At 33.3% G+C, this 128,049-nt stretch overlaps 3 protein-coding genes and 1 long non-coding RNA gene across 11 annotated transcripts; 2 read left to right on the top strand and 2 right to left on the bottom strand.

The window, feature by feature from the left end:
- Positions 1-8,836: 8,836 nt before the first annotated feature.
- LOC128203136 (glycoprotein-N-acetylgalactosamine 3-beta-galactosyltransferase 1-like) lies at positions 8,837-17,583 on the bottom strand. Its single transcript, XM_052904421.1, has 4 exons — positions 17,401-17,583; positions 15,051-15,302; positions 14,077-14,735; positions 8,837-9,395 (listed from the first exon to the last, which is right to left on the bottom strand). The coding sequence occupies exons 2-4, from the start codon at positions 15,295-15,297 to the stop codon at positions 9,252-9,254; spliced, it is 1,050 nt and encodes a 349-aa protein (XP_052760381.1). The 5' UTR covers positions 15,298-15,302; positions 17,401-17,583; the 3' UTR covers positions 8,837-9,251.
- Positions 17,584-40,874: 23,291 nt separating this feature from the next.
- On the bottom strand, positions 40,875-41,616 carry LOC128245668 (uncharacterized). The gene is made up of 3 exons (XR_008263213.1): positions 41,435-41,616; positions 41,169-41,256; positions 40,875-40,966 (listed from the first exon to the last, which is right to left on the bottom strand). It is a non-coding gene; the product is annotated as an uncharacterized LOC128245668 (long non-coding RNA).
- Positions 41,617-57,750: 16,134 nt separating this feature from the next.
- LOC128203181 (uncharacterized) lies at positions 57,751-62,865 on the top strand. Its single transcript, XM_052904477.1, has 3 exons — positions 57,751-58,767; positions 61,545-61,649; positions 61,802-62,865. The coding sequence occupies exons 1-3, from the start codon at positions 58,663-58,665 to the stop codon at positions 62,276-62,278; spliced, it is 687 nt and encodes a 228-aa protein (XP_052760437.1). The 5' UTR covers positions 57,751-58,662; the 3' UTR covers positions 62,279-62,865.
- Positions 62,866-76,446: 13,581 nt separating this feature from the next.
- On the top strand, positions 76,447-102,229 carry LOC128202758 (uncharacterized). Of its 8 annotated transcripts, XM_052903886.1 has the most exons (5): positions 77,117-77,367; positions 78,061-78,120; positions 89,673-89,764; positions 90,310-90,353; positions 90,482-92,607. In XM_052903886.1, exon 5 carries the CDS (start codon positions 90,656-90,658, stop codon positions 91,586-91,588), a length of 933 nt encoding a protein of 310 aa, XP_052759846.1. In that variant the 5' UTR covers positions 77,117-77,367; positions 78,061-78,120; positions 89,673-89,764; positions 90,310-90,353; positions 90,482-90,655; the 3' UTR covers positions 91,589-92,607. The 8 variants fall into 8 exon arrangements, 6 of the variants coding, with proteins under 6 accessions (XP_052759847.1, XP_052759849.1, XP_052759846.1 ...); XR_008255810.1 differs by lacking the exons at positions 78,061-78,120; positions 90,310-90,353; positions 90,482-92,607 and adding exons at positions 99,856-100,514; positions 102,165-102,229 and having other exon boundaries at positions 76,447-77,367; XM_052903887.1 differs by lacking the exon at positions 78,061-78,120 and having other exon boundaries at positions 77,115-77,269.
- Positions 102,230-128,049: the final 25,820 nt, after the last annotated feature.

Below are 128,049 nucleotides of genomic sequence, written 5' to 3'. Positions count from 1 at the left end.
TAATCCTTATGATAATGCGTCCATATGTTGATTATACCCATATTATCATTCACAAGCATTATGTTTTGATTCCCTTTTTCAAACCATTATCAAACATATGTCAAAGAGGAGCGCAACATATTCCATCAAGACCATGACACTTTGTTGTCAATCTTTCATCAGGTTTTTATTGTACATATGGTATCAAATGGTATGTCTGAAAATAGAAAAGATGTATCTTTTGTTCATTGAATATTTTGCATGGCATTAACTTATCCAATAAAACAACTAATTAGTTGTGATATTGTTGTTTACAGTACAGTTCAGTATATTTACAGACTTAGCATCAGATTACGATGAGTAACTATAAGAAAAATAATTAAATGTTATATCAAATTACCAGATTAAATGGTAACATTGTTTAATAATTCACTGACTACGTGCCATAGAGGCCAGTAACATTACATCGAAACTGTTTATTGTACAGGCATTTATTTATCCGAATTGAAAACCATCCGAAAATATATAAATATCAAGAAATGTTTTACAGGACATGTTGAACAGCAATGAAAGCAAATCAAATTCCATGTTTAAGATGTACACAATATCAGCGCATTTACTAAATATAACAATAAGCTTACATCTTCTACAGTAAAAATCCCTTTTTGTGTTGAAAATTCCACACCAGCGAACGTGCTACACGCAATATTAAACTCTCAAATGTTGAAAAAAAGAAATAATATTCTTTGATATGGATAAAACCTACACCCGCCATCGTGATCGTTAAGTTTACTAGTGCCTTCAGCCGGTCGTAGGTACATCAAAACGTTCAATCCGTGAGAGTGCAGCTTTAACCGAACAACAACGTTGTTGACACGAGGGTCACGGCAATAGCTCTCGTTTTTTTCCCTATCAATTAGCAATGTATTAGCAATTTGAATAACAGGATTTTGAGTGGCAAGAAATAATTTGATACGATAACCAATCATGCTTTCAAATGAAAAAAACCCATCTAGGTCAAATGTAATCATGGCATTAAAAGTGCTTGTTAGTGGTAATTAACCTACAGGCTAAATTTCTTTAATGTATTCTTTTTCAGAAAATTTGCTTAAGCATGAAACTTAGCAAAAGATGTGGATGTGATAGACAGATAGACAGAGACATCATCAATCTATAGATTTCAATCCAGTCAATCAAATTGATAGAACAACTTGCCATCCCTGAACGTATATAGTTATAGTTAAATGATGTACTTGTTATGTATGTGAATAGTTGTTTTAAAAATTGAATACCTGTGAAAGGCACAGTAAGGACTGCTATCATATTGATTTCTAGGCCAATATGGTGAAGTCTGGAGCAGAAACCCATCTTTGACCCGTAGCGTCAAGTCTGGCTGTTGTTGATATGCGAGTTAGTCAAGTGCTATCCGTCAAGACCAAACAATGATTCAGAACTAAATTATCAGAATTTGTTTCAGTGATAGACTACTTAAGGGCTAATAACTCTAGCTTAAAGGCGCTGTAGTTTCGCTCAGCTTTATTTAATGCCCTACTGGCATACGCATTAAGCCATTTCTTACCATCCAGTAGCCGATATAAGACCGCTCCCAGTGCCTTTGTTGACGCGTCTGTGTGAAAGGGTTGGGTAAAATTAGGGTGTGCAAGTATCGGTGGTGACGACAACATACCTCATAAAATAACTTCTGATGGTCTCCATACCACTTCCATACGACAATGCTCTTTTTGCAATTCCGGTAGTGGTCTTATAATTTTACTATAATCCTTGATTAACCGGCGGTAATAAACCACAAAACCTAAAAAGAATCTCAATTCGGTTGAATTGAATGGATTTGGCCAGTTCTTCACCTTCCCAATCTTGTCAGGGTCTGTCTCAATGACATGTCCTCTTACTACATGTCCAAAAAATTGAATTTTCGGTCAAAAAAGTGGCATTTTCAGGAGCAAGTTTCATATTGCAGGCTTTAAATTGTTCCAATACAAGATCTAATCGTTCAAGATGTTGTTCAAAAGATTCGCTAAAAATTATAACATCATCCAAAAAGACAAGGTGGATTTCCCCATTGAGTTCTCCTAGACACTCCTGGATTACGCGCTGATATGTAGCAGGTGCATTGGTCAAAACAAATGGCATACGTTTGTATTCAAAGAACCCAATTGTTCCTACTGTAAATGATGTGCGTTGTTTAGGAAGTTCTTCTAGATCCAGTTGATGATCCCCAGATTTCATATCAAGACTTGTGAAAGATTTTGCTCCATGAAGGCTATCTACTGTTAGGGTAAGGGTTAAACCTTATGTACGGCTTGCAATTGGCAGCCAGTTAACAGTTGGCTGCCAGCTGGCAGCCTGTAGGCAGTTAACAGTTGACAGCCAGCTGACAATTGGCAGCCAGTTAACATTTGGCAGCCACTTTATACGCAGCCATATAGAGCCTAGCTCGCCCTTTGGCAGCCGGCTTGTGTACGGTTGCCACCTAGCAATTGGCAGCCAGTTAACAGTTGGCAGCCTGTAGCCAGTTAACAGTTGGCAACCAGCTGACTATCGGCAGCCAGTTAACAGTTGGCAGCCACTTTATACTTAGCCATGTAGAGCCTAGCTCGCCCTTTGGCACCCGCATTGTGTACGGCTGCCAGCTGACAATTGGCAGCCAGTTAACAGTTTGCAGCCAGCTGACAGCCTGTAAGCTGGCTGCCTGTAGCAGTGAACAGTTGCCAGCCAGCTTACAATCTGCAGCCCGTTAACAGTTGGCAGCCACTTAATTTAAAAACAAAGCACACCTAGGGTTAAGGTTAGGGTTAGACCTTATGTACAGCTGACAATTGGCAGCCAGTTAACAGTTGGCAGCCACTTTATACTTAGCCATGTAGAGCCTAGCTCGCCCTTTGGCACCCGCCTTGTGTACGGCTGCCAGCTGAAAATTGGCAGCCAGTTAACAGTTGGCAGCCAGCTGGCAGCCTTTAGACAGTTAACAGTTGGCAGCCAGCTGACAATTGGCAGCCAGTTAACAGATGGTAGCCACTTTAAACTCAGCCATATAGAGCCTAGCTCGCCCTTTGGCAGCCGCCTTGTGTACGGCTGCCAGCTGGCAATTGGCAGCCAGTTAACAGTTGGCAGCCAGCTGGCAGCCTGTAGCCAGTTAACAGTTGGCAGCCAGCTGACAATCGACAGCCAGTTAACAGTTGGCAGCCAATTTTTTTTAAAACAAAATACACTTAGGGTTAGGCTAGGGTTACGGACATATATTTTCTTAATTTTTTTTTCCGTCTCCAGCTTACATTTCAAAATTATCGTAGGACATTAGTGAACATATATATATAGTGAACTTAACTTGTGAAAGGCAAAAAACTTGCATTTGATGAATAGCGGCATCTTGTTCAATGGTGGCCTTTGCGAAACAGGGGCAATTTGTTTAACGATGGCCTTTGCGAAACAGGGGCATTCTGTTCAATGGTGGAATTTGCGAAACAGGGGTAATTTGCTAAACGGTGGCTTTTGCGACTTCAGAATAAGGACGCAATTGGGTTAGGGTTAGACCTTGTGTAAGACTGCCAGCTGGCAATTGGCAGCCAGTTAACAGTTGGCAGCCACCTGGCAGCCTGAAGCCAGTTAACAGTTGGCAGCCAGCTGACAATTGGCAGCCAGTTTACAGTTGGCAGTCACTTTATACTGAGCCATGTAGAGCCTAGCTCGCCCTTTGGCAGCCGCCTTGTGTACGGCTGCCAGCTGGCAATTGGCAGCCAGTTAACAGTTGGCAGCCAGCTGGCAGCCTTTAGCCAGCTAACAGTTGGCAGCCAGCTGACAATTGGCAGCCAGTTAACTGTTGGCAGCCACTTTATACACAGCCTTATATAGCCTACTTCGCCATTTGGCAATTGGCAGCCAGCTAACAGTTGGCAGGGTTAGGGTTAGGGTTATGGTTAGACCGTATGTACGGCTGGCAATTGGCAGCCAGTTAACAGTTGGTAGCCAGCTGGCAGCCTGTAGCCAGTAAACAGTTGGCAGCCAGCTGACAATTGGCAGCCAGTTAACAGTTGGCAGCCACTTTATACTTAGCCATGTAGAGCCTAGCTCTCCCTTTGGCAGCCGGCTTGTGTACGGCTGCCAGCTGACAATTGGCAGCCAGTTAACAGTTGGCAGCCACTTGATACTTAGCCATGTAGAGCCTAGCTTGCCCTTTGGCGGCCGGCTTGTACGGGAATATGCAGTCCGAAAAGGGAATATGCAGTCAGAGTTTTTATCTGCAGATGTAGCCAGTTAACAGTTGACAACCAGCTTGCAATTGGCAGCCAGTTGACAGTTGGCAGCCAGCTGACAATTGGCAGCCAGCTAACAGTTAGCAGCCACTTTATACTTAGCCATGTAGAGCCTAGCTCGCCCTTTGGCAGCCGGCTTGTGTACGGCTGCCAGCTAACAATTGGCAGCCAGTTAACAGTTGGCTACCACTTGATACTTAGCCATGTAGAGCCTAGCTTGCCCTTTGGCGGCCGGCTTGTACGGGAATATGCAGTCCGAAAAGGGAATATGCAGTCCGAGTTTTTATTTGCAGATGTAGCCAGTTAACAGTTAGCAGCCACTTTATACTTAGCCATGTAGAGCCTAGCTCGCCCTTTGTAGCCGGCCGGCTTGTGTACGGCTGCCAGCTGGCAATTGGCAGTTAGGTAACAGTTGGCAGCCAGTTAACAGTTGGCAGCCAGCCAGGCTCTACATGGCTAAGTATAAAGTGGCTGCCAACTGTTAACTGGCTGCCAATTGTCAGCTTGATGCCAACTGTTAACTGGTAACAGGCTGCCAGCTGGCTGCCAACTGTTAACTGGCTGCCAATTGCCAGCTGGCAGCCGTTCACAAGCCGGCTGCCAAAGGGCGTGCTAGACTCTACATGACTAAGTATAAAGTGGCTGCCAACTGTTTACTGGCTGCCAATTGTCAGCTGGCAGCCGTACAGAAGCCGGCTGCCATAGGGCGAGCTAGGCTCTACATGGCTAAGTATAAAGTGGCTGCCAACTGTTAACTGGCTGCCAATTGTCAGCAGTACATAATGTCTAACCCTAACTCTAACCGAGCTCGGAGAGAACTTTGAACCGAGGCCATTCGCTAATCCGCGGTGCGATCGGGTCGGATCTAGGTACCGTTGGAAAGGTATTGACGAGAACCGTCCAACAGTGTCACGTTTGTCTAGGGACGGGTCCATTTGCAGGTCCCGTGCTCGACCACGGCTGGAAGGAACTTAGGGCCCGTACCCTGGCCCTGCTCCCCAGGTTGGACTCGCATATGGACGTGGCTTGTCGAGACCTTTCCAACGGTACCTTGTTCGCCCTGATCTGACTACAGACGGCGGAGATACGGGCAGGCTAAGTTTCGCCCGGGCTTTGCCAGGCAGCTCGTCGAGCAGCAGTCAAAAGCACGTAGAAAAAACTGTATTTTCGATCTCGCCTCGTCTTGGCCAGCAGGCGAGCTCGGGAAGAACTTTTGAACGGACACCATTTGTTAACCCGCTCTGCGATCAGGTCAACCCGGGTATTGTTGGACAGGTATCGACAAGACCCGTCCAACGGTGTCTCATTTGACTAGGTACCTGTCCTTCCGCGTGTCCCGGATTCGAACCCGGCCGAGAGGAACTTAGTGGCCGTGCCGAGGCCAGTCTTCCAGGGTTGGACCCAAAACGCGACGGCTATGGACGCAACTCGCCGAGACCTTTCCAACGGTATCGTGTTCGCCCCGATCGGACCAAAGACGGCGATGATTGGAGAAGGCAAAGTTTCGCCCGGTCTCGGCCAGGCTTCTCATCGAGCGGCGGCCCAAAGTACTGGGAAAAGATCGCGTTTTCAATCACGCAGCGTCGAGGCCAGCGGCCGGGTCCGGGGACAAATTTGAGCGGCCACAATACACGAACCCGCAGTGTGGTCCGCGGGTTTCGGGTTCGAGCCCGGCCGTGCGGGAACAAGAGCCCATGCCGAAGCCATGCTCCCCTGGTTCGACCCGGAAACGCGACGGCAACTACACTAGGGAGCCCCTAAGTGCAATTTGATGTTATGTGATTTGTTTTTATGTAATCGAAACCGTATCTGCTAAATGGTTCACATTCTAGAAAAAGCACCCTTTGAAATAAACTATTTCCTAGTTGAAGACATTGTGTTCTTTTATATACCCAAAGATGTGTTGTTTTCCAATCGATGAACAAGATCGAAGGAGCGACTTAAGAATCGTTGACTGTTTTTTTTCATCACCTAAATAACTGTAACAATAACCCTAACCCTAATCGAATTTCTGTCTCCGTAACACTAACCTAAACCTAACCCTAGGTGGGTGTTTTTACATCATTATGCTAAATATAAAGTGGCTGCCAACTGTAAACTGGCTGCCAATTGTCAGCTGGCTGCCAACTGTAAACTGGCTGCCAATTGTCAGCTGGTTGCCAACTGTTAACTGGCTACAAACTGTCAAGTGGCAGCCATACATAAGGTGGCTGCGGATGGGCGAGCTAGGCTTTATATACGGCTGAATATAAAGTGGTGCCAATTGTAAACTGGCTGCCAATTGTCAGCTGGCTCTCAACTGTAAACTGGCTACAGGCTGTTAAGTGGCTGCCAACTGTTTACTGGCTACTAACTGTTAAGTGGCAGCCATACATAAGGTTTAACCAGAGCCCTTCTACGAACACAGCACGAACAAGGCTCGCGGTGCTTGACGGAGTCGGGCCGGCATATGTACACCGCGCCCGCAGATACATATCAAAATTCCTACCCGCTTCTGGGACGCGAAGCGGCATCTTGGAGGGTATGACGATCGAGAAGATAAAGGCAGCCAGACGGGAGGTGGCCGAGGACGGCACCGTCTACTACGTGATCGCCGTCGCTAACCACAAGACGGCCAATATGGGGAATTGTATGATACCGTCACTTGAGCGGTGGCACCTGGCAGCCATGACACAGTGTTGTTACGTCCGTGATATTACATCCACGGCCACCAACCCCTTCGTGTCGAGCACCGGACGGCCATTTCCTAGCAGTAGGATGGGCTACGCGCTACGAGAACCGTGGCGCGAGCCTGGCTGCCAGGCGGCGTACGGGGATTTCAGTAGAACGAAAAATAGGAAACGCTTCGTCACCCTAATGGCAGACTTTGGGCCGGACATGCGATAGGCAGTCGCGCGCCAGCTTAGGCAATCCAGCGACACGGAGAGACGTTATTGCGACATCGATGCCTGGCCCTTACAGGCAGTGCACACAGTAAACGTGGCGAGGAACGTGGAGCGGGTGTGTGAGCTCCAGCAACTTCACTATTTGCCCCTAAGTGCAATTTGATCTTATGTGATTTGTTTTTATGTAATCGAAACAGTATTTGTTAAATAGGTCTCATTCTAGAACAACACACTTTGAAAACTATTTCCTAGTTGTAGACATTGTGTTGTTTTATATACCCAAATATGTGCTTTTTCCAATCGATGATCAAGATGGAAGGAGCGGCTTAAGAATCGTTGACTGTTTTTTTAATCACCTTAATACCCGTAACCATAACCCTACACTGATATTAACATTTTTTTCTTTTTCTTGTATGAATAAAATAAATGAAATTTAATGACATTGAATTGCATTTTGCAAAGAAATTGCGCCAATATTGTATACGAACGCAACGTCATTTCCGAAATGACGTCGTTGAAAATGTGCCTCAGCACTGAAGTTTCATTTGGATGTGAGATCGGACTAAGTTTTTTCAAAACAGTGAATAATATCAAATTGATATTTCCACCGTTTGAAACAGTTCTCTGTCAATTTTATTTCACTGATTAATCTCTAAATCCTCCATGGACATATAAATAAAACGTTTCAAAACATTGACAAGCATGAAAGTAAGAAATAAACATGTTTTTTTTTTTTTAATTTGAAAAAGAAAGAAAAAATAGCAGTAACACATTGTCGTTCTTTTACAAAATTATTTAATATATACTTACATTGTATTGTATTTTTAAACTGGTGCTATTTCTTATGCAGTTATAAGACATATTTAAAATACGGAGAGGAACTAAACAGTTTCAGACATTTACCTTACAGACGGAACGTTCCTTTACAATAAAATGTAATTGCATGATACAATGATATTCCAAAATGAAAAACATATCACATGCATACATATTTTCAATGTCACACCTTGGGGTTGAACTGCATGTAGTGTCTAGTTTTTACGTAAACACCAACCTTACATTATCGCTTTCACCAAATAACAGATATGCATCATCGACAATCATGTTACCTTCTTCTGCTACTCTTCATACACACCGAGAGAAAATAGACCGAACATATGTCATATTTATATGCATCAGGCAGCGGAGACAACTCTTCTTTCAACGAAATCACATGTAACCATTAAATACTCTTCAATAACCATGTATTGTTAGTTGTCTCCGAAGTGGCTGTTTTAAAATTGGTAGCGATCAGGCGGACCGAGTTCATTTCGGGCTTTCACCAAAATATATATTTTTAGTCAAATATCCGCATTGATGCCATGCGGAACGAAAGAAGCTGCCTTATTAATTATAAATGACTACCGGAAGTGTATCGGGGTATCCAACGATGGAAATATGTAGCATACCTGTACTACTATCAAGTCAATTAGATTGTTACATTATAACCATGTTTAACATACACTGCTTTCACTCGTAGATAAGTATTTTGGGAGTATGACATCAATTTTCTTTTCAAGAATTTCCAGATGCGGATACTTATGAAACCCTTTTGAAAATCTCCCTCGGGCTCCTGTTTCCTTTCGGCTATATGCATACGTGTTCTAGCAGAAACTTTATTAAAGCTGAATTTCGATAGCCAATAGCAATAAATGAATGATATAAAAACAGGCAAAGTAACGAGGAAGAATAACAACTTTTATTATTTCCCCAATGCAATGATAGTAAATCACTAACTGATTTGTCATATGATATGGAATGTCTACACAAGTGTGGAAGTCTACTCGAGCAGTCACCTTTGTTTGGTTCACAACAATATGTAATTTACTGTAAGATCACAAAAATCACATTTTCCTCATAACAAAATCTATTTGTTTCCTATATACTACCAAAACCCCAAAATATTCCGTCCCTTTGACTGATTGTTATTTTGATCCACGTGTAATTTTGTAAGAACTGCTCCCCCTTTCGATTGCAGGAATGTCTACAGGACAGGAATTCTAATTCACACGACAATAATGATTAAATTTACTTAAATAAAACATATTATACTTTTACTGCTACGTCATTTCCTGTATTACGTCATATCCTGATTTAAATCTTGACTTCCGAAATGAATACCGTATGGTCTTAAATGGTAAATAAAATATTCAAGCGCATACATGTTGGCCGGAGGCACATAGTGGAAGCTTATAGCATAGTCGGAGATGCTCTGTTGACCCTGAAAGAGTGAAAGTAAATAATTATTTAAGATACAAAACACCACTATTTTCATTCGGTCAAGGCGTATAACACGACAACTATTTTACCCACAGTTATTAGAATTGCTACATTGGTAATGATTAGATTGCGGAAAATGTGATAATATGTTGATTCTCATAACGTTTTTTTATTAATGAACAAGAGATTTTGACTACAACGTCAGGGATTAATACGAACACTTTATTCCTAAGCAAAAAGGAGGACAATAAGATTCGATTTTATGCTAGTATTTTTGCTTTGAAGATAGTACTTATTTTATAATATATAGTTGGAAAGGTCTTTCTTTATCCACACAGAACATTAGTATGTAGTATGTTGGTCGTGGCACACTCGATCCATTTTGAGCTTACTAGATTTTAAAGGAATTTACTATGCATTAACATTTTTAATTATGTTGTACTTAACCATGTAATGCTTTTGTTAATCTACAATATCGCAATACTGAAAACAAGTAAACATGAACTATGTCAACCCAACCAACGACGAACATATTACACACTATTACAATTTATTCAATGCTTTTAACTCATTTAACAAAATAAGTTACGGCATATAAAAAAATAGCTATAAAATGGGGAAAATGGGGAAATATAAGCGGTTTATCTAGATTCATTGCATTTTTATCTTTCGTACCGGCCATACAGTTATTGTAGCAGTTGCTGGTGCCATTCCAGCAGAATATACTGTTTTCCTAAATAAAACTCATATTAAAGAAAAAAAGCATTTCTAAATGCCCAACAAAGAAATTCCAAACAATTAATTCATAAATGCAAAACATGTCAATGTAACAGGACGTTTACGAAAAGATGTAATCAAATCAGTTTTTAATTCAATATTGGAACTTGAAAAAACAAGCTAATTGCGTTGAGTTACTTGAAAGATACATAAAATACAAACTAAACGGGTATGTTAAACATAAATAATAATTTAGAAATAATATGCAGGCATTAATATAGATGGGAGAAACAGTAAAACACATTATGATGATGACAGTAGCTTCTACTAAGGAAAATATAAAAAGTTACAAAAATAAGACGATGAGAACAAAAATGCAGAACATATTTAAAGGAATATGGCGGAAATAAACAGTAGTTCACAGGATAGTGAAGTTCTTGAAATCATTTCTTAGAGAAAGGATATGTAGTCCAATACAAGTTGCTGCAATTGAAAGAAACAATGAAGCCAACAGTAAAAAGGTATAGAAGTATGTATGCTGCTAGCAAAGATTTGATGAGAGAGGCAGGATTAATTTAACTGTGCTGCGACGGTACAGCCATATTAAAAAGTGCCTTCTCTAAAGATGATAGAACAAGATGGAGATTTGTGAACCTACAAGCGTAAATATTTTCTTTTAAAGTCTAAAGAATGAGATTACTAGAATCAATTTTAATGGTAGACAAGATGGTATTTACACCGATACAAGTATCTGAGGATAATAAAATTGCTGAATATGAAGCTAATATAATAAGTAAATATGATACTAAAACACAGCTGAAGAAAACTGTAAAGGCGCTTTCTATTGTTTTCATAGTAGAATTAAGCCCCAGCAGCATGGTAAAATAGTATATATATATCACTAAAATCACATTTATTAAACCAAATGAAAATAAAGAACAAGTTGGCTACTTTCAGTCAAAGGCTTAACGGCTTATTTATGGAAGTAATACAGTTGAAACACTAAATGATATAAATAATCAACTTCTTAACAAAAGGGTATATTGGATTTCAGAAGGATCTGGTTGGACAATTAAAAGTGTTGATAAATATACCATAACCTAAGTAGTAGTAAAACCAGTCAATAAATCATGAGAAAAATCATTCACTGCTTATCAAAATCATATTACTTGCAGATATGGATATAAATTAGTTTGTTCTTATGATGATAAATATTCTAAGCCCGTTTAAGTGTATCGTGGTCTTTACTCAATATATAGTTTTATAAAATTTATACAGAACAAGAAGAAAAGTATTGTGCAAAAAAATGAAGGACTATTTTAATAAAGAAATTTTATAATCAACTTGACAAAAAACGTATTTCAAGAAAGCCACATGTTAACGTGTTTGTTAAAAGAAGTACAAAGAATTAGACTATGGGAGTGATAAGCCCGCACAATTAATGTAATTGATCGTTTAGATTAGCCAAAAATATCCGGGTAGTGTCTCATAACTCAAGCGGATATGATAGTCACTTTATTAGACGATAGGTAAAATAATGAAAAAGAATGAAGAAAAAAAGTAAAAATGAAATATCAAAACTTTATTCCCACTTTGTTCAGAAAGAGGCAATGAGGAAAAAAAGGAGAACACAAAAAATAATGTAATTCCAAATAACATGGAAAAATTTCGAGCCATTTTTGGTAAGCAATTTAGTGTTTATTGATAGTTTACAGATTCTTTATCAATCTTTTGCAAATCTAGTTAAAAATCTACCTTCAAAGGCATTTACATTTACATAAAAAATGTTTACCTAAACGAGTATATGAATGATTTGGAAAAAAAAAACCACACACTTTAATTATACAGTTGAACACCAATAATCCGAAATCGTAGGGACACAAAGTTAGTTTCGAAATTGCGATGTACCTTCCTACCACTAAAACAATTTTATTCCCAACTAATAGACAAAGATATATCCGATGATGTCTACAAACATGCAATGATTGTGTGGAGTTTATTTAGTTGTAAGACAATGGGAATTTATCATGATCTCTCCTTACAAAACGTATGCTCTTTTATAAGCGGATGTTTTTCAAAACTTTAGAAAGACTTATATTGTATAAAAGTTAGACCCATGCCATTATTTTAGTTTTCATTGTCTCCGTTTGGATGCATATCTAAAAATGACAAATGTGCAAGATTTGATTACTCCTGTTGATATCCATTTAATGATAAAAAAAGAATACGCGGTGGCATAAGCTACATCTCTAACAGAAATTTAAAAGCAGATAATATGAACATGATTGATTATAATGAGAATAAATATACATAATGTACCTTGATGCAATTAATTTAAATGGATGGGCTTTAAGTCAACCACTTCAAGGTAACTTTAGATGGGTCGACCGTGAAGACCCTAAGGATCTAAAAGACTTTAAGGATATATAAGAAAATTGCATTAATGATTGTGATCCCAAAGATGAAAGGCCTAATAATGATACCAGTAATGGCTGCCGACTCCTCATTTTGTTCCCATTTGAAACGGATTAACAGCACTTTGCAGGTAATATATTTACGTAAAGGCGTATGAAAAAGTTACGCCAGGCCTGGAGATAACTCAGCTAACGCCTCGTGTGACATTCTGCTCTCGGATTGACAATGTCAATGTCACACATGCTGCCATATGATATTAATATAATGTCCAACCATGTGCGATCTCATGGCCTGATGTCGGTAAAAGCTCATTGAGCTAATGTTTCTTGTTAACGTATACCCGACTTTATCCGACTTTAAATAAAGATTCTTGTATCTTGTATCACGCTTTACTAATTATCAGGGCTATTTATTGATATTCAGTCACAATCATATCAAATATTCAACCATGTGTGATCTTATATCGTTAGTACATACTTCACCGATAATTTAGGCTATTTATACACACAAAGTCACAATATTATCAAAGTTCAACCATGTGTGATCTCATGACGTGAGTACATGGTTCACTAAGCACATTTACATTTGCTGATCAGCGACATCCTCCTGAATGACTTTCATGTTTTTTTTCATAAACATATTCAATAAACTTGAATTTGTTAAATGTTTGTTAAATCGTAAGCATTAACAAAAATCAGATCGAGAATAAGTAAAACAATCTTATAAAAGAAGACATAAATATACATAATTGTTTAACTAATTAACAACACAATCATTAAAATTACTTACATTCGTCCAAAGTCATTGATCCAAAGATGTCTAAAACGTTAAGGAATGCCGATTATATGCGTTATGACCACCACATATAAACCACTATTATGCAACGACATAAAAGTGTTTATGTTTGCAATTAATATGAGCAACTTAATTACCGCGCTATAAGTTATCGGTGATTTCCGTTTAAGCGTAGATAAAACACATTACAAATGAATCGATACGGTGGAAAACCAGTTCACAAAAACTGATACATGTAAAACGATTTCATCTGTGGTATGTCTCATATGGTTATTCCAAGTATAGGCTTATTGATCGCTCTGGGATTTTATAAATGAGTCGTATTAACAAAATCTTGGCCTATTATGGAGGTATGATCAGAAGATTATCTTATTTCAAGTTTACTTTTGTAGAGTATTGCGAGATTTAGTCGATTTACAAAAGCATAACATGGTTAAGTACAAAATAATAGAAATATCCAACGCATAGTAGATTCATTTAAAATTCTCGTAACGCTAGTAAAATCAAAATTGATCGAGTGGGCCATTACGAACATATTAGATACCACGCAGACCAGTGAAAATATCATTTGTAATAGTATTTTTAAATGTTTACAACCAATGGACATACGTTTAGGAGTCAACTATGATTTATAAAGTAAGAAAAGTACAAATTAAAGGGCTAAATGTCAGACGGACGTAACATTCTCTATTATACGAAAAGACGTGGTTCTTTCGTTGAGCCATCGGCATAAGTTACTCATTGCATTTACTCACACTTTGGGCTCCGTGTGCATCAAACGTGTAATACCACTTCGGATAGCCGCCCATCAGATGTGTAGCAGGGTCAAAACAATGGAATCGACTTCGTCCGAACCGGTCAGTGGAGTTGCCTGCTTTAACCCCTAAGTTCTGCATACAATTGCCAAACTCCACGTCCTCAGCCCCGCCATCTTGGCGGCACAGTGATGCGTTCGTTCCGTGATCACCAATTCTCCTTAGCGCCTCTTTGCTAATAATATACCCCGCGCCTCCGCTGAAGTACCCTTGTTTAACCTTAGCCTTAAAATGATGACCGAAATAAGTTGGCGAGTCTTTAATCTGACCCGAGAGGAAATAACGTAAGTTTTCTAAAATAGTGTATGTGTCGTCATCGGCTTTCATAAACCAATCAGCGTCGTCGAAATGATGGTCGAACATATATTTAAATGCTTTCATAGTTTTACCAGTCAAATGCTTGCGACCCTCTGGAACATCAATTCCGACCGTAGGAAAACTGTCATTAGTCACTGAACTAATAAATATAAGCTTGTTACATCTTTGAGCCCACGTGGCACGCACATGAAAGGCTTTTTTCTCAAGATTCTGGGGACTAGTCATTACCCAGCATAAAACCCGTACTTGATTGAACAGTTTTTTTGCCTCCCTGTTGTCGTCTGAAAAAGTTTTGTGTGAGATCATGTTTGATTTAAAAAAAAATCAAAGATAAAGTTCATATTAACTTTTTCAATAATAAAGATACCGAACATTTTTATGTTACGACTTTGAAACAGATGAATTATAGAGATTTTCACACACACATAAAATCAAATGCCATTTTGTGTTTATCTTGCATAATGACGATGATGATAAATATGATGACAATTCATGATGATGATGATGATGATGATGATGATGATGATGATGATGATGATGATGATGATGATGATAATGATGATGATAGTAAAGTAAACAGTAACCGTATCACGTACCATGATGAGAATGCGCGTCCTGAAACTGTGTACGATAGATGATTTTCTGTATCTTATCAAGATCCTCATTAGTAAGAAACGAGTCTTTTGAGACCTCGACCCTGGGTCCGTCTTCTCTGTTTGCCATGTGGTTTACGCTTGTTGATAACCCAAGGGACTTATGGGTTGCTAAGTAGGTGATTCCCATGTACGCAAGAATCAGACCAACGCACAGACCAAGTCCGAAGTTTAAAGTGCCTGTCTGCATCTTGTCTGAAAACGAACAATTGATATTCGTAGTTGCAGTGTTTAAAGCAGTTTTTATTAGTATTTTGTGTGACTATCCAATAATATAGTCGTCCTTTATGTTTTAAGAAAGATGTTGCGAAACGCTGCTTGTATGCGTACGTGATAAGTGGATTATGTTTTGAGGGCTACGTCATCTAGTAATGTTGAAGATAAAAAAGTGAAGTCTTTATCTAGGATTGGGTTAGGTTTAGTGTTAGGGTTTGGGTCTAAGACAAGTTTAAATTTAGATATATGTCATACAGCAACATCATGGATATCACCTTTATCACGAGCAAAGTCCAGTCTATGCGAGTCTCAATAAATATATCAGTACAAACATGTTTGGTGGGCGGTATTCATGGCCTTGCTCAAGGTTCGCAGAAACTCATTATGCTGCATTATTCAGTACGTGTACGTTTGTTATGGATTTAAACAGAAATAGTGGTATTAAGTACTCAATGGCTAGCAGGGATGAGGGGCGTGCGGTGACTGGGTGGCTATACCATCATTACACATAGAAGAGACAATTATCTATTAAAAATCGCGTCGATATATTTATATGTATTTATTTGTGACTTTCACATACTTAATATAAACACTGCATTGTTTTCCGAAAAAATGCTGATATTGTAGGGTAGTAGAAAACTGCTGCAAAAAAACGTAGGTACAGAGGCCAATAGATCGCCATTAGTTAAGTGTTTGGTCGAAATATTTTTTTGAAACAATCACATGACTTTTAAGGTGTTCTGCGTTTTTTTTTTAAACTTGGAAACCATTATGCGATATATTCAAACAGGGAATCTCAGCCAAGAAAGTGACATTTTGTATGCGTTTTTTTTCTCTTTTAAACATGCATGTAAAATTATAATACCATTATATTTTGTAATAATAGATGAATACAATAATGAAATTCTTGGGAATTATTGCAAATGTAGATCCAATTTAAGGAAAATTTGAATGTATGCACACTGTGCGGCAGTGATTTGGTACTTGGGTTATGGAAAGCACAGATTTCTAGGTGCTTTTGGTGTTCGTGACTGGAGTGAATATGTTTATGATGCTAGTGTTTTTCCACCAAGAGTTGATAGTTCAGACTCGGACGGCGATTAAATGATGCAGCATTTAAACAGCCAACAGACATATGCTTATGTTCTATTGAAGGATAAACTTTATAATAAGTGTCATTGTTTCAACAGTAAATATTTTGCATCAGAAGTGCGTAATGATACTTCCTATGAAAAGACTTTACAAAGTTATTATTCAGAATAGTTATGTCTAGTTAGCTTGTCTTTTATAATGATATGTTACTTTATAATACTCTAAAAGTTTCTCTACATTTTGATTGCCATACAAATTCAAAGGCTTTTAATATGTTATTTACATAATTTTATTAAAACAGTGTTTCATAAAGAAGAATAGTTGCTGAAATAGCCTTTCATCTGTGGCAAACCATTGTTTTTGCAAAGTTGAGAGAAACGCTACTCACTTTTTAAAAATTGTACAATGTACGTGTTTATTTTCTCTACACAATTATTAAATTTATGAAACAAACTTGCAAAAACGTGTATTTCAACAGTTTTCAATAGTTTAATACCAATAGCTAGCTACCCAAAAGCCCTTTCACTTTAAAGGCAGGGCTTAAAAACCATCAGCATCCAATTAGGAACCTAGAGGGTATGATATCTAAAATAAATGCATCAAAACCTTATCCGAAACTGGAACATGAAAGCCATTCCTTATTGTTTTCTTTAAATTCATTACGTAGTAAATAGTAAAGGTTTATCACTCAGATTTTATGTCTGGTTTACATGTATATGTATTGCTTGTATCCCTTTAAAAAATACAATAAAGGAAGATTATAGCAACTTGTTTACATTGTGGTATTCATGATACGTGTCAATATTGAGATAAAATTAGTCTAGCATCAAACAATGATTAAGATTAATGCCAGTATATACAATGCGTATCCGATACATGTGTACACTATACATTAACACAATATACATGTAAAGCTATATACACATATAAACTGTCATTTAACAAAAATGCGTACACTTTGTTGAAAATAACTGCATGTATTTACCTTTAAATTCGATAGCTTCCAGATGGCAGCTTCGTCTTTACAAAACCTAGTCAAAAGCTAAATACATACACACATTATATAATCCGGTTATAAATTGCGATTTACCCTGTCTTGTATATTTCAATGCATTATGTAATCGGTGTAAAATCGCTTTAATATAATATTTAAGCATGAAGAGCGAAATTCGAAACCACTTATCTCAATACTGAGTGTATCGCACGGTCAACTGTAATAAAAGCCTTATAATTATAAAAGAAAAACGTTGAAACAGAATATGTCAGGTATTAACGTCTAAATAAAACACCGATTTTATGGTTTTAAAATGTTCAAATACACATTAAATTTGAGATATTTTATCACAATTATAATTTTACAGTAGAACATAGTGACAGAATGGGAAAAGTTCTGCTGACGAAATGTTTAAATCAAATATATTTCAAATTGGTTTAGCATTTGAAGGTGAGAAGATTTCCATCGGCAGCAGTCTGGGATTCACTTCAGATGCTGGTCAAGGATTTGGCGCTAAAGGGGCCTTTACTTAGAGGGTAGGTGCAACTTTTGACATGGGCTCCCTCTCTTAAATTCGTAACATATATGGTTTAAATTTGGTCGACGAGGTAAAGATTGTCACCTAGAAATCTTTTTTTAGCCTGTATTTGTTTGTTCTATGTGTATTTTGATATTGTTTGCTCTCGAATATTGCCATTTTAAGGGGGGGATGCAATGTTAATCCACTTCCACATGCAGGTTTTGACAACAGTTGATTGTTTTATTGTCTACATGTTTTTGTTTTAAGGTCATTTCTGTCATTTCTAAAACAGAATTTCCTGCACTGACCGGAACATTCAAAATTGTTATATTTATTTACGAATAAATTTATAAATAACTATTAGTGGAGCACCGGCTCCCCTCCCCCTTAATCGTCTATGTTTCCTTTTTATTACAATATAGAAAAATAAAGGAAATATTATATTTTATACTATCTATAATACAATTGATTAGAAAGTCATTTGTCAAATCGCCATACAGGATAGAAAGTAAAATTGTCAAACTTATTTTAAGTATTTTGCTTTATTGCTTGATGTTTTTCTATTGATGTACATACAGGTACTTTTAGTTATAAGATTGGTAATATTTGATTGTAAATGCTGCACCTGTAAATACTGAATATGATATTTGTCCACATGGGCCATGTCCTTCTGGATGTTATGCAAATAAGACATTTAATCGTGTTATGATGTAACCGGCGTTTCATCCAATTAACACAATTTCCGTTGGAATTGGAGGTATAAATTTTTGATGTGTCGGCCATCGACTTAGACCATCAACATTGTCAATGCTTGGTTCTGTCTTGTGCTGCAAAACATACTCGTTATCTGTCAACGTCAATGCCCATCGCTGTATTATTGTGACTGCCGTTGTCGGTATTGGCTTTTTTCCTTCAGTAAACCATGTAGCGGTTTATGGTCCGAAAGCAGCACAATTATTTTCCATTGAAATATTTGTGAATTTTTCGCGCTTCAAATAGCAATGTTTATGACTCATTTTCAAGAATGTTTTTTCTCTGCAGTTCTGGAAGTATGCACAATCGGCCTCTCGGAACCGTCCACCAAAATGTGTGACATAGTCGCTGCAACTCCATACGACAACGCGTCACAAGCCATCAGTACCTGTTTTTCAGTATCAAAATGAATTCATATATATATGAAGATGCACAGAGATTTTTTGATTGCATAAATGCCTGGTTTCCGTTCTCGCCCCAATACCATGCTGCCCCTTTCACCAGTAATGCATGTAACGGCGTCAAACTCTTTAATATGTTCTTGATAAAAATATGATAAACGTTATTCATTCCCATATAAATGTGTAGCTGTTACGTGTTGTTTGGTGCTGGCATTTCCATTAGCCTTCACCTGTTCTTGAAATGGTGCAACTCCCTTTTCTGTGAGATTGTGTCCTGGATAGATAACGTCGTTGTTAGACAAACTTGTTTCGGCATCAGTTTGTAACCGTTGTTTTTTTCCTAATTTTAATTAATACGTCATTCATTAAGAACCTGCATTGTGGCATTTCTTGTTTAATTCTTGGTTCTTTCGACAGCTCTTTTTTTGTCAAGCCAGTTTCTTTCAAGAAAATTTGGATTTATCATTATTTACCAAAATGATCGGCAATACAACAATCTTGTTCTTGTGTTCCACGTTGACGTTGCATTTCTCAAGGAGTGTTAACTACTCTTCAGAGTATGTCCTCAGCGCCTTGCCATAGATTTCTCAAGATGTGAAGATTCGGAGATGATGTATCGGATGAGTTGCAGTAGGCGAAAGGTGAAAATCTTAATGATTAAGCCTAGTACTTAATGTTTGCCTATCTGAAATTTCATTGGCTTAAAATGTAGGTTGTATTCTTAATTTATAATTAGTGTTCCATGAGAGAGCTCATTTGACAGTTAGCGCTCAAGTTAAAACTGTTGCAAATCGCTCCATATATGTGTTCGTTTCAACTGTCTTCTGAAGGCTACTTCATCCAATTCCGAACGCTACGTCATCCAATTATTATGTTTGTTGTAGTTTATCAAAATTTAATATATGATTTACGTAATACAGGTAACGGTATGCTCGCATTGCATTTGGTGGACGGTAATGGTTTATGAATGTCAATACATATGCATATATAAATGCATACCGTTTTTGGTGGCCTCAATGTTTTGCTTGCGATACTCAATCTAAATTCAACATTTACAATTAGTCAATACGCAGACCATCAACCTCGTTTAATATGCAGAACATTTAATTGAAAATAAAGGAGTATTCGATACTCATTGGGGTGCATGGAAAGAGGGGGCATGAGTGGGCGGAGTGGGGTTTAATCCTCTGTACACAAAACTCAGTTCCTAAACAAAATTGTACACTTGTTCATGTACCTAACTTAATTGAAACACAATTCAATATAAAGTACCGTAATACACATTCCATCCATTTGAATAAGTGAGCACACATAATAAATTAAATATAGATTGAGATTCTGCGTAGTGTGAAAAAGATATTGTAAAATCTAAGCTTACTTACCTTTAGATTCAATGAGTTGCAAGTTGAAGCGACGCCTTAATAAAACATAACAAAAAGTTAACTCAAGTCCGGTTTAACTCAAGTGGTTTGTGCATTTTAACGCATGTCATCTTTCGATCACATGGTACTTAAAGTAGTTCATTTTCTGTTTAAAATCATATTATTATCATATTCAAACATGAGGGTGAAGCTCATAGATATGGCGAAGGTTGAGACAATACATGTAACGTATAACAGGTTATACATATACAGGCACACACGCACGCACGCCCGCCCGCCAGCATGCCCGACGCACGCACGAACGCGCGCAAACACACACACGCCGTCATATTTGAGATATTGGTAACTTTTGAAGTTAAGTAGTATAGACGTGTTTTTTTTTCGAAATAATATTTCTGAGATGCTCTATTAAAAATTTCAAAATTAAAAACATAGAACTCCGTTTTAGCCAAGTTTGTTTGCTTTCAATTTTATGTGTGCTACCAGTTACATATCAAACTAAAATTCGTAATCTTACAATTTGTCATTGTGAAGATGTCACAAAATGTCTTCATACTTAAGCCACTGAAAAAAATCATCAGTGTTCAAGGACCAAGGTCGAGTTGCTGCAATGTTGATTTTATCAAATACAAAACATTTCAGCATTTCTAGGAGAGAGATTTTCGAACAGTTGCCGTACTTAAGTCCGGTTACAGTCATTGTGCATTTAAGTGTATTTTTTAATATTTTATATTTTATACTACTACTACTATTATTACTACTACTACTACTACTACTACTACTACTACTACTACTACTACTACTATTACTACTACTACTACTACTACTACTACTACTACTACTACTACTACTACTACTACTACTACTACTACTACTCCTACTACTACTACTACTACTACTACTACTACTACTACTACTACTACTACTACTACTACTACTACTACTACTACTACTACTAGTACTAGTACTACTACTACTACTACTACTACTACTACTACTACTACTACTACTACTACTACTACTACTACTACTACTACTTCTACTACTACTACTACTACTACTACTACTACTACTACTACTACTACTACTACTACTACTACTACTACTACTTCTACTACTACTACTACTACTACTACTACTACTACTACTACTACTACTACTACTACTACTACTACTACTACTTCTACTACTACTACTACTACTACTACTACTACTACTACTACTACTACTACTACTACTACTACTACTACTACTACTACTACTACTACTACTTCTACTACTACTACTCTACTACTACTACTACTACTACAACTACTTATGCTACTGGTGCTGCTGCTGCTGCTGCTTCTGCTACTACTACTACTCTTACAACTACTACTACTACTGCAACTACTTTTACAACTACTACTACTATTACTACTACTACTACTACTACTACTACTACTACTACTACTACTACTACTACTACTACTACTACTACTACTACTACTACTACTACTACTACTACTACTACTACTACTACTACTACTACTACTACTACTACTACTACTACTACTACTACTATTTGTACAACTACTACTGCTGCTACTACTACTACACTACTACTACTACTACTACTACTACTACTACTACTACTACTACTACTACTACTACTACTACTACTACTACTACTACTACTACTACTACTACTACTACTACTACTACTACTATTTTTACAACTACTACTGCTGCTACTACTACTACACTACTACTACTACTACTACTACTACTACTACTACTACTACTACTACTACTACTACTACTACTACTACTACTACTACTACTACTTCTACACCCACTGATTGTTATCAAACGGATAGTAAATATTGCACCGCTGGTTCTTTGATATGACATTTAATGTATTTAACTAATCACTTGGGTTTCTTTAGTAGAACAGTAGAAAAAGTAGAAAAGTGATTAAGTAATGATTCAAGGCAGCTCCTTTTATTTCCATTCTACATAAATAAAATTTGAAATTTTCACACACACACCTTTCCATTTATTTAAAGTAGAGGAAATATATATTTTAACAGATAGCTCTTTAGCAATTTCATAATTAAACAAGTTAAATAAATATAGATGTTCACTGTTATTTTTCTATGAGGACATGTGGTATTATAGTGTTATTAGTATTACATACAGTTGCCTTGCATACAAGTAGGACTATGGTTTCATTGAATTTGTGTCCTGCATTCGCCAATATACTACTTGAGCACGTTAGACTTGCGATACACGTAATTGCACCCCTAGATCGTATTGTACCCTTACATATATTTTTTTATAATTTGGGTAAAAAATAATGATGAACGGACAAAAAAATCTATATTCATTGCTACAGTACTGAAAGTTTATTTTAGTATCGCGAGAAAATGTCTAAAATGCCAATTTCAACAATACACAGTTTTCAGATTAAAAATTAAAAGAGAAAAAAGTTGTATTAAATGTACTCGATACGTAGTAGCTTGACTTTGGCTAAGTTTATTGCGGGCGTTTTCACTTGACGTTGTTCTTTTGGCGAACAGCTCCACGTGTATGGCATGGGCATAGCAATATCTATAAATATAATACCATAGTGCAGTGAATTTTGCAAGCCACCCAATTGAAGATAATCTACATGGATTTACGTATAGGTATGATTTAAATTTTGTAATTTTTAAGACATTCAGTGTCTTTAAGTGATTTTCTCAGAGACAAATGAATGTATTGTGCAAAGCTAGACACACACTCACTCGAATCTACGCAAACATAAGTTGATAAGATCGGCTGGTCTAGAATATCATTATTTAAGTCCGTATGTCATTCGTAGACTTTGTTACTTATAATGAGAAATACATATACCAAATATGTTAAACAATAATCTGCTTAAATAATAATGCTGATGAAAACTTACTAAAGCATTACTTTTATTTTATATAAAGAAAAAGGAATCCCTTGCATACAGTAGTTTAACGATTCATGAAGAGTCTCAAAACAGGAATGTCTACAAAAACTTAATAAATAGAAAAAGAACTGTTTTTAAGGTATTCTTAATTTTTGTCAACACATTTTATAGATGTTTACATATCTGTAAGTATGTACCTATAAATCATGATTAATATACAGAAGGAAAAGCCATACGCTTTATTCTTAGTTCTGTAATTCTAAAATTCTAAATTGCAAATGTATACCTAAATATTTTCGACCGTATTATGTATGTTTTTGTATCCATGTAGATGTGTTTAGTGTATTGTATTAGTCAAATACTGGGTAAAATAAATAGTGTGTATAAAATTTATAGGGCACGATTCATCTGTCAACTACCAAATATTTACATAAAACGTGTAAATTAAATTAATAGAAGACATAGATAAAACATTAAATTGGAGACACAAGTGAGTTAAATAACAAAACTCAAAGAAGAAACATTTTATGGAAAATGTGGAAGAAATGATAATGGTCGACAAACAATTCCATGCAGCTTATGTTTTTTTAAACATTACAAAGAGGTCGAAGAATGTCATAAATGTATTCCGTTTCTTAGTAATACCAAAATTTAACATTTGTTAAATAAACCGATTGATTCATTTTGAATGCATTTGTAGTTTGTTTATGCTTTTACTCCTTTTCGGTGGTGTTCATGAAAATCCCGGTCCTATATAGTTTCTGTCGACCTGCTCTTCTGAAGCTCCTACTGTGACTGATGGTTGATTATTTATAGTACATTACAATGTGCAGAAATTTTACGGCATTTTCAATTCTGACTCGCATTACTTCTTATATCTTAGCCTTTACTGAAACATGGATCACGCCTAGCATTGATTTTCTGAGTTGCTTATTCATCCTTTCATACTCCTGAAGGAGGAGAAAGATCAACTGACTTTTTACAGACATCCTAATTCAACTTCATATGATCATGAATCCATAATCAACTCAATGTCACTGGCGGTTGATAATGTTATACAATAAATATTCATTACAAGATAGTTTGACCTTGAAATGAATAAATGAGTCGATATGTCAACTCCATCTCCTACAAGTCTTGTAGTCCGTGCCTCTAATTATTTTACCAAAACGTCCAAATACCTTCTCGCCTTATTTTTTGGTTCATCATCAGATCATGCTTAAAATGTGGTGTTAGGCAACCATTCAGTTAGTTTGTTACCCTATTAATTGCAATCTGAAACTAAATGGCATTCATATACATGTTCAGTAAGTTCATTTGCCCCACAAAGTTCGTAAAATCAGAACATTCCATGGTAGATATAAGATAAATAAAGGCACTATGGGAGGAAGAAATGTGATTTAATATAAAAATATATCAAATAATGTTATAAAATTAGGCTAATCACGTTTGTAGGTCACATTGGCTTACAATTCTCAATGAGCAAAACCACCAACGTCGATAAATAAAAAAATATATTATGGTAAGATATGCATGTGGAAAAGAAAAAACAAACTAAACGAAATGGTTATTTGACAGGTTTAGCTGAATTCAAAGCGTTTAAACTCGTGTATATAATCAATTCGGCACATATCAACAAAGGCTTAGTTAAAATATGTGACGTTAGTTAATGGGAGAAAAAATAAAACAAATTAGTGGAGATTAAATTGAGCAAAACCACAAAACCGGTGAAAAACAACATTTATTAACACATGTGTAAAAAATGATAGAAAATCAGTAGATGACAAAAATACTTAGGTCTTTCTAAACAAACAGGTCGAATAATTCCACAAATTCGCATGAGTAACAACCAACGGTTTACCTTGGTTAAACAATTGGAATGCGCACGTATTGCTTAAACAAACAACAACAGGCGGTGACAAAACAACACGGGCTTTCATTGCAGCGATAGAAAAGGCGAATACAACCAAAACAGCATAAATTAGTCCCAAAATTTATCTTGAGGAAACTTTTTTAAAAGTAATAGTCATTTTTAAGCACTAATCAATCAATAGTACACATCTTGAGTCCGAGCAACTTACCTAACTCATCCAAAACACACTTGATAAAATTAGATTTAATATAAACTTCTCTCACTATGTTTATAATAACACATATGTTACTATATACATATTTATTATTTATAAGCGAGTATTTGTTCTGCGGACCGGTCCGATTATCAAGTATCTTTTTGCGACCGCCTGTACGCAAGTAAAATCAATTCTCGTTTCAGATTAAATTAGCGGCAGCAAAATCATTGGGTGCAGAATAAACTCCATAATCATGATGTATTGATCTTTTGAAGCTGAATGATTATTTAAAATGTAAAGGAAGGCAAACACTTACGACATCAAAAATAGGAAGATTTTCTTGATTTTGTTCCACTTGTTACGAGTAAATTTTTATTTAAATGCATTGTGAAATTTAAGACATGAAAAGAGATTGGTACAGGACACATTCGGATAGACTTGTGGAGAATTAGAGCAAATTTCTCTGAACATTTCGGCTGAAGTAAGTTATTTGGAGATACATTTAATACAAACATTTAAACAAAAAATGAGATCAATCATAAAATTCGATAAATAAATATTATGCTGCGCAACAAATGTGATTACAATTAAAATGTGTTGAAAATTTTTATAACAACATGATGAAACACCTTAATTAAAGCGGGAGCAATGTGATTAAAATTACAATTATTGAAAACATGTCGCAACTTTACCTCTTTCTTTGTTTAAGTCGACCAGAAGATAGCACGTGGTAAGTCAATTATTTGGCAATTAATTTGTGTAGAACTACAGTATTTAATGACAAAACAAAAGTGTTTATTCCAGCAAACAATCACAAAAGATATATCGTGTTATGTCAAGACTAATTTTTAACATAAGAAGTTAGTAAACATGACACTCATGTTGTGCAGAAACACTATGTTTTCTGTAGTTTTTCGCAAAAATATTGAGATCGAATAATAGGAGTACCCATTGCAATATTTATGTGAAAAACTACAGAAACAGGTTCAGTTTTGGAAACGTTGAACATAAAGATGTGGGGAATAATCCGCCATACACGAAAATTTGCCATTGTTCATGTGTGTATCTTACCTTTCTGTCATATCTGTGTCAACCCTAAAAGTAAAAACAAGTGTCTTACATTAATTGGGGATAAATAGTTAGTCATGCTGCGATGACATAGTATCAAATATTTGTATTGCATTGCGCAAAATGTCCATAATAAAAGGTCGATCACATTCGATGCAACAAAAATAAGGTATTTATTGGATCGCAAAATAATGTGGAAAGGTAATTAAAAATAAAATTGAATATTATTGGTCTATAGGTCGAGACAAACAGATAACACTTAAATAAATAAATTGATCAACATAGTGTGAAAAAAAAACCATGTTCGACAACAAAACAACAAAGATCATTATTTCACTCGCGAAATGCGGAAAATGTCCCAAATAAATGAATAAAAAAACCTAAAAAACTAGGGCATGTGTATATAATTGATTTTAAACACAAGGTGTAAAAAGAAAAAGAAATTTATATAATTATTGTAGCCATGATCAATTGGAAAAACAATTACTAAAAGTCAAAATATTATCCAGTATTGGATATATTTCATGTTTTATCGAAAACAACATTTGAAACGTAATTATTTTAAAATGTTAATAGGCAAAGTTTATAAAACCTCGAATTCGATGAGGTTTCGAATAATTCCAATAAACATTAGCAACTCCTTTTTGGTTTTTAGGAGTGTTAAGCCCTTTTACTGAATTTATCGTACACAGGTCCTGCTTTATCTCTTAATTTGTCAACACATGGCCATCATATGGAAATTCAAATTGCCTAACTTAACATTTAGGTTTATTTTACTTCCCAAAGTACTTGTGTGCGTTCAGAATTCATCACTACCATTTGTCGAAGATGTTCCTCAGACATAATCACTTTGACCTATTTTAGGCATTATGTGATATTGCAAATTAAATGACTACAGTAGCATATTATATGTATATTTGTTCCATTCAATTTACATAACAAATGTATATTCCTTGAACAAAAACCAAAAACAAATGGCAATAGGTAGAATTTCCGTTGTATCAAGGTAAGACAAAAGTTCAAATGTGTGAAATAAGATAAATAGAGCCACGTTTTGTGTAAAAACCACGAATTGTGATGAATAATTTATTTCAGAGCGAAAAGTGTTAAAAAACTATCAAAGTCAATAAGCTTATTTTTTTTTAATTAATATCAAATTAAAATAAAAAGTAAACGAGTTTGTAGCAATTTAATTAGCATTCATACTGTTTAAAATCTTGTGCAGAAAGATGAAAGCCTTTCTCAATTTTATTGTATTGTATTTAAGTTACTCTGAATGTAAATCGGGTTTTGTCAATTGTTTGGAAGTTATTGTATTTAAAGCTACATTATTCGATGATAAAACAACGCATTTTTATTGCAGTTTAAAAAATGGTAAAATAAAATTACCGAAAAATCGAAACATTTCACAATTGTATAAAATTCGTATCTATTACATGACAAATATTAACATCTAAGTATAAAGTTAATCAAACACACATTGTGTAGATACACAAAATTCGAAAACAAATCATTTATAACAGTAAGACAATGTTGAAACATCCAAACAATCTGAAAGTGACGCCTCTTAGTTACCACATGTGTATAAAGTATGTAAGGGATATGTAGTATGCAATAGCATATACTTTTGAATTTATACTTCTTGCAAAATTATCAATTACCTAATGCCTCTTAATTGATTTATATACATATATATATATATGTTGTTTAACGTCTGATATTGTCACTGTTGTTGTAATTGTTTTTATTTAACTTCATCCTATATTTTTGAAATAGTGCTCCGTTCAGCACTCTTTTTTTGAAATAATGCTAGAAATTGACTATAGCTTCCATTGGCAATTGCTTCGAGGTGTTTTTGGTTTACTTTGCAAAAATTAGCCTGTGTTTAACCGTTTTATTACACATCACATGTCGTTATACACACACCGCGTGCCTTTATACGATTATACAGACTGGTGCAGTTTTTGTCTTGATGAAAATAACACAAATTTGATTTGATAACCTTTCTCGAATAATTTGAGATTCTAACATTTTAAAACCAGTAATAGATACATATTTTGTTTGGTCATCGAATGTTGTTGTTTTACACACTATGCGTGCATATTTAACATACTGTAGTGTAGTACATTAGTGTATCTCATTTGTTAAAGGCCTAGTTTAAGCCTTCTATAAGTGCCCCTCTCCCCCCCCCAAAAAAAAAAAAACAACAACAACAAAAAACCCCGAGTATTTGTACAAAACCTCTGTTAATTGATCTTAATCTTATTGCCTAATTGTCTTATCAGATCTCCAATCCGTGTTTCCTGCTGTGCAGTTTGGGATGTTTTTATTATACAAATGGACCCTAAATGTCCATGAGCCAATAAACGAATACACAGGAAATTGGCCCCTACTGTGACACCAGTGCAATTAGCAGGAGATGCACAGCAGGGGATTATCATGCCAAACATTCCTTAAACTAGGCCTTTAATGATTCTTTCTTGCAATCTATATTACCATCATAAAAAAAACAATTAAGGAAGTAATTCATCCTTGCACTGTATCAAGAAAAATCTTAAAATAAAAATCAAATCAGTTCATTATATCAACTATGTGAATTCAGTGTCACTCGTGCAAGGCTGCGGATGCATATTTGTAATGCTAATGGACATTTGTTCTCTAGAAATATTGCCAACAACCCCAATAGCCAATGTGAAAACAATAAGATTCCCTTCTACACCTGTGTCATAGATCATGGTCAAAGACATCATCAATTCGACTTGTTTCCTGTCATTTCAACTATTAATATTTTGAAAAGCCAAAGACATGTACTAGATCATCGAGACGATATGTACACACAAATACTACTTAATTGGTCCAACTTAATGCTTCTGATCTTCTCATGTCTTAGATCAAACTTTATTTTATCACTGACTTGACCTGTACAGGCGCCCCCTTTTATTTCTTTTTCTTCCTTTAGTCTACTTTCTTCCACCGATCTCAGCCAATTGACACTTACTACTCTATAAATTTCTAATACCAGCTAAGTTGAATTAAAGGTGAGAATTAAAAAAGTCACAATATTGAATATATTTCGAATTTTACATCATAACCAAAATTTAAAACGAATAAATGCATTGTGTTAGGTAGGTAAAAATAGTGTGTTAAATTAAATTAAAAGATAACATTTGAATTTAATATAGGTCACACAATGTTAAAGAAAAAATCACAAAAATGTAGAAATGTGTCACAACAACTGGATTTTGTTTTCAAATCTACGTTATTGTTTCAAGGATTAAATATGTTAGTCATTTTGAGCTCGAAATATGATGATGATGATTTCATGCACTTTATTCGATCATGTTTTTGGAGAAGCTTTGTAGGACCATTCTTTAACAATCACATTTTGCAGCACACTTATGGAGGTTAAGATTATATTCTACACATTTTCAGATCTACGTGACAAACGTAATTGTCATACAGGGTAAACAGGAACAAAACGTTTTCTACGATTCTCTGCTCTACCGTGTTGCAAGATTTTACAGGCAACATGATTATAATAATAATAATAATAATAATAATAATAATAATAATAATAATAATAATAATAATAATAATAAAAACAATAATAATAAAAATAGTGATGGTACTACTACTACTACTACTACTACTACTACTATAACTGCTACTACTACTACTACTACTACTACTACTACTACTACTACTACTACTACTACTACTACTACTACTACTACTACTACTACTACCGCTACCGCTACCGCTACCGCTACCGCTACCGCTACCGCTACCGCTACCGCTACCACTACCACTACCACTACTACTACTACTACTACTACTACTACTACTACTACTACTACTACTACTGCTGCTGCTACTACTACTACTACTACTACTACTACTACTACTACTACTACTACTACTACTACTACTACTACTACTACTGCTACTACAACTGCTGCTACTGCTACTACAACTGCTGCTACTACTACTGCTGCTGCTGCTGCTGCTGCTGCTGCTGCTGCTGCTGCTGCTGCTGCTGCTGCTGCTGCTGCTGCTGCTGCTACTACTACTACTACTACTACTACTACTACTACTACTACTACTACTACTACTACTACTACTACTACTACTACTACTACTACTACTACTACTACTACTACTACTACTACTACTACTACTACTACTACTACTACTACTACTACTACTACTACTACTACTACAACTACTACTACTCCTACTCCTACTACTACAGCTATTATTACTGCTACTACTACTGCTACTACTATTACTACTACTACTACTACAACTACTGCTACTACTACTACAACTACTATTACTACTTCTGATGCTGCTACAACAACTACTATAACTACTTCTGCTGCTGCTACTATTACTACTTCTACTACTACAACTACTACTACTACTACTTCTACTTCTACTACTACTACTACTTCTACTACTTCTACTTTTACTACTACTACTACTACTACTATGATAATATTAATTATAATACTACTACTACTACTAATAATAATAATAATAATAATAATAATAATAGTAATAATAATAATAATAATTATATTGATGACAATGTAAGTATAGGTACGTATTTAAAGTAAAAGATTCCAATGAATTATCATACGTCATTTATAATAAGCCCTTTATTTAATTTGAATGTAAATTACTTCAATTTACACAGTATAAACAGTCGATGTCGATTGTTGGCACTGCATTGTACTGAAATAAAAATCTCTGACACGCATGCTAACAACAGTGTAAATTGCCATACATAGTGAAACACCAAAACTAAATACCGAAATGAAAAGTTTTAGGTATTTTATTTCAATTTATACTTCTTTCATAGGCGTTCTGTTTTTAAGTGGCTCGGGATAACATGTAATACTTTTGCAACATTAGTTATGTTCAACACATATACTTTTTCTTTTTGGAATTGTCAATCTATAACAATCCGTTTATTTTGTCATAAAACATACAAAGAATACCAATAACATCAACACGCAATGTGGTAAATGGTACAATATTTGAGGTGATCAATATATAGCAATATATTTGATAAATTCATTTAGAAAGCGCAAGGAAATGCCTTTATTTATAAAATGAGTTTGAAGAAATATTAAATCATTATATAAATGGTGCATAATATTAATCAATTTCGTTCTTCTTTCACACATATAGTAAGTCTTGTAAATACAATAAGAAACCTGACTTAAAACAATGTTAACAATATCATATTCGTTTTGAGTAATTTAATACCCCAGCACAATGTGCTTAATATTCTTAATATGTTTCTGTATTCCACATCTTTTAAAGACTGTCTGAATATCACTCCAAAAAGTTGACAATGCCTTACATGTAACAAAGAAGTGCTAATAATCTTTTACTTTATTGCAGTATATGCATAAAGGACAATCTTTTACTTTCCAGGTATATAAATTTATTGCTATAATATTATGTAATTACTTTATTTTAAACTGTTTGACTTTATTGTCCACGATGGATTTATGAACTATGTAATACCAAGAGTTCAAGCAAATATGCTCTTGAAATCGTCTTTCCCAATAACCATGAATATATGGCTTTTCATACAATTGTTTAATATATATCTAATATATGTTTATTCGTCATGTTTTCGAGAGATTTGTCTTGACAACTAATTAAAAGTTTTGTTCTAACCTTGTAGATACATTTGTTATTAAGGTTTCTTTCCAAGTGTTAGGTATTGCTTGTTTTAATATATTCACTTCTTCTATCCAATTGTGTTTATACTTTAGCTTATCAAGAACAGTATTTGTGTCGATGTTGCCCGAATTTGATATAATGTCATTAATGTAAAGTATGTCTGAATCGATCCAGTTCTTAAATAAAAGATCATTTTTAAATTTTATGAATTTATTACCCCATATTATTTATTTTCTAATATTGTAGTAAGTGTTGGGCCTTTTGGTTCGATTAATTGGCAGTTGTTTAAACTGTATCCATAATATTAGCAACTGTTTATGAAACAAAGTTATTTTGTTTATATTCGGCAGGGATTTAATAGTGTCTACATTCATATGGAATATCAGAAACTTTTCCCCAAATTGAACGAATATAAATGATGGTATGACTTTCCAGTTTGCATTTACTGTATTAGTAAATTGTTTATCTATTTTAATCTCATTGTTTTAGAATAGTATCCAAAATCTGGCATGTCTAAATCTCCTTCAAGTTTGTTTCCAATAATTGTTGTGCGTTTAATTTTGACTCTTTTACCACTCCAAGGAAATTCAAAGATCAATGAATTAACAATCTTTATAATTGAATCAGGTGTTACAATGTTTTGAGCTAGAAATACAAGATTTGGAAAAAGTAAATATTTTATGACCGTTATTTTGCCAAAGAAGGTGAGTTTTCGTTTATTTCAATTATTTATCAATTGTTTATATTTTTTTCTAATTTTTCATTCCAGCTTAAGTTCTTACATTAATTTCCTAAATATACACCAAGTGATTTAACAATACTCGTAGTGAACTTTATATTATAACTACTATTAGCTTCGTTTCCATTGCATTTGCCAATTCAAAGACCTTGTGTTTTTGCCTTTTTAATTTTAGTCCAGAATATTTTATCAATTATATCAAGAACAATTGGTATTTCATTATGGTTCTTTAAAAAAACTTTCGTGTCGTCCGCAAGTTGAGTAACTTTTAGATGTTTTTCTTGTATGTTTATACCTTTGTAGTTTTTATTTTTTCTCAATTTAGTTGACAACACTTCAACTACTATAAAAAAGAGTAATGCAGAGAGAGGACAGCCTTGCCGTATACCACGGTGTAGTTGAAAAGAATCTGAGATCCACCCGTTATTTGAAATTTTTGACGTAATTTTACTATAAACTGTTTTCACCCATTTTTGAAATGACGGTTTAAATACAAATTTATTCAAAATATCGAACAGGAAATGCCACTTGACTGTGTCAAGTGCCTTTTTATAATCTAAAAATAGAATTGCGCCGTCTATATCGTATAAATACGTGTTATCAATTATATCGTCTATTTGCCTGATGTTGAAACATATATTTTCATTTTTAAGTATCCTTGTTGATCTTGACTAATTATACTAGGTAAAACAGATTGCAGACGTTCTGCTAAGATTTTTGCTGCAATCTTATAATCAATATTTAACAACGTTATAGGTCGCAAATTTTCCAGATTTTCAGGATCTCCTTTTTTATATATTAAAGAAACAACGCTTTGTTTTTGCGTAAAGGATAGTTCACCTTTTGTATAGCTATGATTTAACGCCAGGACAACAAGCGTTCCAATAATTTGCCAAAATGACTGATAAAACTCTATTGTTAGGCCATCAAGTCCAGGACTGTTGTTTGTTTTCATATCATTGAGTACTTTTGTAGCTTCTTCATACGAAATTTCTCCCTCACAATTTTCAGCTTATTTTGAATCTAAAGTAATTTTTTTAAGTCGACTTCATTTACATACTGTTCATAATGCTCTTCGTCTTTAAACCCTGATGTATACAAATCTTTATAAAAATTAACTTCAGCTTTAAGTATGTCTTGATTTTGATGTAGTCTGGCTCAGTCTATCATTAATGAATTAATGACTTTCTTAATTTGGCGCGATTTTTCAAGGTTTAAGAAATATTTCGAATTAGTTTCCCCCTTTTCAATGAAATCTACTTTTGAACGGATTTGGGCGCCTGTGGCTTTATTTATATATATACTATTTATTTCTCTCTCAAGTAAGTTGATACTTGCGAATACATCAATGTCCGGGTTTTGATCATTTGATTCGTATAAGTTTTTAAGTTCTACTTCTAGTTTAATAAGGTGGTTGATTTCTTGAAATTTGTTTTGACTATTCAATAGTTTTATTTTTGATTTCTATTTTGCAGAGTTCCCATTTTATTTCAGGTTGAATATTTTGTTGAAACACTGCATTAAGAAGATTGCTTATAATATTTTTGTACTCGCTATTTTTAAAGAAGGGAATTGTTAAATTTCCAGTATCCGCGGCCACGTTTATTTGGCATTTTAATCTTTAGCGAAATAACCATATGGTCGGTCGTTTGTATAATTGCAGGTCAAATATCTGTCGCATATATTTGTGGTACAAAATTAGCCAAAAATCTTTTCTGCTTTTTTACGCCTCCACGTGAATTGCTTTTTATCTTTTAAGTTCACTAAAGTGTATGAAATTATCAAAAATGTCTAAATTTAATAAAAATGTATCTGCCCCGTATATCGCATACGTTGTCTAAAGTGTTAATTTGTAGTTCATTACTGATCAATATCGAACAACCTTTACTATTCGACTCACCGTAACTATTTATTAAATTCATTCAATAAATTCATCTTTAATTATTTGTTCGATCGTGTTTTTAAAATGTGTTTGTTGAAGAAAGGCAATATCTGCTTTTTGGTTTTTCAGCCATTGAATAACTCGAGCACGTTTACTACTATCTCTTAAACCTTGAACGTTAAGATATATCAGATGAATACTGATTTGTGTTATTGTTTTGTATGAATTAACTTATTAAAGAAAATACATTTAAAAATATAAAACATAGTACCAAAGCTTAACATAATGTGATTTGTTGGTAAATAATTATATATGACACTGACGTATACGAAGTAGATATCTTGATAAACAAGAATGAGGTCAAGTCCTATAGTAAGCATCCTTAACATAAAGAAAACGAAATATGAGAAATGCTAAAGGAACCATACATGTATCAATTTCAAATACACAAAGGTTAAAAGACTTCAAATGAAGTAAATTTAATATGTATAGAAAATGGTATATCTAGATATCCATCAAAAATATCGTGTACATAACATGAAAGGAATCTGATAGTAAAGGCTAATGTATGTAACTGCGACATAATTAAACAAATATGATATATAAGTATCAATATGTTCTGACAGGACGACTATTTTCGAAAGCAATTGTAGTCTAGTGTTTATATGATTAAATTCCACGCACGACGTAACAATCGATACAGTTTTTAGACATCTCATGTAATTATTAAGGCCAATAAGACATATACAATGGTTTCGTACACATGCATACTATTTCATGAAGTAAATTAAATATCTATAGAAATAGATAACTATCAAAAGAAATCGTGTACATAAACATAAAGAAAATTTAATAGTAATGACAATATGTCTAATGTATGTAATTGCGAACCTAATTAAACAAATATGATATGTAACAATCAATTTATTCTGATTGACCATACCGAATTAGATAATCGGTACAGTTATTGGACAATAATATATTAAATGATGGTCTAGTATTGATGTGATTAAATTCCACGCACGACGGAACAATCGATACAATTTTAGGACATATAATGTATTTATTAAGGCTAATAAGACATATACAATGGTTTTCGTACACATGCATTCTATTTCATATACACATGTTTTCATTTTAGAGCATTATTTATAACCGTTTAAAATGTAAATTGTCATACAAATAGACACTATATTGAACGTCATGTTCTGATATATTGGTCCATCAAAGTTTTCAAAATATATTCGAGTCCGGGATATCAGTCATTGCATGTATATGATGCTATGATTTATTATTTTTATTTTTATTTGACGTCGTAACTTGTTCGTGAATAACATCAACCGGAGTTGGCGGAGAACGTTCCGGTGCACATGGTTGTTTCCCTTTATTGGGTGTACACGAAGCGGTATCTACATTGCCCATACGTACAAATTGTGTCATAGTTTGTTGGCATTGGCCAGCGTCTCTCGATCTCAACGATTCACGTGGTTGAATGGTTGCTTTTTTGCGTGTATCTGATGCAACGGGGTTTGTTTTTGATATATTTGACAAAACCTGCGTGGAAATTGTTCTATCAGAGGATTAGTCTTCCGACGAGTCTTGGTCTTGGTCTTGGATGTCAGACTCAGATTCAGACACCGAATCTGAAAATGGACAGTCTGCTTGATTGTGTCCCTACTTGTTACAGTTCACACAGACCCAGTTATTTGGACAATCAAAATATTTGTGTCCGGTTTGTAGACACTTGTTGCACTTAAGGTCAATTTGATAAACTGATTTTGCTTTGCCTTGATGGTAAACGTGTGCCGTAATTTGTGCTATCGGCAAAGTTGACGGGAGAGGTTCCTTTAGGGATAATGTCTTAACAATAACAATTCGATCTCCTGTTTCGCAGTTTGTTAATTTGTTGTCAATTTTTAATTTCTCCCTAAATGTTTTATGATTTCAATGTTTTTTAATGTTAAACTTCTGGTGATGACACCATCATCAACAGAAAGTGGAATGTTTTTCACTCTGACCATTGTTGTGATTTTATTGTCAAATCTGCCTGGATTTGTTTGCAACACAGGGATAGTTTTGGCCCGTAAGGGTACCCCTTCAGCCATAAGTTTCACTTCATCATTAAGATTGTCAACATAAATTCGCCACATGGCTCCGATTCGCTGCAATCCTTTGATGTGGGATGGAACAATCTTGCTTTATACAGTTCAGAATGTGAAATCTATTCAGACCGACCAGGGCGTCTATGGCCAAAGAGTTCAAACTCCCGCATAAACACTAACGGGACGCCATTTTGCCCAGTGACATTTGCTTCAACAATGCTACTGTCAGTCATTTTCAATGATATCTTATCAAATCAACATTATTTACTGCTATTCGTTACCTGTACTTTCTATCCAATATATTCCACTTATTTTAACACATATGTCACACTGCTACTGTTCTGTTTAGTGTTTAAAACCGATATTTTTCTACCTGACATAAACAACACAACCGTAGTGCGCGCCGCTTACACCCATCAACACATATACTAAATAGCTTCAAGGCGAACAATGTTGAACATGATTTGTCAAATGATAGAAAAGATATCGTTAAGATAGTTCTCTTAGCATACAAGAAGTTAACTTTGCAATATGGATAGTTACTAGAGAACAGTATTTTACAGTAGAAGATTAATAGTAGAATGAAGATAAATTGAACTTCGATAACATGACAGATGCGTAAAATGGTTTATGAATGCCAGTAGTAAATATAAAGCAACTATTAACATTCGTAATCGCGTTTGGGCATTAAAACCGTTGTATAACTTATCATAAGGAGTTTTCTGTCCATTCTATAAAATGAACGATAACTTTCTTCGCTGATAATGATCTTCGAGATGGCCAGAGTCTCGTATCGAAATTATATTTTGTATTTGGTGCGGTCCCGAGGATAATTAGAAATCAGCTCGGTTTATATGTTTTATAGCCTCGCTCTTATTTTTTGCCAATACATTTATTTCTATTTACGAAAAAAAAAATCGGTAGTGTCATTTGACCCATTGAACGCTTCGTATTAACCTTCTGCATGATAACGAAAAGGGTTGAAACAAAATATGATTTGTTTCAAAACTGTGCTCAATTATTATCACGTAATTGGCTTTCTTGAAAGAAAAAAAACAGTAGTTTTATATTATCAATTATAACAAAAAATGTAAAACATATAGTATTTTTTATGTCTCAAATTGAAACATTCATGTTTTTCAATTTTTATTTTTATAAACTATATACAACGCTACAGCTAATGAGCCTAAAGGTGAACATTTGCTTTCCATATTTACAAGAAACACTACTCGATGCTTTAATTTTAAACAATATCCATTTATTTCGTTCGTGTACAATTTAATTTTAATAACACAATATTGAATGCAAGCTGTCTTTTATGGTTAACCTTGGGATAGTGATATTAATGTTTAATAAAAAACGAAACAAAATCCAAAATGGCACATACGCATTTTACATTAAGAAATAGATTGTCTAATGTGGATATACGTTAAAGCGAATATACAAAATAAGTGTAAGACGGTGACTAGATAAGCATTCAATATAACCTATAATTTTTTAATGCTTTCATGGAACATAAATAACTAATATTGTATGAATGTAACACCAAAATGGAAACTATTTCAGCTCATTTGTATGAGTGTAATAGTGTTAACAATGAAAATTGTTATACAGTGAAACAAGAAGTTCGATATTGTGTTTGCTATTAAAATACTAACATCCCCCCCCCCCCCATAAAAAAATCTTAAAGAAATACGCACACTTGGGAAGAATTACCGATACAGCTAAATTCAATTTGACAGTTTTGAATTTATTTTAGACAGGCATCGGCAGGCTGTAATTATGAACTTTTTAAACAATCCTCGTGCTTCAGCGACGCGGAAATGTATTTATTTCATGATATAATAAATGCGAAGTGTTTCCTGTCCACAATTGAAAATCAGTCGGTATATCTAACCAATTACATTATTAAGCAATTAAAGTACGGGGTGCTCCTTTAAAATGTCCATTGATAATAATCTTTAGGGATAGCTTTTTAGTTTAAACATATTTTATTGCATGACGATACATTTACACATTATATGGTGATGATAACAACAAAGAAACAGTGCAATGTAACAAAGCTTGCGTTCATATAAAAAGGACATGCAAAGGGATTGGGCCACGAGTTTTTCCAACATCAGTTACTGCCCCAGGGAAAGCTGAAACCGGGTATCAGAATAAAGATTTGGGTTTAGGGTTGCTATGCAAAGTAATTTAACTTCACGTCTAATTGAACAGAAATTAATTAACAGCCATCTCTATCGCGTTATTTTAATCACTACCACTACAACATTTAGTGCTATTACTTGAACAACCGTTCTGCATGGTTCTGACCTAATCAATATTGCATTCGACTATAATGAAAATGAAAATGATAATGAATGGATGAATGAATGAATGAATGAATGAATGAATGAATGAATGAATGAATGAATGAATGAATGAATGAATGAATGAATGAATGAATGAATGAATGAATGAATGAATGAATGAATGAATGAATGAATGAAATGAATGAAATGAATGAATGAATGAATGAATGAAAGTCTTTATTTACAGAGGGTAACCCAATTAGTGTAAACTAATCTTCCTTGGGGCCCTCTAAAGCAATATTTACATACATACAAATACATAATTATATAGCAATATAACAATCAGCATAACAAATTCAAAGTTAGCATTATCAACATGATAACAATGTTACACAACAACATAATACACACATATGGCGGCAGAGGTTTAACTTACAGACTTACATATGGCCATATTTACAATTTTAGCTTTATGACTGTTGATTCGAATTTATCCACTTAGTATAATTTACTGTAAAACTTTTAATACTTTCGCTCTGTCTTATTTCATTTGGAATGTTATTCCATACTTTTACCCCAGAGTACGACATACTCCCTTTAAAAAGTTCTATATTTGGTTTGGGTATTAAAAAATCCGATTTATTTGAAGAACGTAAATGATTTGGACGCCTGACATTGTAATTGAACATATTTTGAATATATGACGGGACTGCATTTTGCGATACCCTGTACATAAGTTTGGCTTTATGAAGTGAAACCCTCTGTTCAATATTAAGAGAATTAATTATATTCAAAGCCTCGCTTAAAGTGGTATATTGTTCACCTAGAATGATACGACATGCTCTTCGTTGTAATCGCACTAAAACCTGGATATTTGATTGTTTTGTACTACCCCAAATGATACTACAATAGTCAAGATGTGGTTGGACATAGGCTTTGTAAAACATTATTCTATAATTAACAGGAATAAATACTTTAATTCTTGATAATAGCCACAAATTACTAGATATTTTCTTCCTAAGAAATTTTATATGCGTATCCCATTTAAGGTTTTCATTTATATATATGCCAATAATTTTATCACCTGTTGTGATTTCCAGATTTAAGTCTTTATATTTCAAATTTAGAGGTTGATTAACTAATTTTGTCCGCTTCTGGGGTGTCGTTATCAATATTACTTTTGTTTTTGAAGCATTTAATACCATGCCATTGTTTAGACACCATGTACTGACGTTATTCAAAGCAGCTTGTAAATTCATTTCAACTTCAAATTTAGATTTATTTGTGTCATATATTGTAGTATCATCTGCATACATATCAACGTTTGAAACATTATCCTGTACATACATAGGCAAGTCATTTATGAATAAAATAAATAAAAGAGGCCCTAGAATAGACCCTTGCGGGACCCCGCATGTCGTAATTTGCTTATCAGAGAGAACACCGTTTAAGTTCACCGCTTGAGTTCTATTTGTAAGATAAGACTTGAACCATTTAATAGTATTATCTCCACATTTGTAAATTTGTAATTTTTTTAATAGTATTTCGTGGGAATCATAAATCGAATGCTTTAGAAAAATCTAACATAACTGTAACTTTTGGCTCTACCATCGTTAGAATAACGACAAATGTAGATAAAGTTTCGTTCGATATTTTATTTTGTCATTTACACATCAAAACATGTCCAACCCGTGTAACCACTGGAATGGCAGTAACAGTGAAACGTCCTGCAATTACATAAATAACATTGTCTTACAATACTGGAGACATTACTAAATAACTTATCATTATAAGAATGATAAAGAATGACATGAAGGTTAAAATGGTTATGGAATGAAATATACATTTTAACAATGAGTTTAGGGTGAGTGACTGTTCTTTATACAATAGCCTATACTATACATCAAACAACATTGTTTTCATACTTACAAAGTATCTGGTACTTTAGACACGTTACCCCAATCAAACTCTGGCTTTCGCTCTCAAACCGGGACTGGAGGACCTGGTGAAATATGAGCTGTAACAAACCATGCAGTTGTTAAAGTGACTTGTAGAGATGAAATCGTGAGGTTTATTATAAATTAAGGTTAAATGACGTTCAAAACAGCCCGCAAAAATATCAAAGACAAAACCCGGTCCGACATCACAAACAAAGACGGAAATACAGAAATAGACAAAGCCTACGCTCTACTTACATTTGTCTAATAGAATATGGATATCTAATGAAGCTGTTATGACACTAAATTAATATGCCATTCTATTATACGTGTCGATATCTCCCGATACGATCTACTACAAAACTGCCAGTATCTCTGGCTTCCTCTCGTGGAGAAAACTTACTTAACCCAAAGAAAATATACATAAAGGTTACACTACACTATTGATTTTATCACCCTGTCACATAACAACGCCTACAAATTCTCCATCATTTAAAGCTGTTAACCATTTATCTATCATACATACTAATGCGGTTTCGCAGCTATGTTTTTTTCTAAATCCACTTTGGGATTTACATAATAATTTATAATGATTAAGGTAATTAACAAATGAATCATGCACATGTTTTTCAATCAATTTTGAAAGAGTAGGTAAAATTGATATTGGCCTATAGTTATTTACATCATTTGATGAACCTTTTTTAAATAAAGGATTAACTTTGGCGCATTTCCATTCATCTGGGAAAACACCTTGTTTTATACTACAATTTATAACATACGTAAGACTATTTGATATAACATCGGCTGATAATTTTAAAAGTGTTGGCCCTATTTGGTCAAGTCCTGTAGCTTTGGATACATCTAAATTATTTAACATTTTACACGTTCGGGATTCCGTAATCAGAGGAATGTGAAAATATATATAATCAGGAACTTTTGTTTGACAAAATCATTTACTTTATTAAAATTTGAAGTTGGAATAGGTTCTTTTAAGTTAGCTGCTACGTTTACAAAAAAGTTATTAAAAGTATTTGCAATATCTTGGTTATCAGTAATATCTATTCCATCTTTATGAATGTTTTTTATTAAATTACAGTTGTTTGTCTTTTTTGTAGACGCACCATGTTCTTTAAATATTTTCCAAACTGTTTTAGGGTCTGATTTTCCTTCCTCAATTTTTCTTTTATAAGATTCTTTTTTAGAATTATCTATCAATGTACAAACTTTATTTCTTGAAACTCTGTAGTTATCCATATCATTTTTAGCCTTAAATTTATCACGTTTTTTAATTTCATCTAAAATATCAGGTGTAAACCAATCTGGTTGTTTTATGTGTTTAACTCTGTGAATTCTAATTGGGACGTGATTATCTACAACACTTGAAAAATTAGATACCCAAGTGTAAAGTACTTCATTAGTATAAGTGTTGTTTAGATTACCCCAGGGGATTCTGATAAGATCTGATAAAAATGACTCCTCTGAAAATGACCTAAATGATCTGTATTTTATAAAATTATGTGAATTGATTTTTTCTTTATAATTTAACTTTCTTGTACATAGGATCGGATAATGATCGCTAATTCCTATTTTGGGCACGCTTACATTACATATATTTTGATCACAATTAGTATAAATGTGGTCTATTAAAGTTTTTGAAGTTGAACATTCACGCGTCGGCTGCTTAATTAACTGTTTTAATCCTAGTGATAAAATATAGCTAGACCATTCATCATTTATTTTGGAATTTAATAAATCTCGATTTATATCGCCTAAAATTATTATTTCTTTTTCTTCAAGTTGAACATTTTCTATATGAGTGTCAAATATTTCTTTCCATGCAACTTTAGATTCTGGATGCCTGTAAAGTGAACCAATTAAAAAAGATTTACATTTTGTTGGCATAATTTCTAACCAAATTATTTCTATATAATCTCCTTCTAAATCTAATCGTCGTATGCAATTTACGTTTTGTTTTACATATACTGCCAAACCTCCACCGCCATTGAATAAACGGTCGCGACGAAAAGGTACTTGATATCCATCTATATGAAATGTTTCAGTTTTATGGTTTTCATTGAATTTCGTTTCACTTATACCCATTATATCTATTTTGTTTTTCTTAGATGTTAGCATTAATTGTAATTCATCAAATTTAGAAGACAGTCCAGCTACGTTTAAATGACCGATGGTTAAACCTTTTTAATTATTTAATCCTAAATTAGTTAAATTTATGTAATAAAAACGTTATGTTTTCAATATATAAATGGTTTGATTAACCAATGTTTATTGAGGAAGTACTACAAACTTTTTTTTATTCTGATTCATAAGGAAACATGTAGCGCAAAAACAATGAATTGAAAAATTATTTTTCCCATCAAATGTTTCATGTTGTTAGATAAAGATTTCAGAAAAATATACCAATTAAAACTTATTATATGAGAGCTCTTGACGTTTTCTTCTAATTGCGAACGGTCGAAATGAAAATGATGCGATATAAATATTTTAATTGATTGCCCGTTATCATCTGTAATAATCATGTGAAAAAGACAAAGTTAATGTTCATAATGTGCGTGCTCTAATTAACACCTGTTGTTATTTTAATTTTCCTTTAAGTGTAATTGGTATTTCCATTTATGTGTAACTGTATAATATGTTCATTGCAATTCTCATTTTGTCATGCATGTATGACATGAGTTTACTGAATAAACTTGAATCTTGAAACAATTAAAATCCCTGAACATTCTATGTGTGTATTAATCGTTCAAACTAGTCAAGTTAAAAGCAAATCGTACGTGCTGCACTTTTTATACATGTTGTTATCTAAACGTCGTCATCAAGTGAATATCTGTTTACGTTAGTTGCGATTTCATATTCGTACTTTCTTGCATTTATAGGCAAACATCGACGCGGTAAAAGTTTAGTTTATTACTTTATGAGTGCACGATAAATAAATTAAGCCTGGCCAAACAAAGTGGTCACAAAGTAACTTAATCATACGTTGTATGCTATTCGGATTGGAGGAAATGACATTCTTGTTATTGTCAACGATTGTGAAAAGAACCAACCTGTACTCATCTCCAATTACAACAGTGATCGTTATCAAACAAATATTTAATATCGCGCCGCGGGTACTTTGGTATAACTTAACATATTTAGCTAAAATGAACGGGATTTTGTTGTGTCTCCCTATTTTAGAGATCGTTATTGACGCTATTCATTGAATTTGCGAGATCTTTTCTATTTTCTACAATGAACAGGAAATATATATTTAGCATCTAAAGACAGCCAAATTGGTTCAGAAAAAGCAGCGTATACTAAGGTATTTAGTTAGGATTGACCCATCATATTTTCCGAATGCCGAACTGCATCAATAACTATTTTAATATTAGCATACCCCAATATATTCACAGACTTAAAACGAAATAGAGATGATCAAAGCTATTGTTTTATTATATAATCTTGTAACATGTACATGTATTTGCAAAATGTAATACATGTCCTTTGTAATTGGAGGATCTAGTTTTAAATGATGTCTTGTTTTACTTTTTCCTATATAAACGTATATATACACGTTCAAGTAGAGAGTCATAAAGCAAAATTCCTAGACGCTATTATCGTTTTATCATCTCATAATAAAGATGACTCTAAACCATTCAATACAATAACGCTACAATGGACGTTTAACGATTTATGTATGATCTTCAAATGCAGTTTTATCTGATTTATTGTATTATTTGACCATTATAAGTAAACAATATTGGTATTAAATATACTTTTTTCAATATATTTATACACATGTTTTATGCATGGCTATTTAAATAATAAATTGGTTGTATTCATTGATACATTATGCACAGCTCAGTTGTTAGTTTTATCTTATACAAGACTAGTTTGCCTTATATTTCCAACCTGCATCATTAATCACATGAATTATCGACCGAAATGGAATTGACTTACCAATAGTTTTGCTATTGAAATTTCACTAAAATGAGACATAGCTCCGAGTATGTTTTGTTCTATAGCAAACAACTTTTAGAATGAAATATTGATGATAAAGTTTTTTGAGAAATTAAAATAAAAAATGCTCTAAATGGTGTATTAAAGGAGGTATTCACACTTTTATGCAATAATTCCGAGTATGTTTTGTTCTATAGCAAACAACTTTTAGAATGAAATAACGATGATAAAGGTGTTTGAGAAATTAAAATAAAGAATGCTCTAAATGGTGTAGTAAAGGAGGTATTCACACTTTTATGCAATAATTTAAAAAACGCTGTTTCACATTCTAAATAGTTCGCTTAATACAACATAGTTTAAACAGGATGCAAACTTTAGTGTTCTTTTTCTGTTTCTAACACTAATACGAGAAATTTATACATTCATTATTATTATATATTACGTTTGTTCCAGGAGACCTAAACAATTATAACATACATTTATTTAAAATTTAAAGAAAGGTTACATTCGTTTAAATAAAGATATATTTGTAAATTACCTACTTACCGTTTATTAGAAAAATGGTTGTCCCGTTTTTCAAACGTTTTCTTAATCTTGAAGCTGAATGTTCGAAAATTTGCTTTCATACCAAACAAATTACAGACGAAATCAACTGATCGAACAAAAAATAGAATGCTATATCATAGTTCAAATGTATTTGAACTGTTTGTCGTTGTTATACGTAATACGAACTTCCCGAAAAATTCACACAACAATTCAAAGATAAACTAGGCTTTTTTACCCCACCCACGCCTCAAAATTTGTCAACATTAGCGTGGTCCTCATTCATGTCATCATTACCTGGAAAACGCCCTGTCTTCAAGTGAAACAGACAGGTATCTGACTGAATAACCATGTATCATGAAACACACTCTAAAACTAAGAAAAATGTTTTAAATAAAATTATTATCCGCAATAGTTTTGCTAACAAATTCGACCTTTCAAATTTGCATTCAATAAATGGCGGCGTAGTTATTTGGTTATGTATTCGTGCCCCGCTTAAAAAAAGAGTTTTCGTTATTTTTTGGAACATATATGAAATCAAACTTCATTGATAATGTTAGATGATAAACCCCGTTTAATGGCTCAGGGTAAACGCCGAATACATAGAACACAAAAAAAAATCACAAACAACAAACATGGAACAACAGCATAAAACTCCATAAACAACACAGTGTATATACACGTAACAAAACTTATAAGTATACAGGTATAAATATGCTCATATCTCGGTTAATACTGGCTTGATTTTTTTATCTGAAATTTTCAACAAATATTGCATAGATATACGGTATGTTATTTTATTTATTACATTTCATAAACGATCAGATTTAACACACAAAAATCGATAAATGTGATGACGCGTAAAATGTCAATGTCACAATACATAAAAAAAGAGAATCTGCCACCCACGGTTGAATTCGACCAAGTTTAATAACGTGTGTGTCCACCCTGACTGTTGATCACATCAATGCAGCGTCGACGCATTGACATGACATATCTTTGTACATAGTTTTGGGGCAGTATGGCCCACTCTTGAACAATTTTTGCTTGCAGCTGGGCAATAGTTTGTGGCGCATTTCCATTTCTTCTGACACGGCGATTTAATTCATCCCAAATGTTTTCTATAATGTTTAGATCTGGTGATTTAGGAGGTAAGTCCATAACGTTTACGTTATTGTCTTGAAAAAACTGGGCCGTAGCTATAGCGGTGTGCGCTGGTGCACCGTCTTGCAGAAGACGTAAACCCCTGTTGTTCCTCATTATAGGCAACACCTCGGGCTGAAGCACTTCGTGTTGATACCGCACGGCGGTGAGGTTTCCGTCAATAGAAACTATGTTAGTTTTATGATGTAGAAACACACCCGCCCATACCATAAGTGACCCTCCCCCGTACCTGTCACGTTCGATGACGCAATTTTCATTGAAACGACCCTGTAGTGCCCTGTGTCGCTGTGGCAAAACAATACCCTTAAAGGGACGTCTACACCGCATGTTGGCCAGAGTTCTAAGACGGGTTCTAACCGTCTGTGCAGAGACGTTGCGTCCGTGTGTCCCGCGCGTTTCGCCGGCCGTCGTGGCAGCTGTACGCGTTCGCTGCTGACGATGCACATGTACTATTTGGTCATCTTGCGCGGATGTTGTACAACGTCCACGTGGTCTACGAGACAGATTATCAACACTATTGGTCCTTGTGTATTTCACCATAAGCTTTCGGATGGTATGTCGGTTAATTCCCATTTGTCGCGCAACCGGTCAAAGATACAGGCAGTATAAATTATAACTTTGAAAAATAAATTTAATTTCTAAGGTTATTTTGGACCAAAACTGAATGTCACCAACCTTTTGTTGTAAAACAATAACAAATAATGAAATCAACTTAATGTTGAAACTCACCTGCGAATGCGGAACACCGGCGGTGACTAGCCCGACGGCTACCCCACGTCGTTGAATCGACAATCGTCCCATTTAGTGTTTTTTGGTGTGTGGATTGCCGTACAATCGACATTGACCACGTGCAATTATATTTCGCGCCAACCGACCATTTCCTCGTGCATTTCGAGGTTTTTGTCGTATCATGGCTCAATGCACCGTATTATATATATATATTATATATGTTATATATATAATACGGTGCATTGAGCCATGATACGACAAAAACATCGAAATGCACGAGGAAATGGTCGGTTGGCGCGAAATATATATATATATATATATATATATGTGTGTGTGTGTGTGTGTGTGTGCGTGTGTGCGTGCGTGCGTGCGTGCGTGCGTGCGTGCGTGCGTGCGTGTGTGTGTGTGTGTGTTTATCAAGGATTGGTTACACCATGGCACGGTCAGTAAATCGTTAATTTACTGAAGGTTTAAACCAGTTAACGTGCACAAACCTCACTCTTATCCAAACAATTCTGAATAAAATAAAAATGTAAATCTTTTTCATAGTATGCATTAACTAGAGTAAACTTAGTAATAAACCAGATAATGATAAACTTATAGGTAAACAACAAATTCTTCAATGATTAGGGATCCCAATTGTATCTGCAGACCGATGAATACAATTCAGTTTACCTAATGCAACAGCTTTTCAAAGATACGATTCAGTTATTGTTTGAAACTATGAGCGTCACATCAGTCTGCCTTAGAATAATAAAGGTTTAACAATGTGTGATCATAGAGTTTCATAATAAAAAGACATCATTGTTCTAAAATTGGGAAAAAATAAAGACATTATTAAAAAAAAAACGACATGTATTTGCTAAACTTTTGTTCCATATGATTACCTATGAACAATTTTGAAGAAAAAGACGTCACATTGCCAGCCATATACGTTTTTAAAGATAACTTTAATCTGCAAAGTTTTCATAAAATCAAAGGACTGAAAGTTTAGTTATGTAAGGACGCTATATTTAACCTTTTATTTTGTTTGAGGGATTCATCTTCAAAAACTAGAAGGCAGGTATTGCCGTTATATCCACGGTTTAAATAAAATCCAAGCAATTCATTGAGTCTATCCTCCCAACTACCTGCTGGAAACATTTAAAGTTTACGAATTTTCTTTAAAACATCACCATAAAAGTCGGGATGAGCAATACTATTAGCAATCAGCGATTTAAAACTACTATTGAACTTTGAAATAATACTAAAATGACCAAATTTTGAGACTTTTTTTCTTAATTTATTGTATCTGAAACCCTGTTTTAGAAGTTTTTCCGTCATAAGTTCACTGCGAGAGCTGAAATTTTTGACATCTGTACATATTCTAGCGAATCTTATCAACTGTGCGATAAAAATGATGGTGAACTGGGATCATCTCAATCTAAAGAAGCGTTATTGATTATTTTAAAATTAAAATCTTTACTTTTATCATAAAAAATATATTCAATATACCTTCCCTTACTTGGAGTTGCGTGTCTAAATAGGATGCTTTTAAATTTGATGTATTAGATTGATTAAGTTGCAATTGTGAATGGTATATCGATTTAATATTATCAGTTAATACCGGATTATCCAAACTTAGAATATTGTTAATATATCTAAAAGTTCTTTTGAATTTATCAACTAGGGCGAGATTTTTTGACATATAATAATCGTCGGCTATTTGCCAAAAGGGCTCAACAACAGTTTTATCAAATTTGAGTTAAACATGTATTTTACTTAGTAATAATACACATGTTACTATAAATAGTAACATTTTACTATAGAACTTCGTTCCCGCAATAATGATTATCGTCTCCGCCCGTGAGATTATCACGGCACGTCAGGGCGATTATGGCGTAATTGCCTGACGAAAACGGGAACGTGCACACCGACGTCATTTTCACGAAAATAAAAATGGCGGCCGTATACTTGGTAGGCAAACATTCAAACGTTAAAATCTTAAAAAGGATTAAAATTCGGTGCAATAATAGTGAAATTAGTTTTACCAATAATGACACCTTTCGTGTTTCTGTAACGAGTACTACCCGAAACAGTACCGGATGTTTACATTCGGTAAAGGTCATTTATATAAAGCAGTGAGATAAGGAAATGTTTTGTTGAAACGTTTTTTTTTACTAGATATATATTCGCTGAGAAATTATTCCAGCGAAATGGCTAGGGTCATTCAAGCCGAGATTCTTACGAAACTGCTCCTAGACTTGATCGACCCTAGCTGTGCTCACCTATTGAAATGAACATCACCATCAGCCGATTAAAAACAGGAAATATTTGAAGAAAGGAAAAATCGCAGGCTTATTCTGAAAACACGTACAAAAAGGTTTGCTAATTTGATTTCCAGTCTCTCGTTATATTTCGCAGCTATTGTCATTCAAAACCATTTTGTTATATCTCATTCTAAAGATTTTTAAACTTAATCGCACAAAATCATGTTTTTAAATCCATTTGAAATCATTGACAAATGACAAAACATATGTATTATACAGGATAATACATGGTTGACCATGGCTTTTGGTTGATAATTGCCCCAGTGAAAATAATTGTCCGAGCGCAATTATTTTCACTGGGGCAATTATCAACCAAACGCCATGGTCAACGATGTATTATTCTATAAATAATGTTATCTTCATCTAAAATAAAAATGGTGCACGTGTGGGTTTAATTGGTATGAAAATAATGTGATTCATTTTTCGGCCTATTCTCAGTATTGACAAATTGCCACTGCCAAAAGGGCTCATAAGCATACTGTTACGTGCCAAAAGGACTCGTCAACAAGATTTAGTGCTGATAAGCCCTTCTTGTATTTCAATCTGTCCCTGTGTTTGAAATCAGCTGTCTTATCAGAAATAGTGTTAGGTCTATCTAGTGTAGGGTGTTTGTGGTGAACCAGTAATTGAACTTGATACCATTGTTTTCCCCATCACTTCAGAGATAATTATACAGAAAGTAACACACATTTTTGTGATAAATGGTGACTTTGTTTATATTTTTTGGAAACATACAGAGTTCTTTAAAAGGTAAGAAATTTATTTATTAGTTAAAACTACTTCATAAGTTCATATTTTATATATTAACAAATATAATTACACTATTTTTAAAGAAAAAATGTATTTTAAAAATCCAACGCATTGACTTTGTTGATGAGCCCTTATGGCTGGCGAAAATTTGAACTATATATATATCATATTTTAAATAAGTTATATAATGCCTGAAATATCTCAATATTAAAACAAAACAAACATTTAGCATATATACCTAATAAAAATTGACACTTTCACTGTCTATTTAAATATATTCAACAAAACTGAAATTATTTTGGGAAAAAAACACAACATATCATTTTTATTTCAGTTTTTAAAAAAGCAATATGGATTCAGAATGAACAGATGAAGAATTTTACGCAACCCAAGAATTCGAGAAGAGTGAGTACTAACTTTTTGCTTTTTGTAAAATATACATTATTTTAATAAAGAGAGTATAGTGCCTAAACTCTGGAAATATATATACATAATTATGTCTATTCTATTATTTCTAGATATTTCAATATATGAACTATAATAATGTTTTAATTCATTTCAGATATACCAAATCTGTTACCTAACAAGGAAGATATGGTCGAACATGGAAACTCTTCAGTAAGAAATCAAGCCAAGGCTACAGACAAAACATCAAGTAGCGATTCAGAAGACATTCCCCTGGCATCTGTTAAGCGTAAAATTCAACGAAAAGAAATACACCATGTTTCCTCGTCATCTGAATTAGACGATAGCTGTAACGATGAACATTACAAACCATCAGACAACAGTGACTCGAGCGATGGCAACGTTTTAGTTGATAAAAAAAGAAAATATGGTTTTGAAAACGAATAAGGCCGATGAAAAGGGAAAAAGGAAAACAAATGCTAATAAAAGATGAAAAAAGAAGATAAAAACAAACAGAAAGCCAAAACAGAAGTAAAAAAAAAATATTTAGAAATTTGAAAACTTCAAAAAATGACAGATGTGTTGATAACCAACTGGATACTGCTTTGGCACAGAGCAAGGCACATCATACTGTGCATACTATTTTAAAGAAACATGGAGAAAGAAGATTGTCGAACTTGATGACTAGTAATTTATTGCAGTAAGTAGCCACCAGATGAAAACTGCTACTATAAAGCCGTTCTCCTTCAAATTGATACAATTAACTTAGAACCATTGGCAACTGCTAACTATTTGAACAGGAACATCACAATATATTCTAGCAGACTAAACAATCCAGTCATACATATTATTCAAGATATGGCTGTGTCCAATGCTGTAGAAATAGGTGAAGATATAAGATTAGCATATCTTGCCGTCCCTGGATTTGAGCACTATAATGGCTGTGTGAGGTCGGATTCATCCGCAAAGATAAGCTCCAACAACTCCCCTTTTACAACAGATGACTCAGTCATAATCAATTTGCCTAAATCAAATCAAGTTACGAATTCTAAGAAAAAACACAGGTTTGAACGATGTACCTATTACACCCAGAAAAAAGCACACTATGTCTCTCCTACACAAAAATAAGCAAGAACATTGGGTAAAAGTTATACTTCAGCTAAAACAAAAAATAATGTCCAGGAAAAATGTCTGAGAGTATCAAACTGTACTTACTGTAGATATATATGTTCAGAAAAAATCCCAGAAGAGGCGAGACAAGCTATATTTGATTCCTATTATGATACAGACATGACATATGAAAGAAAGAGGGACTTTATTTGTCAACATATTCAAGTAAAACCAACTAGTAAAAGACATGGCAAAACGTATAAACATAATTCAAGATCATACTCACTTCCATCAGCTAACTCTACACTAGAGTATGTAAACAATTTTTCATGCGAACATTGTGCATTGGAGACAAACTTATACGTTACACATTGTAAAGAAAGCAGCATGGAACATTTTCTGGAACTGACCAGCGCGGAAAGCATGAACCTTTTAATATAACAAAAGATGAAAGCGAATTGCGCATCAAACGGCATATTGAATCCTTCCCGGTTCTTGAATCGCACTATACCAGGAAATCTACAAAAAATTTTTTATCCTGCACAGGATCTTAACATACGAAAAATGCATGATTTGTACAGAATAAAGTGTCAAGAGAACAATGTTTACCTGCATCCGAACAAGTATATCGCAGAATATTTTGCACAAAATACAACCTTTCATTTCATAGACCAAAGAAAGATAATTGCCAAACATGTAATGCGTACAATGAGAAGAAGAAAACTAGCACATTGAATGAAAAAGATGAAACTGACTATAAGGAACATATCGAACGGAAGGAAGCATCAAGAATTGAGAAAGAACAAGATAAACGTTTATCACAATCAGATAAGTCCATATATGCGGCCACGTTTGATCTAGAGGCTGTGCTTTCAACACCATGCTCAACTGTTAGTCAAGTTTACTGCAAACGGAAATTAAATAGTTATAACCTGACGGTATTTTCTTTAACTGATAAACGGGGAACATGTTACATATGAGATGAGACACATGGAGAGCGAGGATCGTCAGAAACAGGAACATGTATAATCACCCATATCAATTCACTGCCACCAGTTGTTAAACACGTCATTTTGGACTCCGACTGTTGTTCTGGTCAAATCGTAACCAATATTTAGCTGGTGGACTTTTACATACATTTTTAAGGCATCAACATGTTCATACCATTGAACAAAAGTTCCTTGAATCTAGGCACACTCAGATGGAGTGTGATTCTATGCACTCGGCCATAGAACACGCTAAAAAATGCATATCAATCTATGTCCCAGATCAGTGGGATACCATAATACACATGGCGAGTAGACAGAAACCATACATTCCCTTTAGATTCAACTCGTTTTTTGACTTGAAAACTCTTACAAACACTAACTTAAAAAACTTTAAGACGGATGTTGATGGTAATAAAATGAACTGGTTAAAGGTGAAGGTCCTGAAGGTGTCGAAGGAGTATCCGGAGGATATTCAGATCAAATACAACTACAACGATCAATTTAGACAAATCAAAATAGCACGGCCGGCAAGAGGTAGACCAGCTATTGAAACAGACTTGCCAAAAACAATCAGTGAAAAAATACCAATTTCATATGCCAAAAAGCAAGATTTGTTAGACCTTTGCAAGTCACTCGTTATTCCTGAAATGTATTGGGGATATTAAGTGGCCCTGCCTACCGATATATCTACAAAGGACACGCTGCCATCGCCAGATATGCTGGACGATGAATCCAATATGGAATGATAATATAATTATATATGTATTATCAAATGTAATCAATCATTAAATGTTGTTCAAGACACACGATCATTGCTAAATATGCTGGACAATGAACCGGACATAGAACGATATAAAATTATATAAATTATCAAATGCAATACATCTTTAAATATTTTTTTCTGTCATCATTTTATATCTGATGAGCCCTTATGGTTCTATAAAAATGTTCATGAAAATATAATACAATGATCCAGCCAAAAGGGCTCATCAACAAATCATACCATATAAAGGCCTAAATAAGGGTTAATTGAATTGTCAATTTTCTAATGTAAAGTTGATGTTTATAAAAACAACTATGTGAATTATTTCATATCTGAGTCTAAAAATGGATTTTTAAGCAATGTTGTAATCTTTGAAGTGTTTTTTCTCAAAACTATAAAATATGTTGATGAGCCCTTTTGGCAAATACCCGACTTTCAAAGCAGTATAAAAAAAGATCTGCAAGTAAAGGTGCATAGTTGGCACCCATTGGAATGCCTAATATAAACATTTACCGAATTTTAGAGTATATGTATTCAGTTCAAAATTTTATATTTCAATGACATATGTGAATGTCCAATAGATATATTTATCTGAGCTTTTTATCATTAACTGCCATATTCGTAGTTTTCTCTCCAGCACTTTTTTTCCATAAGAGAAGTCAATTTGTTTGTAACTAAATATTGTGTAATAGATGTATAAAGCGTAGAAAAGTCATAAGTATAAAGCACTGAGACTATCGTATTCTTCCAAAATCATTACCTAAGTCTAAAGAATTATTGATAGACCAAAAGAGATTATTTACAGAATTCTCATAAACTTTGCTACAGTATTTTTTCACATGAAACGTAATAGCAGTTAAGCGGGATGTAAGTAAAATTGAAACCTCTTTAGTTGAACAATAAATGGAATACACCATAAATCGTAATTAATACGATTTGTTTTGAATTTTAGGTAATCAGTGTATTGTAGGAATGTTTTTATGATCATCATTCAACACAACTTGAAATTTAGCATTAGAATCAATATGATTTTTAATAACACTTTGTTCATCGAGTTGGCTAGGAACGTAAGTTCCAGAAGATTGTGACCCTTACTGAAAGTATTAACACAATATAAACGTCAAACCATGATAATATTATTAGCTGCTTTGTCAGCTGGTACAAATACCAGTTTTTTTATGTAAAGATTTGATATCCATGATCAGCTTTGGAGTTATCGAAATAGACTTTGGGGTCGGAGGGCCAATAGATAATTGTTAAAAAAACTCTGTTTTCATATCTATTAGGTACTATATTTTATTCATCGACGGCATTAAGGCATTACGTTCAACCCCTTCTCTTAAATACCAGCTTTTACAATATCAGGATAAAGTTTCTGTCGCATCTTTTTTACATGTATGGACATTTATTTCAGATGCTATCCGGTATTTAGGACATTTATTTAGCAGTTTTCCAAGAATATTGTTTTTAATAAAATAAAATCGTCTGTAACAATAGCGGCGGAGCGGTACATTAAGTCAATACAATCAAGAAGAAGGTCTGTTTGCAGAATGTCATCTTCTGCTACTGTTTTATTGAAGTGGAATATGAAATTCCGAATAGGCTTTTTATATTTATAACATATTATTGGCACTTCTTTATTCTTAAAGTATTGCGGAATACATTTTTATTCTTGAATAAACCATACAACTTAAGAAGATCTATACCCTTGTTGCCAAAAGAAAGTTTTATACGATATTTTTTGCGTGTATCAACATTCTCAATAGTAGGATGAAGGTAATGTTTCGTAAAATACTTATGTGAAAACTACAGAAACAAGTTCAGTAGCCAAACATTTAAACATATACCCCGTTTAATAACCATTAACATAAAATGCGCATTCATACTTTGGATCTGTTCTCAAAATGAAATGTTCAGCTTCCCTATCAAGTAAACGTAAAGAAGTAACTGAAAGGGAACATAACGTAGAAAGAAGTCGATGTTTGCAGTTAAATAACAGAATACTATTCCACTGCTCCATATAAATTGAGCATTTTCAGAAAATAATGGATATTGGAGGTACCTTAATCAATACGATAATTATCATTTCAAGAATATGTTTCTTAAAGGAAAAATAATATGGGTTGATCGTTATCACTATATATTGGAAAAAATGACCACATCCGGTGTATGAGTAAAAAGGAATACGGTAAAATGTCAAACAAAAACGTATATCCAGTAGGTCTAGCATGTTCAGCAAGTTGAATAAATCGAAAACCATTCACCTTCAAAACTCATAGAACTGTAAAGCAGCCAATAGTCTAAGATGGTATAACCATGTATTGAAACACTGCAATGTGCTATAACATAAAATTAAAGGCATGTGACACTGAGTAGTAATTTCCGAATTTGAGTAACTTGCCCTGTTAGAAACTACCATGTTGGATAACTAATAAATAAGTGTTCAGTTAAGATTCAAGGCATATCTTATTGAGTTTTTAATTTGTTTTTCAAAAAGACGCAACAACTAACAAATTTTATGACATTTTCCGCTTGTTTGTGAGCTTTTCCCGCACAAGGATGACTTTTGTTGATTAGAAATTGAAAAAAAGTGTTTAATATACTAAGCCTGATATTTAAACTTATTACATACGTGTTAAATATAAATAAACTTGTGACTTTCTTTGATACGTGTGTTACTTGCTTTAAACATTGTTGTATGTATAACATTTGACTATTTGTCTTGTTTCTGTAATTTTCTTTATAAATATAGTAATAAAGACATTCTATCTTTTAACATCGACTGTAAATTATTTATTGAGCTTACAAAGGGACCAATTGTATGTTTAGCACTAGTGTTAAATTTGCTTTTAGAAAGAAAAAAACACAAAAAAATTATCTGATATGTTTTAAAATATGTTTAAAATATATTTAAAAAAGTTTTTACGGATGTTTTGTTTTTTATTCGATTGTGTTTGCACAATTAAATTAATTATTATATGTTATAATTTAGATAATTTTGCCGAGAACGTTAGTTAGTTTACATTTTCTTAGCATTGTTGGTTTAAAATGTTGGCTACGGAGCTGGTTTCTGTAGTTTTTCACATGAATATTGATATTTACAGCAACTTGATTATGCATTTTTAAATCACTCTCCGACCGAAAATAAAGACAATTTTTGTTTACTGTCTGAAGTTTGTGAATTAAAAGAATATGTGGGCCTTCATTTCTGACTAAACATGATATACATTTTGGCTCTTATAGATACAAACAAAACATATCATATCAACTGACATTTTACAATTGAGTGAGATTTGTTACAAAAATCATAACTTATGTTAAAACTACAGAAACAAGCTCAGTAGCTGAAAGTTTAAACTTCAACCCCGTTTAATGGCACTGGGTAAACGCCAAAGACATTGAACACAAAAACAAAATATCACAAACAATAAACATGGAAGATGAGCACAAAACTCCACAAACAGCACAGTGCATACATACTGTCCAGAAATTACAGAAATCTGTAATTATATGGACGATAAAACATTACATAATGATTCAAAATAAGCAAAGGAAATAGTATATGAAAGCAAAAAACGTCAAATGTTTTATGGTATTCTCAGGCATTTTTATGAGCCAAGGCGTTCAAAGAATTCTGTACATACCAATCCTTCAAACAGCTTTTCCTTAAGTTTTAAGAGATGACATTCTTGCAATGCATGACAATTCACATTTCGGACTGGATCGAACATTTTGTACAATCAGGTAATTTTAGTACTTGCCTAAAATTTCGGCCAAATTAACGGCGAATGATCCTGAAACGATAGTGTACTGGTTACTGGTACAAAATGTTCCGTAATTCCGGGAAAAACCCGTACCTCGATTAGAACGCGAAGATAGATAAAAGTTTTCAAAGTGTGTAATTCAATAAAAATTAATAACATGTATCTCAGATAAACTCACCTATACATAATTTAATCAGACTTATTTACTCTGCTTCCAAACTGTGAGAAGGATTTGTTATGGCTCCAGTTCCATATAAACAAAATGGCGTCCAATGCTCGCTTGAAATCTTCATCATGTTCATTGTAGCGTGAAATGCGGATTAATATATTCAAGTTCGATTTCATAAGCATTTAGTTTCAGCAATACTTAGTGAATTCGTCGGATGTATAACTGCTTCAATGACAAAAAAACGTTTTGCTACACACTGTATTGCATAGAAGTGAAACACGCTTTCCTATTAAATGCAGTACTATTTTAACGCATATCCATATAGGGAAGTTTCGATCTAAAACGTACATGTACCTCGGAGGTTTCAGTATTGAATTTCATTGGTTAACGGAGGTCAAACCCCGCCCAAAACATGTACAATTTGCTTGCCGGCATGCACGCGCTTTAAATGAACAATGTATGACAAGCTTTTCTGGTTATCATTTTCATGGTTCAGTGGTGCCCATTTTTTAATACCTATCTCTCCGGCAAAAAAGAAGTAGTCCCTTGCATACACGTACAAACCCGTTCAAGCTCATGTAAATAACTGTCAATATAAAATGGTGGTTTGTATCCAAACAAATTGAATTTCAAATGTTGATTGCAGATAGCAATACAATATTTCACACTGTAAATGCCTAGAAGCACAAAGAACATTTTAGCTAGGGCAGAGACAATAAAAACATATGAAAATAACTTTCTAACTTGTTACTTTCAGCGAAGGAATGGACTTTGGGAAAATCAGATGACCTACCCGTGTTTATAACCGGTGCATCTTCAAATCATTTTCAAGAGATGATTAAAATGTTGCACAACTTTAACGATCTACGACAACGCTTGAATAGAAACTGGATGCTTTATTTCTTTAATTTAGGTCTATCTGTCAAGGAGGTGGAAGAGGTAAGTGTTTATGTTCGCACAGCGAACCCCGGCTTAAATTACCTTTTGAAGTAGTATAGTACGGTACATCTAACATTCATGATATTAATATTTGTCTTCGCTTTAATTGAAATTCAATTAACGACAACCTGTCTGTAACAATTGTGGGATATAATGTCGCTCGATCCTGCTTAAATAAGTCCTTGTTTTACATTCAATTGTAAACAAATCAGGTTTTATTATTTGTGATACACAATTTATCGTCGTTTTTGCAAGAAAGCAAAACCGCCGATTCTATAAATATAGCCTGGTTTAAGCTTGAATGTCTAAAGTGTATCTTTAGACACGAATCCCAGCTGTCGAATTAAAATGACTTGCATTATTGTCAACTTCACATTTGCTTATACATATAGTTCGATGTATAAGCGATATAACTGTGTTTGTATTTGTATGTTGTATGTCTGTCTTACTTCTTTTTCTGTTTGGCTGGTCCATGTAATTTCATAGTTTTTTAGTACAAAATTTCAGTATTAAGAATGCAGATTGATACACCGTCATCTTCAATCACACAAATGTCTACAGATATTGTATCAATAAATTTCTTCTTTCGACATTAATTATCAAATGCCCAAAACCCAATCATATTTTACCTTTTTAAAATTGCCAAGAGGAAAAAAAGGCAAATTAAAACAGTTATCATTCACATTAAACATATTCACATATGTTGTTTATCAATAAATGCTGCGAATAATGCATTATGTCCAAAACAAAATATACATTTTTTGTCTACGTCTGTGTGCTTGTTGTTACTTGTTGTTTCTTATGACTGCAGTTGGAATATCTAAATTTACTTTTTAATATGTTTTGTGGTGTATTATATCGAGCTTTACTTTACTTCTACTCACATAGAAAAGGTATAATGATAACATTTAAATACACAAACCTTTGTTAATTACTTATACTTATTAAATAGGAACCCGAGGAACCAATATAAATTTATTAAACTTGATTTCACCATGAACTCTGAATATCATTATTTAAGTAGTTTGCAACATATGGAAAGAAAACTATTGTCCGCCCTGTCCTTTTCTTATGATTATCAATGGAAATACTTTAGACTCGAAATTATAGTAAAAAATTAAAATCATTACGTCGGGCTGTATATACTGGAATATTCATATATGAAAGATATTTCTATTATATTTGGTAGCATGCATTACTTAGCTGAACATTAAACTTACTTTACATCTTTAGGCTTTATGTACCCTTGCTCGTATATCCTATTAACCAACCTCGATAGCGTTTTACAATCTTAGAAAGAAGGAGAACAATTTAGTATGTGTTTCACATTCATAAAGTTTAAAAATAAAATCATTTTATATAATGTGCCGCCTACTGCGTATAAGGATTAGAACATTCCGGTATGCAACCATTTCAGTATTTTTGGCATTTTTAAGCTGTTAAATTTACAATTTAATACAATAACAAATTAAACAAATTATTTGAAATTAATGCTAAGCGGCGTTTGTTAAATAAGTACTCGTATATCAAGCTTTACTTGCAATATGACCTTCATCATTTATTACACTATTTATTACCAAGGTTTTTGTTGTGGTATTTCTTATCCTTAAAATTTCAAAGAATATGATAAAAATGCGACATTCATCGTTTATGTACATATTTGTATGTAACTTACTAACAAAACGTTTAAACATAAACCCCGTTTAATGGCACGGGGTAAACGCCAAAGAGATAAAACACAAAAACATAGAATCACAAACAAGAAACTTGGAACAACAGCACAAAACTCCACAAACAACATAGTGCATATAAACCTTATGAAACTCTAGGTATGTTTATCAAGGATTGTTAGGTACCGCCTTGGAACGGTCAGTGAAATGAAAACAATAACACATAAAAATCTGTATCACAAATCGATTTCTTTCTTGCTTTTGCCCGGAAAGAGAGATTGGCCATTGCATATTTCGAGAAATATTAAAAATTTTTAGAAAAAATAACACAAAGATAGTAAGCATCATATTTTTAACGATAACAATAAAAAAAATCTATGTTTATTCTAGGAACGAATTCTCGAGCCAAACACCATCAGTAAAACACATCGAAATGGCAAATATTCCCTAATTTTTATTTTATGTTCATGAGTGACAACAATATATATGATTTCATTGTATTTTTCTATTAAATTTAATTATATTTTCTTATGAAAAATATGCTCATTACATTCCATAGAAAATATTAATAATTTTGGTATTACTGTAAGCAATGCATTAAATTGTAGACTATTTTACGAAGTGATGTCTGGAAGTTCCAGAAAAAAATATTTCTTACAATCTTCTAGAAAATGTTGTTCAAGAACCAGATTCATTGCACTGTTCTTGAACAAAATCTTAAATTGCTCATGAAGTGCTCTGACACGAGCACTTAAAGCAAACAAATATATAATTGTATCTTCAATATGAACTATAATTTGTGACACAAGGTAATGATCTTAACGAATTTGAACCAGAAGCTCAAAAACACTTCCTAACCACACACCCTTCCAAAATAACAGTTTTATGACGAACGTTGATTGTTTGTTTAGATCAACGTTAAACTATTTTAACTATATTTCCTTTATATTCATCTAAGAAAACAAAACAACAGCAACTATATAGACGAGTATGTAACGAATATTATATTTATGGAATTAGTCGTATTACTAGATTGATCTTGTGTCGACAATTGTTTTTCTAAGATTGGTCAATGAGAGCGTCTATTTTGGAACTATCTCTTTTCAGGTGCGAAAGATGTGCAACTGTACAGTAAAAAGGTTAGACTTCAATCGATATCCCGTACACGTTAAGGATTTACACGGATATGCATTCAAACCGTTAGCCATTGAGGTAACTTTAAAATGTCTCAATATCACCCCATAAAGACATAAGGCATACATTGTTCTTTAAAAAAAACATCAATAGCATTTCACTAATCGCAAACATTAATTTCATGCATTTTGTGAGATTATTAAATGAATTCAAAAAAAAAAACTTTTCAGATAATCGCTAGGATGCACACATTTGTTGTTTGGATGGATGCTTCTGTCAGATTCAAACAATCCGATTTAAACATACTTCTTGGCCAAGGGAGAAAGGCAGGCGTGTTCGTCACTCAAGGAGGCGGCTCTGTTGCTCGACGAACGTTACCATCGACGTTTCAGTACTTTAACACGTATCCATGTCGGTTTCGAACTTTGCCAGAATTACAGGGTGGATTTCTTATATTTTACATGAATCCGTATATTGTCCATCGCATTTTTTGGCCTTGGGTACGATGCGCCCTCGAATTTGGCTGCATGGTGCCGGATTTGAATCCAGAAAAGTATTTAGCATGTAACAAATATGGAAATGTGTTTGGTGAGTGCCATCGATTCGACCAATCAGTACTTAGCATTTTGCTTTATACGGTTTATGGCAAACATATAAGTGAGCATACAATGCACTACAGTGAAAACATGTATATGTCTTTTCATTAATGTTAAATGTAATTCATATCAGTTCTCATTTCAAGCATCCAGAATCCAGAAGTTTAAGCTGGACGTTAAAAAGCAACATCATCTATTGAGAATACAAACGCAAATATAGTTAGACTAAGAGGTGATATTCTTAGCAGCAATATCACGAATAAAAAGAGAATCTTAGAGTATTAGCTACAATGGTTCCTGTTGCGACAAATTGTATTAATACAGCCATTCACTGTTCTATTTATTTTTGTTTTGATGAAATAATATATTGTTTAATACATTTTGGACGAACAAACTACATCGAAATATTGAATATTTCCTTTTTTTCTTTTCTTATACACAATTGTTTAAGACAATATATAGTCTTTTACAATGTGTATCCGCTACTAGCAAAATAAGCTTAACATCCTTTTAATAACATCGCAAAAAATCAAATATGTACTAAAAGGTTACAAATAGAATGCATGAACCACTCTGTTTTATAATGAAATAAAATAGCCTTACAAAACATTTGACGAGCATACAGACAAGCCAACTTTGACCTCCATCGGCGTACTAATTATAAACGCCGAAATTGTGTTACTAACCTTGTAGACATTCAAAGCAAGTTCACTATAAAAATGGCCCAAACACTGAGCGGATGCAGTAATTCTTGTTCAGAGTTTTTGAAATTTATGAAGACACGTAAGTCCGTTGTCTTCCTCTAGAGGTCTATCCCACTTATCCATGGTGACAACATATTTGAAACAGCCTCTTACAAGGCACATTTGCTGGATTTCTTTTTTTATCACAATGAACCATAAATGTTCCTGACACTCATACCATTGAAGCTACAAATTCTCAAACGACTACAATGCCTAAATTTGATATATCATACAATATGTCATTAATTCTATTAAAGTCCTTAAGACCGGAAAGGCAACAGGACTTTATTTTGTAAACAGCTGTGTTCTGAAATAACAAAACTGGCAGACACCATTAGCCATTCTTTCTGGTCTGGTAAGGTGTCCCGTCTTTGGAAACTTGCCATTGTTTGTGCTATTCAGAATTCTGATTCTCAAGACTCCGCAAATAATCTTCTAATTTCCTCACAAATAATTTTCATCAAAGTTTTACTAAGAATCCTGCACAAAAACATTTTGGATTTATTTCGAGCGACTTAATTCATAACCTTATTTTCATTTTGGGCCTATTCCAAACGTTTCTACTATTAATATTCATATGAAAAAGTCTAGAAGTCGAAACCTTAAGCATAAACCCCGTTTAATGGCACACGGCAAAGTCAAGAATAACAAAACATATAAATCGATTTGTATCTATTTATCACTCATTCGGTTTCACCGTTGCTTGAGGCAAAGAAATCAAGGCAGTTTGGTGATATTTCTAAAGCTTTTGATCACGTTTGGTACAAAGAACTTCTCTTCAAGCTTCGTCAAAGCGGCATTTCAAGAGCATTACCCTTATGGTTTACTGATATCTCAGCAACAAAGAAACAACGTGTTATTTTTGTTGTACACACGCTAATACTGTTTCTGGAAAAACCGGCGTCCATCAAGGTTGCGTTCGCGGACATCTCCGCTTTCAAGTATAAATTAACGGCATTACAGTATATATCTATATAGTATATTATATACTGCTTCATACCTTATTGCAAAGAAACGAGGTTTTAGAAAGATTCATACCTAAGCAAAAAGATTGATTGTTTCTTCTATCTAGCAAAAATAATGGCTCTCCTTTGCTCTAGAAAGACACAAACACTCGCATCCACCTGTTTACATGGAAAACACAGACATACAAAAATACATCACACATACATTTAGGAGTCACGCTTCCAAGTTTCTGTTTCTGGCACGAACATATTGAGTCCGTCAAGCAAATGACATGAAAGGTATACACATAATGCGGTCTTTCAAGTGAATCCTTGAACGAAGATCTCTAGAAATATTTTATACAACTTTCATTAGACATGTACATGAGTACACTCGTTAGCAAGCAGTTGTTGAAGACCTTGCAAAAATAAACATCAAGCTGCCAGATTTATTTATGGTGCAATTCGTCTTGTATTCATTAACAACCTGTACCCGAAAACTTTACTCTTTCTAACGGATAGACGACGTATTTACAAGCTCATCTTCTTTTAATGACGCAGCCTTACCTGTTCTTGTTGATTTCCTAACATGTTGGCATCACTTAATACAACCTTCGCATATCCTGTAGTCTCCTAAACATTTAATACAAGTGGTATCTCCTATCTTACTCGTTTCCTCTTTCTCCAGTATCCTTATGGATGTCCTCAAAGTATATGCCCACTCTGCCAGCTAATAATGCTAATAAAACAGATTTTTTACTAAGAATGATATCGGAAATTGAGTGTCCATCACGCAAGGCTACAGACGCATTGCATTGTTTTGCCAGTTATCGGAAATTAAAGACACTATTTCTTCTCCTCTCTATGGCCAGTTTAAAACGAAATAAGACTCAATCTACGTGTCTCTCAAATAGCATCGGTTTTGTTCGAAGGACGCCATGGATCAGTCGAACTAAACTATCTGCAAACATGTCAAAACCAACATCCCAAAGTCCAACAGATTCTGAGTTTGTCAAAATAAATAGGAACATTCCTCCTGTGTAACAATCTTGGCAAAGTCCTGTCACTCTTCTCTCCTTTCTTCTTTATCTTTACTTTTTAAGCCTTTATCACGGTCAATTATATCAAACCCTCTTAAGCGTATTTTATTGTGCGTTCAATAAAACACTATATATATGACATTCTTATTTTCTTAACTTAAACCTCAATATATCAAAAGGAGCTTGTACGATTGGCAGAAACGAGAATTTGTATAGGCTTAAACTTTTCTTCTTAATTCTCTCTGAAACGCATTTATGACTTAAATACCAAATTTGTATAAACAAGCCGTTTTTGCATCAAGTCCTTTAAGCGTCATGCAATTCTTGCAAATTATATTTTTAACATTATTAACTGTATGGCTACCTCGAGAACAACACGTAATGCTCGTATTTGTACAAATACCTGGTGCTTCAGGATAACCCTTCATGCATTTTTATATATATTCTATATTCGAAAATAAATCGCAGGATTGCAATGTAAAACATATTTTAACACATGTTTGACCTCCGTTGATACCATTATTCTAACCCTAACCAATACACATCAAATAAGAAATATCTAAATGTACATTTATATGTCATCTGGGCAACGACATTCATTTACAATAAAAACTAAAACCATCGAATTTTAAGAAATTCACCCTTTCAGAATGCGTCATACACCGTACATTTAACTCACCCTAACCCTTACTCTATGAAAAATATACAACAGATTGGTTTTAATCTTTGACATTTAAGAAAGAATTCCACTAAAAAGATCTTATTTATAACATTAATAAATATTTCTTTACTAGGGAACGCTTCATCCCTGATATTATAAACAGTGACCTTGTGAGAAGAATTAACTATGAAACTTTACTGATCAATAAATGCCTATATGTTCGTGTAAAATCTTTGAAATAAAATATCAAAATAAGTTGATTGATAATGGCAGATTAAGATCGATATATGGGTTAAGATGCTTAGAACCCTATTAGAATTATTTTCTAAGCATAACTTATCCATGTTAAGGTTTCCCGTATGAAATAAAAGGACGGATTCCGGGTGGAATCGAGGCGGAATTGGCAAGGAATCAGTAAATTTCAGCCTGGAGTATGGACGGAATTATTATTGCGCCAAATATCTATACATGTTTCTTCGAGTTTCTGGGCGTACAAATATTGGAAGTTCCAGGCGTAAACTGATTACGGGCGTAATTAGTGGAGCGTAATTTCGAACTTGGTCTTATATTTTCTGCCAAAATATCCAAAATAATTCGAAAGTCATGAGAACTTATTGAATTGTTTTTTTTCTTTATCATTTACAGTTCACATAGCGAGGTAAAAGATAAACATCTTCCATGTTATTATCTGTACACCACATACTCGTTGTAAAATAAAAGATGCAACAAAGGAAATATTTATGTGAAAAACTACATAAACAAGCTCAGTAGCCAAAAGTTTAAACATAAACCCCGTTTAATGGCACAGAGTAATGCCAAACACATTAAATTCAAAAACAAACAGTCACAAACAAGAAACATGGAACAACAGCACAAAACTCAACAAACAGCACAGTGCATATATACTATATTAAAAAACTAAAAAATAACCTAGAAAAAATAAACAATAGCCAAAAGTTTAAAAATAAACCCCGTTAAATGGCACAGGGTAAACGCGAAACACATAGAATACAAAAACAAATCACAAACAAGAAACATGGAACAACAGCACAAAACTCCACAAACAGCACAGTGCATATATACTATATAAACAAAACTAGAAAACAAACCTAGAAAAAATAAACAACATTAATTGCAGCGCAAACAAGGTGGAAACAACTATAAATGTCGAAAATTTAGCAAAATTGTATAAGTGGCATTAAACAAAATTTAATACGTAAGTAAATTATTTTGGTCGTCAAAAATGGATAAATAACAAAAAGAACGGTCTTTATTGCATCACACGAAATTCGCATACAAATAAAAAGGTAATTATGTTAGAGCGAGATCTATGGAAAATAAACAATAAATAAAAGGACGATAACTATCACATTATAGATAAAAATTTAAATTTTAAACAATCGGCTCACGGTGTGTAACACCATAAAATAGATGACAACACATCAATGATCCTTATTTCAATACGAACATTCTGGATGAAGTTCACAGTCAAATACAAAAATGTCACAGCATTGGTTATTTTTCTACGTCAAAATCAAGTTACCTCGTGTGATGTTTGGATGCATGCCATATGTTTTACTATCATTTGAAAAGGCTAAATGTGTACAGTAAAAATGCGAAACACTAGAAACAAAACAAAAGCTAATACATGCTTGTATGGCTTTAAAAAAAATATTACTTTGCTTTTGTATATCCGATATCAATATAAATATCAGACTAACACAATGAATGTAACTTGATATTTGATGTATTTTTTCTTTCGATTAATTTACAGCAAGCAATACTCTTTCAAAGGATTCCACAAATATATAGAGTCACTAGTAATCAAAAGTTATTATTTGCCGATGAAAACATGAACTGACATTGGATATCTACGGAGTACCGTTTCCAACATCGACTTGCCGACTGAAAGGGCATGCGACAAGTTGAAAATAAGACTGCAATTTCAACGTTTTGGGGAACAAATTTTGTCGACCCAAAATTTAGAATCTCCAGCAACGGGTATTATAACATATGTACAGTCGAAATGTATACATAACATATTCAACTATATATATATATATATATCTATATTTATATATATGTATCAGCATAAAAACATGTAATTGTTATACAGTACGTAAATTGTATAATGGAAGTAGATTTCATTGATTATTAAATATAAAATAATGCAAAATGTAATCACGTACAATATTCAATATTCAGGTTGCCTTAATTGACATTTCTATCCCACTGATGTGAGACAGGGTCAAAATGTTATGCAGTTCTAAACGACAGCACGAAAAATAAAACCGTACCTCCACTTAAGATATATTTCTGCATTTGACTAAATGTTATGTTAGGAAGAGCAAAACAATTTTTCTCCAAACTTCAGTTAAGGCGTCTACCAATGTACATGCACTTGTCCTTAATTGTTTTTGCTCCATTAATAACATGAGAACATTTTAATTTTTTCATATAGTCGTTATAAATTATTGCACTTCTCATTGTATTTCAACATTATTATAAGCATACATTTTAATGAGGATGTGTTAAGTAACACAAAAGACGTATAATAGCAATGCAATTGACTTCATGCTGACAAATAAAGTGAGTTGGCCCTAAAATAATTCAAATAGTTCCAACTTATTGGCCGTATGGACAATAATTTAACACATTGCGCATAGTAAAGCATAGTAAAGCAACAAAGGCTCTCTAAGATTGTATTGACTATACAAGCAAATGTTCGAATGCATCTGTTTTGATATACTGTCAAGTAACCTAATGTTGATGTTGTTACAGGACCTTCTCTCGGCTGTCGATCTGTTGCCCGTAACTATTTTTCGGGTCTAACAGGTTAAAATGCAGCTCCTGTGAAATGAGGCATGAACGTGCAGAAACAGCATAAGAGAACATAACAATTAGAAAGCGTCATTTCTGCAGTTTTTTTACATGTGATGGCAAACTGAAGAACACATCACGTCTTGTTACATGTTGACATACATTGACACGCCTTCGCAATCATTTTATGTCGGTTCAAAGATTTAAATTAGTTCATAAATATTGTACAATATATTAGATTACGTAAATACATCAATAAACATGCAAGAATCTCATATGCATAATAAGCTGATTTTTTTATTTATATAAATGAAGTACGTGTTAAATTACCTTTTTAGAGAAGAGATACGTTTTCATGTTTCGACGAGACTCGGTGGCGTGCTGTCGTTTAAAGCTGCATCATGTTTTGACGCTGCCGCATACCAGCTTATCTATTCAAATTCAATATGGTACTTTCGTGGTCAAGGACAGTAGTATGCAATGTGAGACTCACAACACAGTAGATCCATTATGACCTACTAGTGTTGAGCACCGAAAAAGTAGATTAAAAAATCGATCAAATACCATTGATGTAAATATTTTACTTGCTACTACACCATTTAATGTTTTGTGTACTTACTATTTTGCGATGCTCAATTCCAGTAAACTTAAAATCAACCATCACATGACATTGCATACTTCGCTCATACTAAACCAATGCTAATTTACATACTTTAACTTACTAGTATACTACACATTTGTTTTTGTTTTTATTAATAAATATTATAATGGAAATTCTAAATTATGACTTTAAACAAAAACATGATACTTTTAAACAAATTGATGACTACTTTGGTGTATTGTTTAAGATTATTAATATCTGGCAATAACGGCTCTGGTAAAACAAACAAGCGCCATCACATGTTACTATAGCAATATATTTATTATGATAACATTTATTTGTACGCACGGAATTTGGAGCATTCAACATATCAGCACCTAATTGATAAAATGGATTAGATTACAAGAGACAATTAACTATTACTAAAAGACATATTACACATCTCAGGCAATGAAATCATACCTGTTATAGAAATGAACTATGAGAAGCAAAAAGAAATAATATTGGACAATGATGTTTGTGAAAAACATTTTAATTCTACATAATCAGCCCAATATAATATAATGGGATTATTGAAAGAAATATCTGAAGAATCGCAAAGCAACAGTTGCATCAAATATATTAAGAGTTCACGTTTTGTTATCAAACTCCTTAAAAAGAATTATTTAGTTAATAACCTAAACGAAGGAACAAAGAAGGTACGTTTTTTACAAAGAAATCTTGACATGCACAATTATTACAAAATATTTACAAACCCCTATCGTAAAATAGTTTGCTTTTACTTAATAACGTAAGTAAATAATATAATGGAAAAAGTAGTATAAACATAGTGGAATATATGATTATTATGATAGACTCTTCGCTAATTGGCATACAGAAAGAAATACGAGAACAATACGAGGTTCTGGTCGATACCTATGAGAGGCTTATCAGCTCGTTAAGTGGGCAGGGCAGAGATTAATTAGAAGAGTCCTTCACAAATGGAATTTGTGGAAAAGAACAACATAATTATAGACTGGTGCCGGATATTGAACCAGTTGCCATCACTTCGCACATTGCAAACTTCAATGCAAACTTCAATGTTTAATAACTATCGCGGTTTTAAATTCACTAAACCGCGGGATCTTCTTTTTCACATAATAAACCGAAACTCGTTGTAATATACTCGTTCACATTTATTCCATACAATCAAACAGTCAATCAGTCAGCATAACAGAACGTAATGGAACACATCCTAACGCTATTGTACGTGTAGGAACGTAAATAAACGTTAAGGATTGTAGGAACTTATGAAAGGTTATCTGAAATAACCCAAACACCATAATCAAGACACATGCATCATATACTCAATAACAATAAAAAAAAATGCAATTAACATAGCAAATAGATGTTCACAGAGTATTTTCATGACATTCAAAAATACTTAAAGTTACAATAAATGCTCTGAAGTTGTCTAGCCATCAACAATTCCCTTTATATTGTAGATTAACTTCATTTATAAAAACCAAAAATATAACAAAATAAATTTACTAAACATTGGTACGTATTCCGATTTATTTAACAAAACCCAAACATTCATTCATTTCTTTTCACTCGCACCTCACTTACTGACCAAATTTACATTCGCCTGGAGCCCTCGCAGCTGCCAGCCAATCAAAACCCAAAACAAGCTCATGGTAACCATGCTAAATTAATTTGTATACGTATCTTGCATATCCCGGGCAAATAGTCTGAACAATGGGTCTGATTAATTAAAAAAACTTAATAATAAACAAACAATAATAAACTAATAGGTAAACCCCAAGTACTTGATAATGGATTAAAACTCTATATGCAGACGTAGGAATACAATTTAGAGTACCTAATGCAAACTTTTGAAAGATAGAACAGAACAGATCATTTATTTACCAGAAGATCATAGACCCATATGGCCGAATATAAACAAAAATGGCGACAAGTACAAAACATGTGTAAATATGTATACATAAATATGCACTTTCTTGCACTACAGACAACATATAACATACCAAAACTTACAAATAATCAAACTTTCAACAAAACAAAAATGGTATATAGGTGATTATATTTTTTAAATGCATATACATAAACATAAACACATACATATACACATATAAACACACACATACTTAGGTTGGATATAATGCAATATTTCTAAGTTCGAAAGCCTTGTAAATAAATTTACTCAGATTTTTTAAATCTGAATTAATCATTATACCGATTTTTTAGATCTTTTAGTTTATAACGTTGTAACCGTTATCATTGTTAAATCAAATCTTTACTGCTCTCTATATTTCTCTGTATATTTCATGGATACAAATGCACTCTGCAGTATTTCTAACACGATTTGAGATAACTGTTTCAGATCTACCTGTTTCATTTTAGTATGAGAGCAACTTATGAAAAGTTAAGTTTTAGAAATAAACAATGATGTCGTTCGAAACAATCTTCACACAAAATAGTATACGGCCACAAAAACGAGGAAAACAAGATAGACCTGGCACCACACATCAAATGTCTTCGTAGTATTTTGTTTAAGGATTACTTGTAGCATATGGTGTTTATTTGATTCTGAGCGTAGGTTAGCCGGTCATGTGTAGTATTGACAGTTTCCTGGACCAGCCTGGACGTACTATTGGTTATGTTTCTATTTTAGATTTAGGGAAAACTACATATATAGAAACGAACTTCTTCTCAGGGAGAAGGGACTACCAAATTGTACAATTACAGACATCACGAAAGCAACAAAGCACCAAAAGCTGGCATAGCAAAATCTTCCCTGTCGACTACAACAAGTAGGATCAAGTCAACAGGAAGAACAGTGACAGGTTGTTTCCACCACAAAGAGAACTTGGCTTCAGGCGGAATGCGGGCTTCAAATGGATGTAAAATAATTGTTGTAAATAACAACATTCCGCCAACAAAGTGTTACTTTCAACATTTGTTAACATGGACACAAATACAATTGCTAGTGTGTTAGTGTATTGATATACAGAACTTTATACTACACAAAACAAAATTAATCCAAACACAGTTTTAAGTTAGTTTGACTTCCGCTTTTTAGGTATTGATCTTTGCAATGGTATGGATATGTCACATTATGGCCATAGTAAGAATGGTGTCGTCGTTCGAACAAACGATTATGTACCAGCAGCAATAAATAATAATAATAAAAATAAAAAAAAAATAATAAAAAATAAAAATAATAATAATAATAATAATAATTCCGACGGTACTGTCCATAAATGACGAACATACTGAGTACTGACATTGAGCCAACCGATTCTTTCATCATGTCGTGTATCCTATTGCAAGCTACGAGATATTATCTAAGAGCCATATGTGTAAAAGAGTGTGGCTCAATATCCCGAACACCTTTTGTTTCTTTCTTGTTTGCTTGAAAATGTCATTTTTTTTATCCTTATGATACGATCCCTGACATTGCCCTTAAAGTTGGGCTTCCGGTCCAAGTTTCTGGATATTTCTTAAGCGTAATAGGAGTTAGTAACATATTTTATTAAACCAACTGTCCGACTTAATCTTGATTTTACTAAATAAAAGTCAGTTTTTGTTGTTTATCATAAAGATATTTTGCTTTATAAGTCCAAAAACTAAGAATGTAAATATTACACACATAAAACCAAACCAGACATAATACTGAGCATTATAAATGCAAGTATTGGAAATCACCAGAAAGTTGAGTTAAAAGACCCAAAGCAAAACTTTCAAAATTTCAAGTTTATTATCTGTTTTACATTTAATTTCATCCGGGCATAGTATAGGAAATTTTGATAGAATGATATCAAAAAAGTATATAAGGGATATTATGACTGGATTTTTTCTGGTGATCTGCATCACGTCGAGTTCGGTGTGTAAACACGTATCCGTCGAGATGTTTTCTATATTTTGTATGCAATATATTTACTTTTTTGTGGTGCGTTTAAAATTTCCAAAACAGTCGGAAGATGCAGAGGAATTGAAAAATGATGCCTGGTAGCGTTTCGTCTGTTTGTTTTTCGTAAATCAAATATTATTATGTGTTATTGTCTCTCAAATCATAATATGGTAAGAAATTGAAATAAATCTCTAAGAGTGCATACTTCTAATAATACATTTCACATAGCGCCTAGTTTTGATTAATAATGTAACGTATGTAGGTTCCGATTTCTCCTGCACATAAAGTTATCATGCTAAGAAAAGTGTTCGATGCTTCTCAACGTTCCTCTTTTCGCATTATAGTTCAAATGCATGTTTTGTATATTATATGTTATATTTATAATTGATAACGGTACGAAGACCAAAGGTCGTCTGTGTCCTTAAGTCGTCAATTTGTTTCTGTCTAGTTTTCTCTCGCGTAATTTCTTTGTTGATTCAAGTTGTTTAACCCGCCATTTCTTTTAGAATTTGTTCACGTCATCATAATAATGTTATTAAAAATGCACAGAAAGAGACACTCGTAAGTTACGATGGTGGTTTCTGTTGTTTTTTTTTTTTCTTTTCAAATTTTATTCAACACACAACAACAATGTTATATTACATGAAAAGCACTATATCTTTAAATGATGCCGAAATATTCGGCAAAACTATTCAAACATCTGTTTGTGACTCTATGCTTTTTATAGTCTGATAATAGAAGGACAAATTCATTTTTAAAGATATGCATAATATCGACATGTTCTCGTCTACTATTGCTGATGAAATATGCTTTATATATACTATAACATAGAGTGGCGAATATTAGGTTTAAATAAAATATTCAGGATTAGTAATATTTATCCAAGTACAATATATTCAATCTTTCTTATATTCTTGTTTATCCCGTATTTTGAAAAGGCATTTGAAAAGATCTGCCAAACAGTTGACTGCTAAACAATCTATGAAAACATGTTCATATGTCTCACACGTGTTGCAAATATTGCAGTTTGGTGAGTTACTCATACCCCACTCATGCTTTATAACGTTGCACGGAAAAAATGTTGTTTAAAACTTTATATTTGAATTGTATTATTCTGTTGTCTGGTATGGCATAACTAGTTTTATAAAATGAATCCAACGCTATTTGTTTAGCAAAATAATGTTTCCAAAAGCGATGAACATGAGGTTTGATAACCTTATCCTTAATCAAATACGAATATATATCCTTGTTTGTGAGCTGTATAAGTGATTTATTATTAATAGTAATATTTTTATTTATTGACACTCTTGATTTTTTTGATATTTCGCTAGATGTTCGTAACCAATTTTTGGGGAAAACATGTTTTAAAATATTTATTTTTGATATCCAATATTGCCTATAGCGTAATTTTTGAAGTATTTTCCCCCCAAAAATTACACCGTCTTCATTTAATATATCATTTACATAACATATATCAGAATTAATCCAGTTAAAAAAACTGAGTGATTTGTTGTGAAATTTAATAAATTTGTTACCCCAAAGAACTTGCTTCCTGATGTCATAAAAACTCTCTGGGGATTCAGGTTCAACATTTTTTAGCCTTATCCAAAGAGTAATTAAATCTCTATAAAAGGGGGATAATTGACTGATTTCAATGCTTTTAGGACTATCTAAATTCATAGAAAAAACTAGAAAATCCTTGCCAAACTTTTGCATCATATATTTAGGTATAACTTTACATGATTCGGAACGACCAATGCATGAAAGGCATATGTGAATTTTGGAATAAGTAGGGTTTTTATAATTTGTATTTTTCCATAAAACGTTAATTTTCTTTTTGACCAACCTTGTACTATCTCTTTGCATTTTTCTACTTTAGAACCCCAATTTAATGATGCGCACTCTCTCGGGTTGAGACCAAAATAGATCCCAAGTGCTTTTATTGGTTTATTTGACCAGTTGATATTGCCAGGTTTAATAGAAAAGTCCTTGGCTTTTCCTATCCACATACCTTCCGTTTTAGTTTTATTTAACCTTAGTCCGGAAAAATTACGTATACTGTTATTGACGTCGCGTTCAAACACGACGTCAGTTGGGGATAGGTTTCAATGTTATACAATGGAGGTTTACGTGAACACAATGGACCAGCAATATTTTATTGTAAAATAAAACTATTGAAATTGTTTGATAAAAAACATTTAAAAACAAACAATTATATAAACTGATTTAAAAAAGGAAACATCAAGACACAAACAATCGTATGTCTTATACCGTTATAACAAACTTTTAGGCAAATTTAATGGGTATTATATAACTCGCCCCAAAACTCGAAGGCTACGGGTTTTTTACAGCTGATTTAAAAAAGGAAACATCAAGACACAAACAATCGTATGTCTTATACCGTTATAACAAACTTTTAGGCAAATTTAATGGGTATTATATAACTCGCCCCAAAACTCGAAGGCTACGGGTTTTTTACAGCTTAGTTAACAAACCTTAAGACCCGATTCATCATAGCTCAGAAAAAAGTTTCGGAGGATGTGTTGCTTTTTTAAAATAATCTTATTTAGTATCCATGATAAAGTGTAGGAACAGCATGTAACCCAACAATTACATATACTCATAACCGGCATCAAATCAAATCGCAGGAATTTACGTTAAGATACGTCCGGTGGTGGTGCAAAAACCCGGTACGATGTTGGGAAAAGCCGGTATCACAGTTTATGGTACCGGAATATGTTGATACTGGGTTTTCGTTACAGTCGTAACTCGGTAATATAATATTCTCTTATAATGCGACTGTACCCAAAGCAGAGCTGTTTGAAAAGTGTCTTCTTGCGGTTGTAAGCGGACCGTGCAAGAGAATTTCGAGTTAGCAGATACATTGTATTTAGAAAGGCCATGATAATAATGTAATGATTATCTGTCTGAAAAATATTTATATTTATCTATTTATAATTATGTATTTATTTATTTATTAATGCATTTATTGGCTCACAAGCACGATGAGTAGTTTTTCGTAGATATTTACATTAAATTAATGCCCTTGGAACTATCATATAATACATGTTAGTTAGGCACTCTTAGTGCATGGTGTCAAATTCGAGGTTCTAACTTCTTCCATAATTTTCATTTTATCTTTTGACCTAATTATGACTACAGAACATTGATTTTGACCTTGTGCATAGAATTTGCTGAAAACGTACCAATAATGTCCTTGGATTGCCTTGAAAATATCCTTTTGACCTACTTTCTTATTTGTGACGATAATGCATAAAAATGATTTGAAAAAATGATAAGTTTTGCAAATAATTTTACTATTGTTCTTGAAATAGATTGAAAAACAATGAAGATTTATCTCCTTTTTTCGAAGCTGCATCAATGAAAATTCCAATCGTGTTATTCGGCAGTGCATTCTGTAACAAAGGCTGAATTCTAAAAAAATAGCTTTATGATGCTCCTTTAGTTTTAGTTTGTATTGTGGTATTAAAACATTGATGACTTAGCGATTCATGGAAGTATTTTTATCAACTTAAATCACAGATAGGGGGCATTTACAGTTTCCATTTTCATTAGGGTCAACAGCAGTTTAAATCAAACGAAGTACTGTGTGCTTTGACTGATCTCTCAACGCGAAAGTCTTAATGCGAACTTTTTATGCCTGGTAAACCGACACTATTTTGGCGCTATTTAAAAGTGATTATTCTGTAGTAGGAAAAAATGAAAAAATATACGAATAATTAAACCAATACAGATATTGCTCTTTTGACCTTAGACATGAAATATTCGGTCATTTTATTTCCTATTTAAGTCCGAATGAAACAACACACTTAAAACTGCCATACCTTGGTTTATAAATAGAATAGCCATTTGTCATTAAAACAGTCATAACGTATTATTCAATTGGTAGATAATTTTGAGTTTGGTACCTAGTGTCCTTTTATTCATGCATTGGCACTGCAGCTACATTCCGCTTTGATTTGATGGTTTGTTAAATGACAAACAGTATATGGTCAACAGAGTGGACGCGAGAGCAACTTCATAATATTTAGTCGCGTTTGAATGCCAATACATATATTAATCTCATATTTTTCAAAAGTAGATACAACACACGTATATTTTTTCATTCGAACATCAGTTCCGTAAGATCAGGTGTCAAGCTGTTTTGTATGAGAAATCCCATAAATAGTTCATTTAAGTTTACAAAATCATACACACAAATGGTTTGGTTGTCAGGTGATATGAGAAACCCTAACTATATGCGGTTCGGTAGCTATTGCGTAATTCGATCTTAAACGCAAAGTGGAAGAATATTCATAGCGTTACAAATTTTTGGAGTGACAGATGTTTTCCTACTATGTTTTGGAGACAAGTATATCGGTAAGTGCGTCGGCGGAGGAATACTGTGATATGGACCCTGATGATGGCCGTCGGGATATTGATGTTTATTAACCGCCCCCAAATCCACTTCACATCAGGTAGGAATCTTCATCGTTGAATTTGGTTATTAAATACAAAACATTTAATAGTAGTTTGCACACATATGTCTTCAGAATAGGTGCTTGTACTGTGTATTTTAGTAAATGTATTATTATAAGAAATGAGTTTTGGATCCAAATGATTCAAATGGCAAGACATGATTTCACCAAAGTAAATTGATAGAAATTACAAGTTTGTCAGAAGCATACTTTCCTGATAAACCAGCGGTCGTTGATTCGAACGCCACACCATGCGGGTGTCAATCGGAACAACTCGGCCATCTCCTACATACAACGAACATTGCATTAGTAAAATATTATTTTTAACGTGTTTTTTTTTTTTTAAAAACGAAGGTCAAATATATTCCGAAAGAATTCGTATTGTTGCATAAATAATTAAGACAATTTAAGAGTAAGTCTAAGGTAAACTGCTACATTGAAATAACTACGCAGTGTAGATACATTTAAGCAATTAAATATCCTAATACATTGCGAACTATACAAATTCAGAAGTAATTCTATATATATATGTGTTACATGTTTTTCCTTTCTTCTTTTTAATACAGTAAATCAAAGAACATTTACCATCTCAGAGCATTAGCTACTTTCCATCTGTATAGGATTTGAATCTAAATAGTTTGTGATTTGAAAAAAAAAGTGCTTAACATCTTGAATCTACTTTGTCTATTGTAGTTGCTGACATGTTCGCCGCTTGTTTGTACTCCTTCACCGGATTAATTTGAATGAATATAAGTAACGTTCATTTTACTAGGCTTTACTATTTTTGGTTTCTGAAAAAGACCCACCAGAAGTAAAAACTTATTATTTTCAATACTCATTTAACTACCATTACAGTAAAAATAAAAGCAAGCCATAATCCGTCTTCTATTCCTATATATCCTTTTTGTTTATCAGTATTCACAACCAATTACTAACGATCACAAAACTCAATTACACGATAAAAGGACTTCCTTGCAATTATAAAGCATTATTTGCAAAGGGGATACAATCATCAGTATAAGTATAAGAACACGTTTAGCAAAGATTGAATGATAATTTCACCCAAAACTGAAATAAGGATAAGGAGACTCTAGCAGAGCATTATTTTACTATACTATATCATATTTAAGACTTATACACGCTCAATGGTTACGATAGTTGAAAGCATTCGGGTTTGGTACGATGAATGGGTTACGGAGGCAAATATTCTGGTATTAGTACTCGCAAAAACTTATCGCAATTCATTAAATGAATTCGGTAAGACACCTCGTATATTGCTTGCAAATGCTGGCACAGAAAACCCTCTTTAGATAAAACAATTATAAGCGATATTGTTTTATATATACACAAATCATATGTTTTTTTTTTTTTTTTTTAAGCCCCGTCCATTGGGTTAGACATTAAAATGCTTTAAAATGGAAATAAAATGCTTGCATCCACCTATAATGTGTCCCTTCAGTACAGTATGCATTTCTTTTTGCATATAAAGTGAACTCGCATCTCTGTCAGAACACTTGCCATATATTTTTATTAAACTGATCAATCAAAAGGATATACTTCCATCTATAAAAATGAACAATTTGGAAGTGTCTTTTTTCTATCCGAATCACATGTTTATACTTCTAATACTGTCACATCATCATAATATAAAAATGTAAGACCTTAACAGTTGATTCTGCCACCAAACTGTCCTTCTATGATAACACAACAATATATATAAAATTAAATCATGTGAAACTCATGCAACAATCTTAAGTAGATGGGTGCTTTTACAAAGATTAAACCATTTATGATAATGGTATTAATTTTAGGATGCAATAGACGCTGCTTTAAGTGAAATAATCCGTGGGGATCTTCTTTCTTTTCCTTGCCGTTTACGATATTTTGAACAGGATTGTTTACCTTGTGATCTACACTCTCTGCATGATTTTTAGTTCAGGCTATTTTTCCCATAAACATTTCAAGGTGCAAGATAGGCTCCATTTGTATGATGTCATCGCTAAGAAGAAACTCATGTGCTTTATTAGCCTGGCTGAATATCTCGTTTGCCTGCAAGTGTAGAATTCAGTATATTCATTAACTTAGTTTTGAATGTCGAACACAACAGATTTTTTTTAATAGTTTCTATCTTACTATTTCAATGTGTGATATAACTATTGCAATTTAATAAGTACGCCATCGTCTGGCATACTTGCAAATGAATGTTTCTTAGTCAACGGAACCTCATACCCCTAGTCAGCAAGCAACACATCATCCAAATTAGGAACGGTGAAGAATTATGTCAGAAGTACATGGCCTCTGCTTGTTTTTAGTAACCCATCAATACAATTAGTTTGGGTGTCTTATTTAACTTCTTGTACCACTAATTGTCTCACAAGTTTCATAATATGACCCTTAATCCCTCCACTGCAATAACGGTTACAAGTTACTTTCCATAGTACACCTCGCCAAAGCCACGCTGCTCATTCTTGTATTTGTCTAATTTCTGTTGTAACTTGATTTTCAATTATTTGACCTCTCACATATCTCTTTACTGTCTGATCTCCCTTTCTCTGAATGGTTGCCATCTCATCAGTTACAGATCCTGTTGATTGCTCATTCCGAAGCATCTCACCAGCTACAGATCCTGTAAATTATTGATTATCGAGCATCACATCAGTCTCATTTCCTGTGTTTTGCTGATTTACAAATATCGCATCAGTTACAAGTTCTGTTGATTGTTGATTACGTATTATTTCATCACTTACATATCCTGTTAGTTGCTGTTTCCCAAAAAGATCATTATCCATAGCCATTGAAACTACCATTAGTGTATCAAACGCATAAATTCACTAACTGTATTCCACATTCTTGTTATACCCTCCTGGTTCCGTTATGTGTACTAGGAAAACATATTTTCCTACTGCAAAGAGTTGTCCATAGTTGCACCAAGTGAACATATAACATCCTGGTTTAGGCATGTTTTTGACCAAATCCAAATATTAAGGATCCATTACCTTCGGTTCCTCATATTAAACTTGGACCATGTGACAGAACATATGCAGGGCCTTCTCTTTTTTTGGTATAAAATACATCGATATATTTCTATAATAATTGGTTTGTTATGGAGGTTACAAAGAAACTATCTTCAAGAGGTGTGTAATATTGACGGTACTGCACAGGTTGTCTCGAAAATTCCATACAGCTCAAACTAAACTGACAACTAATTGAAGATCCAGTGTAGGAAGAAATTGTTGCTCATGTATACTTATAAAAATATTATTTGGATCTTTATTGATCTCTAGTAGTAGTAGTAGTAGTAGAGACTCGTCAATAACATAGTCATGCTACCGCTATATGAGAGTACTTTTTTACCGATTCCGTTTATGATTTTGAATCAATATTTGCACTCATATCTACTTTATATTCCTATTCACATGCGTAACCGGGTTGTTTTTAACCGTTTTTTGTTACGGGCGTTTGGACTGTTGTACACATTTACATCCGGGAAACTTGAAAAGTAAAATCGTCATTTTATTTGATGAAAACTTTATATTTTAAGTTCTTCTCCAGGGCTTTGTCAATGGTCAGTATTGGTTTAATTTATTTCTTTGTTCTATTGTTCATATGTCCAAGTCATGTCGGGTTGGAATTCTTTGTATTTAACGTATTTTACTGTCTTTGGAATCTTGTGTTAGTACCGATGGTCAAAGTGCATGAACATCTCATTGATCACCAAAACACCCCTTGCACCCATTTAACCTGTGCATATAATTTATTACAGTATATGCAGTAACCACCTAATTGATAAAGCACACAGATGTTCGTGGAGTGAGACGGCAGGGTGAAAGCAGTCGATTGTATCAATCGGTAAGAATAATTTATGTTGTTTTTGTTGTTTTTGTTGGAATACATTGTGGAGTATATTGTGCAATGCTCAGAGTTATACCATTGACAGCCATGGATGCCAGTAATTGAATATATGATTAATTGTAAATATGAATATGTTTTATATGTTTTAAACTGGTTTGTGTTAGAATTGATATGTATTGTAATAGTATGTTAATTGCAGGTTGCAGAACTTCTGTGTATGCAGACCTAATACGTTGTATGCCTTAACATACAATACAGAGTGTGAAATGAAATGAGAGCTGTGTATATCGGTGCACGTACCATAGCTAAGATATACACCTTGACATATTAAACAATTATTAAGATCTTGTACTCTTTTTCTACCAACTTCATCTATAGTAGCACGAGCTAGCTAGGGTATACATGTTTAGTATTTTTGTAAATATAATATTGTGAAAAGTAAAATCCTTTCGCTTTTTGAAATCCTTGAAAGGAACCACTCGTTACCATTTGTACCTCTGAAGTCTGAGATGACATTTCCTTTCATTCAGATAAACATACTTCCATTTCATCTTACTGTCCTTATTGATATGACGGTTTGCTCACCTTCAATGGGATTACTTAGCACCTTTGTTCCTTCACCTTGTTTATTTCTTTTTCTGTACCTTTTTTTCTTTTTGGAATTTTCAATCTATAACAATCTGTTTATTTTGTCATCAAATATAAAAAGAGTACAAATAACCTCAACAAACAATGTGGTAAATTGTACAATATTTGAGGTAATCAATATACAGCAATTTAGTTGACAAATTCATTTAGAAAGCGCAAGGAAATGACTTTATTTATAAAATGAGTTTGAAGAGTTATTAAATCGTTATAGAAACGGTGCATAATATTTTATGCGACAGTTTGGGTTCGCGGCATTGTTAGCCTCGCTCCCCCAACACGACATTGCGTATGTCTGCCACATAACATTACTCCGACAAAAAGGAACGTGAAGCGCCATTTTGTTTTCACTTTTTATTCCAGTAACAAACAAAAGAGTACTATGAATAGTTTAACTCAAATATAGAAGTCTAATTATTAGCTCGTTCAATTAAATTTAGTCACTTAGAATGTTCACACACTTTAAAAACACAAAGTAAAGCACAAAGTTTTACAAAGAGAAAAATAGAGTATAATGTCTTTTACAAAGTTACACAAAGTTGTTTCGTTTTTTATAACTAAATCTTCACTATCTAAATGAAAACATGTATGTGTTAATATACTCCTAAACATTTGATACAGAGTTTGATAAACAAATGATAGGTGATAAGCGCTTATCAGAACAATCAAAAATGAAATTATTTTTTCTCCAAGCAAATTAAATTCTGACACAATATGTCAGTTACTGAAAGATAATGCAATGATTATTTAGATCATGTCTCAACCCTAGACATGAAAAGTGATAATTGTTACTGTTGTGTCCTTAAAGGAATATCTAAGTATCTGAGGAAATATCATTTATATTTAATTATGATCTCCTGAAATAATTACGATTATGTTTTTATTTGTTAAAAATCAAACATTTCGTGCGCTGAAAATGCGCGGCATAATAATATTATTCGGTTTTTCTTCTTTCACACATAAAGTAAGTCTTGTAAATACAATAAGAAACTGACTTAAAACATTGTTAACAATACTATATTATTTTTGAATTTTTTTAAACCCCAGCACAATGTCCTCAATATTCTTAATATATAATGATTCTGTATTCCACATCTTTTCAAGATTGTCTGAATATCACTCCAAAAAGTTGACAATAACTTACATGTTACAAAGAGGTGCTCATAATCTTCTACTTCAATGCAATATATACATAAAGGACAATCTTTCACTTTCCAGGCATATAAATTTTTTAATTTGTTGCTATAATTTTATGTTATAACTTTAAACTGTTTGACTTTATTGTCCACGATGGATTTATAAACTATGTGATACAAATAGATCCAGCAACTATGCTCTTGTAATCGTCATTCCCAATAACCATGAATATGGTTTTTCATATAATTCTTTAAAATATATCTGATATTTCTGTGTATTCGTCATGTTTTCGAGAGATTTGTCTTGACAACTAACTAAAAGTTTTGTTTTAACCATAGTCCTTGTAGATACATTTGCTCTAAAGATTTCTTTCCAAGTGTTAGGTATTGCTTGTTTTAATATATACCGGACAAGACTTTTGGCCATAAGTATATTTACTTCCGCTATCAAATTGTGTTTATACTTTTGCTTATCAAGAATAGTATTTGTGTCGACGTTGCCCGAATTGAATATAATGTCATTAATGTAAAGCATGTTTAAATCGATCCAGTTCTTAAATAAAAGATTTCTATTTTCAAATTTTATAAATTTATTATTTCTTTTCTAATATTGTAGTAAGTGTCGTGCCTTTTAGTTTGCTGAATTGGCGTTGTTTATACTGGATCCATAATATAAGCAACTGTATATAGAACAAACTTATTTTGTTTTTTCGGCAGGGATTTAATACTGTCTACATTCATATGGAATATAAAAAAAACTTTTCCTCAAATTGATCAAATATTAATGATGGTATAAGTTTCCTGTTTGCATTTACTGTATTAGTTAGATAGTTTATCCATTTTAATTTCATTGTTTTAGAAAAGTATCCAAAAATGGGCATATCTAGACCTCCTTCAAGTGTGTTCCAATATATGTTGTGCGTTTAATTTTTTCTCTTTTACCACTCCAAAGAAATTCAAAGATCAAGGAATTAACAATCTTTATTATTGAATCAGGTGTTACAATGTTTTGAGCAAGATTTGGAAAAAGTAAAGATTTTATGACCGTTATTTTGCCAAAGAAGGTGAGTTTTCGTTTCTTCAAATTATCTACCAATTGTTTAAATTTTTCTTTTTTTTTAAATTCCAGCTTAAGTTCGTACATTCATTTTTATCATTTCCACCTAGTGATTTAACATTACTCGATGTAAACTTTATTTTATAGCTACTATTCGCGTCGTTTCGTTTGCATTTGCCAATCCAAAAACCTTGTGTTTTTGCCTTATTTAATTTTAGTCCTGAATATTTTCCAAATTCATCAATTATATCAAGAACAATGGGTATTTCATTATGGTTCTTTAAAAAACTTTTGTGTCGTCCGCAAATTGAGTAATTTTGGATGTTTTCTTTGTATGTTTATACCTTCGTATTTTTATTTTTTTCTAAATTTAGTTGACAACACTTCAACTACTATACAAAAGAGTAATGCAGGGAGTGATCTTTGCTAAGATTTTTGCTGCACTCCTATAATCAATATTTTACAAAGATATAGGTCGCCAATTTTCCAGATTTTCATGATCTCCTTTTTATGTTGTTAAGAAACAACACTTTGTTTTTGCATAAATGATAGTTCACCTTTTGCAAAGCTATGATTTAACGCCGAGACAACAAGCGTTCCAATAATCCGGTTTAAAGATAACATAAATCTGCAAAATTTCATAAAATCGAAGGACTGAAAGCTTAGTAGAGTCATCCAAAAAAGGTTTTAAAGATAATATGAATTTGCAAAATGTTCATCAAATCAAAGGAATGAAAGCTTAGTTATGTAAGGATGCTCTATTCAATATATATGCAAAAAGCTACAGAAACATGCTCAGTAGCAAAAAATTTAAACATAAACCCGATTTAGTGGCAATGGGCAACGCCAAAGACATAGAATACAAATTCACAAACAAGAAACATAGAAAGCACACAACCCTATATTTCGTTTCAGGAATTCATCTTCAAAAACTGGAAGACAAGTACTCTCAAGTATTGCCTTTATATCCACGGTTTAAATAAAATCCAAGTAATTCATTGAGTCTACCCAACTACCTGCTGGAAAAAATTTAATTTTACGAATTTTCTTCAAAACATTACCATAAACATCGGTATGAGCAATACTATTAGAAATCAGCGATTTAAAACTACTATTGTACGTTGATATTAGATAATAATGACCATTAACAAATTTTGAGAAAGTTTTCCTTAATTTATAATATCTGAAACCCTGTTTTAGAAGTTTTTCAGTCATAAGTTTACTATGAGGGCTGAAATTTTGACATCCGTACATATTCTAGCAAATCTTATCAACTGTGCAATAAAAACACCGTATGATGGTGACCTAGGAACATCTCCATCTAAAGACGGGTAAATGATTACTCTAAAATTAAAATTATCACGTTTATTAAAAGATTGATTTTTCGTTTTTTACTTCGAGTTGCAGATCTAAATAGGATACTTTTAAATCGGATTTATTAGATTTATTAAGTTTCAATTGTAAAGGGTAAATCGATTTAATATTATATGTAGACACAGAATTATCCAAACTTAGAATATCATTAATATATCTTAAAGTGCTATTGAATTTATCAACAAGAGCGAGATCTCAAGACGTAGATAATCTTTTAATGTTAACACTTAAATAACGATTAAAAGGTGTCGTTTTTTATCAATACATATATGTATACTATAACAGTAGAAGTGGAATTAACAATTAATCAGGATTGATACGGATTTTTATGCATTTTAGGTAACCAATGTATTGTAGGAATGTTTCCATAATCAATGTCTGTCAATTCTAATTTACATGTATGGAAATCAATTTCAGATGCTATCCGGTATTTAGGACCTTTATTTAGCAGTTTTCTAAGGAGGTTGTTTTTAATAAAATTAAAATCTCCTGTAACAATATGTCCAACAGGGTCGTAGCTGTACATTGAGTTAATACAATCTCAAGAAGAAGGTGTTTTTGCAAAAATGTCATCTTCTGCTACTACTATATTATAATTAAATATGACATTTCTAATACTTAATATGGAATGCATTTTTCTGCATTTTTATTCTTGAATACACTATTTAAATTGAGAAGATCTATACCCTTGTTGCTGAAAGATAGTTTGATCAACATTCTCAAAAGTGGGATGAAGGTAATGTTTCGTATAACCATTAACGATGCAAGCACATTCATACTTTGGATCTGTTCTAAAAATAATAGTATCCGCTTCCCTATCAAGTTAGCGTAAATAAATTACTGAAAGGGAACATAAAGTAGAAAGAAGTCGATGTTTTCCGTTAAGTAACAGAATACTATTACACTGCTCCATATCAATTGTTCTACGTTGTTTTCTTTTAATATTTCCACAATTCTCCTGCCATGTGATCTTGTCGTACGCTTTCTATCTTTAAATAATGAACAAATATCAACATTAATACATTTTGAAATATAACCTACATTTAATATGTTATCATTGATAACCTTAAACCCCAAGTAAATTTACATTTAACTGACCGTCCCAAGGTGGTACCTAACAATCATTGATTAACACACCTAGATTTGTATATACTATATATAAATTATATGGATTTATGTTTAAATTGTTGCCTACTGAGCTTGTTTCTGTAGTTTTTAATATACATTTTTATCTTATAAAAATAATTTGTTGATCAACGGGCTTCTACTATCGGTAGTCCAATTGCTTAATAAGAACTTACATTATCTGTATCGCTGTTGTTGTTGTCTGCCAACGTCGCTGTCTTCTCATGCGTAACAAGCACGTGATTAAAATGCATTGTGGTTCTTTATACGTTTACTGATACAATAAGTGACGCAAGTTGTTTATGAGCTAATTGATCGAAAGCAGAGACAATGGAAGTGAATTCTACTACATACATACTTGAGATATGGTAAACTATATGTTTAATATCAACGTATGTGAGGGTTTCTTTTTAAAAGTTAGTATTTCAAAGGTTGTCCGAATATTGTTTTACATAAGTATACTTTCATACTGTTTTTTTTTAACGCAAACACACTAAAGATAATTACACAACAACTAGAATAACATACCATTGCTTTGAAAAAGCATGCAAATGTTAGTAGTTGTTAAGTGCCGGCTTATTATACGTAATGAAGGGAGACAGGTCTCTAATATCCAAATTATCTGTAAAAAAACAACATTATTGGAGACTTCCGTTTGGACAGAAACAAACCACCACCGCATTATAAGATCAAATCCATATTACAACAGTTTAATCTCTCGCAACAAATAACTGATTTCAGTCATTTTATAGAATCTTCTCAATCTCGCTTCGAAAGTGTATGGCCTCGTCTCCTGATTCCGTATTTTTCAAAATGGAAATGCTGAAGCTTTTGTTTTAATTGTTGATCCTACTGTGTTCTAAAATTCAACAAATCGACTAGTTGTTATTTAAGACGAATAATCTTGAAATTCTTGCAAGGTGATTTTACAAATTAAGACAGCTCGTGACAGATTTTTATTGGGATACAATCCTGTAAAAATAATTAAGATATTTATACAGACTAGTTTTCCAATCAGCTCATGCTATTATGCGAATTAGGTTTTCAAACAAACTGTGTGTAACGATTTGAACAGATCTCTTGATGTTCCGTAGTGAATTAAGAAAGTATTACGAAACATAAGACGGCTTAACAGGCAGGCAAAACAAAATAATATGAAGATTCACTGAGGCATGCAAAATCAACAACTGGAAACACCGCCCACTTAAAAACTGCTAAGCATGCTTTGTTACGTACTTACGGAAATCGCTAATTCCTGCCGTAACCTTTTTCTCTCCACTCAAATAATGACCCCGTCTATGTAAACTAGCAAATGTATGTGGTTTGGGTTTGTCACAAAGGTCTTCTTTTCAAACAAATGCATAGTGGCATTTTAGGAGCACTTCGTTCATGCTTTGTTGATAAACTAAGTGAAATAAAACAATGCGTTGTTCTTTCTGGTACTAAATTTGACACGGTATCTGTAAAAGCAAGAATTCAACAAGGCTCTATTCTTTGTTCGCTCCTTTTTCTAGTATATATGAACATCATTTTGCAGGAATCAAAGTCTCCGAATTTGCGTTTTGTCAGAAGATATAGCCTTACAAATCATTGTTCTATGACCCAATTGCTTCTGCATGTTTACATAATTACGTCTTGGCAAACAACCAAATCTGAGCAGAACGTTGGCTGGTTCATTTTGATCCTCCAAAGGCTGAGACACTTAGTCTCTCGAATGATCAACGATCCATCAGATCCACCAGTTTTTATTTATAATACACAGAATAATGAAGTTACTACACTTAGGTATCACATTCCTGCTCCTGACATGAATATATTCGTTCTTTCAATCGAAGAGCCTGGAAGCATAATTATTGATATAGTGAGGTATTATTCCTCCTCGATCGAAGAAATTTATATTCAACTTTATCAGACACTTAGTTGAGTAAGCGGAAATCGCCTCGGACAATATCTCGCAAACAGAAGAAGAAGGCCAAGATGCAAAACTTCGTGTGTTCTTAAACATTTTATACATCGAAACCAAGAGGAAACGTAACACACCCCTACCCTATTTTATAAGATGTTTAATTTAATATCTCCATCCGATTGTCGTTCATGATAATTTCCCGTGTTGGAGATATAACTACCAATTACATTCGTAATTCGGAAAATATCTACCACATCCCATTTATATCTAAGCTGTTGTCCAACTTCTTCTTCTTTCTAACATACCTTCGTAGAATGCCCTTAATGACGCAACTCGATCAGCCGTATCCTTTTAGATTTCAAACGCATCTGAACAAAACCAACAAAACTATTTTCTTACGATAAAGAGTGTGTATCATGCACGGTTACGCATGCATTGCAGCGCTCTTAATAACCGCTTGTTCTCTGAAAACATTGTAGATAGATCCAATTTTCTTGTCTCTACCCACTTAACCGGGATTCAAAGGCAAGCCTAGTTCACAAGTTATTTACACCCAGGTTCCAACTTCAACTCCTGCTCTTTGGGACAAAAGATTCATACGGCCAAACGTTTTCGACTTTGTTCAAATGCGGCCAAACAATTATTAAACACAGCAAGATCCATCGAATCATAAACAAGATAATGCGCGTTAGGGCAACAATTTTAACATTTGGACTTCCATTATGTCTCCCTTAGCGTAGTCGCAGAATCAAAAAAATCGTGAACAAACTCTGAAGCGGCTATGGACAAGGTGGAAAGCAGATGTTTTGAGAAAATATATTTATGGTTTAATGTAACATTTGGACCATATCGACAGGAAACTAAAACTAAATGAAGAAATATGTATGGTAGAAGCATGCTTATGGTTGTTGTGTGTGTGAAATTAATTTTCATCATTTCGTTTCATATTAATGAAAAATACATTTTAAATTAACACAGAAATTTCATCCTTGTTTTGGTATTTGTTACCTCATTTTTTATTTAAATCTAATCTTTACTTAAACAATCTAACTACCTTACCTTATCTAAAATGTTTTATAGATATATGAATGTTTTATTTAACGCGTTTATTTATATAAGATAGCTCAAACAACTTTTGTATGTCAATAGAAGACTAAGGCCGATGTCCTGTCGTCATTGAATATAACATTGTTACGTTCCCTTGTTCTAGAGCTGGTCCCCAGGTCAGAAGAAAAGATGATATCTCAAGAGTTCGTACCAACAACACATGCAAAGAACAGCTATTAAACAAAGGATTCAAAGGTAGTAGGAGCAAAATGTTAACTCCATCATTAAAGATCCTAAACCACTCTTAAACCACATGACAAACTTATGTTTAATCTTTTGGCTACTGAGCTTGTTTATGTAGTTTGTCATATAAATATTGAATTCAAATGGTTAATATTTAAACAAACAATACAAATGCATTGATTTGAAGAGGACTCCTAGTATTTAAGCGATCATTTTAAAATTATTGCAAGCAACAATCCCATTGTTGCTATCACTTAAGGATTTTCTCAATCAATTGAAGAGAGCTCTTATACAAAATAGTGATAAGGTAACATTTCCTGTTGAATTAGACAGGTATTTAATTGAATTTGATATCAATGTAGCTCTTACTCAATTGAAGAGCTCTTCAATGCAATCGATTTCGAATGATCTCAATTGAAATGTAAAGTTCTCCAAATGATTTCGGGATTTCCCTTTTTAATTCGATTGGAACTCTCTTGAATTGAACCGAAGAGGTGTATTATTATTTGAAGTGCTTTAAAATATTTATGTTTATTTTTATTCATCGCTTCATAAAGGTCGGCTTGGTCCTGTTACTTCTGACTGAGCACGTTAATGTTCGGTATGTAAACCATTGAGGATGTTTTAAAAAGGCCTTTTGGAATGTTAATAGCTCTGATCATTTGCTTATATTGTTTTTTTTTAAAAATGTGTATATGTTTAGTTTAGTCTTTGATTGTCTAAATAAAGAATCTGCCAGCGGAAGATGGTTTTTTGCGAGCCAAGTCTTTACGCCGCGCGTGTGAGAACACTATACATGGATCGGGGAACAAAGGGATCCGAGTGAGTTTCGACCCGCATGCCAACGCTGTGTTCTGTCCACTGTGTAAGATTGCTTCCACCTTCTGGGAAAGGATTTTCCAAATGATGGCGCTTAACAACAGTGGTACACGCAATGGGACAGTATTGACTCCTTTTGATGTGCCCATCTCAGAAATAACTCGTTCAAAAGATTATTTGAACCTTAAAAACTGGACTGTTGGTAGTAAAGACGCAACCAAAAGTTTTCGATTTATGTTTGTTAGGAACCCTTTTGATATGCTGTTTTCACTTTACGTAGATAAACTTGTTGGACCTAATCCGTATTTCAGTAGGTTTTCACAAACTAACAAGAAACAATGTGGATATGCGAATATCACGTTCCGACAACTGCTTGAACATGTGATTTTCACGGATAAGAAGGGGAAATCTCTCGACTGTCATGTTGCCAAGTGGGATGCGTGTTTACCATGTGAAGTAAACTACACATATATAGGCAAAATGGAAACGTTTAAAGAAGATACTTCAGTTATATTGTCGGCTCTTGGGCAGGTCAAGAGTCTAGATGCAATGAAAGCCAAATTCACTGACCTCCACGCCCATGACGCTATTCAATATTCAGTATCTGGACCTTTCGAATGGCGTAAAAACATTGTTAAGTGCATGTCATGGCCAGATGCCCTGTGTAGGGTCTGGCGGAAGTTGCAGATTCGAGGAGTTATAGGGACTACGGGATTTTCGCTCTCCGAATTAGAGGCAGAGTCTATTAATAGGACTGATCATATAAACGTTCTTAAGAAAGTTAGGGAGAAAAGTAGAGCAAGCGAAAGACGTATAATTAAGCAGTTATCTTTCATTGAAGCATACAGGAATATTCCTGCAGAAATATTAGACAGTATTAAACATGTTTATAGACATGAATTTAATTTATTCAATTTTAACGATGATACTGAAATATTTCGCCAATTTGATCAATACAAAGCAATAGGTTTCTTTAATTACTCCCACATCGATCGTGATATTAGGTTTTATACTTAAGTGTAATTACGTTTCCAATGAAAAACAACCACAAGGAATAATAGTATTGTACTTTGATTGGCAATTATCAAATAAACCATGGTTTAGATATATTAGAAACATCCAACAGAATCTGCTTGATAAGCGTCAAACAATTTGAGTACCACGCATTTGTTAATGGATGGAATATAAAGATAATTGATAGAATGCATTTAGACTTTGTTATAGCATGCAGTTTTATGTATTTTTAGGACATTACAATGATAAGTGTTCTTTCCGGTGCACATGAGTGTATGCAATTAATAACTTATTTCATCGATAACGTGGCAACCATATGTTTATTACATAATGCCATGAAATTGTTTTAATACTGTACATATCTATATCACATTGTTTGAAGAAGAAGAAGAAGAAGAACGTTTATTCATCGAAAAAGCATATACAGACGATGTGTTTGAAATAGGTCAATATGACCCCTGATCAAACATTTCAACAAAATACTATGCAAATAACACAGCGACGAACAGACACATACATGTACATTGCATTTACAAAATGGTTCTTTGACTAGTGGCACATTATTGTTTAATTGCCTAACAAATGTGTAATAACTACGTTACTAGTGAAAATATCATAAAAATAAATAATAGTGGATGTTGACCTAATGCTTTGTTTGATTACTTTTTCTTTTGGTCACATGATATTGTTTACTTCCTGGTATTTAAACAAAACACGTGGATAAACAAAAACAACAAAGGAAGACAATGTTTACAGAGAGCAAAATACATATTAATACATACCGGATATATAAAATAAACTCAGTTACCGTATATAATATGTGCATTGACAAGTATTGGATATTTCATTGAAATCTTAAACATACGTCAAATTTAAAGAGAGACGTCTCATGAATATGACAGTGCACACTGATGAATACTCAGATAAGTTAATAATATGTCAATCCTATAATCATAAACTGTTAACGATACCAACCAGATATAGATTGCAATAAACAGTTATATAACTGTCTATGGATGAAAGTGTATTTGTTGACATATATCATAAAATATCATCAATGAACTTTTAATTGCATGAAACATGGCCTAGATACTTTGTGGAGTATTGTTTTTTGTTTTTTTTATTTTAGTTTGTGATCATTCATTATCATTGTACGCCGCGCAACTTGTGAAAATATTGACTTGTGCTTATTCCGTAAAATTAATTTTGCTCTTAAACCGAAATTTAAAATACATCCTGTCTATTTTCATTTTTTTCATGTTCAACGCATTGCATTTATATGTATAGACAATGTAGTATAGTTGCAGTAAAAAGTGAGATTATTCTATATTGGCATATGGCCTTTACAAAATTTGTTATATTTAACCTAACATATTAAAAAAAATATACCACAATATCGGCATAGAATCAAGTATATCCTGGGCACTTTGGCTGCCCATTTAGTTTTGTAATTTTCTTATTTTAGCCATTTCTGCTTAGCTGCTTCTTTGCACACTTGGATATTTTTGAGAGTAATCAATACTGACATGAGTATCTCTGTTTGTGTGTTAAGGTTATTTAAACCATACGTATTGTTTTCTGTTTAGACTTTTCACAAGCAATGAAATATCCTTTTAGCCTTAACCGAAACGAACATACTGCTCACTTGTTTGCTAAACCATTGAGCATTTCCAGTTACAGAAGTACATCCTCTAGCAGATTTGACCTCAGAGAGTCTCAAACTTAGGACACTGTTGGTAGCCCTTTGAGATTGATCATTTTGCTGTAGTGCAAATCAATGACCATCTGCACATCTCCAAATATTTCTTGTTAGATTTTAACCGCACTACTGTAATTTACATTTTTCAAGTTGTTGACAATCCTGCAATGACATTTCTGGCATCATCATTCACTCTGCCTTTGAGATAGGTGTTTTCGTCAATGTTTGAAAGACTCTTATTTTTGCGAACAACCCCTTCAAATGAGTCTCAAAACTCAGTCCAGTTTTCTTGGTCTCCACCAAAGGAAACTATTTCAAGTTTTGGCAGTTTTTGTGATGATGTTTGTTGAACAGATTTTCTTTCAAAACTGCTATTTATGTCCAGTTTATTTGTTTTATCTTATTCATGGTTAGGTTTTGAATTTCATCTTACACTTGATCAAATTACTCATCACGCCTTTCATGGAACAACACAATTTCTTCTTCCTGTTTTCGTGAAATTGCAAAACCCTTGAATTCTACTAAATCCGAATAACACTCCATGGCCATATACCAAGTCCACTTTCCTCGTCCAAAATCTGTTGGTCACTTTCTTCCTTGGTTTTTGTCATGGATGTCACAAATTTTCCGGATTGCAATTCTAACTTCTCGTAATACAACGTTTTCGATACACTTCCTTGTTTTTTGGATTATTTTCCCCATAATATCCTGTCCTTCAGAAACTGCATTTACAATGACATTCCTATAATGGGTTCTAACCTCTTTTATGTTGAAAATAATTGCCATTTTTATTTTTGAATTATTCACGATTTTCCATTTTTTATTTGTTGTCTCATTTAATTCTACTCCAGAGCAACACTTAATTGTAGAATATCAAACAGAATGGTGTTATTTTACACATCACTGTAAATATTCCTTTTTTCACTTTTCTTATTCTCTCCCAATGAATAACTTATATTTGTGGCCAGTTACTACACACATTTTTCAATTTGTTTCCCCATTGCAGGACTAATTTAAAAGACGTTAATATCCATTTTAGGATATAATTGATATTTTCCAATTCATCCCTTTTCACTGATCCATATCCGGTTCGAGGAATCAAACAATGCGGCAAAAAACTATTTCAAGTTACACACTGGAACTTGTTTTAATTTTGAGTTCCTAAATTTAATTATTTTATTATATTCTAACTGAAACAAAGTTATCAACAATAGTTAAAATTTAAAGATTTTATTTTGAACAATGATTCTTTCAAGAAATATGTAAATTTAAACGGATAATACAAAAATCCATTTTTTTTAAATTACAGATGTTAAGATATAAATCCATGTGTTAAGTAATCCATTTTTGCAAGAACTCCTCATAAATATCTCGTATATATATTGCCTCTGCGCCAATTGTACAAAAAAAAAAGGTTTTCGAAGTATTTTCCACATGGCGTAAGGTTGGGTAAAATTCCCCATGGCGCATTAATGTTTAAAAAATTTCCGCTTGGCGCAAAATGTTTTAACAAAAACTAATAACTAACACCACTTGTGCACACAAATAAAAACACAAATACATACTTAAATCACAGTACGTCAAAAATTCAATGAATTCGCGTGTTTCCGCGACAAAAGGGGTCACTCCTACCAACTATTTAAGACAAATATAATGATAAAGTGCAGTTTAATAATGTCAGAAAATCTTAAAACCTCTTTCAGCATTTTCTAACATTGTTTAACTTCAGGTTATATGTCACCAAAGTTTGGTTTCACTCCCATCAAACTACAGCCGTAAGAAACTGATTTAGAAATAATTCCGGAAAAGTTGATGCATAACACTTGTCATTTATTAACTGATATTGCAAGTTTCAAGTCACAAAAAACACGAATCTGCAGCAACTTGTTTGAAACTGTTTATTTTATGGTTTTGTGAAAGTTCATCAAAGTTTATAGTTTGGTCAATATTTCGAATATATGAATATTCGCATATCCAAAAAAAAAATGATATTATCCTTTTTGACATTTTGTTAACCCCGAGATTGATATGAAATGCATTTATCGCAATTACAAAATGAAACAAAACCGAAAGTACAATCTAAATTTAGCGTATCACGTGACTTTCTGAATACCTAAAATCGATCTGCATTTTGTAACTAAGAAGTTTTGGGTTGAAATAGTTTTCCCGGGAATGCATTTAAAAACAATATTTTGTCATTATTTTACTCTCTGACAGCGGAATTGCAGGAAATAATACAGGTTTATTAAAAAAAAATGCTTTATTGGGGTGCCAACACACGCTTATTAATGCAGGAAAGAAAAAAGAAAACAGTAACATCAACAACACTTGAACCACGAGGACTTTCATACTTGTAAGTCGATATTTTGACAACGTGACCATACAACGATAACTTCATGTGACAATGTCAATCAACCATTTACGCAACAACAAAGCTGTTGAAGCTATTATGAAACTTGTGGTCTTCAAAAACGTGACTTGAAAATACCAAGTTTATTCTACCTGTGCATTTTGTCGATTTTGATGATATTGCATGTGTATCCGACACCGTTGTAGGCCTAATAATGCAGTTGAATATTCAATTATCAAGACATGGAAATTGGTCTAATGCAAACAGTAAACTTGATGTTGGAAAGGGTTTTGATTATGTTGGTGTTCATTTCTCAAGTACGTTATCTCTGTATAAAATGGCTGAATATATGTCAATTAAGGCAAAACTAGTACTTTTTCATGTTTTAAGTTCGTTTTAGAATTATAGTTATGTACCATTCAAAACATTTTTCATTGTATTTGATGCAAAAATTGCCAATTATGTTGTATGGCTCAGAGGTAATGGGATTTAAACATATTATTATTATTACCTGTGGTTAGTATTATTAGATCTAGAGAATTACAGAGAGGCACTTTTTACATCCGGACAATCAAAGCATGGTTGATTTTTAAAAGCAATTGACCTATTAATTAGACACATCAAATGCATGGTAATTTATACAATATGGACTGTTAAAATCATTGGTTGTTTAGTAAGAAGGTGGTGGATATGGAAGTGATTGGATGCTTAGGTGGTCATTGGCTGCTAAGGAAGAAAGTGGTTGCTTATGAAATCATTAGTAACTTAGTAAATAAACGGCTGAGAAAGAAGTAATTGGTTGCAAAGGAAGGCATGTATTGCTAAGGAGGTCGCTGGTTGCTGAATAAGTGGCCTTGTGGTTTAAAAGAAGATTTTCAAAGATTTTATTATATCATTATGAAAAAACAGTGGGCCACTGGGCAGGTATTCTAAAAACATCTCAAGGCATTTCCAAGCTTATGTCATTTTCCTCAGTTGAGTATCTCGCTGATCGTTTTAATAAGCTTTCAGTAATTGTGTTTTCCCTTTTTCAGAACTCATTTATGTCTCTTGCTAAGGCAACAATCGCCTTTTCTACCTGGTTTATACTTTCTTTATACGTTTGTTTGCTAGTCGAAATTTATTGCTATATCTTACATATACATATATATACATATATATATATATATTGTCTAATGTCTACACTCATACACAATATTTTGCTAAGAATTGGGTACTTTGAATGACTGGGGAATAGCACAGTAGAGCCCCTGTGCCTCCTTGTTTTCAGTCCCTACTGACAGATTACTGTTGGTCAGCCTTAGAGTATTTGTGGTTGGCTGATGTAGTTTTTTCAACAGTCAGAGACTTCTGTTCAGGATTTCCATTCCTTTATTCTAAGAATAGTGTTCCTTTTAAATCAGCGATAACAAATAACACAATTGCAATTGCAAATCCAGTATGATTTAAGTCTATTTCGTGTATAGTTATATGAATTTTTCATATGTGGCAGGTCTATTTTAGGAAGTCTTTTGTTTATAATTGTCTCTGTGGCTGCATCTATGCTACCATTAATGCCCTTAAAATTCTCTTTTATGCCTAAAAAAATATTGTTTGGTTAGGGTTACATCCTTTTCAAAAATAGGTAGGGTAGGTAGGCTTTTTTTATTTTTTATTAGGCTTTATATAAGAATGTCATTTTCATCATTGGAAAATGGTGTTAAAGTTATCTTCTGTATAAGAATTTAAGGTTTTCAACTACAAAGTGAAAAGCAATTTAAAAAAAAAATATATATATATATATTTTTTTTTTACTTTTTAATTTTTTTTAAAACTGACTATAAAAACGGTAGGATCGGCGCCTATTCCGTAGGTAGGGTCGGGTAACCCGAACCAAATGCATTTTTTTAGGCCTTAACAAAAAGTCCATAATTAGAAAATAGTAGGTAAGAACATCATTAAACTTTTCCAATAAAAAAAATCTTAATCAAGATATGGAAAGGGCCCTTATAATAGCCAATTAGACTTAAAATTAAAAACAAAAAGTAAGACTTGGTAATTACTCTAAAATCTAGGTGTTTGATGACGTTAAAGCTGCACTCTCACAGATATACCATTTTGACAACTGTTTTTTGGTTTGTCTTGGAAAGAGCAAATTTCTGCCTGGATATCTGCAAATAAATTTATGATATATAAGATTGCTGACAAAATCAGATCGTAGATTTTCACATTTTTCTGTTTGAAAAAATTGATGTTTTTAAGGAAAATGCATATTACATCATTTTTGGATTTTTTGTTAGTAGTTTTATTTATATAACTGGTTCCATGGATTTTTGCAAAAATTGGCTGGTTCCAAGACAAACAATAAAAAGTTGTAAAAACATTCAATCTGTGAGAGTGCAGCTTTAAGTGCACCATACAAAGAAGGCTGGTAAAAATATTGAATAAACACTAAAAGCCAAATTATGTTTAAACTGGGACCAATAATATGTTATCTTACTCCCAGGTTTAAACAATTGCAAATAACAACAATAATTATAGTTTTGTCTGGCTTTTCTTATACAAATAGAAATCAAACAAAAGACATTAAAACTGCATATCCAGAATATCCTTGAAATAATATCAAAATGCCAAAATGAAATGTACAAAAAAAAACAAAAAACATTTGAATTAAATAACAATTAGCCACTTTAGCAAAATGGAGAATTATACATTTAAGATATTCACATAAAATTCATCTCAATTTTTCCTTTCCATATAATTATATATATATTTTTATTTTTTCCCTCTTTGCTAATAGCCTATAAATCAACATGACCATAAGCAATTATTTTAATCAATTCTGTGAAATGCTATGAAATTGAAGTTCAATTCTAAATTGACAGTCATGTATTTCTACCAATATTATAAGGATTTTTAGTTTAAGCATAAGGAACATGTATTTTGATCAATTAAAGTGCATAACAGCAGATTATGGTTATTATCTTAAATAAATTATAAGCCCATTCATAATCATATTTATAGCACCCTTTTCAGAATAATGATTGTCACATTATTAACCAGGCTTTCCCTGTATAAAACTGTCATTCATAAAGAAACATTAAAAGGCACTTTAACTCAGCCAATCAGATGTCAAAATCAGTGAGAGGGGCAATGTCAAGTCCAGTGAAAGGGGCGGAGCTAACATAAATACTGACATGAAATGTAGATGGATCTTACCAACTGAGGAACTGTTTAGTTTTTTCTCATTTGCTAGTAATAAAAATTAAAATTTTACATTGATACATTATAAAAGTGAATTATTAAAGCAAAATAATGACACCAAACATGACACATCTTGCATAAAGATTAGCATTTGATAAACTTCCTGGAATTGTTATAATCTAAATACCTTGCACCAATATATCAAATCCTACTCCCACACAATGCAATGTAATAAAGTAAAAATATATACAGTATGCAGCAAAACTGTCTTCAAATTAAATCCTTGATTAGGCCAAAAAAATATTCTTACTTTCTACTAACATCCCCCCCCCCCAAAAACAAAAGGGTAGATAGGTAGGCATTCCTTTTTTTTGGACGACCATAATTCTTGAGCAAACTGACCTGTATCAGGGTATTATTTTAGGTCTCTGAAAAAAACGCATTTTAATCAAAACGCAAAAAAATAATATAGAAAGAAAACAATAAATTCAAATGGGTGTAAACAAAGATTTGTTTAGGCCTTATTATGTCCATGTTGTCATATAAGTGATCAAATTAATCACAAGACCACAAGCCCTGCAAATGTAAAAGTCTTTCTTGGCTGTCAGGGGCCCAGGGCCCACTTCAACTCTTGATTTATGTTAGGTTTTGTTGAAAGTGTTTGAAGCAAAATACTAGTGTAATTGGCTTTAAAGGTCTCCATAGTAACACTTCTAAACCTAATAAATGGAGCGAATTAGGGGGTAAATTGGGGGTAATTAAACACATCTTCATGATCTTGATAGTGACATTTTAAGTTTTAATATTTCAAGTGGTCGTTCAACTAAGGAGGGATATATATATATATATATATATATATATATATATATATATATATATATATATATATATATATATATATATATATATTCTGTAACATTCTAAACTTTAGCATAAAATGTTAACTTAAATTTAATAATAAAAAATATAATTATAATGTGAAACTTTTTTGTCATTTGAAAACAAAGAGTCACAGCTTCACATTCTCTTATTTTTAAGGCCTTCTACATATTTGAGTGGGATCCTGAAACAACCCCCGACACAATAACTTAATTTACAAGAACAACCCTGTGTATAAAAACTACAATACTTCTGACAAAAACAAACAAAAGCAACCCCAGATTAATGAACAACTCTGCTTACTAGAACATGAACACCAACCCAATCTTCAAGAACAAAAACACCAACCCCAGAACATCACATTTCCTACAGGGACAACTACAAAATCACCAGCTTCAAGAACAAGTTCATCCTAAGGCCAAAAAAAATTGTTTGTTTAGGATAACCTTCCCAAAATTTCTAGGTAGGGTAGGTAGGGTTTTTTTTTGTTTTGTTTTCAAAATCTGTCGTAAGTTCAAAGTGTTTTCTTGCACATGGTAGTCTTTCCTACATTACTGTCATTGCCTGACAGCCCTTCGTAACTCTCTATTCGCTAACGAGTATTTTTAGTTAGGGTCGGCGCATTTTTATAGGTAGGGTCGGGTTACCCGAAACGGACATATTTTTTTAGGCCTAATCAAGAACATCAGCAACAACAGCTACCCGAATACAAATACTCGAACTACAAGAACACCAGCGACACACTGTTTAAGAACACCAGCATCCTCATCTTCTTCTAGACCAGCAAATGCAGCAAACACCAAAGACAAAGTTGAATGGTATTTATTATATGAATGCAAAGTTTTGACATACACATGTATAAGATATAGTTATTTGTCTTATTCCATAAATATGACCTACTCATTAGAACGTCATTGATTAGATTATGTAAATAAATAGAACTAAACAATCATTTTGTTATCATGGATTTTTTAAGTCAATGAGCATATGCCTTTTTTAATGTCATTCTATTTTGTTAATGTCTCAAAAAAGAATGACTATACCTCAAGCTGGCTGATTTCCATTGGATTTGAAACATGTATTAAAGTATTCAACAATATATTTTGAATAGGCTTTTTTTATTGAATAACATGCCTGCTGTTTTGTGTACACTATTATAGCCATAAACTAGACATCAGGTTGGCAAGTACAGTATTTCTTCAAAATAAGTCTAGAATTGTAGATGTGAGCATTTAGAAAGCTGATAATACAATAGGGTGTGTGTTTTGATCTGAGAGGTTGTATTTAACTTTAGTGGCTTTTTGCAGATTCAGATTTCACATGGCACAATCCTCCCAGACCAAAACGTCATACTAATAACCCTTTTATTATATACATTACTAATTTACTTGTTAGATCACTTAAAAGCCACATGTTTTCATAATAAATGTCATTTTAAGGAGATATTATTTTGTTTTATGACATCATTTTAACATCACGCAACGATACTTGTAAAGTTGTTATGAAGTGACGTCACAAGAGTTGAAAACGGCTGTTGTGCACTGGAGTGGAATACAGACTACTGTATTTTGCGATATGTATTGCGTGTGGATAAATAATGGGTATATAATAAATAATTTTACATGATTAAAATAAAAAGCGCAGTTATTTAACTGTTTCATTTGGGTCTCCTTGTTTAAAAATAGCGAATAAAGTTTTCCAAGTGTATATTATATCCGTTTATGAATACAGATATTAAATATACTGATGCTTTTTTAAACTTACTGGGATTATGTGGTAAGTTTTTGACAATTATCTTTTTTTTGCAATTGTATCACCTGGTGTCTAGTCCCTTTAATAAACACTGTTAAATTCATACATTTTTTAAGCTTGTCTGTTTTTTGAAAAAAATGACAAGCAGCATTTGTCATCACTTGATTGTTATCCTTGCCTTGGCGTTGGTTAAATTTTGCGTTCAGGTCAGTTGCATGGAAACTATCAAAGCTGTCACTTTGAAACTTGGGGTACTTGTACATCTTATACCCTTCTTCTCATTATGCCCTAAATATATTGAGTCTCACCTGCTTTTAGGGTAAAAAACGTGAATTTGGGTTGATTTTAAGAAATGGACACTAAGCTTCTTCATTTTTTTCACAGAAAATGAAAGGATTATGCCTTCAATATCAAACTCATTTGGAAGGGAATGGGGAGGATGGGGAATATTTTAGTATTTTTGGACTAGTCTATGTTTTTTTAAGTTTAATAATATAATGTGCTTAGAAGGCAACTTAAAAGCAAACTATCAGAGCTATCACTTTCAAACATTGGAATATTCACTATCACATGTACAATATGAAATAAATTAACCATAAAAGGATATAATCAGACTAGCGTCCCGCAGGTGGTGCTCTTGTCTTATGCCAAATGTGCTGGTATGAGTAATAGCCATTTTTTGTACGAAATTTAAAGTTTCCAATCTTAAATTGCAGGCTAACGTCAATGGAGAGGACAGTGTTCTGAGGCCAGGATATGAGATTCTATTTCACGATGGGCGGGGTGGGAGGGGGGGTGGAACAGTTTTCGAGAATTAATGACATACATGTGTATAAATATATATATATAGTAGGAATTTTGTTTGCCTTGTTAACTGTGACTTAAATATTTAGTTCTTGTGTCAGCATGTGCTTATCTCAAATATTTAATGACATTTTATTGGTTTGTTTGATAAACATGATAATTATATAACTATTAAATATAAATCATAGTTAAAATATTGTAACTCAGGTTAACTTTATAAAAGATAATTAATTGTTTATATGCAATATATATTTAAGGATGCCTATTTCTTTTATTCTTGAATCTATTTTTCGTGTATTTTTTCATATATCGAAAATATTTTTCATGTTTGTTTTAATGGTTTGTCACTCTCAGAAGAATTAAACAACTTGTGTTGGAATTAATTTGCTAGACTGAAACTAGGCTATTAATATTGGTCGGACCAATTGAATCTGAGAATAATATGTACAGCCAATCGGATAACTGACCAATAGAGTGAATTTAGTCAATGATGTAACTAACGGTTTAAGAAAAATGCATAAGACATCAATTTTTGAACTGAAATATAAAGATCTGTGATCTAATTTTTTGTCAGCAGTCTTATTTAACTGGTTTCTATGGAATTTCGAAAAATATTGCTTGTTCCAAGACAAAAAATAAAAAAAGTTGTCAAACGTTCAATCCGTGAGAGTGCAGCTGTAACAAATGATTAAATGTTGTTTTTTTTTAATTCTGATTTTTATTATAAATAGATGATCGCCATGTATCATTGAAAAAACATGTAAAAATAAATAATCTTGTTTATTTTCCAACCCTGTTTTGTATTTAAGTTTGCTGACATAATGCTCTCCAAAAACTTCTGATATGTGGTTTTAAAATGTGTGCTCATCCTTTATTCAGCTAGTTGATGGAATTCATTAAACTACTGTAATCAGTACACCAATTGTTTAAAAGCAATTATTTCACAGAATCTGATAATAAAGGGACTAGACTCAAGATTCTACATTGCATGAAAAAGTGAAAATTGTCAAAATTTAACATCAAACTGTTATGTTTCAACAGTGTACAGTGCACTGAATCTTACTTACTTATTTAATCAAGTCGAAATTAACTAGCTTTGTCTACCATGTAAATCAAAGTAAACTTAGAAATAGCGTTCATGTATTTATCTGTACTAGTCATGTGATTTTTACATGCTAAAAGTAGATATGCTAATACTAATAAACTGGGAAATCATTATGTGCTATTTTTTAAAGATAACTTGTCTGAGAGAGACAGTGATGAAATCTTTTAAATACATTAAATGATGTATGATCAGTCTCGTAATAATTGGTATTGATTCGGCTAGACTTGTTTTGAGGTAATATTGAATATCTTGTTTTTGAATCATCTGGTGTCTAAGTCCCTTTAATGTGTGTCTGGGTGGGAATCAGCCACCGGGGCTGAGTAGGGTACAATGCTAGTGCATTGTCTATCATGGGTTTAATCCCCATATTGGGCGCACTTAACCATACAGTTTTACCAACCCTTTAACAGTCGGTATAAAACATTGTGTACACAGGGTATAGATTACAAAAGTATTAAATTAGTATTAAATGGGTTGTGTCACTTGTGTGTGTGCTTATGGGGGGGGGGGGGGTAGAACTTTGTTGAGCCAAAAACAAATTGTAGGCATTAATGGTATTTTTCCTAGACAATGAATACTCTGCTATCATATATTTTGACAGCAGTCTTTAATCACTGGTTTTAAGATACCAATATTGGCTCATTCGAAGACAAAAAATCAAAAATCTGTTAAAACGGCTGTGAGAGTGCAGCTTTAAAATGTTAAGTGGCAGTGAAGGGGAGTGGGTTTGGGGGTTAGTTATCTATTATTTAAACGAAATTATATATCACTTGGTAGTTCTTAAATGAAATGTTTAAGCCTTGAATAAAAGTTATCATCTAGACAATAAATAAACTGGAAGATCAGTGATGGTGACAAGGCTATAACGTCTGTATATCGACGATGCCGACGGTTACATACAACTAATTATTAAAATCTGAAATTAAAAAAATAAATATTAATAACACATGTTAACTTAATATTATTGATATAAATATGTAAAACAACTTCACTTCCTAAACAACATCCAACCACTGGAAATTTAAATTTAAATGGCTTTTGTCGTTTTCTTTTTTCGTTAAATAGCATTCCTGATTTTTACTGGGTTTTCCTCCCGTAAAATATGCATTAAATTTATGGAATTCTCAAATAAAAGAATTGACTCCTGAATAGTCATTCAAAGTAGTATTTACATAGAAGTAATGTTTAAAATCACAAAAAACATAAGGCTTGAATTGTTTTGTTTTTTTTTGCTAAAATCTTGGAATTTATCCCGCAGGAGAAAAACCCCGTACTGAAAAGCGGGTTTTTTTGTTTCGCGTTATTTCACTTCCGGTGTCGAAGCATAGTGCTCCTTTTGATATAAGATGTTGTTTTGAGCTAAAATAACTTAAATCTTGAATTATTGAAACCCCGCGGGATTTTTCCCCAGCTTTTGAAAAACGGGAGAAAAATCCCGCGGGATAGTGAAAAAAAAACGTTTTTTTTCTGCAAAAATCCCACTGGGCCCCGAAGTCGGCGGGTCAATTAGACAAACTTCCAAAAACATTTCGCAAACAAAAAACACCAAAATCATACCTTAATGAAGCATTCTAACTAAATTTTAGACCAGTATTCGATTACACCGTATTTAAAGGGTACTTGAGTTTGCGAAATCTAGGATTTGCAAACATAAATTGGAGGTCGTTTTGATTAAAACTTACAATGTTCGAAATTGGCGGTAGTCCGATAGCCCGAGGCTACAAAAATTCAGCTTTGGCTACCAAATTTCCGCAAAAACTAGCCCGACTGGGCTACTGCTTTTTTAAAAAAGATTTTATAAGAACACTCTAAACGCAAAAATAGACTGTGGTATTACTTCTAATTGCTAACTGATTTTAAACAGTGATCATCTTACAATTTCATACGATTTCCATTTATAAAAGCAAAAATATTCAATAATGCATGTTTTGTGCAAAATTGAATATTTTATGGTGTTTAAGTTCGGGGAAGTGAAATTGGTGCCAGGCTATTAAAATTTCCTATCTGGTAGCCCGAATGAGCGAGGGGATTCAAATCCGAAATTCGTACACTGAACTTAAATATTGGAAGTGATTCCTCTTTGAAAAAAATCATTTTTCTAAATGTTTTTTTATATTTTATCAATGATTAACAAACATTTTCGCAGAAAACATCATATTTCCAATTTAGCCCACCTGCACTTTTAACATGCTTGCAAACCTTTCCCCCATTGTTCTGGGCAACCCAACCATTCCTAGCATAACACACCTGACCCTAGATTTTTTTTCTGGATTTTCATCTTTTAGTTGTGTATGACCATAAAAACCCAGATTGGAACCGTTGTTCGGCCGAAGTCCGGAAATTAAAAAATAAAAGTAAAAAACACTTTGTCTCGACCATTATACCTAGATTTTCTGGGACTGTTGCTCTAAACTCTACTTTTTATTGGAGGCCTAACCACTTTAAATTTAGACACAATAATTTTTAAACGACATAATTAATGCACCTTTATACTCTATAAGTTTGTTCAAGGTATTGGTACCTCTTTCTTTTAATCAACTTCTGTTTCTCAAACATAAATATTTTTAGATGATAACACTTTAAAAATCAGAAAATAAATATATATACTTTATCATGCCCCCAACAAAGTTTGAAGGGGGTATATTGGAGTCGCCCTGTGGTCGGGCAGTCATTACAGAATTATAGCCCTTTGTTGCTTTAACTTTTCCAGACAATAACTTCATCTCTCTATGAATCTCATATATTAAACATTTAATGATAGAGCTTTGTCCATCCATTCTTGCATCCTTCCGTCCACTCCATTTGGAGTTATTGCCCTTTGTTAATTTTAATACATAATTTTTGTCTGGGGTTTATCTCTAAAACTATAGGTTATATAAGTTTGAAACTTCAAAGGTAGATAGATCTCATTGAGGCGGAGTGCATTGCACATGGACCATAACTTTATTTTATTTTATTAAATTATGTTATTGTTAACTGATAATTTTTGCCACACTTATACTTGTATAATGTCTGACGGTTGAAGGACCCAGTTTGATTTACATGCTGTTGTTAACTATTTTTCAGTATTGATATTTTACAGTAATTTGGCCAAACTGTTGTATTATCACTGACGGTTGAAGGCCGCAGTTTGATTTACATGCTATTGTTAACTACTCTTCAGTATTGATCTCCCACAGTTATTTGGCCACACGTTTGTAAAATGTCTGACGGTTAAAGGCCGCAGTTTGGTTTACATGCTGTTGTTAACTACGTTTCAGTATTGATCTCTTACGGTAATTTGGCCAAACTATTGTATTATGTCTGACCCTTGAAGGCCGCAATTTAAATAACATGCTGTTGTTAACTACTCTTCAGTATTGATCTCTTACAGTAATTTGGCCACACTTATACTTGTATAAAGTCTGACGTTGAAGGCCGCAGTTTGATTTACATGCTGTTTTTAACTTCTTTTCAGTATTGATCTCTTACAGTTATTTGCCCAAACTGTTGTATAATGTTTGACGGTTGAAGGCCGCATGTTAATTTACATGCTATTGTTAACTACGTTTCAGTATTGATATCTTACAGTAATTTGGCCAAACTGTTGAATAATGTCTGACCATTGAAGGCCGCAGTTTAAAATACATGTTCTTGTTAGCTACTCTTAGGTATTGATCTCTTACAGTAATTTAGCCGAACTGTTGTATAATCACTGACGATTGAAGGCCGCAGTTTATTTACATGTTGTTGTCAACTACTTTTCACTATTGATCTCTTACAGTTATTTGGCCAAACTGTTGTATAATGTCTGACGGTTGAAGGCCGCAGTTTGATTTACATGCTGTTGTTAACTGATTTTCAGTATTGATCCATGCTATTGTTAATTACTCTTCAGTATTGATCTCCCACAGTATTTTGGCCACAATTATACTTGTATAATGTCTGACGATTGAAGGCCACAGTTTGATTTACATGCTGTTGTTAACTACTTTTCAGTATGGATATTTTACATTAATTTGGCCAAACTGTTGTATTATCACTGACGGTCGAAGGCCGCAGTTTGATTGACATGTTATTGTTAACCTCTCTTCAGTATTGATCTCCCACAGTTATTTGGCCACACTGTTGTATAATGTCTGACGGTTAAAGGCCGCAGTTTGATTTACATGCTGTTGTTAACTACGTTTCAGTATTGATCTCTTACAGTAATTTGGCCAAACTGTTAAATAATGTCTGAACATTGAAGGCCGCAGTTTAAAATACATGCTGTTGTTAACTACTCTTAGGTATTGATCTCTTACAGTAATTTGGCCGAACTGTTGTATAATCACTGACGATTGAAGGCCGCAGTTTATTTACATGCTGTTGTTAACTACTTTTCAGTATTGATCCTTTACAGTTATTTGGCCAAACTGTTCTATAATGTCTGACGGTTGAATGCCGCAGTTTGATTTACATGCTGTTGTTAACTGCTTTTCAATAATTGATTTCCGACAGCACTTTGGCCAAACTGTTGTATAATCACTGACGGTCGAAGGCCGCAGTTTGATTTACATGTTATTTTTAACCTCTCTTCAGTATTAATCTCTTACAGTTATTTTGGACAAACTGTTGTATTATGTCTGACGGTTGAAGGCCGCAGTTTGATTTACATGCTGTTGTTAACTGCTTTTCAGTATTGAATTCCAACAGCAATTTGGCCAAACTGTTGTATAATCTCTGACCGTTGAAGGCCGCAATTTGATTTACATGCTATTGTTAATTACTCTTCTGTATTGATCTTCAACAGTAATTTGGCCACACTTATACTTGAATAAGGTCTGACGGTTGAAGGCCGCAGTTTGATTTACATGTTTCTGTTAACTACTTTTCAGTATTGATCGTTTACAGTAATTTGGCCAAACTGTTGTATAATCAATGACGGTTGAAGGCTGCAGTTTGATGTACATGTTATTGTTAACAGTATTGATCTCCCACAGTTATTTGGCCACACTGTTGTAGAATGTCTGATGTTTGAAGGCCGCAGTTTGATTTACATGCTATTGTTAACTACGTTTCAGTATTGATCTCTTACAGTAATTTGGCCAAACTGTTGTATAATGTCTGACCCTTGAAGGCCGCTGTTAAATTACATGCTGCTCTTCAGTATTGATCTCTTACAGTAATTTGGCCAAACTGTTGTATAATCACTGACGATTGAAGGCCAAAGTTTATTTACATGTTGTTGTTAACTACTTTTCAGTATTGATATCTTACAGTTATTTGGCCAATATGTTGTATAATGTCTGACGGTTAAAGGCCGCAGTTTGATTTACATGCTGTTGTTAACTGCTTTTCAATATTGATCTCCAACAGCACTTTGGCCAAACTGTTGTATAATCTCTGACGATTGAATGCCGCAGTTTGATTAACATGCTCTTTTTAACTACTTTTCAGTGTTGATCTCCAACAACACTTTGGCCAAACTGTTGTATAATGTCTTAGTTGAAGGCCGCAGTTTGATTAACATGCTGTTGATAACAACTTTTCAGTATTGATCTCTTACATTGTCACCAAGTTTCATGAAGATCCGACGAAAAGTGTTTGACTTAGAGAGCGGACAAGGCAAATTTTGTCAATTTTGGACCATTCAAGGGCCATAATTCATGATTGTCTGAATCCATTTGCCTGGTTATCGAACTTAAGAGAGATATTATGCCAAAAACTATTGTCACTAAGTTTCATGAAGATCCCACGAAAACATTTTGACTTAGAGAGCGGACAAGGCCAATTTTGGACAATTCAAGGGCCATAATTCACAAGTGTCTGGAGTAATGTCTGGTTATTGAACTTCAGCGAGACATTAAGCCCATTAACATTGACACTAAGTTTCATGAAGATCCAATGACTGTTTGACTTTTCTTAGAGAGCGGACAACTTATGTGGATGCCGCCCGCCCGCCGCTGGTGATCCCATAATACTTCCCGTCTTAGGACGGGCGTATAAAAACCATTTGGTATATGCCTTAAAAGCACCATTTCGGACCAGAAATGTTAAAATTTTCCCAAAACCCTACCAACATATTACCAAATAAATTCCAGTTCTGTAAGAGCTGCACATGTCAAAATTCTAACCTGGAAATGCCCATGTAAGGGATAATAATTTGCATTAAAATTCAAATGCGGTTAGAATTGTCTCACTTGCATATTCCAATGGGTGTGATGATTTGGAAGCCCGGTATAAAGTTGCTATACATAAGATAGTTATAATGTAATTGGTAATTTGGTACTTGCACGAAAATAATTAACCAAGGTGTGACGCCGATGCCCTCTATAGTTTTCCCTATTCTTCGAATAGTCTATACAATAAGTGTTTTGCACATTTGTTTTATACTTGCATTAACACGCAACTTTGAAATATAGATTATGCATACAAAAAATATGTTTGTTTCAGGTTTCCCGACCTACCCTATTTATTGGCCCCGACCCCAGCACTTTTTATGCCTCTGAAAAAGATTTTTTTTATCATTTTGGTATTTAAAATGTTAAAAATGTCTTTTCTGCTTTAATGTTTCAATAAACATGCTAAAAGGGCAATAGTGTTCAGTTTTAACATAAATTAATCAACATCTGAGATTATTTTGGTTCATTTACAAATAAAAATATTTTACAAAAAAAATATATTTCCCGACCTACCTACCCTATTTGTTTCGGGCATGAAACCTGAAACAAACATTTTTTTACGCCTTACTGTATTGCGATTTGATAATCTCATTCCTTTAGGAAACAAAATATGTTAAAACATATATTTGTTTTAATATGATAAGCAATATTTTTGAAAACATTTCGTAGTGAATCAATCTTTATACAATACACTGAAAAGTGACAAAACGTCTGTTATGTCAATTTAGATATAAAGCGAGTTATAATAATGTTGCATTAAAGCCATTCATGAATTTTCAATGTGCTTTTGTATAATTGCAATTGCTTTAAGGAAGATATCAACTCCAAAGTTTGATGATTCCCAATGTTTCGGAATGTCCAAGTGTAGCTCACTTTTACAATTGTCATTTACAAATACTAATGGTGAACTGAATATTGGTCGGGGGCTTCCTTCCTCATCACGCGATTCTGTTTCATTTGAAGCCACTTGAGGGAAGTCTAACGCCATCTCAACAGGACTATTGAGCAATCCTGCAGTGAACAACCTGATTGGTGAGGACTTTACAGTTCGAATTCTGTGACCTGCCCATGCCTGTTGCCAAACCTGTAATTTTCCATTGATCTTTGGCAGGAAGACATAGTGAAGAGCAGTGATATAAATGTCAATCAATATATCAAGCACACTCTCATCTTCCATAAAATGAAATAGTGTATGATAAAAGCACAAAACCCCATCATATACATCTCTCCAAAGTCGTTCTATTATTTGATTATGTGTGCTTTTCCCAGTGAGTATGCATTCAAAACCACGTGATTGGATCATAAAATCTGCAATCCCCACATTCTCCATTCCCATGTCTGTACGTACTCGAAGCGGTACTCCAAACTCATGTACCCCTTTTTGAAAACACTTAAACACCGTATCAGCTTTGTTATTATCTGTGCATTTCAGAAAGGTCACAAGTCTGCTAAAGCCATCAATCCCACCAGCTACAATGAAGTGCCATCTGATCAATTTATGGTTTGTGTCCACGTGCCACAAATGATTTGGTCCTGGTACTTCATACACTCTCCGATGAATTTTCCTGTGGCTTCGGTCCTTTACACCACTCACATCCACCTGATGTAAACAATTTCGTAATCTTGGAATCTGAAGGCAAAATGTACTATTTTAATGATTATAACTAGAACGCCAAATGAGGACATGTTGAGCCAGTTGCAGCGCCGTTAACAAAGACATGATGCTCTTTCATACAATTGCAACACAGAATAACATGGACTTAAAAGAAGGAATAAGCTGAAAATCATAATGTTCATTATAATATATCATTATGATATGAATTAATACGTACATAAATTAGATGTGTACTTCTATGCAAGGTACAGTCCTATCAACAGTACTCATTTAAATCTTTAACCTCTAAGTGTGACCTTGTTCAAACCTAGGTCTTGTGCGTTATATGTTGCCTCATCATACATGTAATTTATATTTATGGCAAAGCTTGAAAATCCTACAATGCATGGTTAAGATGCAGCCCGGACAAGGTATAACAGTACTCATTTCAATATATGACCTCTGAGTGTGACTATGACCTTTGAGGTACAGACCTAGGTCAAGTGTGTGACATGCTACCTCATCATGATGAACCTTTATGGTCAGTTATTTGAGAATCCTACAATGCATAGTGAAGATACAGCCTGGACAAGGAACAACTCATCATGGTAAACATTTATGGAAAGTTATTTGAAAATCCTACAATGCATAGTGAAGATACATGTACGCACGCACACAGATAAACGAGACCGCTATTGTGACAACCATGTCTCGCTCATCACAAGCAGCTCGACAAAAATGGTTATGAATTATAAAAAATGTGATTATTATTTTCCTTTTTCATTGAAATTTTTCCCAAATATGGTAATAAGTGTCATGAACATCTCAAAAAAATATTTTGTTAACAGGTATAAGGCCTAAACAATTAGTCTCAGAGAAACAACGAACTTGGTTTTGGTTTATTCCATTGATTTTGTTCTTCAAAATTCACATAACAACTGCGCCGCTACGTTTGCTGGACGCTCGTCTGATTTGTATTCATTTAAAAATGTACTTCGATCGTAAGCAGGTAGGCCAAGTGGTTGCTGAGTGATAGTTTATACTAAATAAAAACAAGAGCGCCGCAGAACGAATGCCAACGCTTGACTGTTATTTAGTCTGCAAAGGGACATTTATAAATCAATTAACCTAAAGAATTAACTCTTGCTAAGCATACTTTTATATGTGTATTGTGTCTGGCAATGCACCAAAATTCACATAAATAATTTGAATGTTGAGTTATGGCTGAAAATAAAAGATTTTGAATAAATTTCTAAGTTGAAAAAGGGACAGGACTAAAAATTAATTAAAGCTAGAATAATGCAACTTTCTAAAAAAAATGTAAATTGTATATTATGGTAACACGTGTGCGAAGTTTCATTGGAAAAGGTTGGGGTTAATGTTTTTGCACAAATGTTTACGTTTAAAAAAGAACATTACGAAAAGATAATCAAGGCTAGAATAAAGCAACTTACTACAAATACCAACATTGTACATGGCGGCATGTGTACTGTCGGTATTATGTTTCGTTGGAATATTTTATATTTTGAATGGTATGTGAATTATGGCTGAAAGTTAATTTTTGCACAAATTTCTAATCTAAAAAAGGGACAGAACTCAAATAAATATTAAAAGTAGAATTATGCAACTTACTATACATGTCATCTGGCATGGTATCTGGCAACATGTGTATGTAGTTTATTTGGAATATCTTTAATTGTATTTCAGCTATGGCTGTAAGTTGAAGGTTTTGCTCAAATTTCTAATTTAAAAATGTGGTATCAAAGAACTTTATTATTAAAAGTAAGTTATAAAACTTGCTACACATGTGCACACTGTATTTAGCAACATGTGTTTAAAGTTTCATTGGAATATATTGAATGGTTTTTGAGTTGTGGACTAAGTATGTTTTGCATCACGAGGAGACACCGCCGGACGCCGCCGCCAACACCGCCTCAAGGGTATCACAATAACTCGACGTTTACTTCTTCGAAAAACAGACAAGCTAAAATTGACCAGACAAATTTCTTCGAAAATAGGCAATGAATATTCCACTCAAAATACAAGACAGGTTATGCAACTTCACCTTATATGTAAACTTCTGATACTAAGTATTACGAAATACTAGCTTGATATAACCGTAGCAACTGAACTTAGAAATACAAAATTTAAGTAATGACCCATCCAAATACAGGAAAAGAATAAGATACTTTTCAGAATACTTCTTATTTAATTAAGAAACTAAGCTGGCATGATTTTATCCTTTAATATAAAACTTTAGTTTATGTAACAGATAGACACAGGTTCAATTTGCGAAAAATTTCAATCACAACGACCTTCATCAAGTTAAAGATAAAATAGCTACAGAATGTTTACAATCGGACAAAAATCAACATGAACAAAAAGAATCTTTGAAATTCAGCTTTTCATTATACTCAAATACTGTAGAACAACGAAAAGACTACATTTTTTTAATAGTTTAAAATATAAAAAGTAAATCATAATTGTCAAACATATTGAGTATGCGCATACCCAGTAAACGGTACTATAAAATGAGGTTTCAAATTTCCCGCCATAAGTAAGAATAAAGATTTGGCGTGAAGAAAGAGGAAGTTCTTAAGATATCCGACCCATAACACAGTGATTTTTTTTCTGCTTGGTGATTATCATTTTATCATTACTTGAAAAATTTAAACTGTTAAAGTGGGATTACCATCCGTATTGAGGTAAAATTAAAAATCATACACACAAAAACAATAAAGTAAAACCAACACACCTTTATATGTTGTTGTCCTAAAAGTTGTTGAATCGTCCTTTCTCCACAATTTGAAACAATTTCTTTGACAGCCTTTTCTACCACATGACTGTCAACATCAGAATAGGTCATCTTACTAAGTTCAAATTGTCTCATTCGACGGTACACCGTACTTTCGGAGATGCTTAACATTTTGCTAATGTCACTTATTTTAAAGTCTGCATCAAGAAGATCTTCCAGTATTTGTTTTGGAATTTCAAATTGTCTGCACGGCATGCTTGATTGGCATTCATCATCTGCATTTCCGTATAATACACATTCCATTCGCAACGCCATCATATTTCGACGGTACACCGTACTTTCGGAGATGCTTAACATTTTGCTAATGTCACTTATTTTAAAGTCTGCATTAAGAAGATCTTCCAGTATTTGTTTTGGAATTTCAAATTGTCTGCACGGCATGATTGATTGGCATTCATCATCTGCATTACCGTATAATACACATTCCATTCGCAACGCCATCATATCTGACCGGTTTGATATGCCTAAACATTTCATGTCGTTAGCGGATAACTTACACACAATACCCGGTGTGATTTTTTCTTCAATAAACATGGGATATTCTTCTTTAACTTTAACTTTTGAAGAATCGCTTTTATTTTCTCCATTTTGCACTCGTTACTGATGAGTCGCGCTTACTCAATAAACGCTTGCATTTTACCGGTGAATGTTGAAGAAAAAATACCTTGTAAAATAGTCCCGGGCAAAGTATTCCATAAACACAAGATGTAAATATGAATCTACATTATATAACGATTATCCTTATAAGCACCATTGTACAGAATACAAATAAGGAAGTGCATAATATTAATAATAAACTACACAATATAATAAAGTATGGACATAATATAATGATATTTGCACATAATATAATAAAGTATGGACATAATATAATGATATTTGCACATAATATAATAAAGTATGGAAATAATATAATAAAGTATTCACATAACGTAATAAAATGTCTACATGACATATCCGCATTATATAATAAAATAATAAAAACTGTCATAATATAAGTACAAAACCACAACATATAAACATAAACTGACATAACATAACTATGTTTGTACACCATGTAAAGCACTTGGTACATAATGTAATAAGAAACAAACACAATAATAAAGTTTTTGGACTACGAAAGACAGTGCCGGCGTTCCATTGGGACCTACGAGTCTAATAATAGCCTTACCGGTTTACCAAACACTGGCTGTGCAATAATTAATATTTTAGGGAATGCTGAATCCAAAATTGAATCAAGTAATATGAACGCAGCTGTAATAAAGGCACTAAAACAGCCGGGAAACTAGCATTAGAAAATGATGCTAAAATGGCAGGTGATTTAATGGGGATATATGTTGTAAATAAAGCAGTAGAAAAACAAATGTCACAAAAAGCAACGCAAGCAGCAACACAAGCAAAGCAAGAACTGCAAGCACCAAAGCCAATAGGAAATATGATTATAACAGAAATATCTAAGAAAATAGAAACATTACACAAACCTTCTATAACAGACAAGAATATCAGAATATATCAACTTTCGTAGGGGCGGATCAAATTACGTCACTCAACGTTCTAGGGCACATCAGCAATACACACATGAATCGGTCAGCGCAGTTGCTCAATACTGACAGTACATGTGGTAACAGTGGTGTTAACTTCGCCGATGCAAACACTTTTACAGAGAACAGGTGCCACCGTCATGTGTCCGGATTTACAGAAGTCAGACACTGATGAGACACTGTTAAAACTCTTTCCAACGTCACTACTCGTGGTAGACCTCATTCCGTTGCCAGATCTTAGAAAAGACCACACTCCGCAAAGCCGTACAGGAAACAAAGTCTTAGCAAAACTCGGACTGAAAATTGCCCGGTTTTCCCCAAAATAGTAACAGTGATACAGGTCATATTGACAGCGGTCGTCATCAGGCGGAACGGAGTAAGCCCGTTACAGCATAGTACACTGATGAGAAGATCACGTTGAGATGTACGGTGTTAAATGTTTACATATCAATAATTGTAAATGCTTTGTTTTAAATAGGAAAGAAAACAAGCCAAACAGTAAACGGTCTTCTGTTGTTATTATTGTCTATTTGAGGGATACCTATGTAACGAACGACAATTTGATTTTCACAACTTATGACGATATTTTTTGTATTAAAATTAATGGTTCGACCTTGGGTTTTGATAATGATTTGTATTACTGTTTATCGTATGTTGTACCGGAAAATAGTAGTAGACACAAATTTAACTGAAAGACATACTTTTGATAACATCAGGTAACATATAACTGATCTTGAATCAAATAATTTAAACTTAATATGTGCTTTGTGGTGACTTAAATGCACACACGTCGGATTACCAAGATTATGTTACAAATGATAAATATACGCATATACATGATTTTTTACTCGATAATTATACAACTGATGTATTGCTCGATGTTCGAAGGATAAAGGCAGAATAAATAATTACGGATTAATGTTATTATATTTATGTAAACAAATCGGATTACGTATCTTAAATGGTCGTTTCGATAGAGATTAAGTGGGCAATTATACACATGTTGGCAGTCGAGGGTCAAGTGTTGTAGATTACGTTTTAACTACACAGAAATTATTTGAGCATGTTTCTAGTTTTGTTGTTGATTCAACAAACATCTTGTCAGACCATTGTGCTGTTAATTTTGCATTGTCTTTTAGTAAACATACAGCAGATGCAACATGTAATAAGAGTAGTCGTAGTAGCGTTAAAGGTAAATAAGTGTGGGATAGTAGAATAAATTATGTTTTTATGCAAAATTTATCATGCCAAGATACAATTGATGATTTACAATATTGTAATACAAGAATAAAAAAGGTACAACAGCCCAAGATTTGGACTCTTGTATTTCCGAGTTTTCTGCTATTATACATTATTCGGCACAACCATTTATGCGTAAATGTTTTATTCAGTCGGCGACGAATCGTTTTGAAAATAGCTCTAGCAATGACCAGCCTTGGTTCGATGAAGATTGCTATGAGAATAGGAGACTATTTTATAGCACGTTAAATACTTTTAGACTTGAAAACTCCGAAGAAAATAGATTAAATACGGTGAATGCAAGATCTCGATATAAAATGTGCATTCCTAGAAGTAAGCTTTCTTATGATAAATTGCAAACAAAAAAGTTAAATGAATCACGGTTTTAAAATGCAAAGTTATATTGGAGTATGTTAAAAGGCTGTGCTAATTTTAAAGCCATCAGTATATCATTAGACACATTTGAACGGTATTTTATTACGGTCGATAACCCCAATGTCCCTTTTTTCTCGATCGATGAGGATGTTGTTGATTTCATAGATAGATATGAGAAGAATGAATTCGATGTTATTTTCAATGGTTTAGATACACCGATTACCTCTAACTGTTTGATAAATGCTATTTCACAATTAAACACAAATAAAAGTGGTGTACAAGGTATACATATAAATGAATTTTTCATCCATGGAATGTCTGTGTTGTTACCTCATCTTCTTACACTTTTCATAAGTTGTTTGAAATTGGGTTTTCCCCAAAGATATGGTCTGAGGATTTAATTATACCATTACATAAAAAGGGAAATTTTAATTATGAAAATAATTGTAGGGGTGTAACATTGTTGTGTACCATTGGTAAATTATTTACGCGAATATTAAACAATAAGTTGACTGATTTGGCAGACCTTTACACTGAGTTTATTGAAGCACAGGCCGGTTTCAGGTCAAATATGGGAACTGTTGACAACATTTTTGTCTTACATGATATTATTAATCAAATGTTAAACCAAGTTAAACGTTTGTATTGTGCTTTTATAGACTACACAAAAGCTTTTGATTGTATTGTTAGAGATAATCATTGGTACAAACTGATTAAACATGGAATTAAAGGGTAAGATATGAAATATAGTTAAACCAATGTATGATACTGTCAAATCGAAAGTTAAACATAACAATTTACTAGGAGAAGGCGTTGACTGTATGTTAGGTGTACGGCAAGGCGAAAGTTTGTCGCCCTTCCTATGTTCCATGTGTTTAAATGATTTAGAAGATGTTTTTATACACAAAGGCCTATATGATATAGATGTTGATATGTGTAAAATATTTCTTATTTTATATGTTGATGATATAGTAATATTTGCAGATTCTGAAAATGAACTACAATGAAGCTTAGATGCTTTGTTTAAATATTGTAATATATGAAACTCGTAGTAAATACTAAAAAGACTAAAATAATGATATTTCATAAGGGTGAACACTTAAGGAGGGATATGGAGTTTTATTAGAACAATGTTGAAATAGAAATTACAAACAAGTTTCCGTACCTCGGCATTATATTTAGCAATGGCGGATCGTTTTATGATGTTAAAACGTTATTAGCTGGTCAAGCACTAAAAGCTATATTTTAAATGAATACATATCTTTATAAATGAACTAGCATATCAGTTAAACATAGACTTGATTTATTTGACAAACTTGTTGCGCCTATTTTAAATTATGCGTGGGATGTCTGGGGATTTGCTCAAGGCAATCAAGTTGAACGAGTTTATTTACAATTCTGTAATCTTGTCGGTGTAAAAAAGGCGACACAAAATGACTATATTTATGGACAGTTAGGGAGGCTTAGTTTTAAGACAATAAGATACATGGGTATAATTAAATACTGTGTGAAAATGTTGCATAGTTATGAAATAAATATGATAAAAAGGTTTATAACATGCTGAAACAGATGGAACAGCATCCTAACAAACCGAATTGGTGTTCATTCACAAAATACCTAACTTGTAGTTTAGGTTTATTTGATGCCTGTTTTTATCAAGAAGTGTTAAGATATTTTTATGTCTTGATAAACAAAGGTGAAACTATAGTTTTAATCAAGATTGGCAAAGTACATTAGATATGTCCAGATTTTCCAAAAATGTGTCAGGATTTAGATTTCAACCATGTCTCAACATAATAAATATTTCCAAATTTAGAATGTCGGTGTCCAAATGGCAGATTTCACGTTTTGGTGACCAAAAGGTTCCCGGCGAATATTGATTTTTAAAATTTATTGCAGATTTGTGATTTCAACATAATCTTTTACAGCAATTTCTTATCTATCATATTTTAGAACATTTGCAATGATTTATTCATGCATTTTTATAAAAAAAAGAATTTTGTATCACCATACCATTTGTGCTAGTGTTACAATATTGCCGGTAAAAACTTGTTTTTTTTTAATATTTTGATCCAAAGAAGTATTTTGTCTTGCACTAAATGGTTCATTTATCTATAAAACAGATTGTACAGACAAGAAATAAAGATTGTTTCGTTTTTCTCAAATAAATTTATTGAAACAAACCCTAATTGGACAACAAGACAGAAAATGCTTTCTGCAAACATAGGTTTTCTTTTTATATCAGATCAGATAAGCTATAAACATAAATGTTTTGTTGTGGTAATATAAATGTCTCTAGTATGGTGCAATTATCATTACCTTTGATATTAAACATATATATTATAAATTGCTAATTGCAGTATGTGCTAGTGTTACCACAAAACAAAATGAGTAACATTAGCAGTATGTCACATTAGCAGTTGGACAGAATGTTTCACAACAAATTAAAATACAGACCTACCACAGACTGTTTGAGCTTGATACAGTATAAAACAAACTATATAAATGATTGATAAACACGGTCAATTGATAATCACAAAAATTCTTAATTCTGTCCAATAAATAACGATATCAAACACAAAAGCGGTATGAATTCAATATAAACTACGTACCTAATGAATGAATACTTACAAACGATAGTTTACAGACGACATTGTTATGTTCGAATAATTGACTCTGGGAAAGTCATCAAATTTCAACGATTTTCTTGCTTAATAAAGCGCTTGTCTTAATGCTAGCGTGACATAATGTTAACGTTACATCGAAGGACAGAATGAGCCAAACTTGGATTAAGTTTTTATCAACGGTATTCACCACTATTTTTATCATTTCAATGTCAACTGTGAACCAGTCCAATATAAAAGTAATCGCTACCCGGATGTTAACCCTCAGTCGGTTTAAATTATTCACGAATAGAAAAGGTGCTATCGTCATGCTAAAATGGGACAGAATCGATTTTGAGTAACATTAACACATTTTTAGACCTAAAAAACTTTATGATCGGGAATGACCAATTTCTTGTTACATGCAATACTGTTTTTATCCGACACGTAGTCTTTGTTTTCAGTGATTTAATAAAGGTGTGTTTAGGCTTAAAACAGTTAGCAGTGGATCATGTCTGCTAATGTTACACAACAATTCGAGGACAGATTACCGTAACGTTATCACCATGCGCAATTACCGAAAATTTAAGTATATTACGAACGAAATGCAATCATTTTAGATATATTATTGTTTTAATTAACATTTCTTGCAAACATTATTCAACAGACAAGAATAAAATACTTACCAGATGTTACTGAAAAGCATCCTCAAAAAAGTGGTATATTGGTACCGGGAAGATTTTCTGTCTTTTTTGTCCTAAATATCGGCATATTTTTACATTTTTTTACCTTATTTAACACAATATTTTCATTGTTTTAATACAAATCACTTCTATTAGGTGTTCTTATTGGGTTGGGAAAGGCAATTGCTGTATATATGACGTTGACATGCAATAACAATAAATGAAAGCAAATGGGCCAAATAATTGCCTTTTTTGTGAAATCTGCCAAATCTAAGCATTGCAACGGGCCGATGGAATAGACCGCAATAGACCCTCCTTATTGATCGTAAATGTACTAATTGTTCTTTATTATAAGAATAATACAATTTTCCTCTAGAGAGCACATTGTTTAATGAACAAAGAGATTTATACCTAGGTATTATAGACAACATCCTAGTATGTATAAATTAATTGCGTTGATCAATAGAGAAATTGAAACTGAAGTATACTTAATCACGGCGGTCGACGCTGGAAATGGTGTTGGCAGAGGACTGACATTGGTGGCGAATGTGCAGCAGCCGTCAGTGACAGACTGACGAGGGACGCTAAAATTGTTTGACTAGAGACGACGGATGTTATCATGGATTCAAAAATTTGGTGAATCAAGTTGGCGCCAATCTGTAAGTATTATCCTTCAATTCAACGTTGAAAGTGTAACATTCATTGATTTTTCCGAGGGGTAAATAACAGCATCCGGTTTAAGTTTGCAAATCCGGTTTACTTGCAAACTTAGTTTTTTTTATTATCTTAGATATCAACTTCAAAAGCGACACATAGAAAGTTTGCCCATTAAATAAGAAATATTTTAAGTAAAATTAAAAAAAAAGTTTTAAGAAATATGATAATTTTAATTCCAAAATTGATTTCTCCCGTTGGCCACCAATTGGATTTTAGGTCCCCCGCGGGGTTTTGGCAAACTCCAATTGGAGAATTTTCCATATGAGCAGAAACGGGGGAAAAATCAGCAATTTGAAAAAAATCAAATTTTACAATTTGGAACAGAAAATTACATTTCTATTTATGTTTTGAGTACTTGAGTTATTACCTTTATTAAAATCTAAAAAAAAAAATATGGTTTCGTAAAAACGGCTCTCCAATTGGGGAATATTCCAATTGGAGAATTCCACAGTCAATTTCTATTGATAAAATTCACCAATTGGAGAATACAGAAGTTGGAGAACACAGAAGTTGGAGAAATCACCAGTTGGAGATTTCCACAGTATTACAGCTGCTTGGGAAAAATAAAGTTGGGATATATACATGCCATCATATAATTGCTAATTAAATTAATATTGATAGAATATCCAAGAAAATAACAATGCAAGTAACTATAGAACTTCAGCGAACACGTTATATATTACCTTTTTGGATGTGTTCGCTGAAGAGAAGGCCGTATCCAAACCCTACCAGAATTCGGGACATTTTTATGTCACGCTGTTATTTCACTTGTATGCATTGTACAGACAAAATAACTGTATCCTCAGGTAAATGAAGTAAAATGTAGTTCACAAACACATTTTCAAAACCAAAAAACGCTTTAAAGATAGTTGATTTAGCATTTTAATAAATCCTATTACAAGCATTCCTTAAAGCTAGGTCATAGTTGTGTTCAAATTTAATCACGTGACACCAAGATTTCCAGAAATACCCATGTGACCTACATTTGACCTCACAAATGTAGTGTTTATTTTGCTGTTATTTTTTCTATTTCGAATAATTAGTAAATAACTTATAACAAATTTGGAATAAATAAATTGTTTTTACTCATCAAAAGGTATTTTCAGCCTTACTGCAATTGGATTCGACTAAATGAACAATGTGAATCTGATGCTATAAATAGAATCCATCGACGTCATCATGGTCATGTGACTGCATTGCATCATCACAATCAATTGATTCTGGTTGACTTTACTATGGGGGTTACGCTATAATTTTAATGTGTTGTAAACATCAAAAAAATAAATATCAACATTAAAGTTATGGAAGCCAGAACTACAATGCAAGATGTTAGTTGTTACCTGATTTCGCGTATACCATCGGCATTTTCAACTTGTGTGCAATCTAAAGCAGTTTTATTATATACAACTGCGTCAGATGTGTAGTTTTATTATTCCTTTTCAGAAAACTGTTTGATCAAAATGCATATTTCACTAATAAATCTAATCAATCAAACTGTTTGCTTAATTTTGCATTTTCCAAAGATACTTCCTGATGGTACTTGGTTATAATATTGAATTTTTAATCGACTTAAAGGTTAGAGAACACTGAATGTATTCCTTTAGACCACTCGGTCAAGGATTACCCGTGAAAGCGCTTGCAAGCACTTGCTTCAAACAGGGTCCTTTAATTATTTTTCAAAGCACCGATGAACGGGTACAACTTTCATTGGTTAAATCTCACTAAAATAAACAAGCTCGATTTTTCTAAAGGTGAATAGCTGATTAAATCACTCACGAGTCCGTTTGCCTGGCTAAAAACTGTTACTGTGTCATTTTTGAGAGGCCATCCATGAGATAGTACCCCTGGTGGGGATCGAACCCACATCGTCGTGGGTTAGAAGCAGAAACCTACACCACTAAACCACTTTCATCCTTAAAGTACCGAGAGGCAGGCATCACGCTGCAAAGGGATCGAGCTAAATGTACCATGGAATGAACCCACGACTACGACTTCCATAGGCAAACGCCTTAACCAACAGGCTACGGAGACGGTATTAATGCATGTACTCAATTGCAGATTCAGGGGGAGGGGGTCGGTCCCAGCGCGCGCGCGCCGCCCTCCACCCCTTTGAATCGTCCGTTTATACATTCTCAGTCAATATCGGGAAAAATACAATATAAGATAAAAATGCACTATTTCGGACTATAAATTAGAGGAGTACACCTACCCGGCCCAACATTTTAAGCCATTCAATTTCTGTTCTGAAGGAGGGGCGGATGTGGAAAGATTGAGCCAATGAGTTTCTGTAATCAGAATTGTTGTTTCATAATGTTATAGTTCCTTTAAACAGTTTAAACGTTTTATGACATCGAAATAAACAGACGCATGTTCAGTTTAAACATACTCTGTATACAACGTTCTCGTACCCCAGAGCGATGATGCTATGCATTATATTTATCATCCGACCTCTGATGAACAGGAATGACAACGTTTAAAAGCTACCATTTATAAATTAATTATGATCACCTGACTGACTGAGTATCTGCCAAAACGTTTCTGTTTAAAGAGACTCTCTCATGTTTTGGCACCAGACATTTTTTTTCTCGTAATGCATCTGAACACTTATATTAATTTTATTTTACTCCTTGGTACTGAAATTGCAGAAATAATAGTAACCAGGTTGATTTTCTTTTATACTTCAATTGCATTTTTAAAAAACGATTAAAGTATTAAAAATAAGTCTGGTTAAAGATGGGAGCAAGCCCATGCCGGTACAGATAACACATACTCGTAGATTATGTCAATCAATTGATTGTGCAACAGCTTTTTGTTGAATCTTGTTAGTAACGCATTTCAAACTTTTGGACTTCAAAGACTATATATTTTAGCACATATCAACTTTTAGGGTTTCAGCCATCAATAGCTAAGCTTTAACACTTCGTTTGACTCACAATACTTTATTTCGTAATAACAATCTATAAAATCCAAGTAAAAGATGCATTTTAAAAACCCTGAACGCTTCGCTTATATTCACTCAAAAACTCGAAGTTCGAAAGATTTAAAAACGTATGTCATAAACATATCCTCTTTAGCGCCTGAGGAAGCCCGTCCAAACCTTTCACATACTAAAAAAACCGAGTTTCTTAATATATAAATCTCTAATAAATTTGCCAAATAAAACTCAACATGGGTCAACAATTATAAAAAATAACGTATTTTATGTATTGCATCATATTTATAAAAAGATAAAGTCAATTGAATCAAATGAACATTTTCATTGTACTTTCTTTCCCGCGGAAAGTGGACTTTTCATCTTACTCCAACAAGTGAGGAGTATGGTTGATTCTCTTCGTGACTGAAATCCACTTTTTTAAACACTTGGTGTATTTCAAATCTAGTCCATATAAACATCCCCTTCAGATTCTTTGACGATTGCATTTCCATGGGAGATCACTGCGTAGGATAAACATACAAGTGTTGTTTAGCCACACTGTGGTTTCAATAATGTCAGGGGCGTAGCTACCCCTCTATTCATGTGGATTCATAAATGTGCTGGGGGTTCGGGGGCATGCCCACCTCAGAAAATTTTGAAAACCATGGTGCAATCTAGTGCATTATGGGCGTTCCGATGTGCATTATTTAGTACTGGAAAATAACCAGTTTTTGGATCATGTAGTCAAGTTCGCATATTGCAATTTTTTTTTTCATAACCATGTTTTTTTCAGCCGCGTATTCACGTATAGGCGGCTACACGCCTGTATGTTGTGCATATGTATGTATACTTTGGTTTAAATGATGCATCCTTAATGTAACAAGTCCTTGCTGCTACACCAATAGAAACTGCATTGGATGTTAAAAGTAACAGAAATAGCACTGACGTTCCCATTTTTGTCTGGGTCATTTAAATAATAGAAATCAAATAAAAGATAAACAAATTTGTTTTGACTTCTTTAATGAATTATATAAACACATTGTACAAATATATCATGACACTTATAAACAAAAAGTATGTTGTCAATTAAACAGTATGCTAGCTTTAAAGATTGAGGCAAACCATAGGAATTTTACAGCGGTCTTAAAAAGGTGTATTTAAAGCTGCAATCTCACTAATTGATCGTTTTGACTACCGGTACTCTTTTATTGTTGGTCTAAGAAATATCTAGACCCAATTTTAAGTGATATAAGACTGCTGAAAAAAGATCAGATTGCATTTTGTCATATTTATGGCTAAAATGATGTTTTATGGGTAATAGCATTACGAACAATTTAATGTATATGAACTTTTCGGCAGTCTTACCAAACATTTTTGATTGGTTCTATTGTGAATTATCTAATATGACTGAATTAAGGGAATGATAACCAAATCAGTCCTCAGTGTCTAAAATGACAATCTGTGAAAGTGTAGTTTTAAGTTTTGATCTAAGGCTTCATAAACACATTGTTATATTGTCAATAACTGTTTAAAAGGTCTCATGTACAAAATAAGATAATAATTTTCATACAATATCTAAAATTGAATAAAATAATAAAGTACCATTTAAATATTTCTTAATAGTGCTGTTTCTCATCTGACAATACCTTCAAAGCCATCATTTCAACTATGATGTTATTTTTAACTTTCAACTTTTTTATAGCATATGCAACAAAATATACCAAAAATACAAGCCATGAACAATATTATTGTCAACTTGCATTGTCCTTGACCTTTTAAAATGACCATTTTCCTGTTCGGTCTATTTGTAAGTTGTGCCCTGAGGAATGAAGTATGACTGTATGAATCACAAAAAGCAATAAAACACTAAAAAAATCCCCCATTACCCCTGTAATTTCTCATACAGCAGTAAAATCAAGCAATTTTCAAGATTGATTGTGCTGCCAAATCAAAAACATGTTTGCCAAAACATTTAGAGCTGATTCTCACAGATATACCGTTTTAACAACTTTTGTTTCGCTTGGAATGAGCAAATTTTTGCGTAAATATCTGCAAACCAATGGTAAAAGATTGCTGACAAAACATCAGATCGCAGATTTCATATTTCCTTCGAAAATTAATGTTACTAACGGTTTAAAAAAAGTGCATAAAACATCAATGATTTAACTTAAATAGAAAAATCTGCGATTGAATATTTTGTCAGTAGTCAATCTTTGCGAAAATGCATGGAAACCAGTAATATAAGACTGTCTTATATTACTGGTTTCCATGCATTTTCGCAAAGATTGGATGGTACCAATCCAAAACAAACAAGAGGCCCAAAGGGGCCTATGCTCTACTGGCTGGGTTTGTGTGGTCAACATCACTGTTTTCGAAAAGAACCAACTCCTTATGAGTATCTGAATACTCAAAACTGAAGACTGTATCATATTCGCAAGTATTTATTACAAAATAGCATTTTTTTATACTATCGAGGCCCATTATCTAATAATTTCAAGGCCCATAATCCAGGAAACATGGGCAGATCAGGTTTTCGAAAGGAACTGAGCTCTAATGGATATCCAAATACTGTACAAGTTTTATCAAGATACAATCAAAACTGATGACTGTATTGTGTTACCGAGCAATTGTTTACTGACACACTAATTTTTTTTAATATCAAGGCCCATAATCTAGGCATGCATGGTTTTCAAAAGGAACCAAGCTCTTATGGATATGTAGATACTGTACAAGTTTCATCGAGATACAATCAAAACTGAAGGCTGTATCGTGATAACGAGCAATTGCCTACTGACACACTGATTTTGTATACTATCAAGGCCCATAATCTAGAATTTTCGAAAGGAACCGAGCTCTTATCGATATGTAGATACTGTTCAAGTTTCATTAAGATACAATCAAAACTGAAGGCTGTATCTTGTTAACGAGCAATTGTTTACATAATTTTTTATACTAGCAAGGCCCATAATGTAGGCATGCATTGGCAGATCTAGTTTTCGAAAGGAACCGAGCTCTAATGGATATGTAGATACTGTACAGGTTTCATCAAGATACGATCAAAACTAAAGGCTGTATCATGTTAACGAGGATTGTTTACAGACGCACGGACGCACATACTACGTACACATCACATTGCATAAGCTCTTCTGGCCTTTGGCCAGTAGAGCTAAAAATGAAAAAAGTTGTCAACACATCCAAAGTGTGAGAGTGCAGCTTTAACATTTGAAAGTAACTCTGTTTGCCTCATGCCCCTAAACAGGGTTTAATCTTATTATATGAGCAGTGGGTTTGTCTCTGTATTTTTTATTGTATGATTGCAGTAATGGATACTGGTCTAATTACCTTCTGACAATTTTTCATCAATTTTAAGGAAACAGAAAACACATATTAAGCTCATTCATTGGGTTGAGAAATAGTCCCTAAAAATATTAATTGTGGAAACATATCTTATTTAAATACATACAGGAAATGGCAACATCATTTACCCTTTAGTATGAAAAATGCAGTTTCCTGAATTTGAATAGCAGTTCTTTATTTAAGCATCTCAATTCATTCAACATACACATAGTATGTATCAAGTTTCAAAGGAAACCAAATCATTGTAACAATTGTTTTCAAAGCAAATATTCACACTCTTGACAAACTTCTTTTCCTAGTTTCAACTTAGAGACTTTTTGATGAGCCTGCACCTTCCCTCCTCTTATGCAGTGGCTTCAAGCAATAAAGTAAAGCTAAAAGCTCAAGTTGCACAGCTGGTGAACGAGACTGCTGTTAGTTGACAAACTGCACACTTGATGCCATAAATCATGTCCATCAACCTCCAGAATGAAGAAATGACGCAGCACAGAATTGATTTCAATTGGAGCTCTCTATACTTTCATCCCCTTGTTGTAATCAAAGACTATGTCTTAGTGTGCAGTGCGGGATCTTGAGAAGCCTTCTGCTCGTCTGATGAAGTAAGTCTGGCAGAGTGTGAAACTCCTGTCTACTCATATGGCTAGACGCTTGTGATCTATGTCTTCTTGTGTGTGCCCAACCATCACCTGAAGAGAATTTAGAGGAAGTTAG

Source organism: Mya arenaria, chromosome 9, assembly GCF_026914265.1.
Source record: "Mya arenaria isolate MELC-2E11 chromosome 9, ASM2691426v1".
Taxonomy (NCBI): Eukaryota; Metazoa; Mollusca; class Bivalvia; order Myida; family Myidae; genus Mya; species Mya arenaria.
Note: the sequence above shows the minus strand (reverse complement) of the source record. Positions and strands in the feature narration are given on the sequence as shown.

Coding starts and splice junctions, on each gene's coding strand:
- LOC128202758 (XM_052903889.1), top strand. CDS start 90,656: ATGATGGCGCTTAACAACAGTGGTACACGCAATGGGACAGTATTGACT.
- LOC128203136 (XM_052904421.1), bottom strand. CDS start 15,297: ATGCAGACAGGCACTTTAAACTTCGGACTTGGTCTGTGCGTTGGTCTG. Junction 14,736..15,050: donor GGACGCGCATTCTCATCATG/GTACGTGATACG, acceptor AAACTTTTTCAG/ACGACAACAGGGAGGCAAAA. Junction 9,396..14,076: donor ATGCACACGGAGCCCAAAGT/GTGAGTAAATGC, acceptor TCACTCTTTCAG/GGTCAACAGAGCATCTCCGA.
- LOC128203181 (XM_052904477.1), top strand. CDS start 58,663: ATGATTAAAATGTTGCACAACTTTAACGATCTACGACAACGCTTGAAT. Junction 58,768..61,544: donor CTGTCAAGGAGGTGGAAGAG/GTAAGTGTTTAT, acceptor ATCTCTTTTCAG/GTGCGAAAGATGTGCAACTG. Junction 61,650..61,801: donor TCAAACCGTTAGCCATTGAG/GTAACTTTAAAA, acceptor AAAACTTTTCAG/ATAATCGCTAGGATGCACAC.